This window comes from Trachypithecus francoisi, unplaced genomic scaffold, assembly GCF_009764315.1.
Source record: "Trachypithecus francoisi isolate TF-2019V2 unplaced genomic scaffold, Tfra_2.0 Lachesis_group12, whole genome shotgun sequence".
In the NCBI taxonomy this organism is placed as follows: domain Eukaryota; kingdom Metazoa; phylum Chordata; class Mammalia; order Primates; family Cercopithecidae; genus Trachypithecus; species Trachypithecus francoisi.
The window spans coordinates 66,011,187-66,121,043 of NW_022681457.1; the positions used below are offsets into that span (position 1 = coordinate 66,011,187).

The window sequence follows — 109,857 nt, forward strand, 5'->3', positions numbered from 1 at the left end:
ATAATACATGCCAAAATACAAGTCCCTGATGGACATTCTCCCTAAGCGCATATTCGTATCATATCTTTTAACTGCAGAAATAGTGTGTGAATATATTTTCCTTATAAAAGATGCAAACATTACAAAAAGGCAAATGTACCCTTTGACCATTGTCTTGTGTCCATTCCCTTCCCAAAGTATAGTCTTTATCGGTTTATTGTTTATTGCTGATCATTTTTCTGTTGATATATACATGCGTGTCTCAGTAAACATTAGAAAATGGGGGATAATTCTAATACCTACCTCATAATGCTTTGTGAGGGTTAAATAAATTAAGACCCATAAAGTGCTTAGCAGTGTGCCTGACGTGATAAAGGCATACTCACTGAATGTTAGTCATCATTATTATATTCATTGTCATCAGTATTATTATTTGTAGAAAGGCTTTTTAACTTCTGCAGAACATAGTCACCATTAGGCAGGGTAATTGACTGAAGAAAGACCCTTTTTGAAGGTAACAAGTTAAGAAAATTTCCCATCATCATGTACTTCCTGTTGAACATGGAATAATCCTAGCTGTTGGTGGGGAAAGTACTGTGAATAATGTGTGTGAAGGACTTTATACCGGAATACTCTTTTTGCCACATTATATATGCAGTAAAAAAGAAAAGAGAACATAAACAAAATATTGGTGCACTGAGGAAAAAAAGTATGAAAAGAGAAACAGCATCATATTTAAAAAACGGACAGAGATAGAAACATAGTTACGGATTTAAAAGGTTATGTTAAATATAATGCTTTTTTCTGATATGTTTGAAAATTTAAACAAAATGTTTTTTAAGGCAAGTATACATCAATATTGACTCCAAGAAAATTAGGACTCTTAGAAGACTCTCATAAACACAGAGAATGGGAAAAATTAGCATGTGATCAATTAACTATTACTAATGAAGCACCAAATCCAGTTTCTTTCTAAGGAAAACTTGATCAAATGTTCAAGGAACTATTGCAGTTAGATAGAAGTACACATCTTGGCTCACACCTGTAATCCCAACACTTTGGGAGGCTTCAGTGTTAGGATTATTTGAGGCCAGGAGTTTGAGACCATCCTGGCCAACATGTTGAAACCCCATTTTTAGTAAAAAATACAAAACTTAGCCAGGTGTGGTGGCACATGCCTGTAATCCCAGCTACTGGGGAGGCTGAGGCAGGAGAATCACTTGAACGCAGGAGGCGGAGGTTGCAGTGAGCCAGATCACGCCACGGCACTTCAGCCTGAGACAGATTGAGACTGTGTCTCAAAAAACAAACAAAAAAATGTGCACAGTGTAGCTTTGTTTGGGGTTAAGTTAGTGTTTTGAAATGGGCCTTCCCTGTGCTCAAAGCATGCTTAGCAAGCAGCTCCCCACACTGGACAGATCGCATGTGTGGAAGGATGAAGTTTATGTCTGTAGAACTGTTATTTTATGCCCCACTTCCTTTTTTCTTAGATCCTGTGTAGACGGGTCTCTCTGAACGTTGTGTTACTTTACTGGCATAAGGAAGTAAAATATTTCATAATAAGTTTGAGAAAGGTAGAGTGAGTAAAATATCTGCAAATGAGAGAATTACTAAAAATGGACTGTTGTAATATTTTGCATTATCAAAATGAGAATTGCCCAATGAAATTTTTTTTACTTTCTTTTGTTGTGTGCTTGTAAGTCTTTAAAGTTCCTCATCTAAAATTAGAGATAGTGCATTTGCACCCAAATTAATGAAGCAATACCATTAAAGAAAAAGAAAAGGGACTGGGTGTGGTGGCTCACGCCTGTAATCCCAGCACTTTGAGAAGCCAAGGCAGGTGGATCACGTGGTCAGGAGTTCAAGACCAGCCTGGCCAATATGGTGAAACCCCATCTCTACTAAAAATATAAAAATTAGCTGGGTGTGGTGGTACGTGCCTGTAGTCCCAGCTGCTCGGGAGGCTGAGGCAGGAGAATTGCTTGAACCCGGGAGGCGGAGGTTGCAGTGAGCCGAGATCCTGACCGCACTCCAGCCTGGGCGACAGAGTCTCAAAAAAAAAGAAAGAAAAAATGATTATCTTTGCTCTTCTCCATTCCTCATTGCCTTCCCTCTGTCCATTTTCTTCTGAATAATGTTTAAAGATTGTGTATGTTACCCATATATATCTTCATACTAAAACATTAACACACAATTATTTATTTTATTATGTTTTTACAGAAAAAATGGATAACTATACATTTCCCTGTAATTTGCTTTTTTACATTCAGCTGTACATCTTGGATTTTCCTTCAATAGATGATGATCTAACAGTCTTTCTGATGGTTGCAGTATGTTCCACAGTATTCTTTACCAATGCCTTTTCAACCACTTTCCCAATTGTGATATTATGGACTGTTTGCGCTTTTTTGCCATCTAAAAGTAATGCTGCAATAAACACTTTTTTTTTTTTTTTTTTTTTCTGAGACGGAGTCTCACTCTGTAGCCGGGCTGGAGTGCAGTGGCCGGATCTCAGCTCACTGCAAGCTCCGCCTCCCGGGTTTACGCCATTCTCCTGCCTCAGCCTCCGGAGTAGCTGGGACTACAGGCGCCCGCCACCTCGCCCGGCTAGATTTTTGTATTTTTTTAAGTAGAGACGGGGTTTCACCGTGTTAGCCAGGATGGTCTCGATCTCCTGACCTAGTGATCCGCCCGTCTCGGCCTCCCAAAGTGCTGGGATTACAGGCTTGAGCCACCGCGCCCGGTCTTGCAATAAACACTTTTGTATTCTCTGTTTTATTTCTGTAAAATAACCTTCCCAAGTCATTTCCAGTGTATTTGTTTTGTTTTGTTTTGAGACAGAGTTTCACTCTTTTTTTTTTTTTTTTTGAGGTGGAGTCTCGCTCTGTCACCCCGGCTGGAGTGTAGTGGCCAAATCTCAGCTCACTGCAAGCTCCGCCTCCCAGGTTCACGCCATTCTCCTGCCTCAGCCTCCCGAGTAGCTGGGACTACAGGTGCCCGCCACCTCGCCCAGCTAGTTTTTTTGTATTTTTTTAGCAGAGACGGGGTTTCACCGTGTTAGCCAGGAGGGTCTCGATCTCCTGACCTCGTGATCTGCCCGTCTCGGCCTCCCAAAGAGCTGGGATTACAGGCTTCAGCCACCGCGCCCGGCCGAGTTTCACTCTTAATTGCCTAGGCTGGAGTGCAATGACGCCATATTGGCTTACCACAACCTCCGCCTCCTGGGTTCAAGCAATTCTCCTGCCTCAGCCTCCCAAGTAGCTGGGGTTACAGGTATGCGCCACCACACCTGGATAATTTTGTATTTTCAGTAGAGACGAGGTTTTTCCATGTTGGTCAGGCTGGTCTCGAACCGCCGACCTCAGGTAATCCGCCCGCCTCGGTCTCCCAAAGTGCCGGCATTATGGCCGTGAGCCACCACGCCCAGCATCATTTCCAGTGTTTTCTATGTTTCCTAGGAAGGTTTTGCTTCTAGAAGATTTCAGAGGGCAAGAGAATAAAGGTACAGAGTGCAGTTTTTCACATGTGATTCTGAATGTGTATACACAGATTTAATCTTTTAATACATCAAGAATTGATTATACAATATAATGCAGGATGTCAGACTTGTTTCTATCCAGGAATAAAACCAATTGTGCCAGAAGTAACTATTATTCACCTTTCTCCTACTGAATTAAAATACTATCAGTTGTATATTAAATGCTATACATCTATTTCTGTTCCCCATATTCTAGCAATCCTCGACACTTTTCAGTAGCTTTTATTACTTGGAAATAAATGTGTTAATATATAGTTTATTATTTGCAAATAAAGACATGTTTCTTTATGAGAATTTTTGACGTACTCATTTTCCAATGAAAAACACATTAGGATTATATTTTGAATTTCTTCAGTTTTAAATACAGAGTATCCTAACTGAATAAACGATTGACGCTGAGTGGATATTCATTAACACATCTTGAGGTTTCTTTAATAACTCCTCATCCTCCTGACCCTCTAATATCTAATAATAACACTATCTACTGTAATGTCCCACAATACTTAAAATATGCTAGTAATATTTGAAAATTTATTAGAGTTCTGCTTATAAGGTGATAGATTCTCTTGGGCTCTATAGTCACATAATCTGCAGATAAAGGTGACATACCTATCACAATATTTTTATATCTAATTTTATTTTATTTATTTTATTTTATATTTATTTTGAGACAGAGTCTCCTCTGTCGCCAGGCTGGAGTGCTGTGGTGTGATCTCGGCTTACTGCAACCTCCGCCTCATGGGTTCCAGTGATTCTCCTGCCTCAGCCTCCCGAGTAGCTGGGACTACAGGGACCCGCCACCACGCCGAGCTAATTTTTGTACTTTTAATAGAGACGGGGTTTCACCATGTTGGCCAGGATGGTCTTGATCTCTTGACCTTGTGATCCGCCCGCCTCGGCCTCCCAAAGTGCTGAGATTACAGGCGTGAGCCACTGCGCCAGGCCCATCTTATTTTATTTTCTTATTGCATGTGCAGACCACAGACCTGGTGAGAGTGGGTATTGGGCAGCACTTTCTTTCTTTCTTTCTTTCTTTTTTTTTAAACCATACTTCACTCGTTTTTTACAACAGAGCTAGTTTTGAGATGTTTTTTACTTCTTCCTATTTTCAGCCCTACTCTTGTTTGTGTTTTATAAGAGAAATGACTTATTGCCTTGGTAAAATGTGTTAAAACAGTGTGTATATTACCTCCCTTCATTGGACCCTTAATGTCTCCATGATCTCTAATACAGCCTATGATTTTCTATTCCTACTTTATAGAAAATAGATTTTCTATTCCTATTTTCATTCCTGTGCCCAGTTCTCCCCTGAAATACATCCCAATATCTAGAGTTCAAATGCAACTTTAGGATGTGCATTTTTACTCCAGATTCAAGATGCCTCCTTCAATAAGTCATTACCAACAAAGATGCTGTGTTTCTCAACTAGCCTAGAAATCAGGGGCAAGGTATGACTGACTACTATCCACAGAAAATGACACTGTTCCTACCACTGCCACCTGTAAACCTAGCATCACCTATCACCCAGATGGAAGACCCATCATCCCTGTTCTTTTATGTCATTGTCTTGCTGCACTGAGATGGGTGTGTTTGAGTGGTGGAGCCTCAGTTCCTTGCCTGTGCATTAGCTGCCAGGGAGGCTGGAATGTATTTTCAGTTTATCTAGTCAGAATCAGCCTCTGCTTCTTAAGGATGGATGTTTGCCATCATAGCAAATATTGGGCAGCCAGATAAATGAACAGTGTTCACAGGATGGCATTCCATCAATATGCATAATTCTTCTCATAACTGAAACTTAAACCTCATCTAAAATAATATAGCCATTCCTCATTCAACCAAAAATGTGATCTGTGAGGATTCTGTGTAGATATTCTGTAATCTTACTCTAAGTGTAAACTACAGAAATAACAGTTTCAATGCAATCCCTATAAAAATACCAATGACATTATTCACAGAAATAGAAAAAATAACCCTAAAATAGCCACAAAAGACCCAGAATATCCAAAGCCATCCTAAGCAAAAAGAACAAAACTGGAGAAATCACATTACCTGACTTCAAATTATACTACTGAGCTATAGTAACCAAAACAGCATGGTACTAGCATAAAAACAGACACATCAACTGATGGAACAGAATAGAGAACCTGGGCCGGGCGCGGTGGCTCAAGCCTGTAATCCCAGCACTTTGGGAGGCCGAGACGGGCGGATCACGACGTCAGGAGATCGAGACCATCCTGGCTAACATGGTGAAACCCCGTCTCTACTAAAAAATACAAAAAACTAGCCGGGCGACATGGCGGGCGCCTGTAGTCCAACTGCTTGGGAGGCTGAGGCAGGAGAATGGCGTAAACCCAGGAGGCGGAGCTTGCAGTGAGCTGAGACCCGGCCACTGCACTCCAGCCTGGGCGGCAGAGCGAGACTCCGTCTCAAAAAAAAAAAAAAAAAAAAAAAAAAGAACCTGGAAATACATCCATACATCTACAGTGAACTCACTTTCAACAAAGGTGCCAAGAACATACATTGGGGAAAGGACAGTCTCTTCAGTAAATGGTGCTGGGAAAAGAATATCCACATACAGACTGGAACTAAACCCCTACGTCTCACCATATACAAAAATCAAATGAAAATGAGGCTGGACATGGTGTTCACGCCTATAATCCCAGCACTTTGGGAGGCCGAGGCAGGTGTATCAGCTGAGGTCCGGAGTTTGAGACCAGCCTGGCCAACACGGAGAAACCCCATCTCTACTAAAATACAAAAATTAGCTGGGCGTGATGGCATGTGCGTGTAATCCCAGAAACTCTGGAAGCTGAGGCAGGAGGATCGCTTGCACCTGGAAGACGGAGGCTGCAGTGAGCCAAGGTCACACCACTGCACTCCAGTCCGGGCAACAGAGCAAGACTCTCAAAAAACAAAACAAAACAAAAAAACCGCTGGGCACGGTGGCTCCTGCCTGTAATCCCAGCACTTTGGGAGGTCAAGGTGGGTGGATCACGAGGTCAAGAGATTGAGACCATCCTGGCCAACATGGTGAAACTCCGTCTCTACTAAAAATACGAAAATTAGCTGGGTGTGGTGGCGTACACCTGTAGTCCCAGCTACTTTGGAGGCTGAGGGAGGCAGAGGTTGTAGTAAGCCGAGATCACGCCACTGCACTCCAGCCTGGAGAGACAGCAAGACTCTGTCTCAAAAAATAAAGAATAAAAAAATGAAAACAAATTAGCCAGGCATGGTGGTGCGTGCCTGTAATCCCAGCTACTCAGAGGCCGGGGCAGGATAATCACCTCAACCTGGGAGGCAGAAGTTGCAGTGAGCTGAGATTGTGCCCCTGTACTCCAGCCCAGGGGAAAAAAAAGATTAAAGACCAGGATATTGGTCTGGACAAAGATTTATTGGGTAATAAATACCCCAATATCCCAGGCAATGAAAGCAAAAATGGATAAATGGGATCACATCAAGTTAAAAAGCTTCTGGAGCACAGCAAAGGAAACAATCAACAAAGTGAAGAGACAACCCACAGCATGGGAGAAAAATTTGCAAACTATCCACCTGACAAGGGATTAATAATATATAAGGAGCTCAAACAACAGGAAAAAAATCTAATCCGATTTTTTAAATGGGCAAAAGATCTGAATAGACATTTCTCAAAAGAAGACATATAAATGGTTACAGGTATGTGAAAAGGTGCTCAATATCATTGATCCTCAGAGAAATGCAAATCAAAACTACAATGAGATACCATCTTACCCCAGTTAAAATGGGTTTTAGGAAGCCAGGCCCGGTTAATCCCAGCACTTTGGGAGGCCGAGGTGGGTGGATCACCTGAGGTCGGGAGTTTGAGACCAGCCTGACCAACATGGAGAAAACCCATCTCTACTAAAAATACAAAATTAGCCAGGCGTGGTGACACCTGCCTGTAATCACAGCCACTTGGGAGGCTGAGGCAGGAGAATCGCTTGAACATGGGAGGCAGAGGTTGTGGTGAGCCGAGATCGCGCCATTGCACTCCAGCCTGGGCAACAAGAATGAAAATCTGTCTCAAAAAAATAATAAAATAAAAATAAAATGACTTCTATCCAAGGGACAGGCAATAACAGGTGCTGCTGAGGTTGTGGAGAAAAGAGAACCCTCATATGCTGTTGGTGGGAATGTAAAGTAGTACAGCTACTACAGAGAACAGTATGGAGGTTCCTCAAGAAAATAAAAGCAGAGCTACCACATAATCCAGCAGTCCTGCCACTAGATATATACCCAAAAGAAAGGAAATTAATATATTGAAGAGATATCTGCACTCCCAGGTTTATTGCAGCACTGTTGATAATAACCAAGATTTGGAAGCAACGTAAATGTTCGTCAATGCATGGATAAAGACAATGTGGTATATATACACAATGGAGTACTATTCAGCCATAAAAAGAATGAGATATTTGCAACAACATGCATGGAACTAGAGGGCATTGTGTTAAGTGAAATAAGCCAGGCACAGAAAGACAAACTTCACATTTTCTCACTCATTTGTGGACTAAAAATTAAAAATTGAACTCACAGAGATGGAGAGTAGAATGATGGTCATCAGAGGCTGGGAAGGATAGTGGGTAGGGAAGGGGGATAGTAGGGATAGTTAGTGGGTGCAAAAATATAGTTAGATAGTATGAATAGGATATAGTATTTGATAGCACACTAGGGTAACTATAGTCAACAATAATTTATTGTATATTTAAAAATAACAGAGTATAATTGAAATGTTTGTAACACAAATAAGTGATACTTGTGATGGATATCACATTTCCCTGATGTGATTATTACACATTGTATGCCTTTATCAAAACACCTCATGAAGGCCGGGCGCGGTGGCTCAAGCCTGTAATCCCAGCACTTTGGGAGGCCGAGACGGGCGGATCACGAGGTCAGGAGATCGAGACCACCCTGGCTAACACTGTGAAACCCCGTCTCTACTAAAAATACAAAAAAAAACTAGCCGGGCGAGGTGGCGGGCGCCTGTAGTCCCAGCTACTCGGGAGGCTGAGGCAGGAGAATGGCGTGAACCCGGGAGGCGGAGCTTGCAGTGAGCTGAGATCCGGCCACTGCACTCCAGCCTGGGCGACAGAGCGAGACTCCGTCTCAAAAAAAAAAAAAAAAAAACACCTCATGTACCCCATACATATATGCACATGAAAAGCTACATACAGGAAAAAGGGGAATAAAGAAGAAGAAATCAGTAATAATAAGTAACTATGTTAATCAGATAGACGTTTCAGTCTTTTTTACTATAAATCATAGTTGTGACTCATTCCCTTTTAATTAGCAAATTGAGAGGATATTTTGTTGTTGTTGTTGCTGTTGTTGTTGTTGTTGTTTTGAGACAGAGTCTTGCTCTGTTGCCCAGGCTAGAATGTGATGGCTTGATCTCGGCTCACTGCAACCTCTGCCTCTCGGGTTCAAGCAATTCTCCTGCCTCAGCCTCCAAGTACCTGGGATAACAGGCATGCGCCACCACACTAGGCTAATTGTTGTATTTTTATTAGAGATGGGGTTTCACCATGTTGGCTAGGCTGGTCTCAAACTCCTGACCTTGTGATCTTCCTGCCACGGCCTTCCAAAGTGCTGGGATTACAGGCGTGAGCCACCACGCCTGGCCTGCCTTTCTTTCTTTTCTTTCTCTCCTTCCTTCCTTCCTTCTTTCCTTTGTCTCTCTCTCTCTCTTTCTTCTCTCTCTCTCTCTTTTTTTTTTTTTTGAGACGGAGTCTCGCTCTGTCGCCCAGGCCAGAGTGCAGATCTCAGCTCACTGCAAGCTCCACCTCCCAGGTTCACGCCATTCTCCCGCCTCAGCCTCCCAAGTAGCTGGGACTACAGGCGCCTGCCACCTCACCCGGCTAGTTTTTGTATTTTTTAGTAGAGACGGGGTTTCACTGTGTTAGCCAGGATGGTCTCGATCTCTTGACCTCGTGATCTGCCCGTCTCTGCCTCCCAAAGTGCTGGGATTACAGGCTTGAGCCACCGCGCCCGGCCGAAATAATTTTTAATTGGGGTGGCAACTTAAATGCAATTAAACTAACTCGTGTCACAAGAGTAATCTTTACATAATCTGTATGTAGTTCTAATCTGTATATAGTCTTGGAGGTTATGATTTGCCACAGGTTGATCACATACATTTAAGGATCATATTATTAAATAATATATGCACAGACGTGGAGAGAATTAGTTTTTACTAAAACATTTATCAGAAATTTTAATACTCTGCATAACCAGTATTAGCATTATAAATTAGCCACTTTTAAAATGAGAAAACTGTGTCACTCTTAACTTTTTTATTTTTATTTTTTTTTATTTTTATTTTTTTGAGGTGGAGTCTCGCTCTGTCGCCCGGACTGGAGTGCAGTGGCCGGATCTCAGCTCACTGCAAGCTCCGCCTCCCGGGTTTACGCCATTCTCCTGCCTCAGCCTCCCGAGTAGCTGGGACTACAGGCGCCCGCCACCTCGCCCGGCTAGTTTTTGTATTTTTAGTAGAGACGGGGTTTCACTGTGTTAGCCAGGATGGTCTCGATCTCCTGACCTCGTGATCCGCCCGTCTCGGCCTCCCAAAGTGCTGGGATTACAGGCTTGAGCCACCGCGCCCGGCCACTCTTAACTTTTTTATAAGCCATTGAGTAAAACATTAACTCCTGGATTTCAGCTTCACTTTTAACTTGCAGACTAAATTTCTTTCACAGTTATGTCAGACACACCCAAGTCAATCCCAACCCCCTTGTTACCTTGGGAAGACAGTGCTGAAAAAGGAGATCTTCCACCTGAACAGTGTTCTCTTATTTGAAGTAAATCTTTTTGAGAATTTCTGTTTACTTGATTTCCTTTCACAATAAATTGACAGAGAAAACTACTAATGATTTTTTTTTTTTTTTTTTTGAGACAGAGTTTTGTTCTTGTTGCCCAGGCTGCAGTGTAATGGCACAATCTCGGCTCACTGCAACCTCCGCCTCCCAGGTTCAAGTGGTTATCCTGCCTCAGCCTCCTGAGTAGCTGGGATTACAGGTGTGTGCCACCACGCCCGGCTACTTTTGAATTTTAGTAGACATGGAATTTCACCATGTTGGCTAGGCTGGTCTTGAATTCCTGACTTGAGGTGATCCACCTGCTTCGGCCTCCCAGAGAGCTGGGATTACAGGCATGAGCCACCACGCCCAGCTAATTTTATATTTTTAGTAGAGACGGTGTTTCTGTAATGTTGGTCAGGCTGGTCTTGAACTCCTGACCTCAGGTGATCTGCCCACCTCAGCCTCCCAAAGCACTGGGATTACAGGCATGAGCCACCATGCCTGCCCTGATATTTTTGAACGATTATGAAAATGAGTATACAGCATTTAAACCTTAGACTGATTTTAAATATATCAATTTCTTTTAAACTCAATATAATGTTAATATTACTATAGCACTTATTAGCGTTTCTGGAGGTTGGTCTTGAGATAAGATTAAAAATGACAGTTGTTGATTTTCTGAGGTAATATACCCAAGAAAATATTTGTATGTCTACATGAATCTAAACTATTCTGTCTTCTTCCGTTCCTCATTTTGCTTTAGTTAAATAATCTTTCATATTTTGTAAGTGTTTTGCCCATGGGCTTGTGTGGCCTTGAAGTCACCAGAATAACTAGGACTCAAATTCAGACCAACCAGGAGGACTATCTTTTTGTGCCTTGAGTTAGCCATGGTCCTGGATCCAGCAAAAAGAATAATTATGATGGTCAGAGTAAGATGAGCAATTGCAATGTAATATTCTGTAATATTGTATACTGTAATGTATTCATCTGCCCCCTTGTTTACTCACAGTTTGCTTATTTGCCACCGTAAGAAATGCTACAATAAAAATTCGTGTAATCACCCCTTCAATTTCAGTTGTTTTTATTTCTGTGGGTCAGATTATAGGGAAGGGATTGGTAGATCAAGGATGGATGTTATTTTAAAATTTTTAATAGGTGTTGTCAGAATCAGGTCCCAAAGAACAACATATCCTCTGGCCCTGCAATAGATCCTATGATGCTACTTCATTGTATGCTTCTTTGATGAGTATAAATCTCACTTGCTCCCAGATTTGCTTCTTTGAGAGTTTTCATATTGTTAGCTCATTTTTCTATAGGATTATTTATCTTTATGCCCCCCTTTTTCTTTTCTTTAGTTAAGGTCTGGCTCTATCGCCCAGGCTGGAGTATTGTGGCACAATCTTGGCTCACTGCAACCTCCACCACCCAGGCTCAAGCCATCCTCCCCCTCAGCTTCCCAAGTAGCTGGGACTATAGGCATGCGCCACCATGCCTGGCTATAGTTTTCTTTTCTTTTCTTTTCTTTGTTTTTTTTTTTTTTTTTTTGAGACAGAGTCTCACACTGTTGCCCAGTCTGGAGTGCAATGGCGCGATTCCGCTCACTGCAACCGCCGCCTCCTGGGTTCAAGCGATTCTCCTGCCTCAGCCTCCCGAGTAGCTGGGACTACAGGCGCACACCACCATGCCCAGCTAATTTTTGTATTTTTAGTAGAGACGGGGTTTCACAATGTTGGCCAGGATGGTCTCAATCTCTTGACTTCATGATCCGCCCACCTCAGCCTCCCAAAGTGCTGAGATTACAGGCATGAGCCACTAGTGCCCGCCCTAGTTTTCTGTTTTTTGTAGACAGGATTCATCATGTTGCCCAGGCTAGTCTTGAAATTCTGAGCTCAAGTAATCCACCTACTTTGGCCTCCCAAAGTACTGGGATTACAGGCGTGAGCCGTCGCACCTGGCTATTTTATATTAGTGTATTTTTAATATAAAAGCTAAATAGTTAGACCAATAATTGCCTTCTAATTATAGCCAATTTGGTCACACACAAAATTTATTGCATAAATTTATCCTTCATGAATTTTATAGTTACACGTAGTTAGGCATGAGCGAGGCAGGTGAGGGCTCTCTGCCCACCCACTAGGAATGTCAGGTAATAGTTTGGCAGTTTTGACATTGCCTCTTGAAAAATGATAATTCTGCCAGGTGCAGTGGCTCACGCCTGTAATCCCAGCACTTTGGGAGGCCAAGACAGGCGGATCATTTGAGGTCAGGAGTTCAAGACCACCCTGACCAACATGATGAAACTTTGTCTCTGCTAAAAATACAAAAATTAGCCAGGCATGGTGGCATATGCCTGTAGTCCCAGCTACTCGGGAGGCTGAGACAGGAGCATTGCTTGAACCTGGGAGGTAGAGGTTGCAGTGAGCTGAGATCATACCATGGCACTCCAGCCTAGGTGACAGAGCGAAACTCCATCTGAAAAAAGAGGCCGGGCGCGGTGGCTCAAGCCTGTAATCCCAGCACTTTGGGAGGCCGAGATGGGTGGATCACGAGTTCAGGAGATCGAGACCATCCTGGTCTACACGGTGAAACCCTGTCTCTACTAAAATATACAAAAAACTAGCAAGGTGAGATGGCGGGCACCTGTAGTCCCAGCTACTCGGGAGGCTGAGGCAGGAGAATGGCGTAAACCCGGGAGGCGGAGCTTGCAGTGAGCCAAGATCGCGCCACTGCACTCCAGCCTGGGCGACAGAGTGAGACTCCGGCTCAAAAAAAAAAAAAAAAAGAAAGAAAAAAGATAATTCCAAGGAGGGAGAATATCCTGATGGTCCATACCTGTTAACATTAAAAGTGTTAACTGAATGCCGGCCCAGGGAAAAGCAGCTTCTTGGCCATGTGTGTTAAGAGACAAAATGGTGACATGACTTACCAGGGGCACATGCCACCAGAAAAAGGAAAAAAGCCTCAGATGGGCATGTGCATAACTCCCTAAACATGTTGCATGTGCCTAATTCCAAAGGGTAAGGAAAGCACTGTGCATTTGGGGAGCCCACCCTAAAGGAAGAATCATGGGGAAGAGGTGAGTCTATAAAGTCCTAGGATCAAGGTTAAGGTCTTTTTTTTTTTTTTTTTGAGACTAAGTCTTGCTCTGTTGCCCAGGCTGGAGTGCAGTGGCATGATCTCGGCTCACTGCAACCTCCACCTCCCAGGTTCAAATGATTCTCCTGCCTCAGCCTCCCGAGTAGCTGGGATTACAGGTGCATGCCAACGCGTCCAGCTAATTTTTGTATTTTTAGTAGAGACGGAGTTTCACCATATTGGCCAGGATGGTCTTGATCTCCTGACCTCATGATCCACCCTCCTTCGCCTCCCAAAGTGCTGGGATTACAGGTGTGAGCCACTGCAACCGGCCAAAGACTCTTTTTTGGGGGGGAGGGGGGAGGGGTCTTTTCTCTCTTGGACCTTCAGGCATATGTTTGGCTCTCTTCCAAGTGAATTTTCCTTTCTTTACTGTTCTAAAGCCTTTTAAAATAAACTTCCACTCGTGCTCTGAAACTTGCCTCAGTCTCTTTTTCTGCTTCCCCTCAGTTGAATTCTTTCTTCTGAGAAGTCACGGGCTGAAGTTGCTGTGGACACCTATGAATATGCCACTGGTAATGGGGTAATTCAGATCTCTGTCACCACTGACTTTGTCACAACTTATTTAGACCTTTGACAACATGCTTTGACTTGCTGCTTTGTCCTATGCTTTCTTTAAGAAAAAAAAATCACTTTAGGGACCAATATTTATCACATAATATTCCTTCTCATACAAAGTTATTCTCTTTTGCTTTTAACTTGCCTTACCAAAACTGTATCTTCATACTAATAACTTTCTTCACATCTCTCTATCCTATTGGTTCTTTTCCTTTTTTTTTTTATTTGAGACGGAGTCTCACTCTGTCTGCCAGGCTGGAGTGCCATGGCACCATCTTGGCTCACTTCAACCTTCTCCTCCCAGGTTCAAGCAATTCTCTTGAGCCTCAGCCTCCCGAGTAGCTGGGACTACAGATGCCTGCCACCACACCCAGCTAATTTTTGTATTTTAGTAGAGACAGAGGTTTCACCATGTTAGCAAGGCTGGTCTTGAACTCCTGACCTTGTGATCCACCTGCCTCCCAAAGTGCTGGGATTACAAGCGTGAGCCACCACACCTGGCCTATGTAGAGTTTTTATAAAATTTTAAATGCCAAAAACAAACATTTATGTTCAGTAATTTGTATTTCGGTTCTTTAATCTTATTTAGTACCAACCAAGACATTTAGTATCTATTAATTAAGTCACATAATGGTAAGATGTCAGATTACATGAAAAGTCTTTTTATGTCTACCCCATTTACATTTACCTAATTGATTTTTTTTTTTTTTTTTTTTTTTGAAACAGAGTCTCGCTCTGTCACCCAGGCTGGAGTGCATGCAGTGGCACGATCTCGGATCACTGCAAGCTCCGCCTCCTGGGTTCACACCATTCTCCTGCCTCAGCCTCCCGAGTAGCTGGGACTACAGGTGCCCACCACCACCATCACCATGTTAGCCAGGATGGTCTTGATCTGACCTCATGATCCGCCCACCTCAGCCTCCCAAAGTGCTGGGATTATAGGTGTGAGCCACCATGCCTGGCCCTAATTCATTTATTTTTAACAATTATACTGAAATTCTGAAAACTGAGCTATTAGACAAAGTCACTATTTGAAGTTATTCATGTATCTGATGTGTGATCAATATCGAGAATATACAGAAAATTCCTAATACTCAACAAGAAAGCAAACAACGAGACCAAAAGGGTAAATGAATTAAATAGCCATTTATCCAAATAAGTTTTTTTTTTTTTTTTTTTTTTTTGAGACGGAGTCTTGCTCTGTCGCCCGGGCTGGAGTGCAGTGGCCAGATCTCAGCTCACTGCAAGCTCCGCCTCCCGGGTTTACGCCATTCTCCTGCCTCAGCCTCCCGAGTAGCTGGGACTACAGGCGCCCGCCACCTCGCCCGGCTAGTTTTTTGTATTTTTTAGTAGAGACGGGGTTTCACCGTGTTAGCCAGGATGGTCTCGATCTCCTGACCTCGTGATCCACCCGTCTCGGCCTCCCAAAGTGCTGGGCCAAATAAGTTTTTTTTTTTGTTTTTTTTTTTGTTTTCTTTGAGACAGCATCTGGCTCTGTCACCCAGGCTAGAGTGCAGCAGCACAATCTTGGCTCACTGCAACCTCTGCTTCCAGGGTTCAAGCAATTCTCTGACTCAGCCTCCCGAGTAACTGGGATTACAGGTGCATACCACCACGTACAGCTAATTTTTATATTTTTAGTAGAGATGAGGATTCACCATGTTGACGAGGCTGGTCTCGAACTCCTGACCTCAGGTGATCCACCTGCCTCAGCCTCCCAAAGTGTTGGGATTACAGGCATGAGCCACTGCAACCGGCCCAAGATTTTTTCATGCTCCAGTGCTTACTGGTGCATGAAAAAATCTCAACATCATTAGGAATATGCACATCAAAACTAAAATGAGATTACCAACTCACCCATTAGGATGGCTATTAAACAAAAGACAGAAAATAACAAGTGTTTACAAGGATAAAAAGAAATAGGAACCTGGCCTGGTGCAGTGGCTCACGCCTGTAATCCTAGCACTTTGGAAGGCCAAGACAGGCAGATTGCCTGAGCTCAGGAGTTCGATACCTGCCTGGGCAACATGGTGAAATGCCATCTCTACTAAAATACAAAATAATTAGACACTGTTCTCCAGCCTGGGCAACAGAGCAAGACTCTGTCTCCAAAAAAAGAAAAAAAGAAATGGAAACTCTTATGCCCTATTGATGAGGGTGTAAAGTGGTACAGCCACTGTGGAAAAAATTAGAGTAGTTCCTCAAAAAAATTAAATATATAGCACTTTGGGAGGCTGAGGCGAGGGGATCTCTTGAGCCCAGGAGTTTGAGACCAGTCTGGGCAACCTCTACAAAATATACAAAAATTAGCTGGCTGTGGTGGCATGCACCTGTACTTTATGGTCCTAAGTTGAAATTTTTTTTTATTTTTTTGAGATGGAGTTTTGCTCTTGTTGCCCAGGCTGGAGTGCAGTGGCATGATTCTCCTGCCTTAGCCTCCTGAGTAGCTGGGATTACAGGCATACACCACCACGCTTGGCTAATTTTGTATTTTCAGTAGAGACAGCGCTTCTCCATGTTGTTCAGGCTGGTCTCGAGCTCCTGACCTTCTGACCTCAGGTGATCCACCCGCCTCGGCCTCCCAAAGTGCTGTGATTACAGGCGTGAGCCACCACGCCCAGCCAGACTTTTTGAGTCTTGCTCTGTCTCCTAGGCTGGAGTGCAGTGGCGAGATCTCAGCTCACTGCAACCTCCGCCTCCCGGATTCAAGTGATTCTCCTGCCTCAGCCTCCTAAGTAGCTGGGATTACAGGCACCTGCCACCACACCCAGCTAATTTTTGTATTTTTGGTAGAGACGTGTTTCACCATGTTGGTCAGGCTGGTCTTGAATTCCTGACCTCAAGTGATCCGCCCGCCTCAGTCTCCCAAAGTGCTGGGATTACAGGCATGAGCCACTGCTCCTTGAAGTCTTGATAATGTTATGATAATGTTAGCAGTGGCACAGATCCAAGTTTTCCCAAGTTACCAGCACTGTATTCATATCAGTCCATAGCAACTTCAGCCCTTGCCTCAGAAGGCTGCTCAGGAGGCCGAGGTGGGAGAATTGCTTGTACCCTAGAGGTCGAGACTGCAGTGAGCTGTGGTCTCACCACTGCACTCCTGCCTGGGCAACAGAGAGAGACCCTGTCTCCAAAAAAAAAGAGAAAAACATTAAACCTACAACTACCATCTGATTAAACAATTCCATTTCTGAGTATATACTTAAAAGAATTGAAAGAAGGGACTCAAACACTCATGTTTATAGCAGCGTTATTCATAATACCGAAAACATGGAGGCAACCCCAGTGTCTACAGATAGATGAATGGGTAAGCAAAATGTGGTATATACATACAGTGGAATATTATTAGGCCTTAAAAATGAAGGACATTCTGCAACAGGCTACAATGTGGATGAACTTTGAGCACATAATGCTAAGTGATATATTCCAGTCACAAAAAAGACAAATACTATATGATTCCACTTATACAAGGTACTTAAAGTAGTCAAAATCATAGACACAGTAGAATTATGGTTTTTAGCAGAAAAGAAGAATGGGGAGTTAATTGTTTAATGGGTATAGATTTTCATTATGACAGGATGAAAAGAATTCTAAAGACTGGTGGTGGTGACAGTTGCAAAACATTATGAATGTATTTAATACCACTGAACAGTACACCTTAAAATGTCTAAGATGGGGGCCAGGCGCGGTGACTCACGCCTGTATTCCTAGCACTATTCCCAGCACTTTGGGAGGCTGAGGCAGGCTAATCACAAGGTCAAAGAGTGCGAGACCAGCCTGGCCAACATAGTGAAACGCCATCTCTACTAAAAGTACGAAAATAAAAAAAAAAATTAGCCGGTTGTGGTGGTGGGCGCCTGTAATACCGGCTACTTGGGAGGCTGAGGCAGAAAAATCGCTTGAACCCAGGAGTCGGAGGTTGCAATGAGCCAAAATCATGCCACTGTACTCCAGCCTGGGTGACAGTGCGAGACTCGTCTCAAAAAAGAAAAAAAAGGGCCGGGCGCGGTGGCTCAAGCCTGTAATCCCAGCACTTTGGGAGGCCGAGACGGGCGGATCACGAGGTCAGGAGATCGAGACCATCCTGGCTAACACGGTGAAACCCCGTCTCTACTAAAAATACAAAAAACTAGCCGGGCGAGGTGGCGGGCGCCTGTAGTCCCAGCTACTCAGGAGGCTGAGGCAGGAGAATGGCGTGAAACCTGGGAGGCAGAGCTTGCAGTGAGCTGAGATCCGGCCACTGCACTCCAGCCCGGGCGACAGAGCAAGACTCCGTCTCAAAAAAAAAACAAAAAAAAAAGAGAAAAAGGCTGGGCGCAGTGGCTCACACCTGTAATCCCAGCACTTTGGGAGGCTGAGACGGGCAGATCACAAGGTCAGGAGATAGAGACCATCCTGGCCAACATGGTGAAACCCCATCTCTACTAAAAATACAAAAAATTAGCCAGGCGTGGTGGCGGGCACCTGTACTCTCAGCTACTCGGGAGGCTGAGGCAGAAGAATGGCTTGAACCCAGGAGGCGAAGCTTGCAGTGAGCTGAGATCACGCCATTGCACTCCAGCCTGGGCAACACAGTGAGACTCCATCTCAAAAAAAAAAAAAAGGTCTAAGACAGCAAATTTATTTTATGTGTCTTTTGCCACAGAAGGGGTTTCCCAGAACACTCCTCCAGTTGCTGCTTGACAGGCTTCTAACCAGCCTACATCTAACAGGATATAGACCCTTGGGAGTCTAAGTGGAAGTTTGGCACTTTCCAAGTCTCCCCCTGGCTCGCTCCATGTCTACAGATTCTTTCTTAAAAAAAAAAAACTGTTTCCACACATAGAGTGCCCCAGTTTTCACAGCTCCCAAGTAAGAGACTCCATCCTAAACCATCTAAAATTGGGAACTGAAAGGACTTGGCATTCACTAGTCTCTCTAGATCACAGAACAAACAGGTGGGTTGCTTGTTTGCTTTTTGGTGTTTTGTTTTTGTTTTTGTTTTTTTGTTTTTGAGACGGAGTTTCACTCTTGTTGCCCAGGCTGGAGTGCAATGATGCGATCTGGGCTTGCCGTAATCTCCGCCTCCCGGGTTCAAGCAATTCTCCTGTCTCAGGCTCCTGAGTAGCTGGGATTACAGGCATGTGCCACCACAGCCAGGTAATTTTGTATTTTTAGTAGTGACAAGGTTTCTCCATGTTGGTCAGGCTGGTCTCGAACTCCCAACCTCAGGTCACCCGTCCATCCCAGCCTTCCAAAGTGCTGGGATTACAGGCGTGAGCCACTGCCGCCGGCCAAGAGGTGGTTTTATTTTTATTTTATTTTATTTTTTTTTGAGTCGGAGTCTGGCTCTGTCACCCAGGCTGGAATGCAGTGGCTGGATCTCCACGCACTGCAAGCTCCGCCTCCCGGGTTCACGCCATTCTCCTGCCTCAGCCTCCCGAGTAGCCGGGACTACAGGCGCCAGCCACCTCGCCCGGCTAGTTTTTTGTATTTTTTAGTAGAGACGGGTTTTCACCGTGTTAGCCAGGATGGTCTCGATCTCCTGACCTCGTGATCCACCTGTCTCGGCCTCCCAAAGTGCTGGGATTACAGGCTTGAGCCACCGCGCCCGGCCAAGAGGTGGTTTTAAACTGATACACGAACACTGCCATTGTTTACATCTCAGGATCAGTGCAGCGAATGGTCTAAAGTGCACACCTCTCAGTTTCTCTCTGGAAGTGTCTGTCTGCACACTTTTTCGGCTGCGGTTTGAGAATCTATCCTGCACCTGGAAACCAGTGGGGTAGAAAAGCAATAGACCTATGGAAGCCTGAACGGGAGCTTAGGCATTTCCTGTGCTTTTCCCCCTCAGTTTGCTTGAGCAATAAAGCCAGGTATGTAGATGCTCCCTGAAGGAGCATTAAGTGCCATAACTTCTACGGCTCCCTCCCAAGGGGTTGCCTCTATAACCCCCTAGCTCTAAGTTGATTAAGCTCAGCATTCCTGAGTCTCCCTAGACCACAGAAAACAAAGATGTGGACATTCAGTGATGCCGCGTCCAGCAGAGAATCAGAGGATGCAATTTGAAGGAGAGTGCAGGCATTTGCTACAGATACACTCCCTGACTTAATGCAGAGAGACTTGGAGATAAACTCCTCTCGGCTTCACCCTGAGGATAAAATGAAGTGGAAGACAAATCTAACGTCCCAATCTTTCCAGCTACATCTAGAGGGACTGGCTTCTATCGTACCTGACTCAGAGGACTGCCAGGTCTTGGCACATCCTAATCTCCTAGGGGTCACTAAAAACAGAGACTGCAGTTTGGACAAACACAAAAATGTGAGAGGCACCTTACACATATTGGTTAGGCTCTTCTATGTAAGGCCAGTGTGAAAAACTGAGTGAGGCTATCTTCTTATTAATACACAGAAACCAACATAGAGATACAAGGAAAATGAAGAAACAGGGAAATATGTTCCAAATCATAGAACAAAATTAATTTCCAGAAATCAACCCTACTGAAATGGAGATAATGTGATTTACCCAACAGGCAATTCAAAAGAATCATCACAAAGATGCTCACCAAGGTGAGGAAAGCAATGCATGAACAACCTTGAGAATTTCAATAAACAGAAAGTATAAAAAAGTACCAAACAGAAATCTTAGGGATGGCCAGGTAGGGAGGCTCACGCCTGTAATCCCAGCACTTTGGGAGGCCCAAGCGGGTGGATCACCTGAGGTAAGGAGTTTGAGAGCAGCCTGGCCAACATGGTGAAACCCCATCTGTACTAAAAATACAAAAAATTAGCTGGGCGTGGTGACTTGCACCTGTAATCCCAGCTACTTGGGAGGCTGAGCAGGAGAACTGCTTGAACCTGGAGGCGGAGGTTGCACTGAGCCAAGATCGTGCCATTGCACTCCAGCCTAGGTGACAGAGCAAGACTCTGAGAAAGAAAAGAAAGAAAGAAAGAGAGAAAGGGAGAAAGGGAGAAAGGGAGAAAGGGAGAAAGAAAGAAAGAAAGAAAGAAAGAAAGAAAGAAAGAAAGAAAGAAAGAAAGAAAGAAAGAAAGAAAGAAAGAAAGAAAGAAAGAAAGGGCGCGGTGGCTCAAGCCTGTAATCCCAGCACTTTGGGAGGCCGAGACGGGCGGATCACGAGGTCAGGAGATCGAGACCATCCTGGCTAACACGGTGAAACCCCATCTCTACTAAAAATACAAAAAAAACTAGCCGGGCGAAGTGGCGGGCGCCTGTAGTCCCAGCTACTCGGGAGGCTGAGGCAGGAGAATGGCGTAAACCCGGGAGGTGGAGCTTGCAGTGAGCTGAGATCAGGCCCCTGCACTCCAGTCCGGGCGACAGAGCGAGACTCCGCCTCAAAAAAAAAAAAAAGAAAGAAAGAAAGAGAGAGAGAGAGAAAGAGAGAAAGAGAGAAAGAGAGAGAGAGAAAGAAAGAAAGAAAGAAAGAAAGAAAGAAAGAAAGAAAAAGAAAGAAAGAAAAGAAGGAAAGAAAGAAAGAGAAAAAGAAAGAAAGAGACGGGAGGGAGGGAGGAAGGAAGGAAGGAAAGATTGGGGCTGAAGAGTACAGTAAATGAACTGAAAAATGCAATAAACGGGTTCAGTATCAGACTAGAGCAAGCAGAAGAAAGGATCAACAAACTCAGAAATAGGTAATTGGAAATCATCCAGTCTGAAGAGCAAAATAACATAAAATAGTGAAGACAGCATAAGGGACTTTTGGAACACCATCAAGATTGCCAAAGGGTCAGAAGGATAAAAGAGAAGGAGACAGAGAACTTATATAAAGAAATAATGGCAGAAAACTTCCCAAGCCTGGGAAAGGAAATAGAAATCCAGATCGAAGAAGCCAAAAGGACACCAAATAGGAGAAATCAAAAGAAACCCACACAGAGTTGCATTATAATCAAATTTTCAAAAGTTAAACACCAAGATAGAATCTTTAAAGGAGCAAGGAAAAAGTGACTTCTTATGTTCACTTATGTACAAGGTCACCTTAATAAGATAATCAGTGGATTTTTCCGCAGAAATCTTGCAGGCCAGAAGGGAGTGGGATGATATATTGTTAGAGAGAAAACAACTGCCATGTGAGAATACTACACTCAGATAACCTGTATTTCATAAATGAAGGAGAAATTAAGACTTTCTCAGACAAACAAAAGTTGAAGGTGTTTAACACTTCTATATCTGCACTACAAGAAATGCTAAAGAAAATTCTTCAAGCTGAAGGAAAAGGTCATTTATTAGTAACATGAAAACATATGAAAGTATATAAAACTGGCCAGGCGAGCTGGCTCACACCTGTAATCCCAGCACTTTGGAAGGCCAAGGCAGCCAGATCACTTGAGGTCAGAAGTCCAAGACCATCCTGGCCAACATGGTGAAACCCTGTCTCTACTAAAAATACAAAAATTAGCTAGGCGTGGTGGCACACGCCTGTAATCCAGCTACTCGGGAAGCTGAGGCAGGAGATTCGCTTGAACCCGCAAGGCGAGGTTGCAGTGAGCAGAGATCGCACCACCACATTCCAGCCTGTGTGACAGAATGAGACTCTATCTTAAAAAAAACCCAAAAAAACGAAAACGAACTTACAGGTAAAAAATAAGTACCTTGTCAAATTCACAACGCTCTAATACTGTAACGGTGAGGTGTAAATCAATTCTATCTCTAGTTTGAAGATTAAAAGACAAAACTGGAGGCCAGGTGCAGTGGCTCACGCCTATAATCCCAGCACTTTGGAAGGCCCAGGCAGGCGGATCATGAGGTCAGGAGTTGAAGACCAGCCTGGCCAGCATGATGAAACCCCATCTCTACTAAAACTACAAAAAATTAGCTGGGCATGATGGCATGTACCTGTAGTCCCAGCTACTTGGGAGGCTGAGGCAGGAGAATTGCTTGAACCTGGAAAGTGGAGGTTGCAGTGAGCCGGGATTGTACCATTGCACTCCAGTCTGGGCAACAGAGCGAGACTCCGTCTCAAAAAAAAAAAAAAAAGACAAAACACCCATAATTTGTTAATTGACACAAATTACATGTAAACTGTGACATCAAACATAAAACTTTTCTTCCTCCAAGATGGCAGATTAGAGCATGCCTCAGCCACTTGGGAATAGCATGATAGTGCATAAAGATAAACTCTGCGCACTTTATTTCAAGAAGAAAAATGGAAATCCACTGGAATCACGAACGATAACCCAGAACCTGGGGAAAGGAGTGGGAGCAATCAGCCCCTGCGGCAGTGGCCAGCTGATAAAAGTGAGTGAAACCCAAGCACATGAAAGAGAGAGAGAGACTCCGTGACTCACCTTTCCATTGGGAATCAAAGCAACCCAGTTTAAGGGAGACCACTTTGTGTCTCTCAAGGCCTGAAGCTAACTTGAGGAGAGGTTTGGAGATGCTAGAAGGAAATACACTTGGAAAAGCTGATTGAATTACTCCACAATGTACACGTGTCATTGTATACACATCGCGATGAATACAGTGTACACATTAAATTGTACCCCATAAATACATGCAATTATTACTTAATTAAAAATAAAATAAATATATAAAAAATATACAGTAGATCCTGGAAATGTAATATAAGGAATAATTAATAATAAAGGTTTGGGGTCAGGCACAGTGGCTCACGCCTGTAATCCCAGCACTTTGGGAAGCTGAGGCGGGCAGATCACCAGGTCAGGAGTTTGAGATAAGCGTGACCAACATGGTGCAACCCGTCTGTACTAAAAATACAAAAATTAACCAGGCATGGTGGCGGGCACCTGTAATCTCAGTTACTCAGGAGGCTGAGGCAGGAGAATTGCTTGAACCCAGGAGGCAGAGGTTGCAGTGAGCCTAGATCGCATCATTGCATTCCAGCCTGGGCGACAGGGCGAGAGTCCGTCTCAAAAAAAAAAAAAAAAAAAATTAGCCAGGCGCAGTGGCTCACGCCTGTAATCCCAGCAATATAGGAGGCCAAGGCAGTCAGATTACAAGGTCAGGAGTTTAAGACCAGCCTGGCCAATACGGTGAAACCTCATCTCTACTAAAAGTACAAAAATTAGCTGGGCATGGTGGCAGGCACCTGAAGTCCCAGCTACTCTGGAGGCTGAGGCAGGAGAATCACTTGAACCTGGAAGGTGGAGGTTGCAGTAAGCCGAGGTCGTGCCAGTGCACTCCAGCCTGGCGACAGAGCAAGACTCTGTCTCAAAAAAGAAAAAAAACGAAAAAGAAAAAGAAAAAATAAATTAAAAAAATAAGGGTGGGCGCGGTGGCTCATGCCTGTAATCCCAGCACTTTGGGAGGCTGAGGTGGGCAGATCACGAGGTCAGGAGATCGAGACCCTCCTGGCTAACACGGTGAAACCCCGTCTCTACTAAAAATACAAAAAAATTAGCCGGGTGTGGTGGCGGGCGCCTGTAGTCCCAGCTACTCGGGAGGCTGAGGCAGGACAATCCCTTGAACCCAGGAGGTGGAGATTGCAGTGAGCCAAGATCGTGCCACTGTACTCCAGTAGCCTGGTGACAAAAAAAAAAAAAAAAATATCAAAAACGATGGACAGCCCATCCTGCGAACTACAGAGTTTGTGAACAGATATATATTGGGTTCAGCTGGGCGCGGTGGCTCAAGCCTGTAATCCCAGCACTTTGGGAGGCCGAGACGGGCGGATCACGAGGTCAGGAGATCGAGACCATCCTGGCTAACCCGGTGAAACCCCATCTCTACTAAAAAATCCAAAAAACTAGCCGGGCGAGGTGGCGGGCACCTGTAGTCCCAGCTACTCGGGAGGCTGAGGCAGGAGAATGGAGTGAACCCAAAAGGCGGAGCTTGCAGTGAGCTGAGATCCGGCCACTGCACTCCAGTTTGGGCGACAGAGCGAGACTCCATCTCAAAAAAAAAAAAATGGCCGGGCGCGGTGGCTCAAGCCTGTAATCCCAGCACTTTGGGAGGCCGAGACGGGCGGATCACGAGGTCAGGGTATCGAGACCATCCTGGCTAACACAGTGAAACCCTGTCTCTACTAAAAATACAAAAAACTAGCCGGGCGAGGTGGCGGGCGCCTGTAGTCCCAGCTACTCGAGAGGCTGAGGCAGGAGAATGGCGTAAACCCAAAAGGCGGAGCTTGCAGTGAGCTGAGATCCGGCCACTGCACTCCAGTTTGGGCGACAGAGCGAGACTCCATCTCAAAAAAAAAAAAAATGGCCGGGCGCGGTGGCTCAAGCCTGTAATCCCAGCACTTTGGGAGGCCGAGACGGGCGGATCACGAGGTCAGGGTATCGAGACCATCCTGGCTAACACAGTGAAACCCTGTCTCTACTAAAAATACAAAAAACTAGCCGGGCGAGGTGGCGGGCGCCTGTAGTCCCAGCTACTCGAGAGGCTGAGGCAGGAGAATGGCGTAAACCCGGGAGGCGGAGCTTGCAGTGAGCTGAGGTCCGGCCACTGTACTCCAGCCTGGGCGACAGAGCGAGACTCTGTCTCAAAAAAAAAAAAAAAAAAAAAAAAAAATATATATATATATATATATATATATGGTTCATAGCGGTGTCATGCACACACACTCCTGTGAGTTTCTGTAAGTTTTTAGAGGACTTTTTTGCCTTTCATTTTGTTGTTGTTTTTTTTTTTTTTTTGAGACGGAGTCTCGCTCTGTCGCCCAGGCTGGAGTGCAGTGGCCGGATCTCAGCTCACTGCAAGCTCCGCCTCCCCGATTTATACCATTCTCCTGCCTCAGCCTCCTGAGTAGCTGGGACTACAGGCGCCCGCCTCGTCGTCCGGCTAGTTTTTTGTATTTTTAAGTAGAGATGGGGTTTCACCGTATTAGCCAGGATGGTCTCGATCTCCTGACCTCGTGATCCGCCCGTCTCGGCCTCCCAAAGTGCTGGGATTACAGGCTTGAGCCACCGCACCCGGCCTGTTTTGTTTTGTTTTTTGGAGACAGAGTCTCACTCTGTCGCTCAGGCTGGAGTGCAGTGGCGTGATCTCAGCTCACTGAAACCTCCGCCTCCCAGGTTCAAGCTATTCTCCTGCCTCAGCCTCCCGAGTAGCTGGGATTACAGGAGCGCACCACCACGCCCAGCTAATATTTATATTTTTAGTAAAGATGGTGTTTCCCCATGTTGGCCAGTCTGGTCTCAAACTCCTGACCTCAAGGGATCCTCCAGCCTCGACCTTCCAAGTGCTGGGATTACAGACAGGAGCCACCATGCCAGGCCTGCCTTGACTTTTGATCTGAGAGTTGCAAACTTCTGTAAAGATGCCCTTGTGGATAAACACAAAATCACAAGACAGCGATTGAACAGAATTTGTGAAGGTCTTCACCTCCAGATCACAAACGGCCCCCTGCATCCCCTCCTGCTGCTGGCACTGCTGGATAGTTGTGACCGCACCATGGAGATGCCCATCCTGAAGGATCCGGATCACCGCAGCCTTCTGTGATGCACAGTCCACGCAGGGGATCCACGAGAAGGTTCTAAACAAAGCCGTAGGCACCATGATGTACCACCGTCACCCTCACCAGGGAGGACCTGGAGAAGTTCAAGGCCCCGAGAGTGATTCTGTGGATAGGCAAGTGGCTACGACAATGTAGACATCAAGGCTGCCAGCAAGCTCCAGATTACTATGTGCAACACCCCTCTGCAGCTGTGGAAGAGGCAGCCGACTCCACTGTCTGCCACATCCTCAATCTGTGCTGGAGGAACACGTGGCTGTACCAGGAACTGTGGGAAGGCACGCAGGTTCAGAGCCTGGAGCAGATCCTCGAGGTGGCCTCGGGAGTGGCCCACATTTGTGGGGAGACGCTAGGCCTCATGGGCTTCAGTCACACAGGGTTGTAGTTCGAACCAAGGCCTTTGGATTCAGCGTCATATTTTATGACCCTTACTTGTAAGACGGGATAGATCAGTCCCAGGGCGTGCAGAGGGGACCCTGATACACCCTGAAGGATTTGCTGTATCAGAGTGACTGCGTCTCCTTGTACTGCAATCTCAGTGAACATAACCACCACCTCGTCATTGACTTTACTATAAAGCAGATGAGGCAGGGAGCATTCCTTGTGAACACAGCCCGTGGTGGCCTGGTGGACGAGAAAGCCTTAGCACAGGCCCTCAAGGAGGACAGGATATGAGGGGCAGCCCTCTACTTGCACAAATCGGAGCCCGTTAGCTTTGCTCAGGCTCCTTTGAAAGATGCGCCAAATCTCATCTGCACTCCGCTGGGACACTGCCTGGGACAGGCAATACACACTGCCTGAGATATGCCCATACACACTGCCTGGGACAGCAAGCAGGCGTCGCTGGAGATGAAGGAGGCAGCTGCCACTGAGATTTGCCGAGCCATCACAGTTCGCATCCCAGAAAGCTTAAGAAACTGTGTGAACAAGGAATTATTTGTCACATAAGCACTTTGGTCAGCAACAGACCAGCAAGCAATTCATCCCGAGCTCAACGGTGCAACATACAGATATCTGCCAGGCATCGTGGGCGTGGCTCAGGAGGACTCCCTGCAGCCATGGAAGGGATCATCCCTGGAGGCGTCCCAATGACTTACAACCTCCTGAGAGTGGCACATCCTTCCCAAGCTCCCTCTCCCAACCAGCCCACAAAACACGGGGACAACTGAGAGCACCCTAATGAGCAATAGCAAAGAATGCCCAAAGGTAATCATTCTGACACACTTGGACCATGAGCCAGTGAAAAATAGATGAACTAAGAAAAAAATTACGGTCTTTTTAACTGATTTTGGACAGAGGCATCATTGATGTTGCAGTGCTAAAACTACAAGAGCTAGACAACTGAAGATGTCGTCTGCTTATGGAATTGCTGAAAGACTAGGATGTGATTTACTAACAACCAACTTCCGTCATTGTGTGTTAAGTTTTTCATCTGTGCATCAAATCACAAATAATAGAGCTTTTTTCTTTATCGGTCCCTGGGCACAGCAGGTCCTGAACAGCGTTCTCTAGAATGTTGCCTTAAGAGTTCAAACATCAGGCCATGCACGGTGGCTCACGCCTGTAATCCCAGCACTTGGGAGCCCAACATAGGTGAATCACCTGAGTTCAGTAGTTCGAGACCAGCCTGGCCAAAATGGTGAAACTCCGTCTCTACTAAAAATATAGAAATTAGCTGGGCGTGGTGGCGAGCGCCTGTAATCCCAGCTACTCGGGAGGCTGAGGTAGGAGAATTGTTTGAACCCGGGAGGTGGAGGTTGCAGTGAGCCAAGATCGTGCCACTATACTCCAGCCTGGGCGACAGAGCAAGACTCTGTCTCAAGGAAAAAAAAAAAAAAAGTTCAAACATCAAAATTAGAAATATTAAGAGGAAAGCTTCATCCTGTGACTCTAGTCCTGTGACTCTAGTCCCTTCAGTCTACAGGGGCTGTTTAACTCTTTTTGCTAGTAGGAAGATCATATTGCTACAAAATGGGGAGAAAATTGTTTGCCTGTGGTAGATACCTGCATACATAGGATTGAAGACAGTACAGGCTCCTATGAGACACGTCTCTCCTCTCACATCTATTTTTTGTTTTGTTTTGAGATGGAATCTTGCTCTGTCACCCAGGCTGGAGTGCAGTGGCGAGATCTGGACTCACTGCAACCTCTGCCTCCCAGGTTCAAGCGATTCTCCTGTGTCTGCCTCCCGAGTACCTAGGATTACAAGCATACGCCATCACGCCCAGCTAATTTTTGTATTTTTAGTAGTGATGGGGTTTCACCATGTTGGCCAGACTGGTCTCGAACTCCCGACCTCCGGTGGTTCGCCTGCCTCAGCCTCCCAAAGTGCAGGGATCACAGGCGTGAGCCACTGCGCCCGGCCCCACGCTTACCTCTGAATTGCATACTGAGTGGGGAAGTTAGTCATGAGTTCAGTAAAACCCTCTGATGATGCAAAAAAAAAAAAGTATTATGTTTCACAAGCTGTTTGTACTCAAAATACATTTTCTCAGTTTCAGATCCTTTCCTGTTTTATTGAGTGGAAAGTCTTGAACTCAAAGTGTTCAGGAAAAATAATGTTGCATTTCCTTATGTCTCTGTAAACACTTTTAATGGTAACTTGTCATACTGTCTATGAACAAACTCTTTTTTTTTTTTTTTTGAGACGAAGTCTCACTCTGTCGCCCAGGCTGGAGTGCAGGGGCCGGATCTCAGCTCACTGCAAGCTCCTCCTCCCGGGTTTACGCCATTCTCCTGCCTCAGCCTCCCGAGTAGCTGGGACTACAGGCGCCCGCCACCTTGCCTGGCTAATTTTTTGTATTTTTTTAAGAGAGACGGGGTTTCATGGTGTTAGCCAGGATGGTCTCGATCTCCGGACCTCATGATCCGCCCGTCTCGGCCTCCCAAAGTGCTGGGATTACAGGCTTGAGCCACCGCGCCTGGCCAACAAACCCATTTTTTTTTAGACATTAATAAAATCTTCTTTTCTTCATGTGGCATTTTATACAAGAACACTTCAGATGTATTAGATTTGACTGATTTTTAACAAATCCTATTAGATTTATATCAACTAGTTACATGTTCTATTCATAGACTTTTGTGAATCATTGCCTTTTTGTTTAAAAAGATGGCCTATTTTCCAGGCACGGTGGCTCATGCCTATAATCCCATCTCTTGGGGAGGCCGAGGCGGGCGGATCACCTGAGATCGGGAGTTCAAGACCAGTACGACCAACATGGAGAAACCTTGTCTCTACTAAAAACACAAAATTAGCCAGGCATGGTAGTGCATGCCTGTAATCCCAGCTACTTGGGAGGCTGCGGCAGGAGAATCACTTGAACTTGGGAGATGGAGGCTGTGGTGAGCCGAGATCGCGCCATTGCACTCCAGCCTGCCTGGGCAACACGAGCAAAATTCCAACTCAAAAAAAAAAAAGATGGTCTATTTCGAGCCTTTGCATAGGTACACTCCTGTTCTTGTGACAAAAGAAAAACTTTAAAATTGCCCCAAACAAAAATAATGGCTATCAGAAATATGTTTTATTTAATTTTAATTTCTTTTTTTTTGAGATGGAGTCTTTGCTGTGTTGCTAAGGCTTGAATGCAGTGGCATGATCTCGGCACACTGCAACCTCCGCCTCCCAAGTTCAAGCAGTTCTCCTGTCTCGGCCTCCTGAGTAGCTGGTATCACAGATGCCCGCCACCACGCCTGGCTAATTTTTGTATTTTTAGTAGAGATGGGGTTTCACTATGTTGCCCAGGCTGGTCTCAAACTCCTGACCTCAGGTGATCCACCCACCTCAGCCTCACAAAGTGCTGGGATTACAGGCGTGAGCCACCGTGCCTGGCCCAGTTAATAGTTTCAACTATGCAAATCATTACATTAGATTCCCACTCACCATTCTCATTGCCAGCATTTCTGAACTTAAGTTGGCTCTGGAAATTCTCCAACCATAGTGAATCCTATTTTCTATGACCCCATAAATATTGGGCCTTGTTGTGATATGTTAGAATATGAACCCGTGGTTGGGAAAGGCGGTATCATATATGCAGTCTTTCTACCTCTACGTGGCCACATAAGAATGACATCTGACCTGGAACATTTCCTCACCAAGAAATACGGATCCCACATGGGTTGTGCAATGTGTTTGTGTTTTAAGCTAAGTGATATTACAGAAGAGTCAAAAAGTTTTTAAAATTTTGAACGTTTATAAAGTAAAAAAGTTACAGCAAGGAAGGGTTATTATGGAAGAAAAACTTTAAATAAATGTAATGTAGCCTAAGCGATAAAGTCTAGAGTGGTGTACCGTAATGTCCTAGCCTTCACATTCACTCACCTCTCATCGACTCTCCAGAGCAACTTCCAGTCCTGCAGCCTCCATTCATGGTAAGTACCCTATACAGGTATACCATTTTTTACTTTGTATGCTGTTTTTTTACTGTACCTTTTGTGTGTTTAGATACATAAATACCACGGTGTTCTGTGGGCGGCAAGCCACCCAGGTGCTGAGGCAAGAGACTGAGGGCACGAGCTGTTCCAGTATAATAAAATATATAAAATAACAAGAGTTATACTAGATATAGATCACAGATATGATTATATATATCACTAATCATTAGTTTGTAGTAATTACTCTTTATTCAAATATTATAATCATCCTCACTCTACAATCATAATCTAGAAAAAAATCAGGCCATACAGAGATAGGAGCTGAAGGGACATGGTGAGAAGTGACCAGACACAAGAGTGTGAGCCTTCTGTTATGCCTGGACAGGGCCACCAGAGGGTTCCTTGGTCTAGCAATAATGCCAGCGTCTGGGAAGATGCCTGTTACCAAGCAGACCATGGTCTAGCGGTAGCGTCAGTGCCAAGGAAAAGCACCTGCTACTTAGCAGACCAGCAAAGGGAGTCTCCCTTTCCCTGGGGGAGTTTAGAGAAGACTCTACTCCACCCTGTCTTGGGGAGGGCCTGGCATCAGTCAGGCCCGCCCGCAGTTATCCCGAGGCCTAACCGTCTTCCTGTGATGCTGTGCTTCAGCGGTCACACTCCTGGTCCGCTTCCATGTTCCATCCTGTACACCTGGATCTGCCTTCTAGATAGCAGTAGCTATCTAGCACTTTGCCAGGCCAAGGCGAGAGGCTCGCTTGAGGCCAGGAGTTGGAGACCAGCCCGGGCAACATCATGAGACCCTAACTCTACCATACATACATACATACATACATACACACATACAAAATTAGCCAGGCATGGTGGCTGGCACCTATAAGTCCTAGCTACTCAGGAGGTTGAGATGAGAGGATCACTTGAACCCGGGAGAGGGTGGGGCCGGGGGCCGGGCCTCGGCTTTGTGCGGCGGTGGAGGTGAGATTGAACGTGTGCGCTTGCGTCTGTGTGGAGGTGTGTGGTGAATGATCGCGCGATTGTGACAGGCTGCTCTTGTGATGAGTGTGTTTCCAACGCTCACACCGTGTGCAGCACGGCCTCGGAGACTGTGGCTGCTGGTGTGTAAGTCTGAAAGTCTCTGATATGCAGAAATAGTGGCGCAAGCTGTCTTCTCTCTCTCTCCGCCTCAGCTTCCAAACAGGGAAGCGCCCCCTGTCCAGTGGACACATGACCTTACCTATCATTGGAGATGACTCACACTCCTTACCCTGCCCCCTTGTCTTGTATCCAATAAATAAGAGCGCAGCCTGGAATTCGGGGCCACTACTGGTCTCTGCCTCTTGGTGGTAGTGGTCCCCTGGGCCCAGCTGTCTTTTCATCTCTTTGTCTTTATTTCTACGATCTCTCATCTCCGCACACGGGGAGAAAAACCCACAGACCCTGTGGGGCTGGTCCCTAAAGTGTTCCAACTGTATTCAGTACAAGTACCGTATTCAGTACAGTAACATGCTGTATAGCTTTGCAGTCTAGGAGCAACAGGTTATACCATACAGCCTAAGTATTCAGTCAGCTATACTGTCTAGGTTTGTGTAAGTACACTCTATAATGATGAAATCATTACACAATGATGAAATTGCCCAACAATGCATTTCTCAGAATGTATTCTTTTTTTTTTTTTTTTTTGAGACCGAGTCTCACTCTGTCACCCAGGCTGGAGTGTTGTGGCGCAATCTCGGCTCACCGCAACCTCCGCCTCCGGGGTTCAAGTGATTCTCCTGCCTCAGCCTTCAGAGTAGCTGGGACTACAGGTGCGCACCACCACGCCTGGCTAATTTTTGCATTTTTAGTATAGATGGGGTTTATGCCATGTTGCCCAGGCTGGTCTCGAACCCCTGTCTCCCAAAGTGCTGGGATTACAGGCGTGAACCACCGCACCCGGCCAAAATATATCCTTATTATTAAGTTATGCATGACTGTGTATACAATATCTTTACAGGTCAAAAGCAGTCAAATATTGGCCAGAAGATATACTTAGTCCAAGTACACAAATAATTGCAGAAGGAGAAAGTGAAACTCCTCTTACTTCCTGTTGCACTCATTTATCACAAAGCACGCAGAAGTCAGATTAACACCTGCCCTTTGCAATTTCACACTCCTCTCTTTCTACCTCTCGAAACCTGTCCCGCGTTTGGCGATTCCTTTCCTTCGACCTCCCGCATCACTTCGCAGGTTCCTGGTCTACATCCCTTCTGCCTCCCCAATCAGTTTTGAGTCTCACAACGTCTGGTGCCATAACCCCTCTGCACTAAGGAGCACTAAAAGGCCAAAACTGCAACCCGGGATGTTTGCGCCTGCGCATTCTGGGCGCACAGCACTCAGGCCTGCAGCGCAGCGCCGGCTTATCTGTGAGAGCAATTAAGATGACTTTCGGAGGGTCCAACCGCCTTCCCAGCTCCGAACTACATCTCCCAGAAGGCTCAGCTGTGCGATTATCTTTCCGTGCAGACTTGTCCTCCTTCTGAGGCTGTCCAGCGCCTGGGGGCAGTAGGACGGGTCCGGGAACTAAGCCCATCTCAAACACGTCGGAGTGGCTTTCTTTGGGGGCCAAGGCCCGAGCCTGAGCCGGGGCTCCGTAAGGCCTCTGGGGCGTGAGCGGTTTGATGAGGGGGGCGATCCTTTCGCCTGGCCTGACGCTAGGCGCGGACAGCAATTCTGACAATCGGGAGCCATCTTGTCCGGCCTTGATACGTCTCTGACTACGTTTCCCAGAGGACTCCTCGGCAAGACTGTATTTCTCGCGGGAATGCAGCATCCAAGTCACGCGTTGGCGGGACCCTGAGGGCTTTACCAGCAACTACCCCAGTGCTGTGGAGGGTTCTGCTGCTTCGGAAGCTTGTAAGGCCAGAGGTGAGGAACCCGGGAGAGGGCGGGGCCGGGGGCCGGGCCTCGGCTTGTGAGGCGTTGGAGGTGAGATTGAAAGTGTGCACTTGCCTCTGTATGGAGGTGTGTGGTGAATGCTCGCGCGACTGTGACAGGCTGCTCTTGTGATGAGTGTGTTTCCAACGCTCACACCGTGTGCAGCACGGCCTCGGAGATTGTGGCTGCTGGTGTGTGTGAGAGGGAGCGAGACCACGTGCGGCATTGTGTGTGCGGCTGTAGGGAGCTGGTGTCTGGTTGAATGTTACTGCGTTTGTCCCCGTAGTGGTGTGCGACTGTGTGCTGTGTGACTGTGCGGCAGAGTTCAGGTGGGGATACCTGCGAGTAACTGCATGTTTCTATCTGTGTGTGTGGCTGTGGTTAATGTGTGATCGTGACTGTGACCGGGTACAGGTGTGCGCCGACAATGTGGTTGTGAGAATGTGGTTGTGACTGTGAATGTCTCTTCGGTAAGTGTGCACTTGTGCTTATGTGACCGATGGAGGCCCTCCGTGTGCGACCCTGTTGCTTTGGGCGTGGATTGTCTGTAGCTGAATGTCCCCATAGTGGGGGTGTGATCAGGTTTGTGTGACTGGATAGACTTATCAGTGTGAGATTTTATCACTTAAGTATACTTCTCTAGGCATTATACTCCAGTTTTTCCCCGTTTTAAAACTTTATATTAATGTTGTCATACTGTCTTTGGTTTATTTTTACAATTCTGTGAATCATTTCTATTAGATAAAATAGCGGTTAATTCAATTTCTTTGCTATATTGTATTCTTGCTTTTGAAGTATACCACAGTTATTCATCCTTTCTAGTAACGATGCCCATATTAGTTATTTATAGTTTTTTATTTTATAAACAGCACAACCACAAACATTCTTTCACACAGGGTACACATGCTTATTTACCGGCAGAATTGCTGGTTCATATATCTTCCACTTTACTAAACGGTGTCAAAATATATACCAGAGTGGCTGCACAAATTTGTAGTTGAACAGCAATGTTCGAAATATCTTATTGCTCCTTATCACTACCAAAACATAGTTCTAGGAGTTAAAAAAATGTTTTTAGACCAGGTGTGGGGGCTCATGTGTGTAATCCCAGCACTTTGCTAGGCCAAGGCAAGAGGATCGCTTGAGGCCAGAAGTTGGAGACCAGCCTGGGCAACATCGTGAGACCCTAACTCTACCATGCATACATACATACATACATACATACATACATAAAAAATTAGCCGGGCATGGTGACTGGCACTTATAAGTCCTAGCTACTCAGGAGGTTGAGATGAGAGGATCGCTTGCGCCCAGTGCTTTGCAGCTGCAGTAAGCCATGATCACACCACTGCCCTTCAGCCTGGGCAACAGAGCAGGAGGCTGTCAATAGCTACATAGATAGAGCCTATATAAAGTGTACAAATCTTTTTTTTTTTTTTTTTTGAGTCGGAGTCTCGCTCTGTCGCCCAGGCTGGAGTGCAGTGGCCAGATCTCAGCTCACTGCAAGCTCTGCCTCCCGGGTTTTCGCCATTCTCCTGCCTCAGCCTCCCAAGTAGCTGGGACTACAGGCGTCCGCCACCTCGCCCGGCTAGTTTTTGTATTTTTAGTAGAGACGGGGTTTCACCGTGTTAGCCAGGATGGTCTCGATCTCCTGACCTCGTGATCCGCCCGTCTCGGCCTCCCAAAGTGCTAGGATTACAGGCTTGAGCTACCGCGCCCGGCCAAGTGTACAAATCTTAAGTGTACAGCTGTGTAACACTCCTAGATCTATACAAAGAACTTTGCCAGGACCTGAGATGGTTCCCTCATGACCCTTCTCAGTAATTTCTCCCCCGAACAACCTATTGAGAATTCTATCATCATTAACTAGTTTTACCCATTCTTTTTTTTTTTTTTTTTGAAACAGAGTCTTGCTCTTTTTTTTTTTTTTTTTTTTTTTTGAGACGGAGTCTTGTTCTGTCGCCCAGTCTGGAGTGCAGTGGCACAATCTCGGCTCACTGCAAGCGCCGCCTCCCGGGTTTACGCCATTCTCCTGCCTCAGCCTCCCGAGTAGCTGGGACTACAGGCGCCCGCCATCTCGCCCGGCTAGTTTTTGTATTTTTTTAGTAGAGACGGGGTTTCACCGTGTTAGCCAGGATGGTCTCGATCTCCTGACCTCGTGATCCGCCCGTCTCGGCCTCCCAAAGTGCTGGGATTACAGGCTTGAGCCACCACGCCCGGCCTGAGTCTTGCTCTTGTTGCCCAGGCTGGAGTGCCGTGATGTGATCTTGGCTCACTGCCACCTCCACCTCCTGGGTTCAAGCGATTCTCCTCCCTCAGCCTCCTGAGTAGCTGGGATTACAGGCACCCAACCATCATGCCCGGCTAATTTTTGTATTTTTAGTAGAGACAGGGTTTCTCCATGTTGGCCAGGCTGGTCCTGACCTCAGGTGATCCGCCCGCCTTGGCCTCCCAAAGTGCTGGGATTATAGGCATGAGCCAATGCATCTGGCTGTCTTACACATTCTTGAACTTCCTGTATATATGCAGTTCTACAGCATGTACTGTTTTATGCCAGGCTTCTTTTGTTATATATTATGTTTATGAAATTCATTCATGTTGTTCAGCATAATTGTACTTAGTTCTCATTACATTGGGGATATATTGTAGTATATGAGTCGATTACATTGTGAATGGATATTTGGGTAGTTTCCAGTTTGGGGCTGTTACAAATGATGCTGCAGCTGTGAACACTCTCCCCTGTTTTTGGTGAACACATGAAGGCTTTTCTTCTGGGTTTGCCACTTAGGAGTGGCATTGCTAGCTCATAGGGTAGGCTAATGTTTAATAGTTGCTACCACGCTCTCATGTGGGTGTTCCAGTTGACACTCCATCCAGCAATGTGTAAGAGTTCCAGTTGCTTCATATCCTCTCCGTAATTTGGTAGTGTTAGTCTTTTAACTATTTTATTCGTTGTGTGGTACAGTTTCATCATCGGTTTTTGTTTTGTTTTGTTTTTTGAGACAGAGTCTTGCTCTGTTGCCCAGGCTGGAGTGTAGTGGTGTGATCTCAGCTCACTGCAAACTCCGCCTCCCAGGTTCAAGTGATTGTCCTGCCTCAGCCTCCTGAGTAGCTGGGGTTACAGGTGCGCGCCGCCACGCCCAGCTAATTTTTGTATCTTTAGTAGAGACGGAGTTTTACCATGTGAAACTCCTGCCTGCCTCAGCCTCCGAAAGTCCTGGGATTATAGGTGTGAGCCACTGCATCCAGCCTCATCATAGTTTTAATTTGTATTTCCTTGATGTGAAATGATGTTCAGCACCTTTTTGTATTTTTACTGGCCATTTGTATATCCTCTTTTTTTGTTTTTTTTTGTTTTTTTTTTTTGAGACGGAGTCTCGCTGTATCGCCCAGGCTGGAGTGCAGTGGCGTGATCTTGTCTCACTGCAAGCTCCGCCTCCCGGGTTCACGCCATTCTCCTGCCTTAGGCTCCCGAGTAGCTAGGACTACAGGTGCCCGCCACCACACCCGGCTAATTTTTTATATTTTTAGTAGAGATGGAGTTTCACTGTGTTAGCCAGGATGGTCTGGATCTCCTGACCTTGTGATCCGCCCACCTCGGCCTCCCATAGTGCTGGGATTACAGGCGTGAGCCACTGTGCCCAGCCCCAGTGTATATCCTCTTTTTTGTGTCCACTTTCCCCTTTTTAATTTTTTAAAAATATTCCTCCCTCCCTTCCTTCTTTCCTTCCTTTTTTTTGAGACAGAGTTTCCCTCTTGCTGCCCAGGCTGGAGTGTAATGGCACACTCTCAGCTCACTGCAACCTCCGCCTCCCAGGTTCAAGCAATTCTCCTGCCTCAGCCTCCCAAGTAGTTGGGATTACAGGCTTGTGCCACCACGGCCAGCTAATTTTGTATTTTTAGTAGAGACAGGGTTCCATCATGTTGGTCATGCTAGTCTCGAACTCCTGACCTCAGGTGATCCAACCACCTCATCCCCCCAAAGTGCTGGGATTACAGGTGTGAGCAACCATGCCCCACCTAAAATTTTATTTTCATATTGTGAACATAGTATAAGGAATTTGCAAATACTTTTCAGGTGCCACAGTACAATGATGAAAACCAGGAAATTTATGCTGATAGGAAGACTCTTAATTAAATTAGAGACCTTTTTCACATTTTGTTAAATTTTCTTTACTGTTTCAGGATCCAATCCAAGGTCCTGCATCGAATTGTCTTGTTTCATCAGTCTCCTTCCATCTGTGAGAGTTCTTTAATCCTTTTTATCTTTCAGGACTTTGACCCTTTTGAAGAGTACTGGCCAGTTATTTTGGAAAATATATATTTTTTTCTCTTTCTCTCTCTCTTATTTTTTGAGACGGAGTCTCTGTCACCCAGGCTGGAGTGTAATGGCACGATCTTGGCTCACCACAGCCTCCGCCTCTTGGGTTCCAGTGATTCTCCTGCCTCAGCCTCCTGAGCAGCTGGGACTATAGACATGCACCATCCTGCCCAGCTAATTTTTGTATTTTTGGCAGAGACGGGGATTCACCATATTGGCCAGGCTGGTCTTGAACTCCTGACCTCGCGATCTGCCTGCCTTGGCCTCCCAATGTGCTGGGATTACAGGCCTGAGCCACCGCGCCCGGCCGCTTTTTTTTTTTTTTTTTTTTTTTTTGAGACGAAGTCTCACTCTTGACCCCCAGGCTGGAGTGCAATGGCGCGATCTCGGCTCACTGCAACCTCTGCCTCCCCGGTTAAAGCGATTCTCCTGTCTCAGCCTCCCAAGTAGCTGGGATTACACGTACCTGCCACCACCCCTGGCTGATTTTTGTATTTTTAGTAGAGATGGGATTTCACCATGTTGGCCAGGCTGATCTCGAACTCCTGACCTCAGGTGATCCGCCCGACTTGACCTCCCAAAGTAGTGGGACTACACGTGTGAGCCACCGCACCCAGTCCTGGCCACTTTTTTTTTAATAGACAAGGTCTTCCTCCATCATCCAAGCTGGAATGCGAATGCGAATGCAGTGGCATGATCATGGCTCACTGCAGCCTTAACCTTTAGGGCTCAAGCAATTCTTCCACCTCAGCCCCTGAGTAGCTGGAACTATAGGTGTACACCACCACTCCTGGCTATTTCTTTTCTTTTCTTTTCTTTTTTTTTGTAGAGATAACATGTTGCTATATTGCCGAGGCTGGTCTTGAACTCCTGGTTTCAAGCTATCCTCCTGCTTTAGACTCCCAAAGTGCTGGGATTGCCACATCCGGCCTGTAGAATATCTTTCAATTTGGGTTTGCCTGATGTTTCCTTATGGTTAGATTTAGACCGTGCAGTTTTGGCAAGAAGATCACAGAAATGACGTTAAACTCTTCTCAGTGTGTCACATCAGGAGATATATATATTAGTATATCTCATTGACAATGTTAACTTTGAAAACTTGGTAGCAATGTTGTTTGCCAGATTTCTCCTCTGTAAAATTACTATTTTTCCCACTTTATTTAATAAGTATCTTGTGGGGAAATAATTTGAAACTATGCAAAAATCCGATTTCTCATCATGCTTTCTCACCCATTGATTTTAACATTCATTGATAATTTTTACCTGTAACAATTATTACTGTGATGTTTGCCTAGTGGTGATTTTCTCCTTCTATCATTTCTTCCACTTTGATAATTTAAATTCTACTATAAGGAAGAGCTGTCTCTTCTTCCTCCTGTTAAAGTGAACTAAATATGGCCTGAGAAGGACTTTGTATTTCTATATCTGAGTCCTTACGGATGAACTGTATCCTAATAGGTAGACAGAATTGGAAACCTAACTTGTGTGCCTGTAACAATAGTATGTGCCTGTAACAAGCTGAGTCTTGACCAATCCCAGCAGCAATACTTCAACCACTCATACACTGCTGAGTGTTCAAACTGTGTTAAATAAGGCAAACACCGTCCGGGCACAGTAACTCACGCCTGTAATCCCAGCACTTTGGGAGGCCGAGGCAGGCGGATCACCTGAGGTCAGGAGTTGGAGACCAGCCTGACCAAAATGGTGGAATCCCATTTCTACTGAAAATACAAAATATTAGCCAGGTGTGGTGGAGTGTGCCTGTAATCCTAGCTACTCAGGAGGCTGACACAGGAGAATTGCAGTGAGTCGAGATCACTCCATTGCACTCCAGCTTGCGCAACAAGAGGGAAAATCCATCTCAAGGAAAAAAAAAAAGGCAAACACCAACTTGTAACCAGTTGAGCTGTTTGTCCACCTCACTTCTGATTTTTATATGTCACTTCCCTTTCTTTTTGTTTATAAATGTGTTCTGACCACAAGGCATCCCTGGAGTGCCTCTGAATCTGCCGTGATTCTGGAGGTTGCCTGATTTGCGAATCGTTCATTGCCCAATGAAACTCCTTTACATTTAATTCAGCTGAAGTTTTTCTTTTATCCTCATCTGTTTATTCAATTATCTACCTATGGATTCATGGACATTTATTTTATTCTATTCTCTATGATTATTATTTATTTATTTTGCTGTTGAAAATTTCCCAGATTTGGCCATCAGAAGCTCCTTAAGTTGGCTCTTGTGTCCTTTCCAATGTGTGATCATTTTTTTAAAGCTTCCCCGGACCCGGCTTTCTGGCACCATAAGATGTTCCAGGCTCATCTTGTATCTTCCCTCTTCCATCTCTGGGCTCAGCAATTTCTCCAAGCAGTGTTAGTTTTTTGTATTGGAGAATGAATTTATAAACCAAGATCTGGGCACTTGGTGTGCTTATTACTACTGGTGTGTCTTTGCTCTGGTTCTGGTCAGTGGAGACAGTGAGAAAATACACAAATGCCTATACACACGTTTATGTCTATTTTTTTATATGTTAAAAACACACCAGTTTACACTCATATGTTCAGTTCTATTCCAGTACCACAGGATTTTTTTTCCCCAAGAACTATGAAATATCTGAGATTTTACCCTAGTTGTAAGCTAGTAAGTTAGCTTGTCAGTATCACAGATACGTTCAGAAGGCATTAGACTTCTGAGTCAGAGACAAAGGATGCTTTGTTGCTCATGGCAATCTTCAGAATATCTACATTCTCCTGGCACTGATTCAGTCATACACCCAGGATTATGCAAAATACACAGGTATCTGTGTGTTCCCTTGACCCTAGGAAACCTGAATTTTTTTTTTTTTTTTTTTTTTGAGATGGAATCTCGCTCTGTCGCCCAGGCTGGACTGCAGTGGCCGGATCTCAGCTGACTGCAAGCTCCGCCTCCCGGGTTTACGCCATTCTCCTGCCTCAGCCTCCCAAGTAGCTGGGACTGCAGGCGCCCGCCACCTCGCCCGGCTAGTTTTTTGTATTTTTTAGTAGAGACGGGGTTTCACCGTGTTAGCCAGGATGGTCTCGATCTCCTGAGCTCGTGATCCGCCCGTCTCGGCCTCCCAAAGTGCTGGGATAACAGGCTTGAGCCACCGCGCCCGGCCATAAACCTGAATTTTTTATAATGGGTAGTTAGAATGCCTACCCTTTGCTGTAGAAGGAGATGGACTCTGTCTTCCAAGGCTGTTCACTGTATAAACAACTTGGCAAAATAGTGCAGAACAAAAGCACTTAGTACCTCTGCTTGCAAGATACGCAGAAACATGCAAGACCCGTGGAGAAATGTCTCCCATCAAATTTAGCTATTTCCTTGTTACTTCATTTTCCAACAGAGAGAAACCTGCTTCTCAGAATCAATAACTAGCTCTATCCTAGAATACATGCAGATTAGTTCAGAGTTGCTAACCTGGACCTGTGTAAAAAACAAATTTACTAACTACAGTAGAGAATCTCTGTGTAGCTCTTTTCTTTAAGCTTACAGTATATAGTAAAAAAGATCTTCCAAAGTTACTCAATTTAGTTATTTTCTTTGCCACTTTTTTCAGTGTGGTTTTGCTACTCATTTTTCTTACATTTAAAGATCATTCGTTGCATTTGGGTTCCCCCACATCCTGGTTGATTGTAGCAGGCTACACTATTTTGAATGTGAAAACATTCGCGGGGCATGGTGGCTCACGCCTGTAATCCCAGCACTTTGGGAGACCAAGGCGGGCGGATCACGAGATCAGGAGATCGAGACCATCCTGGCTAACATGGTGAAACCCTGTCTCTACCAAAATGCAAAAAATTAGCCGGGTGTGGTGGTGGGCGCCTGTAGTCCCAGCTACTCGGGAGGCTGAGGCAGGAGAATGGCGTGAACCCGGGAGGCGGAGCTTACAGTGAGCCGAGATCATGCCACTGCACTCCAGACTGGGAGACAGAGCAAGACTCCATCTCAAAAAATAAAATAAAATAAAAATTAACTTAGTTCCCACAGACTCCTTGTACGTATTCAACTTCATTTGTTTCTGCTTTATCCTTGCTGTATTTCTTTTGCACAAATGAAGAGTTACCTGCATTCTTTTTACATTAAAGATAGCATTCTCTAGGCACTCTTTTGTACATTATTTCTTTCTCTTAATGATACATTCTGGATAACACTCGGGCAGTTAAAGAGATATTCATAATTCTTTTTTAATTGTTGCATAATACTGCAGCCTGTGGATTTATCATAGTTTATTGAACTACTTTCCTATGTATGGATATTTAAGTCATTTATAATATTTTGTTACTAGTAACGGTGCTGCAGGCCGGGCGCGGTGGCTCAAGCCTGTAATCCCAGCACTTTGGGAGGCCGAGACGGGCGGATCACGAGGTCAGAAGATCGAGACCATCCTGGCTAATACGGTGAAACCCTGTCTCTACTTAAAAATACAAAAAAAACTAGCCGGGCGACGAGGCGGGCGCCTGTGGTCCCAGCTACTCGGGAGGCTGAGGCAGGAGAATGGCGTAAACCCGGGAGGCGGAGCTTGCAGTGAGCTGACATCCGGCCACTGCACTCCAGCCTGGGTGGGAGAGCGAGACTCCGTCTCAAAAAAAAAAAAAAAAAAAAGAAACAGTGCTGCAATAACCTTGTATATATGTGTTTTTCTATTGCTGGAGGAGTATCTTTAGGGTAGATTCCTAGAAGCAGTATTGCTGGGTCAAAAGGTAAGTTAGTTTTGTGAAGTATTGCAAAATTCCCCTCTACAACTGTTGTACCAGTTTTTATTCCTACTTGCTATGTATGAGCATGTCTGTTTCCCTTCACAGCTCACCTAACAGAATATGTTGTCATGCTTTTTTTTTTTTTTTTTTTTTTTTGAGACGGAGTCTTGCCCTGTCGCCCGGGCTGGAGTGCAGTGGCCGGATCTCAGCTCACTGCAAGCTCCGCCTCCCGGGTTCACGCCATTCTCCTGCCTCAGCCTCCGGAGTAGCTGGGACTACAGGCGCCCGCCACCTCGCCCGGCTAGTTTTTTGTATTTTTTTTTTTGGTAGAGACGGGGTTTCACCGTGTTAGCCAGGATGGTCTCGATCTCCTGACCTCGTGATCCGCCCGTCTCGGCCTCCCAAAGTGCTGGGATTACAGGCTTGAGCCACGAGCCCGGCCGTTGTCATGCTTTTTAGTTTTCACCAGTCTAGTCTAATAGATGAGAAATAGTACCTCAGTTTCATTTTCTTTGTTTTTCTTTTTCTTTTTTTTTTAGACAGAGTCTGGCTCTGTTGCCCAGGCTAGAGTGCAGTGGTGTGATCTCAGCTCACTGCAATCTCCACCTCCTGCGTTGATTCTCCTGCCTCAGCCTCCCGAGTAGCTGGGATTACAGGTGATTGCCACCACGCCCAGCTAATTTTTGTATTTTTAGTAGAGATGGGGTTCTACCATGTTGGCCAGGCTGGTCCCGAGTTCCTGACCTCAGGTGATGCATCCGACTCGGCCTGGGAAAGTGCTGAGATTACAGGTGTGAGCCACTGTGCCGAGCCCTCAGTGTTGTTTTCTAATTTCTCTCATTATGAGTGTGTTTGAACATTTCAGAGTCTTTTTAAAGATTGCCTGTTTACGTCTTTCCCCTTTTTTGTAGCAGATTTTTATTTAGTGCTTTGTCTTTTATGACTAGCGGTTTGTTTGTTTGTTTTTTTTTTGTATTCCCACTCCCCTCAAGGTGTTGAAGATAGCCTCCTGTGTTTTCTTTTAGAAGCTTTTTTTTTTTTTTTTTTTTTTTTTGAGACAGAGTCTCGCTCTGTCGCCGGGCTGGAGTGCAATGGCCGGATCTCAACTCACTGCAAGCTCCGCCTCCCGGGTTTACGCCATTCTCCTGCCTCAGCCTCCGCAGTAGCTGGGACTACAGGCGCCCGCCACCTCGCCCGGCTAGATTTTTGTATTTTTTTTTTTTTAGTAGAGACGAGGTTTCACCATGTTAGCCAGAATGATCTCGATCTCCTGACCTCGTGATCCGCCCGTCTCGGCCTTCCAAAGTGCTGGGATTACAGGCTTGAGCCACCGCGCCCGGCCTATGTTTTCTTTTAGAAGCTTTTTTTTTTTTTTTTTTTTTTTTTTGAGATGAAGTCTCACTCTTGTTGCCCAGGCTGGAGTTCAGTGGTGTGATCTCAGCTCACTGCAACCTCTACCTCCTGGGTTCAAGCGATTTTGCTGCCTCAGCCTCCTGAGTAGCTGGGATTACAAGCATCTGCCACCACGCCCGGCTAATTTTTTTTGTATTTTTAGTAGAGACGGGGTTTCAACATGTTTTCCAGGCTGGTCTTGAACTCCTGACCTCAGGTCATCCGCCCGCCTCAGTGGGCCTTGGCCTCCCAAAGTGCTGGGATTACAGGCGTGAGCCAGCATGCCTGGCCCAGAAACTTTTAAACATTCACATTCACACTTAAATCTGTGATCCCTATTGAATTAATTCTTGCATATGGGGTAAAGGTTAATTTTTTTTTCTAGTTGAGACGAGGTTTCACCATGTTAGCCAGAATGATCTCGATCTCCTGACCTCGTGATCCGCCCGTCTCGGCCTTCCAAAGTGCTGGGATTACAGGCTTGAGCCACCGCGCCCGGCCTATGTTTTCTTTTAGAAGCTTTTTTTTTTTTTTTTTTTTTTTTTTGAGATGAAGTCTCACTCTTGTTGCCCAGGCTGGAGTTCAGTGGTGTGATCTCAGCTCACTGCAACCTCTACCTCCTGGGTTCAAGCGATTTTGCTGCCTCAGCCTCCTGAGTAGCTGGATTACAAGCATCTGCCACCACGCCCGGCTAATTTTTTTTGTATTTTTAGTAGAGACGGGGTTTCAACATGTTTTCCAGGCTGGTCTTGAACTCCTGACCTCAGGTCATCCGCCCGCCTCAGTGGGCCTTGGCCTCCCAAAGTGCTGGGATTACAGGCGTGAGCCAGCATGCCTGGCCCAGAAACTTTTAAACATTCACATTCACACTTAAATCTGTGATCCCTATTGAATTAATTCTTGCATATGGGGTAAAGGTTAATTTTTTTTTTCTAGTTGGGCGCCTAGTTGTTCTGGCACTGTTTATTGAAAAGACTGTCCTTGCGCATCTAAATTGCATGGAGGCTGGGCGAGGTGGCTCATGCCTGTAATCCCAGCACTTTGGGAGGCCGAGGCAGGCAGATCACCTGAGGTCAGGAATTTGAGACCAGCCTTGCCGACATATTGAAACCCTGTCTCCACTAAAAATACAAAAATTAGCTGGGCGTGGTGGTAATCTCACCTACTCCAGAGGCTGAGGCGGGAGAATCGCTTGAACCTGGGAGGCAGAGATTGCAGTAAACCAAGATTGTGCCACTGCACTCCAGCCTCTGTGACAGAGTGAGACAAGGAAGAAAGGAAGGAAGGAGGGAGGGAGGGAAAGAGGGAGGGAAGGAAGGTTGGTTGTATGGAGTCTTTCTCATAAATCAGGTGACAGTATATACATGTGGCTATGTGGCTCTCTTTCTGGACTCTATATTCTGTTTGGTTTTAGTATTTTTTTTTCTATGGATTGCTGTCTTGAAAGCTGTAGTTTTAGTCCTCCTACTTTTTTTCTTTTCCAAACTATCTTGGCTATTATAAGCTCTTCCAATTTCCAAATAAATGTTAGAATCAACTTGCTAATTTTTACCTTATACCCCCCAAAGCCTTGCTGGGGTTTTGTTTACAAATCTATGTGTTCACTTTGGGGCCCGATGCAGTGGCTGACACCTGTAATCCCAGCACTTTGGGAGGCCAAGGCTGGAGGATTGCTTGAGCCCAGGAGTTTAAGACAAGCCTGGGCAACATTGTGAGACCCTGTCTCTACAAAAAAACAAAAACTAAAACCAAGCAAACACACAAACAAAGAAACAAAACCCCAAACACGTAGCTGGACTTGATGGTGTGCTTCTACTCCTAGTTTCTCAGCAGCCTGGGGTGGGAGAATCGCTTGAGCCCCTCAGGTTGAGGCTACAGCAAGCTTTGATTGTGCCACGGCACTCCGGCCTAGATGACAAAGCAAGACCCTATCTCAAAAACAAAAACAAAAACTGTGTTCATTTTGGGAGAATTGACATCAATATTCAGTCTATAGTACATATGGTATATGTCTACATTTGTTAAGATCCTTAATTTCTCTTACCAATTTGTTGTGGTTGTTAGCAACATTTTTTGCTAGCTTTATACCTGGGTATTTCATGTTTACTATCGAAACTGTGAATAGTATTTACATTTTTAAAAAATTTCCAATTACTCATTACTAGAAATGCAATTGATTTTTGTCTATTGGCCCTATATGAGACCATGTTATTTAATTCACTTGCTAATTTTAAGAGTTTATTGATTATTTAGGATTTTCTATGTCTGCAACTTATCATCTGTGAATAATGATAGTTTTATTTCTTTCCTACCAATCTTTGTACCTTTTATTTCTTCATCGTGCCCTATTGTACTGACCAAGCCCTTTAGTACATTGTTAAAAAGAAATGATGATAATACACATTATTCTTTTTTTCCTGGATTCAGGGGGACATTTTTCAGTGTTTCAACATTAGGTGTAATATTAACTCTAGGATTTGATATTTTCCTACATACAAGCTAATACATTAGCCTGTTAGTTTCATGAATGCTGGCAGAAACATGAGACTCCTGGATCAGAGACAAAGACTTTATTACTCATGGCACAGCAAGCAGCATAGGCATCAGTGTTCATCAGTTCCTCTTTCTCTCAGCTCCCATGGGGACAGCGTGAGGGTCTACATGGATGCTATTCATGCAGTGCACGGGCATAGCCACTGAGGAACACTGAGCCTGGATAATCCATTGCTTTTATAGTCAGCAGTAAGCAAGCCTGCTGTTTGTGCTCTTATCTCATCTCTCAAGGTTATCAGCTGCATAAATAACCCTGGGAAATGAGTAGTTAGAATCTTGCATTCTAGGCATACCCAGCAAGATGCCTAAGAATGTGAGAGACCCACGGTGACTGTCTTTCCCAACAGTAGGTATTTTGTAGATGCTACTCATCAAGTTGAGGAAGTTTTCTTTCTCATTTCGTAAGACTTTTTTTTTTTTTTTTTTTACATTAATGAGGGCTGAATTTAAAAGAGAGGAGCAGATACCCCGATGCAAAAATTCAGCCTGGTAGGCTGCCCTCGGGGCAAAGATGAGGAGTGTTGAGAATGCAACAAGCATGGTGTGGAGCTGTTGAAGTGGGAATGTTTCATGCCATCTTGCTTGGAAGGTACAGCATTTGAAGACATCCCTTTAACCCGAGGAAGGCCAGGAGGAGAGACCAGAAAGGGGGGCTTAAAGTGAGCACTATAGAAGAAGGAACTCTGTTTCCAGATCTTTCTGGATAATTTTTGACTCTTTAGTATCTAGCACAATTCCTGGCTGTTATATATCATAGGCTATTTGGTTGATAAAAGAATACTAAGAGCTTAACATGTAGCAGTAATAATAATAATATCAAAGGGTGCATTTAGGTTTTAAAGAAGAGACACTTGTATTCCTTTGGTATTCATCTGGGGAAATGCAGTGAGTGAGTGCCTGTGAGTAGAGGAAACCGTTAGGTAATTGACAACATGGTGCTACTTTCTGAGTGGTCAGTTTTACATGAAATAATTGATGAATTGTTTAATGATCAAGAAGCTTGGTGCATAGAGAATAATAGTGCTCTTTATAGTTTGTATAATTTTAAGTTTCTTAAGTTCTTGTAGCTAATAAGCAAAACACCAGAGTTTTCGTAAACATTTAAATATCGAGCACTACTTCAGTTCTTCCCCTTAAACAATGTAGTCTTCCTTTAGTATTTTAGTATAACTTATTCTTTCGGGCACTTTAAATGTCTTAAAGTGAAGATGTTTATAAATAATACACACAAGGCTGGGTGCGGTGACTCACACCTGTAATCCCAGCACTTTGGGAGGCCAGGTGGGAGGATCACCTGAGGTCAGGAGTTTGAGACCAACCTGGCCAACATGGTGAAACCCCCTCTCTATTAAAAATACAAAAATTAGACGGACATGGTAGCGGGAGCCTGTAATCCCAGCTACTCAGGAGGCTGAGGCAGGAGAATACCTGGAACACGGGAAGTGGAGGTTGCAGTGAGCTAAGATCCTGCCACTGCACTCCAGCTTGGGTTACAGAGCAAGACTCCGTCTACAAGAAAAAAAAAAAAAGAATAACATACAATTGGCCAGGTGGGGTGGCTCACACCTGTAATCCCAGCACTTTGGGAGGCCAAGGCAGGCAGACCACTTGAGGCCAGGAGTTGGAGAACAGTCTGACCAACATGGTGAAACCCCATCTCTACTAAAAATACAAAAGTTAGCCAGGTGCGGTGGCACACGTCTATAATCCCAGCTACTCAGGAGGCTGAGGCAGGAGCATTGCGTGAACCCAGGAGGTGGAGGTGGCAGTGAGCAGAGATCGCACCATTGCACTCCAGCCTGGGCGACAGAGCAAAACTCTGTCTCAAAAGAAAAAAAAGAATACATAAAATTGTTACAAGTTTATTGCTACACTTACACCTAAAAGCTATTCTAAAACATCAGTGATGTGCGTTTAGTTCATTTCTACATTACTTTATACTTTTTAATTCCTTCCTATTGTTACTGTTTTAATTTTAGTATCTTCCTGAGGTTTCAGTAATATTATTTTTTATTTTCTGGGTTTCAATTCTCTTAAGTCAAGGCCGATTAACCCCAAAAGTCTTCTCAAACTAAGCAAAGGAGTTGTTTTTTTGTTAGCACTTGCAACGTGATTGTACAATCCGAGCACATTGAAAACTGGTTTGACCTAGGTATGTCCAAACTTAAAATGTGTATAATCTTTGAGCAATTATACTTTTAGGAATTAATTGTGAAGAATTCATCTACGAGTAAAATGATACATGCACAAGAATATTTATTACAGCACTGTTTGTTACAATGAAAAACTAGAAAAAGCCTAAATGATGATTGGCCACAGATTGGTTAAATAAATTAAGTTATGGCCAGGTGCGGTGGCTTATGCCTGTAATCCCAGCACTTTGGGAGGTGGAGTTGGGCGGATCACAAGGTCAGGAGATCGAGACCATCCTGGCTAACACAGTGAAACCCCATCACTACTAAAAATACACAAAATTAGCCCGGCTTGGTGGCACACCCCTGTAGTCCCAGCTACTCAGGAGGCTGAGGCAGAAGGACGTGGAGGTTGCAGTGAGCCGAGATTGCCCCACTGCACTCCAGCGTCGGGGACAGATGGAGACTCTGTCTTAAAAGGAAAATAAAAAAATTAAGTTATATCCATTTAATGGACTACAGTGTAGCTATTAAACCAGTTATGTAACACAGTATATACTCATTGGGACCTCATTCCAAGATATATTAAGTAAAAATAGCAATGTGTATAAGTAGTGTATATAATATGAGTTAAAAAAATCTTTATATGTGTGTATGTGTGTGTATATAAACATATATTCTCCAAGCCATGTTGAGTTGCCCTAATCCATCCTGTTCCGGTTATAGTCTGGTATCTTTGAAGCTAGGGATGATAGAGGCATTTGCCCATTCTCGTCACTGATACCCTGCAAGCATTTCTGAAGCATGAACAGAAGGGAAATGATCATTCTGGGCCAGGAGCTGTGAGGAAAGTGGGGTCTTATCTATCTTCTTTTGCCTCTCCCAGCTCTACTCTTCTCCAAAAGAAGAGCCAAGAGAAGGTCCTTTTCTACAAATATCAGAGCCATGGCTCAGGTGAGATACTGTTTCCTTTTGCTCAGATAGAGTGATTTTTACCTCTAGTACCTGTAAACATTTGTTTTCCTCATTATGATGCTTTTTGATGTTAGAAAAACAATACCTTTCAGAAAGTTTGGTTATGAGCAATGCCGGAATTTTGCTGTAAAGGAAAGGATCTCTAACAGGCCAATTCATAGAAAAAAAAGAATTGATTAGATAATCATTCTTAGAAACTTTACACTCCCCCCCCCCTTTTTTTTTTAATTTGAGGTGGAGTCTCGCTCTGTCTTCTAGGCTGGAGTACAGTGGCACAATCTCGGCTCACTGCAACCTCTGCTTTCCAGGTTCAAGTGATTCTCTTACTTCAGCCTCCTGAGTAGCTGGGATTACAGGCGCCCACCACCACACCCAGCTAATTTTTGTATTTTTGGTAGAGATGAGGTTTTGCCATGTTGTCCAGGCTGGCCTCGAACTCCTGACCTCAAGCGATCCACCTGCCTCAGCCTCTCAAAGAGCTGGGATTACAGACATGAGCCACCGTGCCCAGCAAAAAATTTATATTCTTAACTCACAGTTATGTATTAGTCAGCCAAGTGGTTGAATAACAGATTTCTCTGAAGAAGTTTTAGTTTAGATAAATGTCCATCAGAAAATCCCCTATCAATGTCATCAAGAATACTTATTTCTTTCCATAAAGAGATTAAGAATTATGTAATGTAAAAATGGTCTGACCCAGATCAGGTGTGGATAATTTTTTTATACTGGTTTCCAGGGCCCCCTGTCAGGAAAAGGACATGCATTTCCTCCTAAACAACCCCAGTCTCCTCTCCAGTTACCCCCGCTTTGAAACAATGTTTACATACTCGTTTACAAAGTCCTTCAGCATCTCCTATCTCAGGCTTCTACCGAAAATCCTGATAGGACAGAAGGGTGTTCCCCACATTGAATTAATATGAATCTAATTTGCTTGGACAGTGATTTGATGGGATGAAAATAAGTAATTAGGGGCATCTTGTAGGGAAAAGCCCTCATTAGCTCCGTAGACCTGGGTTTTCCAATAAGAAAATACATGCTGTGGTTTTGTTTGATTTCAGTGCTAGTACATGGCAAGGCCTCCTGGTTAATGAGCCTTTTATGTTTGAGAGTGTGACTAGTGGTTCGTACAAAGCTCTCACACCTCACTAAGCATCCATGAAAAATTGATGTCAGTGGCCAAACGTGGTGACTCACACCTGTAATTCCAGCATTTTGGGAGGTTGAGGCTGGTGGTTTGCTTGAACCCAGGTGACTAGCCTGGGCAACATGGCAAACCCCATCTCTACAAAAAATACAAACATTAGCCAGGCCTGTTGGTGCGTGCCTGTAGTCCCAGCTACTCGGGAGGCTGAGGTGGGAGGATCACATGAGCCCAGGAAGTCATGGCTGCAGTGTGATGTGATCATGCCACTGCACTTCAGCCTGGGTGACAGAGGAAGACCCTGTTTGAAAAACAAAAACAATGATGTCAGTCATACCAGTGGTGAAACTGGATCATCCTTCACCAATTTTCTGTAGCTTAGTTATAAGGGGAATTTACAGCTGGGCAGTAGGTGATTATCAATAAGATTGGGCCAATGTTATTTATAGGTCTTTAAAGATCACCTGCAGCCTGAATTTCTAAAGGCAAAAGAACAGATATCATTTATAGGCTTATAATAAATATTATTCAAATTATATGTTACAACAAATTTGAATAGTATTTGTTGTAACAAGGAACATTTCTTATTATATAATAGTCTGGCATAGGAATGGATCAGAGTCTTATATGCTAATTTTATTTTCTAAGATACAAATTTTTTACAAGTAATTTTACACACGTCTACAAAGTGAAGTAGTTCATTTCTGGTTTTGTCCCATTACCAGTCCCACTCCAAGCAATTCTTGAAAATTGGTTTACTACCATTTTTTGATAAACCCACTTTAGTCATTATCTCTTGATTGATTGCAAAGTTAAAGGGAACATTGTATTCCCATACTACACTTTCATTTTTCCCGCTGTTACCATATCACTGTTTTTGGTTAAATCAACAGTATACACCTTATTATGGCTGCAAATATTATTCTCTGCCAAGAGAGCTCATAGTTTTGTTCTATACAACCCTTCATTTTCCTGGGGTTAATTGCTTTCCCCCCCATTTGCTTAGTCATTTGTGTGTTTATATCCAGAATCTCCAGCATCACTGCCACAGGCCAGTCAATACGTTTTCCCTCTGGTCAGACACATCAGTTCCTTTTGATGTAGAGACTTGCTTCCCCACTTCCTGTGTCCTTGTTCCCATCTGGTCTGGTGTACTCTCTCAGTCACAGCTTTCCTGAGACTTTACCCATTTCCTGAATCCTATGTTGTCTTCTTTTTTTATTTACTCCCTCGTTTTTGTGGAGCATATCCTCTAGAAGTTTCCGAAGAAACTCTTCTTGAGTCCTTGGATGTCTACAAATGTCTTTTCTCAACACTCGAAACAGAATGATAGTTTGTTTGTGAAAGTCTAGGTCCGAGTTTATTTTCTCCATCAGAATATTGAAGAATTGTTCTTATTGTTTCTCGCTTTTAGGGGTGTTCTTGAGAATTCCATTGCCCCTCTAATTTTTGATGCCTTTTATATGACCTACTCTTTGCTCTGGAGGCTTTTAATGTCTTGTCTTTATCCCTTATTCTGAAATTTGACTTTCAGCTATTTGGGAAAAGAGAGGGAGAAAGATCAAATGTATTGTTGATTTATTATATGACAGGTATAGTGCAAGGCATTGCATATACAATTTCATTTAATTGGGAAAGCCCTCTTAGCTGAATTTTTGTACTTTCCCAACCTTGTTTGGATAATAGAGGTATCCTCCCGGACTCAGGCAGTTTCATTTGGAGGAAAAAGAATGACATGGAAACCCAGTGATTCAGTTGTGCTTATTTGATTACAGTCCTCCACTGCATCCCAGACATTCATATGCTCACTATGTTTTACTTCCTCTACCTTAATCTTTTTCTTCTCTCTTTCCTTCACAAAAATACTTATTTTTAAAATTAATCAAGTCATATACGTGGTTATTGTTCCAGGAGTCAGTGATGTTCAGTGATGTGTCCATAGACTTCTCTCAGGAGGAGTGGGAATGCCTGAATGATGATCAGAGAGATTTATACAGAGATGTGATGTTGGAGAATTACAGCAACCTGGTTTCAATGGGTAAGGACATCTGTCCATAGTAATTTAGATTCTGCCCTTGGAAGGCCTACTTCCTCCAATGTGAAGTGCTCACCTGGCTTTCAAAAACCAGTCGAATTTTGACATCCTGTTCTCACAGGAATGTTCTGAATATGGTAGAGTTAGAAAAAGGAAGCTGCATTGAGTTTTGGGGGATGTTTGACATCTTCCATTATGTTTCATAAGTCCGTTATACCTCTGTTTGACTCTTCTCGCAGTGCTATGTCTTTCTTTATAATGAAGGGACTGGATTTGAATTCTAGGATATTCTCGTGATAAATTTGTTTTGTTACTTCTTTTGTAAGCAGGGCATTCTATTTCTAAACCCAATGTGATCTCCTACTTGGAGCAAGGGAAGGAGCCCTGGTTGATTGACAGAGAGCTAACAAGAGGCCAGTGGCCAGGTAAGTGAGGCACAGCAGGTAACGTGTGATTTGGCCAGTAGAGAGACTGCATCTTTTAGATGCTATCTGGGAAACTCTCCTCAAAGGCTTTTGGCCTGTTGTGCAAATGTAAGACCTTTTCTACATGAGCTTTCAGATGATCCTACCTTTCCCCCTTACCTAACACACTTTGCCTGCTTTTCTTCTCTTATTCTTCTCTCTCAGTTCTAACCAGCTGGTGCCCTCTCCACCCTTTCTAGTGATACTCCTTTCTATCCATATTTTGGGTCCATTTCCTTCCTAGCTTCTCATCCGCCTTTGTATTTAGTCTAATAAAAGCATCACTGTCTCCAGAAATAGATTTTTTCCTGCACTGCCCAAGACTTATTTTCTTTTACTAAGTTTTTTTGGGATGGGGTTTATGCCTTCATTGATTCATTAATATTTTTTACCAACATTTACTGATTTTCTAACATGTATAAGGCACTCGGCTAGGTGCTGCAGAGTTTAAAAAAGGAATAAGCAATGTCAGAACTTACTGCCTAGTAGAAGTACTAGAGCATGTCTACAAATAACTTCTACAAAGTAGAACCACCATAAGTGAAGTTAAAATAGGGAGTTTAACAGAAAGCAAGGGCTACCAATGTAGAAGAGGGGTTGATCCACATAGAAGTCATAGGGGGAGATTTTGATGTGAACGTCATTGACTTTATATAGAGGGTTGGAAATAAAGGGCCTGTGTCTCCGTGGAGAAGGTAAGAGCTGGCAAAGAGAGATTTGGTATGAAGGAGGAGGACAGCACATTCATTCATTTAGTTTATGTTTCTGGAGTGCCTATGGTATGCCCAGCACTATTCTCAACACTGAGGTTACAGTAATGAATAGAACGTGCGTGATTGGGTGCAGTGACTCATGCCTGTAATCCCAGCCCTTTGGGAGGCTGAGGCAGGAAGATTACCTGAGGTCAGGAGTTTGAGACCAGCCTGGCCAACGTGATGAAACCCCATCTCTACTAAAAAATACAAAAATCAGCTGGGTGTGGTGGCAGGCGCCTATAATCCCAGCTACTCAGGAGGTTGAGGCAGGAGTATCACTTGGACCCAAGAGGTGGAGGTTGCAGTGAGCCAAGATCATGCCACTGCACTCCAGCCTGAAGAAAAACAAGAGCATGCATAATCTTTGTTCCCAGAGCCTACCCCACAGTGTAGGGAGAGAGACGAAAATAGATGAATATATAACATACTAGGTAATAGTAAATACTAAAAAGAAGTAAGAAGTAGAGGAAGGGGATAAAGGATGATATTTTATGTGAAGAAGCAAGAGAAATTTACCATATCTTACCAAATGATATGGTAACATTTGGGCAGAGACCCAAAGAAGTACCATAGTAAGTCGTTGTATATGGGTACTAGGCGGAAGACTGCTCCAGATAGAGGAACGCAGACCTTCAAAGGCCTGAGGCAACTGTGCATTGGCTGTGTTTGAGGAGCAGCTCCAGAGGCCAGTGACTGGTAGCAGAGGGGTACATGGGTGGGAGATGAGATCAAAGAGGCAGGAGTGGGAAAGAGTGGGTCAGTTTACGTACAGTCTGCCATACAGGCCATGGGAAATCTTTTCATTCTAAGACAAGAAGTCATCAGAAGGCTGTGCACCTAGAAATGGCTTTTTTTTTTTGAGACAGAGTCTTTCTCCGTTGCCCAGGCTGGAGTGCAGTGGCATGATCTCAGCTCACTGCAACCTCCGCTTCCCAGGTTCAAGCGATTCTCTTGCCTTAGCCTCCTGAGTAGCTAGGATTACAGGCGCATGCCACCGCGCCCGGCTAATTTTTTTGTATTTTTTAGTAGAGACGGGGTTTCACTATGCTAGCCAGGATGATCTCGATCTCCTGACCTTGTGATCTGCCCACCTCAGCCTCCCAAAGCGCTGGGATTACAGGCGTGAGCCACCGCGCCTGGCCAGAGACAAGATATTTCTGAAGCGTTCAGACACTCACAATGTTTGGTAGTATTCATTTCATTTGACTTTAAGAGTGGTTTTTATTTTAAATTTTTTCGCTCATTTATTTTACAAGTCATAGACTGTTGTTTTTCATTGTGAAAATTATCAGAAATACATGCCACACTCATGTACCCCTATTGTTGCACAAATATTTTCCTTTTTTTTCTTTGTTTTTGAGATGGAGTTTTGTTCTTGTTACCCAGGCTGGAGTGCAATGATGTGATCTCAGCTCACTGCAACCTCTGCCTCTGGGGTTCAAGCAATTCTCCTGCCTCAGCCTCCCGAGTAGCTCGGATTACAGGCACCCCGCCACCATGCCTGGCAAATTTTATTGTATTTTTCATAGAGATGGGGTTTCACCAGGTTGGCCAGGCTGGTCTCGAACTCCTGACCTCAGGTGATCCACTTGCCTTGTCCTCCCAAATTCTGTGATTGCAGATGTAAGCCACCACGCCCCATGGCAGATAATTTCAAGTAAATCCAGAACTTCATGTCATTTCACCCTTACGTAATTTTATTATGTAATTCTAAAAAATATGGATATTTTCTCCCTTATATAACTCGAATGCAAAGTTCTATAAATTTTACAGTGGTTTCTTCATATACTGGACCGCTTTATTGTCATTATATTGAGTACTTGTGAGAGTGGACGTTTTCACCATAGCATGATAATTAACTTGTTCATTTCTGTATTTCATACTTTTAATCTGTTACTGAGTTTATTCTTTCAGTTTTTATGGACTTTGCAAAATAATAACATTTACCTATTGGTTTCCAGTGGGTGCTTTTACTTTTTTTTTGAAACAGGGTCTCGCTGTTGTCCAGGCTGGAGGGCAGTGGCACCATCATGGCCCACTGCAGTCTTGACCACCTCTTAGGCTCACGTGATCCCCCCACCTCAGCCTCCTGGGTAGATGGGACTACAGGTGCATGCCACCACACCTGGTTAATTTTTTGTATTTTTTGTAGAGATGGGGTTTTGCCATGTTGCCCAGGCTGGTCTGGAACTCCTGGGCTCAAGCGATCCCACCGCCTCAGGCTCCAAAAATGCTGGAATTACAGACATGAGCCACTGCTCCCAACCTAGCTGCCTAATTTTTTAGTTTTTTTGAGACAGAGTCTAGCTCTGTGATCCAGGCTGGAGTGTAATGGCGTGATCTGGGTTCACTGCAACTTCTGCCTCCAAGATTGAAGCAATTCTCATGCCTTAGCCTCCCAAATTGCAAGGATTACAGGCGTGCAGCACCACACCCAGCTAATTTTTGTATTTTTAGTAGAGACAGGGTTTTGCCATGTTGGCCAGGATGGTCTCTAACTCCTGGCCTCAAGTGATCCTCCCACCTGAACCTCCCGAAGTGTTAGGATTACAGGAGGGAGCCACCTAGCTCAGCCGAGCTGCCTAATTTTAACTTTTCTTCAACACTTGTATTTGTTTACAATTTCACCAGCAGTATATGAACATTCCCATTGTTGCACATGCTTCCTAATATACGGTATTATCAAACTTTGATTTTTTTTTTTTTGAGATCGAGTTTCGCTTTTGTTGCCCAGGCTGGAGTGCAATGATGCAATCTTGACTCACCGCAACCTCTGCCTCCTAGGTTCAAGTGATTCTTCTGCCTCAGCCTCCGAAGTAGCTGGGATTACAGGCATGCGCCACCACGCCTGGCTAATTTTGCATTTTTAGTAGAGATGGGGTTTCTCCCTATTGATCAGGCTGCTCTCGAACTCCTGACCTCAGGTGATCTGCCTGCCTCGGCCTCCCAAAGTGCTGGGATTATAGGCATGAGCTACCACACCCAGCCCAAACTTTGATTTTTATCAGTTAGTGAGTGTATAATAATAATTTGGTATGGTATGGTTTTAACTTACAGTTCCTTCTTTTTTTTTTTTTTTTTTGAGACAGAGTCTCGCTCTGTCACTCAGGCTGGAGTACAGTGACACGATCTTAGCTCACTGCAACCTTCACCTCCCAGGTTCAAGCAGTTCTCTCACCTCAGCCTCCCAGGTAGCTGGAATTACAAGCACATGCCACCATGCCCAGCTAATTTTTATATTTTTAGTAGAGATATGGTTTCACTATGTTGGCCAGGCTGATCTTGAACTCCTGACCTCAAGTGATCCACCTGTGTCAGCCTCCCAAAATACTGGGATTACAGTCTTGAGCCACCATGCCCAGCCAAGTTTCTTTCTTGCTTCTTTTTTTTTGAGACGGAGTTGCCCAGGCTGGAGTGCAGTGGCCGGATCTCAGCTCACTGCAAGCTCCGCCCCCCGGGTTTCATTCTCCTGCCTCAGCCTCCTGAGTAGCTGGGACTACAGGCGCCCGCCACCTCGCACAGCTAGTTTTTTGTATTTTTTAGTAGAGACGGGGTTTCACCGTGTTAGCCAGGATGGTCTCGATCTCCTGACCTCGTGATCCACCCGTCTCGGCCTCCCAAAGTGCTGGGATTACAGGCTTGAGCCACCACGCCCGGCCCAAGTTTCTTTCTTTACTGATGAGTTTTAGCACACATTTTCATATCATTTTTAGTTTTTGGAAATTCTTTATTTTTTTTTTTTTGAGACAGAGTCTCGCAATGTTGGCCAGGCTAGAGTGCAGTGGTGAGATCTTGGCTCACTGCAAACTCCGCTTCTCGGGTTCAAACGATTCTTCTGCCTCAGCCTCCGGAGTAGCTGGGATTACAGGTGCCCACCACCATGCCCCGCTAAGTTTTTGTATTTTTAGTAGAGACAGTGTTTCACTGTGTTGGCCAGGCTGGCCTTGATCTCCTGACCTTGTGATCAGCCTGTCTTGGCCTCCCAAAGTGCTAGGATTGCAGGTGTGAGCCACCACACCCAGCTGAAATTCTTTAGTGAATTGCCTGCTCAAATCTTCTGCCTGTTTTTCTGTTGAATTGTCTGTATTTTTCTTTTTTATTTTATTTTGTTTTTTTTGTTTTTGTTTTTGAGATGGAGTCTTGCTCTGTCCCCCAGGCTGGAGTGCAGTGGCATGCTCTCAGCTCACTGCAAGCTCCACCTCCTGGGTTCACACCATTCTCCTGCCTCAGCCTCCCGAGTAGCTGGGACTACAGGCGCCCGCCACCACACCTGGGTAATTTTTTGGTATTTTTAGTAGAGACGGGGTTTCACCATGTTAGCCAGGATGGTCTCGATCTCCTGACCTTGTGATCCGCCCGTCTCGGCCTCCCAAAGTGCTGGGAATACAGGCTTGAGCCACCGCGCCTGGCCGTCTGTATTTTTCTTAATAATGTGTAAGGGTTCTTTATATATTCTGCTTATGGGACTTTGCATGTTCTACAAACTACAAGTATCTTTTTCTACTCTGAATTGAATTTAGCTCTCTTTATGGTTTTCTTTTCTGTGAGCAGAAGTTTTTAATGATTACTGTAGTCAAATGTATCTATCTTTTCTTTTATGCTTCACACTTCTAGGGACTTAAGAAATTCTTCCTTAGCCTATATTTGAATCTTACATAAATGGAATCACCACATATGTATAGTCAGCCCTTCCTATTCGTGGATTCTGCATCCACAGACTCAACCAATCATGGATGTAAAATACATGTAGTTGGCCCTCTGTATTAATAGGTTGAGAGCCATAGTTGGTTTAAACCAACTTACTGTGCCATTTTGTATAAGGGACTTGAGCATCTGCAGATTTTGGTGTCTGCCATGATCCTGGAACCAAACCTCAACCCTCCTCACCCCTCCCACCTGGTACAGAGGGCCAGCTGTACATTGTTGTCTTTTTTAATATATCTTTGCCTGCCACAAGGCCATGAAGATATTCTCCACTGTTTTCTTTTTAATAGACGATTCTTGTTCCTTTCCATGAGAGAAAAATGTTTTCCTCTAACAGGCTAAATTTTTACTGTGATAAATTCAGATATGGTTAGCTTTATTCCTGTTATGCTTTGCCTCTGGTAGCATTTTTCAGTCTGAGGACTTACATCTTTTTTGTGTGTGATAGGAAATTCTTAGTAGTCATCTCTTCAAATATTGCCTTGTTACCATTTCCTTTTTTCCTTCTGTTAGACTGACATAAAACGTCTGTATTATCTCCTGTGTCTCTTACTCTTCATCTATTTTTCCATTTATACTGCCTTTATATATATTTCTTTGGCCTTCATTTGTGTTGATTTGCTAATATATTCTGTAACAATGACTTTTACACTTTTCAACCTGTCCATTAAATTTTTCCCTTAAAATGGTATAAACTATGTTTATAAACATAGTAGAATATATAGAATGTATATACATAAACATATAATTATGACAATAATCTTTACATCTGCAGACTTACATGTGCAAGAGATTTGTTAGGAAATACACTTAGGAATACCATTGCGGGATCTTGGTGTACATGCTTACTCAACTTGGCAAGGTGATGCCAAACTGTTTTCCAAGTGATGTATTAGTTTATGTGGGAAGTACTTTTGTTCCACCATCTCTCCTTATGATAAGATATTTTCATTTTTTGATAATCTGATTGATGAGTATGAAATCTTATTTTATCATTTTAAATTAAATTTCCCTGGTCGTTATTGAAGATAATTACCTTTCCATACGTTTATTGGTCATTAGTGTCTCTTCTGTGTAATGTCATTTTGATCCCTTTTGTATTAGGCTAATTTGTCTTTTTCCTAAGATTTGTAGGAATTCCTTGTATAAATTCTAGATACTCATTTTTGGTCAATCACATGGTTTGTAGATATGTTTTCCAGTTTACATCTTTTTTATTCACTTTTGTTATGATATCTTTTGATGAATAGTAATTATTTGTGTTAATATTGTCAAATTGTATGTTTAATGGTTAAATTATATATTGCTTGTAAACATTTTTTTTTTTTTTTTTTTTTTTGAGACGGAGTCTCGCTCTGTTGCCCAGGCTGGAGTCCAGTGGCCGGATCTCAGCTCACTGCAAGCTCCGCCTCCCGGGTTTACGCCATTCTCCTGCCTCAGCCTCCCGAGTAGCTGGGACTACAGGCGCCCGCCATCTCGCCCGGCTAATTTTTTGTATTTTTTAATAGAGACGGGTTTTCACCGTGTTAGCCAGGATGGTCTCGATCTCCTGACCTCGTGATCCGCCCGCCTCAGCCTCCCAAAGTGCTGGGATTACAGGCTTGAGCCACCGCGCCCGGCCGCTTGTAAACATTTTTATCTTTTTCCTGTATGCTTTATACTTTTTGGATCCTCAGAAACCTTTCCTAGCCCAATTTGCTATTTTAATTCCTAGATTTTTTTTTTTTTTTTTTTTTTAGACAGAAAAAGTCAGACAGGCTAGAGTGCAGTGGAACAATCACAGCTCACTGCAGCTTCTACCTGCTAGGCTCAGGTGATCCTCTCACCTCAGCCTCCTGAGACTGCAGGCACGTGCTGTCACTCCTGGCTAACTTTTTATATTTTTTGTAGAGACAGGGTTTTGCCGTGTTGCCCATGCTGATCTCGAACTCCCAAGAATTTTTATGTTTTCGCTTTCTTATTAAAGCCCTATGAATGCAACTTTAATTGATTTTTATGAATAGTATGAGATGCAGATCAGTTATTTTTCCTGTATAGAAAACGAATTGGCTGGGTGTGGTAACTTATGCCTATAATCCCAGCACTTGGGGAGGTTAAGGCAGGAGGGTTGCTTGAGCCCAGGAATTCAAAACCAGCCTGGGTAACAGAGGGAAACACCATCTTCTAAAAAAAAAAATTATGTTTCCCTCTCAAATGAAAACTCCATCTATTCTTCACTGATCAACAATGCTCCTCTGTCATATATTCAGATTTCATATATGCACGGGTCTTTCTTGTTACTTTGAGCCTTGTTATCCCTGCCTAAATTACTCATGTTTATATACGAAGTCTTGATTTCTGGTAGGACATATCCCTCCACCTTTTCTTTAGGCGTGTGTTGGTTATACTTATCTCTGTGATCTTTCATATAGTATTAAAAATTACTTTATGTTTTATTTAAAATGTTGAGTTTTTAATATGTATAATTACATTGAATTTGGCCAGGTATGGTGGCTCACGCCTGTAATCTCAGCATTTTGGGAGGCCGAGGTGGGCAGATCAGTTGAGGCCAGGAGTTCGAGACCAGCCTGGCCAACATGGTAAAACCCTGGCTGTACTAAAAATACAAAAATTAGCCAGGCGTGGTAGCGCACAACTGTAATCCCAGCCACTCGGGAGGTAGAGGCACAAGAATTGCTTGAACCCAGAAGGTGGAGGTTGCAGTGAACCGAGATTGTGCCACTGCACTCCCGTCTGGGTGATGGAGTGAGACTCTGTCTCAAAAAAAAAAAAAAAAAAATCAACAAAAGCAAACACAAAAATTAGCCAGGTGTGGTGGCGCACACCTGTTGTCCCAGCTACTCGGGAGTCCGAGGCATGAGAATCACTTGAACCCAGGAGGCAGAGATTGCAGTGAGCCAAGATGGTACCACTGTACTGTAGCCTGGGCAACAGAGCGAGATTCTGTCTCAAAAAAAAAAAAAAAAATTACATTGAATTTTTATATCACTTTAGTAGTAACTGATATCTTTATTATATTAAATCATGTCTGCCATTATCACAGTACTTTTCTCCATTTATTTAGGCCTTCTTGATGGTATTTCAGTGTATTTTTATAAACTTATCCCAAAAAAGGGCTTATAGTTCATTTGATATTTTATTTCTAGGTATTTTCTGTATATTTTTGGCGGTCTACAAATGCAGTTGACTTGTTTATTGCATAGGGTATACACAGAGATAATTCCAGCTGGAGTGTAGTGGTGAACCCACAGCTCACTGCAGTCTGGACCTCCTGGGCTCAAGCGATCTTCCTACTTCCCCGAGTAGCTGAAACTGCAGATGTGTGCCCCCATGCCCAACTAATTTTTAAAATTGTGATAGAAACCAGGTCTCCCTGTGTTGTCTAGGCTGATTTTGAACTCCTGGGCTCAAGTAGTCCTCCCATCTTGGCCTCCCAAAGTGCTGGGATTACCGCACCTGGCCCAAGATAAGCCTTCTAGTTTTGGCAGAAGGCACAGGAAATGGGATTCTTTTTTTTGCGAGGGACAGAGTCTCGCTCTGCCACCTAGGCTGGAGTGCAGTGGCTCATTCTCGGCTCACTGCAACCTCCATCTCCTCGGTTCAAGCAATCCTCCTGCCTCAGCTTCCCGACTAGCTTGGATTACAGGCATGTGCCACCACACCCGGCTAATTTTTTGTATTTTTAGTAGAGATGGGGTTTCACCACAGTAGCCAGGATGGGAGGAAATGGGATTCTTAACACCAAGAGAGATTGGAGCAATCTCTTGCTTGTGTGTGTATTTACATACATGTGTACATACATACATATATGTATATATACACAAATATGTGTCTATATTCCCCCTGCCGGTTTTTGCACGTCCCAGCCTCCAGACAATCTCACAGCAGCAGCAGCAACAGTGGAAGCAGTGGGGGCCTGCAGGTATCTCAAACTACAAGGGGTAGGAATCTTCTTTTCCTATTAGAGTTGCTGTGGAGTGAGCCCCCATTACTTTTTTTCTCTGTTTCCTCCTGCCATACCCAGGCATAGCTATAGAAAGTATACAGCAGAGGGAGGTAACTAAAACCCCAGCATTATGACTGGAGAACTGAACAGGGGAGCTCCAGGGAACTAGAAAGTATCAAGAAGATCCCAGAAAGGAACAAGTTCAAAAAAGCAACCCATGTTCAAGTTCAAAAAACCCAAAGTTGGCCCCGGCATGGTGGCTCACGCCTGTAATCGCAGCACTTTTGTAGGCCGAGGTGGGTGGATCACCTGAGGTCGGGAGTTTGAGACCAGCTTGACCAACATGGAGAAACCCCGTCTCTACTAAAAATACAAAATCAGCTGGGCATGGTGACACATGCCTGTAATCTCAGCTACTCGGGAGGCTGAGGCAGGAGAATTGCTTGAACCCGGGAGGCGGAGGTTGGGGTGAGCCGAGATCATGCCATTGCACTCCAGCCTGGGCAACAAGAGCGAAACTCCATCTAAAACAAACAAACAAACAAAAAAGCCCAAAGTTCAAAAAAACTCAGTTTTTAGGAACTCTTAGGCTCATTTTTGCCTGAATATATGTGGATCTGTCCCTAAATAACATATCAAAGACTTTAAGAACTAAAGTGTAAGTTTCAGATTGGATTGGATGGTGCACACAGTGGACAAATCCAAATAACACTGCAAAGGCCTTGAAAACTGACACTGGAGTCACAGTCCACACAAGGCTTGTTGGAACTTGCAGCCTGAACCCAACACGGTCAATACCTATTAAAACAAAAGTATCAACCATCTCCATAGGATTTATTTTATGTTTTATTATTTTTTAATTTATTTATTTTTTCTGAGACAGAGTCTCGCTCTGTCGCCCAGGCTGGAGTGCAGTGGCGCGATCTTGGCTCACTGCAACCTCTCCCTCCTGGGTTCAAGGGATTCTCCTGCCTCAGCCTCCCCGAGTAGCTGGGACTGCACACATAGTGGCACACGTCTGTGGTTTCAGCTACTCGTGGGCTAAGGTAGGAGGATCACTTGAGCCCAGGAGGTCCAGACTGCAGTGAGCTGTGGGTTCACCACTACACTCCAGCTGGAATTATCTCTACCCTATGCAATAAACAAGTCAAATTAACCACTAAGCCTAGCTATTTTTTTTTTTATTGTTTTTTTATTTTTAGTAGAGACGAGGTTTTACTATGTTGGCCAGGCTGGTCTCGAACTCTTGACCTCAGGTGATCCGCCCGCCTCGGCCTCCCAGAGTGCTGGGATCACAGGCGTGAGCCACTGCGCCCAGCCAAGAATTTTAATTAGATGTATCTTGGTATAATTTCTGAAGTTCAAAGAAACAGAAAACTCCACTAAAGTAACAACCTAGTGACTCAGGGTGTATCCTATACATGTTTGTGTTTGGTGCTGCCCCTGCAGTTCTCTAAAGTTCTGAATTAGTTACCAGCCTCAAGCTATCAGGGGATTTAATATGGAAATCTGGATTTCTGGTTTTCTTTGGAGAGCTGGAAAGCAGCACTGGACCTTCATTCTTACATGACAGCTGTCTCCTGGATTTAACAAGCACTTAACCCCTTTGAGAAGGAGTGCAGGCTCTTTCACTAACCACTGTCCCCACTATTGCCTACTCCCACACAGACCCTGAGGGCACAGCCTGAGCTGCAACGTACATTTGCAATATTACTTTCCTTAATTTCACCTTCATTACTGAAGGATATTTTTGCTAGATATAAAATTCCGAGGCCGGGCGCGGTGGCTCAAGCCTGTAATCCCAGCACTTTGGGAGGCCGAGACGGGCGGATCACGAAGTCAGGAGATCGAGACCACCCTGGCTAATATGGTGAAACCCTGTCTCTACTTAAAAATACAAAAAAAAACTAGCCGGGCGACGAGGCGGGCGCCTGTAGTCCCAGCTACTCGGGAGGCTGAGGCAGGAGAATGGCGTAAACCCGGAGGCGGAGCTTGCAGTGAGCTGAGATCTGGCCACTGCACTCCAGCCTGGGTGGCAGAGCGAGACTCCGTCTCAAAAAAATAAAATAAAATAAAATAAAATAAAATAAAATTCCGGATTGACAGCTCTTTTTTTCAGCACAATAAATTATTGTTCCACTTTTTTCTGGCCTCCAGAGTTTATGAAGAGTAATCTAGTCATTCAAATCATTGTTTCACCTAAAAGAAATACATTATTTTTTTACAGTTCTTTCACGATTTCTTTTGTCTTTCATTTTCAGCAGTTTGATTATGATATATCTGACTATGGATTTCTTTGGTTTATCCTATTTCGGGTGGCTGAGCTTCTCAAAATGGCTTTGTTTGTTGTATCTTTCACCAAAATTAGTAAGTTTTCAGCCATTATTTCTTCAAATCTTTTTTGAGTCCTGTACTTTCTCTTCTTCTGAAACCCTGATGACTCAAATGTTAAATCTTTTCTTGTTTTACATTCCCAGAGGCTGTGTTCTTTTTACATTTTCCATCTTATTTTCACTGTTATTCATATTAGCTAATTTCTTTTGAACTATCTTCAAGTTTATTGACTTTATTACCTCCATTCTGCTTTTGAGTGGTTTTTATTTCGGCTCCTGCACTTTTCAGTTCTAAAATGTGTTTATTCTTCTTTATATCTTCTACTCTTTTGCTGAAACTTTCTATTTTTATATTGGTTTGCAGAGTGTGCATGATTCCTTGTTCAAGCATTTTTAAAATAGCTGCTTTAAAGTCATTATCTGATAATTCCAACATGAATCACCTTTATTTTGGTGTCTGTTGTCTTTTGCTATATGAGTTAACATTTTCTTCATTCTTCATATGTTGAGTGATTTTGGATGGTATCCTAAGGCATTCTGAATATTATTCTGTAAGACCCTCGATCTTCTTTTAATCCTATGGAAGCCAGGCACAGTGGCTTACGCCTGTAATCCCAGCACTTTGGGAGGTCGAGGTGGGCAGATCACTTGAGGTCAGGAGTTCGAGACCAGCCTGGCCAATGTGTTGAAACCTGTCTTTACTAAAAATATAAAAACATTAACTGGGTGTGATCTCAGCTACTTGAGAGGCTGAGGCAGGAGGATCTTTTGAACCCAGGAGGCGGAGGTTGCAGTGAGCTGAGATCACGCCCCTATACTCTCGCCTGGGCAACAGAGCAAGATTCCATCTCAAAAAAAAAAAAAATTTAATAGGCTGGGTGCGGTGGCTCACGCCTGTAATCCCAGCAGCTTGGGAGGCCAAGGTGGGTGGATCACAAGATCAGGAGTTCAAGACCAGCCTGGCCAAGATGGTGAAACCCCATCTCTACTAAAAATACAAAAGTTAGCCAGGCGTGGTGGTGCATGCCTGTAATCCTAGCTACTTGGGAGGCTGAGGCAAAAACAAAATGAAACAAAAACCACTTTCCTCATATATATTGCTCAGCAAAAAGGGAACCATCTGAGTACTAAGAGTTTTCATCAACCCTGGAAATTTGTTTTATTAGGGTTCTATATCATTGCCATATTTTCCTTCCAGAATTCATATTTTACATTCATTTTATTTCTTACGTCAATTTTTCTTCCCTGTGACTTACTGTTTTCTGTCATCATTTTCATCCTTCTCTGAAAGTTTTTTAGACGATTCATTCCAGCTTTTTCCCTAGCTTTATTGAGGTATATTTGGCAAATAGAAATTATATATATTGGCTGGGTGTGGTGGCTCAAGCCTGTAATCCCAGCACTTTTGGGGGGCCGAGGCAGGTGGATCACCTGAGGTCAGGATTGTGTGACCAGCCTGACCAATATGGCGAAACCCATCTCTACTAAAAATACAAAAATTAGCCTGGTGTGGTGGTGCATGCCTGTAGTCCCAGCTACTTGGGAGACTGAGGCAGGAGAATTGCTTGAACCCAGGAGGCAGAGGTTGCAGTGAGCCAAGATCGTGCCATTGCACTCCAGCCTGGGCAACAAGAGCGAAAACTTTCTCAAAAAAAAAAAAATATATATATATATATTTACAGTATACAATTAGGTGTTTTGATATATGTGTACGCATTGTGAAATGATTACCATAATCAAGCCAATTAATGTATCTGTCACATCACACAGTTACCAATTTGTATATATGTGTATATGGTAAGAACATTAAGATCTACTCCCATAATAAATTCCAAGTATATAATACAGTATTATAAACTATAGTTACCATGGTATACATTCTGTACTGGTATTACTATTAATGGTATGTACTTACATGGCAGTACATACTATTAATATATAATGCTGTATATTAGATCTCCAGAAATTTTTTATTCTGCATAACTGGAACTTTGTACCGTTTGACCAATATATTCTTTCCTCCATCCCCCAACCCCTGGCAACCTTCATTCTACGCTCTTCTTCTATGAGTTCAACGTTTTAGAGTTCATATATAAGTGAGATCACTGCAGTATCTGTCTTTCTGTGCCTGGCTTATTTCACATATGCCCTCCAGCTTTATCTATGTTGTTGAAAGTAACAGGATTTTCTTCATTTTTAAGGTTTAATAATATTCCAGTGTTTGTGTATTTGTATATATACACACACATTCCATTGTGTGTGTGTGTGTGTGTATACATATATACACCCACACATCACATTTTCTTTATCAATGTATCCATTGATTCCATATCTTGGCTATCATGAATGATGCTGCAATGAACATAAGAATGCAGATATTTTTTCCCCATACTGATTTGATTTCATTTGGATATATACCCAGAAGTGAGTTTGCTGGGTTATAGGGTAGTTTTGAGAAACCTCCATGCTGTTTTTGGTAATGGCTGTTTCAATTTATGCTAACAGTGTACAAGGATTCCCTTTTTGCCACATCCTTTCCAACACTTGTTATTTTTTTGTCCTTTTGATTATAGCAGTTCTGACAGGTGTGAGAGGATTTTGTTTGTTTGTTTGTTTGTTTGTTTGAGATGGAGTCTCACTCTTGTTGCCCAGGCTGGAGTGCAGTGGTGTAATCTCGGCTCACTGCAACCTCTGCCTCTCGGGTTCAAGTGATTCTCCCGCCTCAGCCTCCCAAGTAGCTGAGATTACAGGTGCCCGCCACTATGCCTGGATACTTTTTGTATTTTAGTAGAGATGGGGTTTCGTCATGTTGGTCAGGCTGGTGTCGAACTCCTGACCTCAAGTGATCCACCTGCCTTGGCCTCCCAAAGTGCTGGGATTATAGACCTGAGCCATGGTATCCGGCAATGAGGTGATATTTCATTGTGGTTTCAATTTCCATTTTCCTGATGATTAGTAATGTTGAGTGTTTTTTCATATACCTATTGGCTGTTTCTATGTCTTCTTTTGAGAAATGCCCACTTTTTAAATTGGGTTATTTGTTTTCTTGTTACTGAGTTGAGTTCCTTATATATGTTGGATATTAGCATCTTACCAGATACAAGGCTTGAAAATATTTTATCCCGCTCTGTGGATAGTCTCTTTACTCTGTTGTTTCCTTTGCTGTGCAGAAGCTTTTTAGTTTGATGTAATCACATTTTTCTATTTTTTGCTTTTCTTTTCTGTGTTTTGGGGTCATATGCAAAAAATCATTGCCTAGACTGATGTCATGGAACTTTCCCTCCTCTGTTTTCTTCTAGTAGTTTTATAGTTTTGTGTCTTATGTTTAAGTCTTTAATCCATTTTGAGTTCACTTTTGTATATGTATGTGATAGGAATTCTATTTTATTCTTTTGCATGTGGACATCCAGTTTCTCATCACCATTTATTGAACTGTCTTTTCTCCATTGTGTGTTCTTGGCATTTTTATTGAAAATCCAATGACCATAAATGCAAGGGTTCTGTATGGATTCTTGGTTCTGTATTCTGTTCCATTGGTTGATGGAACCAATAGACCATTGGTTGATGTGTCTATTTTTATGCCAGTGCCATGCTGTTTTGATTACTGCAGCTTTGTCATCTGTTTTGAAATCTATCTGATGTAGTGATGCCTCCAGCTTTGTTCTTCTTGTTCAAGATTACCTTGACTATTCAGGGTCTTTTATGGTTCCGTATGAATTTTAGGATTGTTTTTGCTGTTTCTGTGAAAAGTACCTTTGGAATTTTGTTAGGGATTCCACTGAATCTGTACATTGCTTTGGGTTGTATGGACATTTTAACAATATTAATTCTTCCCATTTATGAATACAGAATATATTTTCATTTATTTGTGGCTTCATTTTTTTTATTATACTTTAAGTTCTGGGATACATGTGCAGAATGTGCAGGTTTGTTACGTAGGTATACACATGCCATGGTGGTTTGCTGCACCCATCAACCCGTCATCTACATTAGGTATTTCTTCTAATCCTATCCCTCTCCTAGCTCCCCACCACACCCTTTTCTATTTAATGCAATTTTTTTTTAGACAAGAGTCTCACTCTGTTGCTCAGGCTGGAGTGCAGTGGTGTGATCTCAGCTCACTACAATCTATGCCTCCGGGTTCAAGCAATTCTTCTGCCTCAGCCTCCCGAGTGGCTGGGACTACAGGCACATGCTGCCACGCCCAGCTAATTTTTTTTTCTTTTATTTATTTATTTATTCTTTGAATTTTAGTAGAGATGGGGCTTCACTATGTTGCCCAGGCTAGTCTTGAACTCCTGAGCTCAGCCAATCCACCTGCCTTGGCTTTCCAAAGTGCTATGATTACAGGCGTTATCCACCACGCCTGGCGTGTCTTCATTTTTTTTTTTTTTTTTTTTTTTTTTTTTTTTGAGGCAGAGTCTGGCTCTGTCGCCCAGGCTGGAGTGCAGTGGCGCGATCTCGGCTCACTGCAAGCTCCGCCTCCCGGGTTCACGCCATTCTCCTGCCTCAGCCTCCTGAGTAGCTGGGACTACAGGCGCCCGCCACCGCGCCCGGCTAATTTTTTGTATTTTTGGTAGAGACGGGGTTTCACCATGGTCTCGATCTCCTGACCTTGTGATCCGCCCGCCTCGGCCTCCCAAAGTGCTGGGATTACAGGCGTGAGCCACCGCGCCCGGCCGTCTTCATTTTTTTTAATCAATGTTTTATAGTTTTATGTATACAGATTTCCTTTGTTAAATTTTTTCCCAAGTATTTTATTCTTTTTGATGTTATTATACACAGGATTGTTTTCTTGATTTCTTTTTCTGATAATTTGTTGCTAGTGTATCGAAACAACCGATTTTTGTATCTTACTGAATACACATACATTTATAACTCTTTTTTTTTTTTTTTTTTTTTGAGACGGAGTCTTGCTCTATCGCCCAGGCTGCAGTGCAGTGGCGCAATCTCGGCTCACTGCAAGCTCCGCCTCCCACGTTTATGCCATTCTCCTGCCTTAGCCTCTCTGTTAGCTGGGACTACAGGGGCCTGCCGCCACGCCCGGCTAATTTTTTGTATTTTTAGTAGGGGTTTCACCATGTTAGCCAGGATGGTCTCAATCTCCTGACCTCATGATCCACCCGCCTTGGCCTCCCAAAGTGCTGGAATTACTGGTATGAGCACACTGAGCTGTAAATAAATAACATTTATTACTTCTAACAGTTTTATGGTAGATCCTCTAGGGTTTTTTTGAATTTGGATGGCTTTTATTCCTTTTTATTGCCTTAAATGAATAAAAAGGACTTTTGGTACTATGTTGAGCAGAGTGTCAAGAGCAGACATCCTTGTCTTGTTTCTGATCTTAGTGGAAAAACCTTTATCTTTCCAATGTTGAGGATAATGTTAGCTGTAGGTTTGTCATATATGGCCTTTATTATGTTGAGGTAGATTCCTTGTACACCTAATTTGTTGAGAGAGTGTTGATTATGGAAGTATGTTCAATTTTGTAAGATTATTTTTCTGTGTCTACTGAAATGATCATATGGTTTTTGTCCTTCCCTCTGTTAATGTGATGTATCACATTGATTGATTTGCTTATGTTGAAACGTCCCTGTATCCTAGGAATAAATCTCCCTTGATCATGGCGTATGATCCTTATAATGTGCTGTTGAATTCCATTTGCTAGTATTTTGTTGAGGATTTCTGTATCTATGTTCATCAAGGATATTGGCCTGTTATTTTCTTGTAGATTTTTTGCCGGGCTTTGATATCAGGTGAATACTATCCTCATAAAATGAGTTTGGAAGTGTTCCGTCTTCAGCATTTTGGAAGCGTTTGAGAAGAATTGGAGTTAATTCTTCTTTAAGTGTTCGATAGAATTTACTTGTGAAGCCATCAAGTCTTTGTCTCTTCTTTATTAGGAGGTTTTGGATTACTGATTGAACTATCCTACTCATAATTGGTCTGTTCAGATTTTCTCTTTCTTCATGATTCAGGCTTGGTAGTTGTATGTTTCTAGGAATGTATCCTTTTTTTCCTAGTTTATCCAATTTGTTGGCATATAATTATTCATAGTAGTCGCTTATGATTCTTCATTTGTGGTGGTGGTGTTGTTTTAGAGATGAGGTCTCTCTCTGTTGCCCAGGCTAGAGTACAGTGGCATGATCATAACTCACTCTGGTTTTGAACTCCTGGGTTCAGGCAGTCTTCCTGCCTCAACCTCTCAAGTAACTGGGCCTATAGTTGTGCACCACTCTGCCGAGCTAATCCTGTCTGTTTTATGGTGTCTTTGTTCCTATCTCACTCTTTCTTTCTGATTTGATTTTTTATGGTGGTATGATTTGATGTCTCCTTGTCTTCAGTGTATCTACTAGAGAGTTTTTCTTTGTGGTTACCATAAGGCTTACATAAAACATCTCATAGTTATAACAGTCTATTGTAAGCTAATAATAACTTAAGTTTAGGCTGGGTGTGGTGGCTCCCACCTGTATTCCCAGCACTTTGGGAGGCTGAGGTGGAAGGATCGCTTGAGCCCAGAAATTTGAGACCAGCCTGGGCAACATAGTGAGACCCTGTCTCTACCAAAATGTTTAAGGATCTCTTGAGGTCAGGAGTTTGAAAGCAGTCTGGCCACCATGATGAAACTTTGTCTCTACTAAAAATACAAAAAATTAACCAGATGCGGTGGCAGGCACCTGTAATCCCAGCTACTTGGGAGGCTGAGGCAGGAGAATTGCTTGAACCTGGGAGGCGGAGGTTGCAGCAAACCGAGATTGCGCCACTGCACTCCAGCCTGGGAGACAGAGCAAGACTGTCTCAAAAAAAAGTTAACCAGGTGTGGTGGTACACATCTAGTTCCAGCTACTCAGGAGGTTGAGGTAGGAGGATCCTTTGAGCCCAGGAGGTTGAGGCTACAGTGAGAACTCTGGCCTGGGCTACAGAGCAAGACCCTGTTTCTCAATAATAATAATAATAGTAATCATAATAGCTTAACTTTGACCACATACAAAAGTCTGCATTTTTCCACCTACATTACGTTATTGATGTTACAATGTACATCTTTTATATATTGTGCATCTATTAGCAAATGATTGTAGGTTTATTTTTAATACCTTTGTCTTTTAACTTTTTTTTTTTTTTTTTTTTGAGACAGAGTCTTTCTCTGTCACCCAGGCTGGAGTGCAGTGGCACGAATTCAGCTCACTGTACCTCTACCTCCCGGGTTCAAGCAATTCTCCTGCCTCAGCCTCCTGAGTAACTGGGATTACAGGCACACGCTACCTACCCAGCTAATTTTTATATTTTTAGTAGAGACGGGATTTCACCATATTGGTCAGGCTTGTGTCGAACTCCTGACCTTGTGATCGGCCCGCCCCAGCATCCCAAAGTGCTAGGATTACAGGTGTGAGCCACTGTGCCCAACCTTGTCTATTAACTTTTATACTAGAGTTAAAAGTGATTTATGCACTATTATTACATTATCAGAGTATTCTGAATATAACTATATTCATACCTTTACAATGAGTTTTATATTTTTATATTGTTAGTGTCCCTTTCTTTCTACTTGAAGAACTCTTTTTGGTGTTTCTTATAAGTTAAATCTAGTGGTAATTTCCTCTCATGTCTTTTGTTTGGGATTCAGTGATCAAATTAAATGCCTTATAGCTATCAGAGAAAGATTGTATGATGTCCTTTTTTTTTTTTTTTTGGTTTTTTGGTTTTTTTTTGAGGCGGAGTCTCACTCTGTCACCCAGGCTGGAGTGCAGTGGCGCGATCTTGGCTCACTGCAAGCCTCGCCTCTCGGGTTCAGGCCATTCTCCTGCCTCAGCCTCCGGAGTAGCTGGGACTACAGGCGCCCGCTACCTCGCCCAGCTAATTTTTTGTATTTTTAGTAGAGATGGGTTTTCACCGTGTTGGCCAAGATGGTCTCGATCTCCTGACCTCGTGATCCGCCCACCTCGACCTCCCGAAGTGCAGGGATTACAGGCTTGAGCCACTGCGCCCGGCATGATGTACATTTTTACCATATCATCTAGTATGATTTCAAACTATCTTCCTTACATAATTCAGAACGTTATTCCACAAAAAGATTGAGTACCTACTAGTGTCATACACTTGATGGTTTTACAGATGATAAAAACAGTGTTCATTGAGGTTTCATAATTTGTCTATGGCCCCTCAGCTAGTTAAAAAGTCCAGAATTGGCCGGGCGCGGTGGCTCAAGCCTGTAATCCCAGCACTTTGGGAGGCCGAGACGGGTGGATCACGAGGTCAGGAGATCGAGACCATCCTGGCTAACCGGGTGAAACCCCGTCTCTACTAAAAAATACAAAAAACTAGCCGGGCGAGGTGGTGGGCGCCTACAGTTCCAGCTACTCGGGAGGCTGAGGCAGGAGAATGGCATGAACCCGAAAGGTGGGGCTTGCAGTGAGCTGAGATCCGGCCACTGCACTCCAGTTTGGGCTACAGAACGAGACTCTGTCTAAAAAAAAAAAAAAGAAAGTCCAGAATTCAGACCTCTTTTACAACCCTAAAGCCTTCAGTTTTCTCAACCACCTTGCTATACTCATTTTTTCTTTTCATCATAGCTCATTTCATAGTCATTTCTTTCTCCATGGATAAGTGATAAGAATACTAGCTGAGATCCTGTCCCTCTGTAACCAGACCAAGCTATTTCTTTTAAAAATGTATTTGTGGCCGGGCGCGGTGGCTCAAGCCTGTAATCCCAGCACTTTGGGAGGCCGAGACGGGCGGATCACAAGATCAGGAGATCGAGACCATCCTGGCTAACACGGTGAAACCCCGTCTCTACTAAAAAAATACAAAAAACTAGCCGGGCGAGGTGGCAGGCGCCTGTAGTCCCAGCTACTCCAGAGGCTGAGGCAGGAGAATGGCGTAAACCCGCGAGGCGGAGCTTGCAGTGAGCTGAGATCCGGCCACTGCACTCCAGCCTGGGAGACAGAGCCAGACTCCGTCCCAAAAAATAAAAATAAAAATGTATTTGTATTACATGTATATTATAATAGTTTACAAAGCTGTACCTTCCTTACCCCTCCATTTCCTTGTCTAAGAGTCAGTGACTTTCAAGTCTTCTAGCTATTCTCCCTGACTTTATTTTTTTTAGGAGTCAAGGGGTCGGGCCTAATGTCCCCACTTTTGTATGGAAATTCTTTTTTTGTGTGTTGTCTGTTCGTTTGTTTGTTTGAGACGGAGTCTCGCTCTGTTCCCTAGGTTGGAGTGCAGTGGCGCTATCTTGGCTCACTGCAACCTCCGCCTCCTGGGTTCAAGCAATTCTCCTGCCTCAGCCTCCTGAGTAGCTGGGATTATAGGCGCGCGCTACCACACCCGGCTAATTTTTGTATTTTTAGTAGAGACGGGATTTCACCATTTGGGTCAGGCTGATCTCAAACTCCTGACCTCGTGATCCACCTGCCTGGGCCTCCCAAAGGGCTGGGATTACAGGCATAAGCCACCGTGCCTGGCGGAATTCTTCCGTGGTATTTACAAACATTAATCCCAATCCTCACAACAGTTGTAAGGGCTATAATTCCTATTGTATTAGACAGAAAACTGCAGGTTTGGAAAGTTGAACTGATTTGCCCAAGAAAACAAGGCTTATAATTATTCAAGTTTGAGTATAAAATGCATGTAACTGAATCTAGTATCTCTGATCTGTCAGTAGCATACAATGCCTTCCATTTTACTCTCTCTCCGTTTCTTGAACCTACAAATGTCTTTTCTACCCGTCAGTCATCACTACTATAGTGCTCATGTACTTATTAAGTCCTCTCTTCTCTTTAACAAAGGCCAGCATCTCAGAATTACAAGACAAACTCTATTTTCATCAAACCCCAAACGTATATCATATCTGTGCGCAAATGAGTCCTACCTACCACTCATACTATGTTCATTCCACTCTTGACTTTTCTTAAGCTAGACTTTCTTCTGGATGGCTACCCTCTAGTTCCTTATCATTTTTTAAAGAGCTCTGGACCTCCAGTTACAGAATCCAGACCAGGGCTATCCAAGAGAACATTCAGTGGTGTTGGAAATGTTTTATATTTGTGATGTTTAGTACAGACTTCCAGTACAAAAGCTACCAGCCAAGTTTGGCTGTTGAACATTGGAGATGTGAATAGTGTGACTGAGAAACTGAATTTTCAAGTTCGGCTGTTTATTTCAAAATAAAATGCACACTTCATTTAAATTATTTGAAATTTTGAAAACGACATGTAGCTAGCAGCTACCGTGTTAGACAATGCATATCTAACCAGGGGCTGGCAAACTTTTTCTTTTCTTTTTGAGACAGAGTCTCGCTCTGTCGCCCAGGCTGGAGTGCAGTGGCCGGATCTCAGCTCACTGCAAGCTCCTCCTGCCGGGTTTACGCCATTCTCCTGCCTCAGCCTCCCGAGTAGCTGGGACTACAGGCGCCCGCCACCTCGCCCGGCTAGTTTTTTGTATTTTTTAGTAGAGACAGGGTTTCACTGTGTTAGCCAGGATGGTCTCAATCTCCTGACCTCGTGATCCGCCTGTCTCGGCCTCCCAAAGTGCTGGGATTACAGGCTTGAGCCACCGCGCCCAGCCCAAACTTTTTCTTGAAAGGCAAATAGTAAGTATTTTAGGTTTGCAGTTCACACATTCTGTGTCATAACTACTCACTTCTGCCCTTTTAGCACAAAAGCATCCATAGACAATACGTAACAAGTATGGCTAATAAAACTTCAGTTATAAAAATCGGTGCAGGGCCATAGGCCATAGTTTACTGATGCCTGGGAATTTTCCATTAGGCGTATTCATTTCATCCTGACAATAGCCCTGTTAACGGTGTGATTGATTATTTATTTATTTATTTATTGAGACAGAGACTCACTCTGTTGCCCAGGCTGGAGTGCAGTGGCGCAATCTCAGCTCACTGCAACCTCTGCCTCCCGGGTTCAAGCAATTCTCGTGCCTTAGCCTCCCCAGTAGCTGGGATTACAGGCTCATGCCACCATGCCCAGCCAATTTTTATATTTTTAGTAGAGACAGGTTTCACCATGTTGGCCAGGCTGATCTCAAACTCCTGACCTCAAGTGTTCTGCCTGCCTCACCCACCCAAGGTGCTGGGAGTACAGGTGTGAGCCACCATGCCTGGCCATTTCCCTTATTTTACAATTAATACTGTGGGATCCTATTATATGTCCCGTGTGTGTATATGCAATGAGACATTTTGTGTGTATATGATTAGAGTCATCCTTTAACAAGGGAGATAGGACTAAGGCATGTGTGTATTTAGAAAGCTTCCCAAAGTAATCCTGATCTGTAGCAATGTTTGGGAAGCAGTGACTTATTTTGTTTTCCTAATCACTACCCTCATCTTATTAGGTAACCTGTCTTCTAACTCTCTTGTTTCCTCATTCATTTGTTTAAAAAAATCAGTGAAATTCTCCTATATTGATTGAAGTTTTGTTTCTCCCAAATAAGAAAAACATGAGTGAATTACTTTCATATTTTCTTTCAGTCCTAGAATCAAGATGTGAGACCAAGAAATTATTTCTGAAGAAAGAAATTTATGAAATAGAATCAACCCAATGGGAAATAATGGAAAAACTCACAAGACATGATTTTCAGTGCTGTAGTTTCAGAGATGCTTGGGATTGTAATATCCAGTTTGAGAAACAACTCGGCTCTCAGCGGGGATATTTCAATCCATTGGTATTCACTCATGAAGATCTGCCCACTTTGAGTCAGCATCCACCCTTTACATTACAGCAAATCATTAATAGTAAAAAGAAATTCTGTGCATCTAAAGAATATAGGAGAACCTTTAGACATGGCTCACAATTTGCTACACATGAGATAATTCATACCATTGAGAAGCCCTATGAATGTAAGGAATGTGGAAAGTCCTTTAGACATCCCTCAAGACTCGCTCATCATCAGAAAATTCATACTGGCAAGAAACCCTTTGAATGTAAGGAATGTGGGAAAACCTTTATCTGTGCCTCAGACCTTACTCGACATCACAGAATTCACACTGGTGAGAAACCCTATGAATGTAAGGAATGTGGGAAGGCCTTTAGTAGTGGTTCCAACTTCACTCGACATCAGAGAATTCACACGGGTGAGAAGCCTTATGAATGCAAAGAATGCGGGAAAGCCTTTAGTAGTGGCTCAAACTTTACTCAACATCAGAGAATTCATACTGGGGAAAAACCCTATGAATGTAAGGAATGTGGCAATGCCTTTAGTCAGAGCTCACAACTTATTAAACATCAAAGAATCCATACAGGTGAGAAACCTTATGAATGTAAGGAATGTGAAAAGGCTTTTCGTTCTGGCTCAGACCTTACTAGACATCAGAGAATTCATACTGGTGAGAAACCCTATGAATGTAAGATATGTGGGAAGGCTTATTCTCAGAGTTCACAGCTTATTAGTCATCATAGAATTCATACTAGTGAGAAACCCTATGAATATAGGGAATGTGGAAAGGACTTTAATTATAACCCACAACTTATTGAGCATCAAAATTTGTACTGGTGATGAGCCAGAATATATGAAATGTGTAGGGAGGCTTTTAATTATGGCTCAAAACAATTTATCTTGTTAATAATTTCCCTAGATGGAATAATGTAGAAACATTGTATTTGTGGACTACAGCTTATTCAGCCTGGGAAAAATAATGTTGGAGAAACACCCTATGATAGAATATATTTTGAAAACCTTAACTAAATGCTCACTTCTCTTGACATCAGATAGTTCAGTCTGTTGTACTGAAAATGACAGCACTTTTTTTTTTTTTTTTTTTTGAGACGGAGTCTCACTCTGTCGCCAGGCTGGAGTGCAGTGGCCGGATCTCAGCTCACTGCAAGCTCCGCCTGCCGGGTTTACACCATTCTCCTGCCTCAGCCTCCCGAGTAGCTGGGACTACAGGCACCCGCCATCTCGCCGGCTAGTTTTTTGTAGTTTTTCATAGAAATGGGGTTTCACCGTGTTAGCCAGGATGGTCTCGATCTCCTGACCTCGTGATCCACCCGTCTCGGCCTCCCAAAGTGCTGAGATTACAGGCTTGCGCCACCGCGCCCAGCATGACAGCACTTTTAACACCTTTCTAACCTTCTTAAACATCAGAGAATTTTTGTAGAAATGTAGTCCTGTGGTTTTCATTTTTTCCTGTAATTTGTCTAACTGTTACATTCTTAAAAATACCTTTAGTATCTGGGAGAAATGACCTCTTTATTTCTGAAGATGGCTTATTCCTTTCGTTCTTTATAACATTAAGGCTTTCTTACTGTAAAAATGTTCATGAACAACATTTTACGTAATAGAGATCCTTCAATATCTTCATGGTGTTTTGTTGTGTTACTGTAATATCACTTATGAAATCCTACTGGTGGATATCATAGTCTCCTCTAGATATTTTGCCATAATACATGCCAAAATACAAGTCCCTGATGGACATTCTCCCTAAGCGCATATTCGTATCATATCTTTTAACTGCAGAAATAGTGTGTGAATATATTTTCCTTATAAAAGATGCAAACATTACAAAAAGGCAAATGTACCCTTTGACCATTGTCTTGTGTCCATTCCCTTCCCAAAGTATAGTCTTTATCGGTTTATTGTTTATTGCTGATCATTTTTCTGTTGATATATACATGCGTGTCTCAGTAAACATTAGAAAATGGGGGATAATTCTAATACCTACCTCATAATGCTTTGTGAGGGTTAAATAAATTAAGACCCATAAAGTGCTTAGCAGTGTGCCTGACGTGATAAAGGCATACTCACTGAATGTTAGTCATCATTATTATATTCATTGTCATCAGTATTATTATTTGTAGAAAGGCTTTTTAACTTCTGCAGAACATAGTCACCATTAGGCAGGGTAATTGACTGAAGAAAGACCCTTTTTGAAGGTAACAAGTTAAGAAAATTTCCCATCATCATGTACTTCCTGTTGAACATGGAATAATCCTAGCTGTTGGTGGGGAAAGTACTGTGAATAATGTGTGTGAAGGACTTTATACCGGAATACTCTTTTTGCCACATTATATATGCAGTAAAAAAGAAAAGAGAACATAAACAAAATATTGGTGCACTGAGGAAAAAAAGTATGAAAAGAGAAACAGCATCATATTTAAAAAACGGACAGAGATAGAAACATAGTTACGGATTTAAAAGGTTATGTTAAATATAATGCTTTTTTCTGATATGTTTGAAAATTTAAACAAAATGTTTTTTAAGGCAAGTATACATCAATATTGACTCCAAGAAAATTAGGACTCTTAGAAGACTCTCATAAACACAGAGAATGGGAAAAATTAGCATGTGATCAATTAACTATTACTAATGAAGCACCAAATCCAGTTTCTTTCTAAGGAAAACTTGATCAAATGTTCAAGGAACTATTGCAGTTAGATAGAAGTACACATCTTGGCTCACACCTGTAATCCCAACACTTTGGGAGGCTTCAGTGTTAGGATTATTTGAGGCCAGGAGTTTGAGACCATCCTGGCCAACATGTTGAAACCCCATTTTTAGTAAAAAATACAAAACTTAGCCAGGTGTGGTGGCACATGCCTGTAATCCCAGCTACTGGGGAGGCTGAGGCAGGAGAATCACTTGAACGCAGGAGGCGGAGGTTGCAGTGAGCCAGATCACGCCACGGCACTTCAGCCTGAGACAGATTGAGACTGTGTCTCAAAAAACAAACAAAAAAATGTGCACAGTGTAGCTTTGTTTGGGGTTAAGTTAGTGTTTTGAAATGGGCCTTCCCTGTGCTCAAAGCATGCTTAGCAAGCAGCTCCCCACACTGGACAGATCGCATGTGTGGAAGGATGAAGTTTATGTCTGTAGAACTGTTATTTTATGCCCCACTTCCTTTTTTCTTAGATCCTGTGTAGACGGGTCTCTCTGAACGTTGTGTTACTTTACTGGCATAAGGAAGTAAAATATTTCATAATAAATTTGAGAAAGGTAGAGTGAGTAAAATATCTGCAAATGAGAGAATTACTGAAAATGGACTGTTGTAATATTTTGCATTATCAAAAAGAATTGCCCAATGAAATTTTTTTTACTTTCTTTTGTTGTGTGCTTATAAGTCTTTAAAGTTCCTCATCTAAAATTAGAGATAGTGCATTTGCACCCAAATTAATGAAGCAATACCATTAAAGAAAAAGAAAAGGGACTGGGTGTGGTGGCTCACGCCTGTAATCCCAGCACTTTGAGAAGCCAAGGCAGGTGGATCACGTGGTCAGGAGTTCAAGACCAGCCTGGCCAATATGGTGAAACCCCATCTCTACTAAAAATATAAAAATTAGCTGGGCGTGGTGGTACGTGCCTGTAGTCCCAGCTGCTCGTTATCCAGGTGTGGTGGCGCATACCTGTAACCCCAGCTACTTGGGAGGCTGAGGCAGGAGAATTGCTTGAACCCGGGAGGCGGAGGTTGCAGTGAGCCGAGATCCTGACCGCACTCCAGCCTGGGCGACAGAGTCTCAAAAAAAAAAAAGAAAAAATGATTATCTTTGCTCTTCTCCATTCCTCATTCCCTTCCCTCTGTCCATTTTCTTCTGAATAATGTTTAAAGGTTGTGTATGTTACCCATATATATCTTCATGCTAAAACATTAACACACAATTATTTATTTTATTATGTTTTTACAGAAAAATGGATAACTATATTTTCCCTGAAATTTGCTTTTTTACATTCAGCTGTACATCTTGGATTTTCCTTCAATAGATGATGATCTAACAGTCTTTCTGATGGTTGCAGTATGTTCCACAGTATTCTTTACCAATGCCTTTTCTTTTTTTTTTTTTTTTTTGAGGCGGAGTCTCGCTCTGTCGCCCAGGCTGGAGTGCAGTGGCCGGATCTCAGCTCACTGCAAGCTCCGCCTCCCAGGTTTACGCCATTCTCCTGCCTCAGCCTCCCGAGTAGCTGGGACTACAGGCGCCCGCCACGTCGCCCGGCTAGTTTTTGTATTTTTAGTAGAGACGGGGTTTCACCGTGTTCGCCAGGATGGTCTCGATCTCCTGACCTCGTGATCCGCCCGTCTCGGCCTCCCAAAGTGCTGGGATTACAGGCTTGAGCCACCGCGCCCGGCCTACCAATGCCTTTTCAACCACTTTCCCAATTGTGATATTATGGACTGTTTGTGCTTTTTTGCCATCTAAAAGTAATGCTGCAATAAACACTTTTGTATTCTGTCTTATTTCTGTAAAATAAGCTTCCCAAGTCATTTCCAGTGTATTTGTTTTGTTTTGTTTTGAGACAGAGTTTCACTCTTAATTGCCTAGGCTGGAGTGCAATGGCGCGATATTGGCTTACCACAACCTCCGCCTCCTGGGTTCAAGCGATTCTCCTGCCTCAGCCTCCCAAGTAGCTGGGGTTACAGGTATGCGCCACCACACCTGGATAATTTTGTATTTTCAGTAGAGACGGGGTTTTTCCATGTTGGTCAGGCTGGTCTCGAACCCCCGACCTCAGGTAATCCGCCCGCCTCGGTCTCCCAAAGTGCCGGCATTATAGCCGTGAGCCACCACGCCCAGCATCATTTCCAGTGTTTTCTATGTTTCCTAGGAAGGTTTTGCTTCTAGAAGATTTCAGAGGGCAAGAGAATAAAGGTACAGAGTGCAGTTTTTCACATGTGATTCTGAGTGTGTATACACAGATTTAATCTTTTAATACATCAGGAATTGATTATACAATATAATGCAGGATGTCAGACTTGTTTCTATCCAGGAATAAAACCAATTGTGCCAGAAGTAACTATTATTCACCTTTCTCCTACTGAATTAAAATATTATCAGTTGTATATTAAATGCTATACATCTATTTCTGTTCTCCATATTCTAGCAATCCTCGACACTTTTCAGTAGCTTTTATTACTTGGAAATAAATGTGTTAATATATAGTTTATTATTTGCAAATAAAGACATGTTTCTTCATGAGAATTTTTGACGTACTCATTTTCCAATGAAAAACACATTAGGATTATATTTTGAATTTCTTCAGTTTTAAATACAGAGTACAGAGTATCCTAACTGAATAAACGATTGACGCTGAGTGGATATTCATTAACACATCTTTGGTTTCTTTTATAACTCTTCATCCTCCTGACCCTCTAATATCTAATGATAACACTATCTACTGTAATGTCCCACAATACTTAAAATATGCTAGTAATATTTGAAAATTTATTAGGTTTCTGCTTATAAGGTGATAGATTCTTTTGGGCTCTATAGTTACATAATCTGCAGATAAAGGTGACATACCTATCACAATATTTTCATATCTAATTTTATTTTATTTATTTTATTTTATATTTATTTTGAGACTGAGTCTCCTCTGTCGCCAGGCTGGAGTGCTGTGGTGTGATCTCGGCTCACTGCAACCTCCGCCTCATGGGTTCAAGTGATTCTCCTGCCTCAGCCTCCCGAGTAGCTGGGACTACAGGGACCCGCCACCACGCCGAGCTAATTTTTGTACTTTTAATAGAGACGGGGTTTCACCATGTTGGCCAGGGTGGTTTTCATCTCTTGACTTTGTGATCCACCCGCCTCGGCTTCCCAAAGTGCTGAGATTACAGGCGTGAGCCACTGCGCCAGGCCCATCTTATTTTATTTTCTTATTGCATGTGCAGACCACAGACCTGGTGAGAGTGGGTATTGGGCAGCACTTTCTTTCTTTCTTTCTTTCTTTTTTTTTAAACCATACTTCACTCATTTTTTACAAAAGAGCCAGTTTTGTGATGTTTTTTTCTTCTTCGTATTTTCAGCCCTACTCCTGTTTGTGTTTTATAAGAGAAATGACTTATTGCCTTGGTAAAATGTGTTAAAACAGTGTGTATATTACCTCCCTTCATTGGACCCTTAATGTCTCCATGATCTCTAATACAGCCTATGATTTTCTATTCCTACTTTATAGAAAATAGATTTTCTATTCCTATTTTCATTCCTGTGCCCAGTTCTCCCCTGAAATACATCCCAATATCTAGAGTTCAAATGCAACTTTAGGATGTGCATTTTTACTCCAGATTCAAGATGCCTCCTTCAATAAGTCATTACCAACAAAGATGCTGTGTTTCTCAACTAGCCTAGAAATCAGGGGCAAGGTATGACTGACTACTATCCACAGAAAACGACACTGTTCCTACCACTGTCACCTGTAAACCTAGCATCACCTGTCACCCAGATGAAAGCCCCATCATTCCTGTTCTTTTATGTCATTGTCTTGCTGCACTGAGATGGGTGTGTTTGAGTGGTGGAGCCTCAGTTCCTTGCCTGTGCATTAGCTGCCAGGGAGGCTGGAATGTATTTTCAGTTTATCTAGTCAGAATCAGCCTCTGCTTCTTAAGGATGGATGTTTGCCATCATAGTAAATATTGGGCAGCCAGATAAATGAACAGTGTTCACAGGATGGCATTCCATCAATATGCATAATTCTTCTCATAACTGAAACTTAAACCTCATCTAAAATAATATAGCCATTCCTCATTCAACCAAAAATGTGATCTGTGAGGATTCTGTGTAGACATTCTGTAATCTTACTCTAAGTGTAAACTACAGAAATAAAAAACAGTTTCAATGCAATCCCTATAAAAATACCAATGACGGCCGGGCGCGGTGGCTCAAGCCTGTAATCCCAGCACTTTGGGAGGCCGAGACGGGCGGATCACGAGGTCAGGAGATCGAGACCATCCTGGCTAACATGGTGAAACCCCGTCTCTACTAAAAATACAAAAAACTAGCCGGGCGAGGTGGCGGGCGCCTGTAGTCCCAGCTACTTGGGAGGCTGAGGCAGGAGAATGGCGTGAACCCGGGAGGCGGAGCTTGCAGTGAGCCGAGATTGCGCCACTGCACTCCAGCCTGGGCGACAGAGTGAGACTCCACCTCAAAAAAAAAAAAAAATACCAATGACATTATTCACAGAAATAGAAAAAATAACCCTAAAATAGCCACAAAAGACCCAGAATATCCAAAGCCATCCTAAGCAAAAAGAACAAAACTGGAGAAATCACATTACCTGACTTCAAATTATACTACTGAGCTATAGTAACCAAAACAGCATGGTACTGGCATAAAAACAGACACATCAACTGATGGAACAGAATAGAGAACCTGGAAGCGGCCGGGCGCGGTGGCTCAAGCCTGTAATCCCAGCACTTTGGGAGGCCGAGACGGGCGGATCACGAGGTCAGGAGATCGAGACCATCCTGGCTAACACCGTGAAACCCCGTCTCTATTAAAAATACAAAAAACTAGCCGGGCGAGGTGGCGGGCGCCTGTAGTCCCAGCTACTCGGGAGGCTGAGGCAGGAGAATGGCGTGAACCCGGGAGGCGGAGCTTGCAGTGAGCTGAGATCCAGCCACTGCACTCCAGCCTGGGCGACAGAGCGAGACTCCGTCTCAAAAAAAAAAAAAAAAAAAAAAAAAGAGAACCTGGAAATACATCCATACATCTACAGTGAACTCACTTTCAACAAAGGTGCCAAGAACATACATTGGGGAAAGGACAGTCTCTTCAGTAAATGGTGCTGGGAAAACAATATCCACATACAGACTGGAACTAAACCCCTATGTCTCACCATATACAAAAATCAAATGAAAATGAGGCTGGACATGGTGTTCACGCCTATAATCCCAGCACTTTGGGAGGCCGAGGCAGGTGTATCAGCTGAGGTCCGGAGTTTGAGACCAGCCTGGCCAACACGGAGAAACCCCATCTCTACTAAAATACAAAAATTAGCTGGGTGTGATGGCATGTGCGTGTAATCCCAGAAACTCTGGAAGCTGAGGCAGGAGGATCGCTTGCACCTGGAAGACGGAGGCTGCAGTGAGCCAAGGTCACACCACTGCACTCCAGTCCGGGCAACAGAGCAAGACTCTCAAAAAACAAAACAAAACAAAACAAAAAAACCGCTGGGCACAGTGGCTCATGCCTGTAATCCCAGCACTTTCGGAGGTCAATGTGGGTGGATCACGAAGTCAAGAGATTGAGACCATCCTGGCCAACATGGTGAAACTCCGTCTCTACTAAAAATACGAAAATTAGCTGGGCGTGGTGGCGTGCACCTGTAGTCCCAGCTACTTTGGAGGCTGAGGGAGGCGGAGGTTGTAGTAAGCTGAGATCACGCCACTGCACTCCAGCCTGGAGAGACAGCAAGACTCTGTCTCAAAAAATAAAGAATAAAAAAATAGGCCGGGCGCGGTGGCTCAAGCCTGTAATCCCAGCACTTTGGGAGGCCGAAACGAGCGGATCGTGAGGTCAGGAGATCAAGACCATCCTGGCTAACACCGTGAAACCCCGTCTCTACTAAAAAATACAAAAAACTAGCTGGGCAAGGTGGCAGGCGCCTGTAGTCCCAGCTACTCGGGAGGCTGAGGCAGGAGAATGGCGTAAACCCGGGAGGCGGAGCTTGCAGTGAGCTGAGATCCAGCCACTGCACTCCAGCCTGGGCGACAGAGCGAGACTCCATCTCAAAAAAAAAAAAAAAAAAAAAAGTATAATTGGGATGTTTGTAACATAAATAGCAAATGCTTGACGTGACAGATACCCCATTTACCCTGGTGATGATTATGCACTGCATGCCTGTATCAGAATATCTCATGTACCCCATAAATATGTACACCTACTAGGTACCCACAAAAATTAAAAATTAAAAGAAAAAAGTTCTGTCAACATAAAAAGACATAGAGACAAATCGATAGGTAAAAGGTTTCATTTGGGAATAATATACAAGAAGTAGAATTGCAATTCAGGACATACATAGATGTGTGATTTCTGGTATGTCTAGAGAACATATGAAAAGGTTAGAGTTTATTGGGTAAAGAGGAGGTTATGTGAGTTGTTTTTAAATAAAATTTACTTGGCTGGGCAGAGTGGCTCATGCCTACAATCCCAGCACTTTGGAAGGTTGAGGCGGGCAGATCCTTTGAGCCCAGGAGTCTGAGACCAGCCTGGGCAACTTGGTGGAACCCTGTCTCTTCTAAAAATACAAAAAGTAGGCCAGGCGCAGTGGCTCACACCTGTAATCCCAGCACTTTGGGAGGCTGAGGTGGGTGGATCACAAGGTCAGGAGTTTGAAACCAGTCTGGTCAATATGGTGAAAGCCCGTCTCTACTAAAAATACAAACATTAGCCGGGCATGGTAGCAAGTGCCTGTAGAGGCAGGAGAATCACTTGAACCCAGAAAGCGGAGGTTGCAGTGAGCCGAGATCACACCACTGCACTCCAGCCTGGGTGACAGAGCAAGACTCCATCTCAAAAAACAAAACAAAACAAAACAAAAAATAGCTGAGTATGGTGGTGCACACCTGTAGTCTCAGCTACTTGGGAGGTTGAGGTGGGAGGATTGATTGAGCCTGGGAGGCAGAGGTCTCGCCACTGCACTCCAGCCTGGGTGACAGAGCCAGACTCTGTCTCTAAATAAATAAATAGACAAACAAACAAATACATAAAGTGTATTGGTGCTGGCAGCGTTTTACATGAGCTGGAGGGTTCTGATTGGTGTGTGTCATTAGTTGTCAGGTAGGATTTGTAATCTCAGAGTAATGGTTAGGTCCTTGTGGTTTTGGATTGGGTTGGTGAGCCGGTTTTTGAAACAGGCAAGTGTTTTTGTATAAGCAGGTAGCTGGGCTTGTGTGACTCACGAAGTAAGCTGCAGTCTGGAAAAATGTCTTGTGAAATGTTTGCCTGTTATCAGGCAGACTGTGTGTGAGAGCTCTCTCTTTATGGCCTTCCCCTGACTTCATGTGCCAGGGTTTGACACAAGTGACTCTATCTTAAATCTTACAGCTTTCACGGTTCACATCTTTATTCATTCCCATGACAACAGAAAGTACGTAGGCTACTCTTGCTACATTTATTCACCTACTTTCAATGTGGATTATTGTTCTCTTGTATTTTTATTATCTCTTTCTCAGCCGCATGCCACCGTGACCAGCTAATTTTTGTACGTTTTGTAGAGATGGGGTTCGTCATGTTGTCCAGGCTGGTCTTGAACTGCTGGGCTCAAGCAGTCCTCCTGCTTCAGCCTCTGAAAGTGCTACTACAGGTGTGAGCCACCGTGCCCAGTAAACATTATTGCTTTTTATAATCAATATTCATTTACATTTGCCCCCATAATTCCTATATTGCTTTCCATTCCTTCTTGCATAACAATATTTCCATTTGACATCTTTTTCCCTGTGTTCATTGATGAACTTCTACACTGGACTTTTTTTTTCCAGTACACTGAAGCTATCGTTTCATTCTTGACTTTCATTACTGCTATGAGAAGTCAGCTGTCAGTATAATGAGTACTTTGAAGGTAACTTATCCTTTTTACTTTTGCTGCTCTAAGATTTTCTCATTATCTTTGGTTTTTCTGCAGTTTCTCCATGATGGATCTAGGTTAAGGGATTAAAGTCAATGGTTTGGGGACTTTCATGATCTTTGAAAATTGTTCGGCTATTGTTTCTTCTTCTTTTTTTTTTTTTTTAGTCCGGAGTCTGGCTATGTCACCCAGGCTGGAGTGCAGTGGCGCAATCTCAGCTCACTGCATCCTCCACCTCCGAGGTTCAAGCAGTTCTCCTGCCTCAGCCTCCCGAGTAGCTGGAATTACAGGCATGCACCACCATGCCCAATTAATTTTTTTTTTTTTTTTTTTTTTTGAGACAGAGTCTCGCTTTATCGCCCAGGCTGGCGTGCAGGGGCCGGATCTCAGCTCACTGCAAGCTCTGCCTTCCGCGTTTATGCCATTCTCCTGCCTAAGCCTCCGAGTAGCTGGGTCTACAGGCGCCTGCCACCACGCCCGGCTATTTTTTTTTTTTTTTTAGTAGATATTGGGTTTCACCGTGTTAGCCAGGATGGTCTCGATCTCCTGACCTTGTGATCCGCCCGTCTCGGCCTCCCAAAGTGCTGGGATTACAGGCTTGAGCCACCATGCCCGGCCAATTTTTGTATTTTTAATAGAGACTAAAAATACACCATGTTGGCCAGGCTGGTCTCAAACTCTTGAAATCGTGATCCACCCACCTCGGCCTCCCAAAGTGCTGGGATTACAGGCGTGAGTCACCGTGCCCAGCCAGCTATTGTTTCTTCTAATATTAATGTTTAATTGGAACTCCAACTAAAAATATGTTTGACCTTCTCACTCTGTCATACATACCTTTTTTTTTCTTTTTTTTTTTGATAAGGGGTCTCACTCTGTCGCCAGGCCAGAGTGCAGTGGTGTGATCATAGCTCATTGCAGCCTCTACCTTCTGCCCCAGCCTTCTGAGTAGCAGGCATGTACCACCATGCCCAGCTAATTTTATTTTATTGTATTTTAGTTTAGTTCATTATATTTTATTTAGAGATGGAGTCTTGCCATGTTGCCCAGGATGGTCTCAAACTCCTGGGATCAAGCAATCCTCCCACCCAAAGTGCTGGCATTACAGGTGTAAGCCACTGCTTCTGGCCAGTATTTAGTTTTCATTATTGTACTTTTCACATATGAAGGTTTTATTTTATGTTTTTGAAAATCTATGTCATTTTTACAGTTCCCTATACATATTTTCTTCTTCTTCTTCTTCTTCTTCTTCTTTTTTTTTTTTTTTTTGAGATGGAGTCTCATTCTGTCACCCAGGCTGGAGTGCAGTGGCGCAATCTCGGCTCACTGCAACCTCTGCCTCCCGGATTCAAGTGATTCTCCTGCCTCAGCCTCCTGAGTAGCTGGGACAACAGGTGCCCACCACCACACCTGGCTAATTTTGGTAGTTTTAGTAGAGACAGGGTTTCACCATATTGGTCAGGCTGGTCTCAAACTCCAGACCTCATGTGATCCACTCGCCTCGGCCTCCCAAAGTACTGGGATTACAGGCATGAGCTACCATGCCCAGCCTCCCGATACATATTTTAAGACATATTTTAAGGGGTTAAATTCAGCACTGACTTTTATGCCTCTTCCTTTCCATGTTTCCATGTTTTGAGGGAGGTGAAAGGTGACAATTTCTTTTTTTTTTTTTTTTTTTTTTTTGAGACGGAGTCTTGCTCTGTCACCCAGGCTGGAGTGCAGTGGCCAGATCTCAGCTCACTGCGAGCTCCGCCTCCCGGGTTTACGCCATTCTCCTGCCTCAGCCTCCCAAGTAGCTGGGACTACAGGCGCCCGCCACCTTGCCCGGCTAGTTTTTTGTATTTTTCTTTTGTAGAGACGGGGTTTCACCGTGTTAGCCAGGATGGTCTCGATCTCCTGACCTCGTGATCCGCCCGTCTCGGCCTCCCAAAGTGCTGGGATTACAGGCTTGAGCCACCGCGCCTGGCCAAAGGTGACAATTTCTAAGATTCGGATTTTAAAACTTTTTAAATTATAAGAATAAAACATAGATATAGAAAAACAAAACTATAACATAAAAATATAGCCAAATGAATTGTTACAAGACAAACATCTGTGTAACCAGAACTCAGGTCAAGAAATAGAACTTTGCTAGATAATCTAGAAGTTCCTCTGTGTTCCCTGTCCTCAAAACTAACCAGTTCCACTCTCCTTTTTTTTATTTTTTATTTTTTTGAGACAGTCTCACTCTGTTGCCCATGCTGGAGTACAGTGGCACAATCATGGCTCACCGTAACTTCTGCCTCCTGGGTTCAAGTAATTCTCCTGCCTCAGCCTCCTGAGTAGCTGGGATTACAGGCGTGTGCCACCACACCTGGCTAATTTTTGTATTTTTATTAGAGACAGGATATCGCCATGTTGGCCAGGCTGGTCTCGAACTCCCAACCTCAGGTGATCCACTTGTCTTGGCCTCCCAAACTGCTGGGATTATAGGCGTGAGCCACCGAGCCCATCCCTCTCCTACTTTTTTTTTTTTTTTTTTTTGAGACGGAGTCTCGCTCTGTCGCCCAAGCTGGAGTGCAGTGGCCGGATCTCAGCTCACTGCAAGCTCCGCCTCCGGGTTTACGCCATTCTCCTGCTCAGCCTCCCAAGTAGCTGGGACTACAGGCGCCCGCCACCTTGCCCGGCTAGTTTTTTGTATTTTTCTTTTGTAGAGACGGGGTTTCACCGTGTTAGCCAGGATGGTCTCGATCTCCTGACCTCGTGATCCGCCCGTCTCGGCCTCCCAAAGTGCTGGGATTACAGGCTTGAGCCACCGCGCTGGCCAAAGGTGACAATTTCTAAGATTCGGATTTTAAAACTTTTTAAATTATAAGAATAAAACATAGATATAGAAAAACAAAACTATAACATAAAAATATAGCCAAATGAATTGTTACAAGACAAACATCTGTGTAACCAGAACTCAGGTCAAGAAATAGAACTTTGCTAGATAATCTAGAAGTTCCTCTGTGTTCCCTGTCCTCAAAACTAACCAGTTCCACTCTCCTTTTTTTTATTTTTTATTTTTTTGAGACAGTCTCACTCTGTTGCCCATGCTGGAGTACAGTGGCACAATCATGGCTCACCGTAACTTCTGCCTCCTGGGTTCAAGTAATTCTCCTGCCTCAGCCTCTGAGTAGCTGGGATTACAGGCGTGTGCCACCACACCTGGCTAATTTTTGTATTTTTATTAGAGACAGGATATCGCCATGTTGGCCAGGCTGGTCTCGAACTCCCAACCTCAGGTGATCCACTTGTCTTGGCCTCCCAAACTGCTGGGATTATAGGCGTGAGCCACCGAGCCCATCCCTCTCCTACTTTTTTTTTTTTTTTTTGAGACGGAGTCTCGCTCTGTCGCCCAAGCTGGAGTGCAGTGGCCGGATCTCAGCTCACTGCAAGCTCCGCCTCCCGGGTTCACGCCATTCTCCTGCCTCAGCCTCCCGAGTATATTTTTTTTTTTTTGAGACGGAGTCTCGCTCAGTCACTCAGGCTGGAGTGCAGTGGCATGATCTCGGCTCACTGCAAGCTCCGCCTCCTGGGTTCACACCATTCTCCTGCCTCCGCCTCCCAAGTAGCTGGGACTACAGGCGCCCGCCACCATGCCTGGCTAATTTTTGCATTTTTAGGTGAGACGGGGTTTCACCATGTTAGCCAAGATGGTCTCGATCTCTTGACCTCATGATCCACCTGCCTCGGCCTCCCAAAGTGCTGGGATTACAGGCGTGAGCCACCGCGCCCGGCCCTCTCCTACTTTTATAGTGATCACTTCCTTGTGTTCCTTTATAATATTATCATCCATTTGTACATCCCTAAATGCTTTTGCCTTCCCTTTTTTATTACTTGACATGTCTTTTAAGTCTTTTAACCTACAAGAGTCCCTGATATTCATATGTTGATAAAAATATTTGATTTTGCTATCCTGGATATAAAATATTTGCCATATCTTTTCTTGCACTGAGTATGTAAAATATGTTACTCCATTTTCTTTTCTTTCTGTTTTCTTTTTCTTTTTTTTTTTTTTTTTGAGATGGAGTCTTGCTCTGTCGCCCAGGCTAGAGTGCAGTGGCACGATCTCGGCTCACTGCAAGCTCTGCCTCCCGGGTTCTCGCCATTCTCCTGCCTCAGCCTCCTGAGTAGCTGGGACTACAGGCGCCCGCCACCGCGCCCGGCTAATTTTTTGTATTTTTAGTAGAGACGGGGTTTCACCATGGTCTCGATCTCCTGACCTTGTGATCCGCCCGCCTCGGCCTCCCAAAGTGCTGGGATTACAGGCGTGAGCCACCGCGCCCGGCCATCTTTCTGTTTTCTTTTTTTTTTTTTTTTTGAGACAGTCTTGCTCTGTTTCCCAGGCTGGAGTGCAGTGGCGTGATCTCGGCTCACTGTACCCTCTGTCTCCCGGGTTCAAGCGATTCTCCTGCCTCAGCCTCCTGAGTAGCTGGGATTACAGGTGCTCGCCACCATGCCCAAGTAATTTTAATTTTTTTATTTTTTTTTAGAGACAGGATTTCACCATGTTGGCCAGGCTGGTCTTGAACTCCTGACCTCAAGTGATCCACCCACCTCAGCCTCCAAAGTGAGCCACCGTGCCCGGCCTGTTACTCCGTTTTCTAATTACTATTACAACTGTGAGAAAGTAAATGACAACCTGGTTTTTGTTGCTTTTTTTTTTTTTTTTTTTTTTTTTTTTTGAGACAGAGTCTTGCTCTGTGGCCTGGGCTGGAGTGCAGTGGCCGGATCTCAGCTCACTGCAAGCTCCGCCTCCCGGGTTTACGCCATTCTCCTGCCTCAGCCTCCCGTGTAGCTGGGACTACAGACGCCTGCCACCTTGCCCAGCTAGTTTTTTGTAGTTTTTAGTAGAGACGGGGGTTTCACCATGTTAGCCAGGATGGCCTCGATCTCCTGACCTCGTGATCCGCTCGTCTCGGCCTCCCAAAGTGCTGGGATTACAGGCTTGAGCCACCGCGCCCGGCCTTTTGTTGCTTTTTAAGTCACTTATACCTCTCACTAGTGGTACACATATTTTTTCCCCTCTTTTTTATAGTAATTCTACGAATATTACTTGGAATTTATTATCCTAGATTGATATGCTGACGCATATCATGTACTTTTTCTATATTTAATTTTTAATCTTTTTTATTTCAGAAAATGTTTTATTATAATTATAACATTTTAGTATTTATTCTTTTCTTTTGCTTTGGCTTGGTTCTTTGGGAACTTCTATTTACGTATTTGATCTTCTTGAACTGTCTTCCATGTTTGTCTCTCAGGTCTTTTTTTTTTTTTTTGTCACTTTCTTCATTTCCATCCAATTTTAGAAATTATCCTCATTTTGGCTGGGCACGGTGGCTCACACCTGTAATCCCAGTACTTTGGGAGGCCGAGGCAGGAGGGTCACAGGTCAGCAGTTCGAGACCAGCCTGGCCAACATGGCAAAACCCCATCTCTACTAAAAATACAAAAATTAGCCAGGCATGATGGTGGGCACCTGTAATCCCAGTACTCAGGAGGCTGAAGCAGGAGAATCGCTTGAAACCAGAAAGCGGAGGTTGCAGTGAGCCGAGATCTGCCACTGCACTCCAGCCTGGGCAAAAAAGCAAAACTCCATCTCAAAAAAAAAAAAAAAAAAAGAAATTGTCCTCAGTTTTCAGTTAACGAGGTTGCTCCAAACAAAAGAAATTTTCCCATTTTTACCTTCAGTTTATCTTAAGCATTTGTTGTGTTTATTCTTTGTGGTGGTCCTTTTAGTTTAGTTTTCATTTCTGAAATGATTATTTTATTTTGAATTATTTTCTGAATTATTACCTCATTTCCCATATTTTCTGATTCTAATTGATTTTGTTCTTTCATGTCTTGTATCTTTTTGTTAATGAAATTTTAGCTCAATTTGAAATAGCAAGTTCTAGTTCTGCTCTCCTGTGGGCATGGCTTTCGGATATACTTTTATTGTCTGGAGGAATGTTATTGTGTTCCTTATTCTCTCTCTCTCTTTTAAATTGTAACTCTTAGGGAATTCATGCTTGATACTTTTCTGTTGCTTTTTAAAATTATTTATTTATTCATTTGTTTGTTTGTTTATTGAAATGGAGTGTTGCTCTGTCGCCCAGGCTGGAGTGCAGTGGCACGATCTTGGCTTACTGCAACCTCCGCCTCCCGGGTTCAAGCCATTCTTCTGCCTCAGCCTCCCAAGTAGCTGGGACTACAGGTGTGCACCACCACGCCTGTCTAATTTAGTAGAGACGGGGTTTCACCATGTTGTCCAGGCTGCTCGAACTCCAGACCTCATGATCCGCCCACCTCTGTCTCCCAAAGTGCTGGGATTCCATTTAATTTTATTGTTTAAGACAGAGTCTCGCTCTGTCACCCAGGCTAGAGTGCAGTGGTGGGAGCTCAGCTCATTGCAACCTCCACCTCCCAGCCTCAAATGATCCTCCTGCCTCAGCCTTCCGAGTAGCTGGGATTTAGTGTGCCCAGCTAATTTTTTTTGTGTTTGTAGTAGAAACGGGGTGTCACCATGTTGGCCAGGCTGGTCTTGAACTCCTGACCTCAAATGATCCACCCGCCTCAGCCTCCCAAAGTGCTGGGGTTACATGTGTGAGCCACCGTGCCCGGCCGGTGTTGCTTATTTATTTATGTATTTAGAGATGGAAAGGAATTTTGGCTGTCGGTTTTAAGAGTTGTCACAGAGAAGAGTTCACTGGCCCCTTCAGGTCTTCCCTCGTGGACCACTTGCATTCCCCTCCTGTTGATGTGGGCAAAACCTCAACCCCTCTCTGCTGCTGCTCTCAGCGTGGCCCTCTGTGTTTTCCGTTGTTTCGTTTTTTTGAGACGGAGTCTTGCTCTGTCACCCAGGTTGGAGTGCAGAGGCACAATCTTGGTTCACTGCAACCTCCACCTCCCGGGTTCAAGCGATTCTCCTGCCTCAGCCTCCCATGTAGCTGGGATTACAAGTGCCTGCCACCATGCCCAGCTAATTTTGTATTTTTAGTAGCAATGGAGTTTCGCCACGTTGGCCAGGCTGGTCTTGAACTCCTGACCTCATGATCCACCTGCCTCGGCCTCCCAAAGTGCTGGGATTACAGGCATGAGCCACCATGCCCAACGCCCTCTGTGTTTTAATATTCGTTTTGAGGCTCTTCCGTTTTCAGATGATTTCAGATGCTCCATCACTTCCCTCGGCTGCCTCCTTCACAGATGCTCAGGTCCACTATTGCAGGTATTGTGATGTTTATAATTGTTCTGATCTGCTTATATTTGGGGGCTCATGGGGACATTTCCTGTATTAGTTTGCTGGTACTCCTATAACAGATCACCACAGCTGGGTAGCTTAAACATAACTTTATTTTCTCACAGCTCTAGAGGCTTTTCGTCACAGATCAAGGTATTGGCAGGTCTGGTTTATCCTAAGGCCTCTCTCCTTGGCTTGCAGACAACTGCTTTCTTGCTGGATTTTCACACGGCATTTCCGCTGCGTGTGCACATCCCTAGTGTGCCTCAGCATATCCAAATTTCCTTTTTTAAAATGAGGACACCAGGCTGGGCGTGGTGGCTCACACCTGTAATCCCAAGACTTTGGGAGGCGGAGGCAGGCGGATCACCTGAAGTCAGGAGTTGGAGACCAGCCTGGGCAACATGGCGAAGCCCTGTCTCTACTAAAAATACAAAAATTAGCCAGGCATGGTGACACGTGCCTGCAGTCCCCACTACTCGGGAGGCTGAGGCAAAAGAATCGTTGAACCCAGGAGGTGGAGGTTACAGTGAGCCAAGATCAAGCCACTGCCCTCCAGCCTGTGTGACAGAGTGAGACTCTTGTCTCAAAAAAAAAAAAGATAAAATAAGGACAACAGTCACATAGGATTAGGACCCACCCCAAATACCTCATTTTAGCTTAATCATATCTTTGAAGACCGCACCTCCAAATACACTCACATTGTGAGGTACTGGGGATTACAGCTTAAACATACGAATTGTGGAAGTGTGCAATTCAGCCCATCACATTATCTTACGTGGTTTTATTTGAATGTTGTCAACAGGCTTTTGGTTTTGCTGTCTGATTGCTCTATTTTTATATGGGGATTTTGGAAGATTCAAAAACTACTGCTAGAGGCACAATTTTTCTAGAATCTTGGTGCTTCTGTTTTTGTTTTGCTTTAATCAGCTTTATTGAGGGAAAATTTGCATGCAACAAAATGTATCAATTTTAAGTGTACAATTTGATGAGTTTTGACACATATGCAATCATGTAATTATTACCATTGAACCTCAAAAATTTGAAAGAGGTCTCAGTTAATTTAGAAAGTTTATCTTGCCGCAGGGCACGGTGGCTCATACCTGCAACCTCAGCACTTTGGGAAGCCGAGGTGGGCAGATCACGAGGTCAGGAGTTTGAGACTAGTCTGGCCGACATGGTGAAACCCCATCTCTACTAAAAATAAATAAATAAATAAATAAAATAAAATTAGCCAAGCATGGTGGCGGGGGCACCTGTAGTCCCAGTTACTCAGAAGGCTGAGGCAGGAGAATCACTTGAACCTGAGAGGCAGAGGTTTCAGTGAGCCAAGATCTCGCCACTGCACTCCAGCCTGGGCGACAGAGTGAGACTCCGTCTCATAAAATAAAAAAAGAAAGCTTATTTTGCCAAGGTCGAGGACATGCGCCTGTGACACAGCCTCAGGAGTTCCTGATGACATGTGCCCAAGGTGGTCAGAGCACAGCTTGGTTTTACACATTTTAGGAAGATATGAGACATCAATCAATATATGTAAAATGAACATTGGTTTGGTCCAGAAAGGTAGGACAGGTCACAGGTAGGTGAGAGACAAACAGTTGCGTTCTTTTTATTTATGGCTTTTGTTTTTATTTTTATTTTTTGAGACGCAGTTTCGCTCTTGTCTCCCAGGCTGGAGTGCAGTGCTGTGATCTTGGCTCACTGCAACCTCCGCCTCCTGCGTTCAAGCGATTCTCCTGCCTCAGCTTCCCGAGCTGGGATTACAGGTGCCTACCACCACACCCGGCTAATTTTTTTGTATTGTTAGTAGAGACAGGGTTTGGCCATGTCTCTAACTCCTGACCGCAGGTGATCCGCCTGGCTCGGCCTCCCAAAGTGCTGGGATTACAGGCGTGAGCCACCGCGCCTGATCATGGCTGCATTCTTTTGAGTTTCTGATGATCCTCTCCAAAGAGGCCATCAGATGTGCATTTATCTCAGTGAGCAGAGGAATGACTTTGAATAGAACAGGAGGCAGGTTTGTCCCAAGCAGTTCCCAGTTTGACTTTTCTCTTTACCTTAGTGATTTTGGGGGCCCAAGATGTGTTCCTTTCACAACCACAATCATGATATACAGAACTTCCATCAACTCAGAAAGTTCCCTCATGTCCTTTTTTTTTTTTTTGAGACAGAGTCTCGCTGTGTTGCTCAGGCTGGAGTGCAGTGGCGTGATCTTGTCTCACTGCACCTTCTCTCCCCACCTCCAGAGTAGCTGAGACTACAGTGCCACTGCACCCGGCTAATTTTTGTGTTTTTAGCAGAGACAGGGTTTCACCATGTTGGCCAGGCTCCTCTCAAACTCCTGACCACAAGAGATCCGCTCACCTCGGGTTCCCAAAGTGCTGGGATTACAGGTGTAAACCACCACATCCAGCCCCTCATGTTGCCCAGGCTGTAGTGCAGTGGCACAATCCTGGCTCAATGCAACCTCCACCTCCCAGGTTCAAGCGATTCTCCTGCCTCAGCCTGCCAAGTAGCTGGGATTACAGGCATGCACAATCACGCCCAGCTAATTTTGTATTTTTAGTAGACATGGGGTTTCTCTATGTTGGCCAGGCAGGTCCGTGATCCGCCTGCCTCAGCCTCCCAAAGTGCTGGGATTACAGGCATGAGCCACAGCGCCCGGCCACTCATGCACTTTTGCAGTCCGTCTCCTCCCCAACCCCTGCCCTAGCCCCTGAGGGCCACTGTTCTGCTTCCTGTCCACAATAGTTGTACTTTTTCTAGAATTTCATATAAATAGAATCATACAGTATGTGATCTTTTATGTAAAGCTTCTTGTATTTAACATAGTGCTTTTGAGATTCATTCATGTGGTTGCATATATCAGTAAATTATTTTTTGTTTTCTGAGTAATATTGCATTGTGTGGACATCTTCCAATTTGTTTATCTGTTTACCAGTTGATAGAGAATGGGTAGCGTCCAGTGTTTGGCAGTGTGAATAAAGCTACTATGAACATTCAACGACAATTTTTTTTTTTTTTTGAGATGGAGTCTCACTCTGTCGCCCAGGCTGGAGTGCAGTGGCGAGATGTCGGCTCACTGCAACCTCTGTCTCCCAGGTTCAAGCGTTTCTGCTGCCCCGGCCTGCTGAGTAGCTGGGATTACAGGCGTGAGGCATCATGCTTACCTGATTTTTGTATTTTTAGTACAGACGGGGTTTTACCATGTTGGTCAGACTGGTCTCAAACTCCTGACCTTGTGATCTGCCCACTCAGCCTCCCAAAGTGTTGGGATTACAGGCATGAGCCACCACGTATGGCCAATAATTTTTTTTTTTTTTTTTTTTTTTTTTTTGTTGAGACGGAGTCTCGCTCTGTCGCCCAGGCTGGAGTGCAGTGGCCAGATCTCAGCTCACTGCAAGCTCCACCTCCCGGGTTTACGCCATTCTCCTGCCTCAGCCTCCCGAGTAGCTGGGACTACAGGCGCCCGCCACCTCGCCCGGCTAGTTTTTTTTTTTAGTAGAGACGGGGTTTCACCGTGTTAGCCAGGATGGTCTCGATCTCCTAACCTCGTGATCCGCCCGTCTCGGCCTCCCAAAGTGCTGGGATTACAGGCTTGAGCCACCGCGCCCGTTTTTTTTTTTTTTTTTAAAGGAAAATAAGTGCTAGTGAGAATGTAGCGAAATTGGAACTATCATACATTGTTTATGGAAATGTAAATGGTGTAGCTGCTGTGGAAAAAAGTTTGGGGGTTACTCAATAAACTGAACATAAATATGTGCTTTGTGTGTGTGTGTGTGTGCGTGTGTGTGTGTATATATATATATACATATATACATGCTATGCATATTTTTTTAGAGACTTTTTTTTAAGACAGAATCTTGCACTGTTGCCCAGGCTGGAGTGCAGTCTTGGCTTACTGCAACCTCCCATTCTTGAGTTTAAGTGATTCTCATGCCTCAGCCTCCCAAGTAGCTGGGATTACAGGTGCACACCACCACGCCCAGCTAATTTTTGTACTTTTAGTAGAGACAGAGTTTTACCATGTTGGCCAGGCTGGTCTTGAAATCCTGGCCTCAAGTGATCTGCCCACCTTGGCCTTCCAAAGGGCTGAGATTACAGGTGTGAGCCACCATGCCTGGCCCACTTGTATATATTGAGTATATACTTAAAAGAATTGAAAATGAGTGTTTAAACAAAAACTTGTACACAAAGTTTATGGCAGCAATATTCACAATAGCCAAAAGGTAGAAACAATGCAGTTCTATCTACTGATGGGTCAACAAAATGTGGTACATTCATACAATAGAATAGTATTCAGCTAGAAAAAGAAATAAAGTATTGATCTATGCTACAGCATGGATGAATATTCAAAACATTATGCTAAGTGAAAGGAGCCAGACATAAAAGGGCTCATATTGTATGGTTCTATTTATATAAAGTATCTATAACAGGCAAATCTATAGAGACAGAAAGCAGATTAGTAGTTGCCATGGCTGGAGGAAGTAAGGAATGGAAACCAACTTAGAAGTTATGGGGGTATATCAGTTCGTTTTCACACTGCTATAAAGAACTGCCCGAGACTGTGTAACTTATAAAGAAAGGAGGTTTAATTGACTCACAGTTCTGCATGGCTCAGGAGGCCTCATGAAACTTGCAATCATGACGGAAGAGGAAGCAAGCACGTCCTACACGGCAGCAGGCGAGAGAGAGAGCGTGTGAAGGAGGAACTGTCAAACACTTATAAAACCATCAGATCTGGTGAGAACTCACTCACTATCACAAAAACAGCATGGGGGAAACTGCCCCTATGGTCCAATCACTTCCCATCAAGTCCCTCCTTCAACACGTGGGGATTATGGGGATTACAATTTGAGATGAGATTTAGGTGGGGACACAGAGCCAAACCATATCAATGGCTTTTATTTTTATTATTATTTTTTTGGGAGGTGGTGATTAAATGTTCTGGAACTGGATAGTGGTGATGAAAGAACACCATGAATTCAGCTGGGCACGGTGGCTCACGCCTGTATTCCCAGCATTTTGGGAGGCCGAGGCAGGCAAATCACGAGGTCGGGAGTTTGAAACTAACCTGGCCAACATGGTGAAACCCCGTCTCTACTAAAATAAAAAAATTATCTGGGCGTGGTGGTGGGCACCTATAATCCCAGCTACTCAGGAGGCTGAGGCAGGAGAATGGCTGCCTCTAGAGGGTATTTAAACCCCAGAAAATTCCATAACCGGGAGGCAGAGGCGGAGGTTGCAGTGAGCTGAGATTGTGCTGCTGCACTCCAGACTCCAGCCTGGGCGACAGTGTGAGACTCTGTCTCAAAAACAAAAACAAAAACAAAATCAAAAACCACTGTGAATTCACTAGGTGCCTCTAAATGTTATGCTTTAAAAGTGGTTAAAATGGTGACTTTTTATATTATGTATATTTTGCCACAATAAAAACATTTTTATTGCCTTTCTGGTGTTATGACATGGAACTTTTAACTCCAACTCACCCATCCTTTATCCAGTTCTACCTGAGCAGCAGAGCCCTCTTCCATCTTATATCCCTGCTGACTTGGCTCTGTCTTATTTGCCCCATGGCTAAAGCTCTCATCCTGCTGGTCACCAACTCTCCTTCATTACCTTCTCACAATAGACATTTCTCATATCTTCAGGCTATCCGCAATTGTGACCCCACTTGTAATCAAATCCACAAAGGTACAAAAGATACAAAAGGGAATCTGGCATACAAGAACTATAGATAAGACCAGCTGGAATTGAAAAAGAGATTACTGGCCGGGCGCGGTGGCTCAAGCCTGTAATCCCAGCACTTTGGGAGGCCGAGACGGGCGGATCACGAGGTCAGGAGATCGAGACCATCCTGGCTAACACGGTGAAACCCCGTCTCTACTAAAAAATAGAAAAAACTAGCCGGGCGAGGTGGCAGGCGCCTGTAGTCCCAGCTACTCGGAGGCTGAGGCAGGAGAATGACGTAAACCCGGGAGGCGGAGCTTGCAGTGAGCTGAGATCCGGCCACTGCACTCCAGCCCGGGAGACAGAGCGAGACTCCGTCTCAAAAAAAAAAAAAAAAAAAAAAAAAAGAAAAAGAGATTACTGTTCCCTGAACTCATTGTTGTTCACTGAAGGGTGGAAGGTGGCCTTTTCCTTGGCTTCAGGGAGACGTTTATTGTGTGTTACACTGAGTAGACCATGAACTAAGATACCTAGTGTGTGGCTTTTTTGGCACAGAAGTTTTTGAAATGACTATCAGCAAATAGCATCCCAGAAAGAGAATTTCAGTTCCAAATGATTTAATTGAAAATTTCTACCAACCCATTCAGGTTAAGAACAATTCCAACCTTACATAAACCTTCCCAGAGAATAAAAAGGCAGAAACAGTGACTTATTTAATGAAAATAGGATCACCGGCTGGGCGTGGTGGCTCACACCTGTAATCCCAGCACTTTAGGAGGCAGAAAGGGGTGGATCACGAGGTCAGGAGTTCAAGACCTGCCTGGCCAACATAGTAACCCCGTCTCTACTAAAAACACAAAAATTAGCTGGGCATGGTGGCGTGTGCCTGTATGCCCAGCTACTTGGGAGGCTGAGGCAGGAGAATCTCTTGAACCCAGGAGTTGGAAGTTGCAGTAGGCTGAGATCATGCCACTGCACTCCAGCTTGAGCAACAGAGAGAGACTTTTTCTCAAAAAAATAAAAAAAAAGGAAAATATGATCACCTTGATTTCAAAATCTCTCAAAGACAGTATGAGAAAAGAAAATTATGGAGTAGTTGTATTCATGAAGGTAGATACAAAGTTCTTATCTAAATCATTAAGGGAACTAGATTTTTAGCCAACTAGATTATGACCAACTTGAGATATTTATTCCAGAAATGCAAGTTCGACTTATTATTTAAAAATCAGTTAATATGATTCCTCACATTAATGTATTAATTTTGAAAGAACCCCAGGATCATCTCAAAAGATATAGAAAAGATGATAGAATTTCAAATTCAGTTATCATCAAGCCTCTTGGAAAAATGGAAATACAAGGAAACTTCTTTTTTTTTTTTTTTTTGAGACGGAGTCTTGCTCTGCCACCCAGGCTGGAGTGCAGTGGCTGGATCTCAGCTCACTGCAAGCTCCGCCTCCCGGGTTTATGCCATTCTCCTGCCTCAGCCTCCCGAGTAGCTGGGACTACAGGCGCCCGCCTCGTCGCCCGGCTAGTTTTTTGTATTTTTAAGTAGAGACAGGGTTTCACCGTATTAGCCAGGATGGTCTCGATCTCCTGACCTCGTGATCCGCCCGTCTTGGCCTCCCAAAGTGCTGGGATTACAGGCTTGAGCCACCGCGCCCGGCCGGAAACTTCTAAGAAAGGATATCCAAGGAGAACTTTAAGCACATTTTTTGATGGGCATGGTGCCTCACACCTGTAATCCCAGCATTTTGGGAAGCTGAGGCAGGAGGATTACTTGAGCCCAGGAGTTTGAGACCAGCCTGGGCAATATAGTGAGACCTCATCTCTACAAAAAAATTTAAAAATTAGCTGGGTGTGCTGGTGCTTGTCTGTAGTCCCAGCTACTCAGGAGGCTGAGTCAGGAGAACTACTTGAGCCTAGGAGGTAGAGGCTGCAGTGAGCCCTGATGGCACCATTGCACTCCAACCTAGGCGACAGAGGGAGACCCTGTTTCAAAAAAACAACAACAACATATTTTTTACTTAATGATGAAATACTGAAATCTTTCCCTTTAAGATCAGGACCAAGGCAAGAAGACCTGCTACTGTCACTGCTAGTCAATAGTGTACTGGCTGCATCACTTGGTGACCAAAAAAGGCTCTATCATCTGCAATGCTTCTCCTTCTGTGCTAATGATAAAATGTTACTCCAGCTTCGTACTAATAAAGTCATTCCAGTGTGAAGACACTGATTGAGTCTGACATATTAGTGTCATATGTGTCTTTCTGGAGAGTCATGTATTGTGAACTCTTCAGTGATAAATGGAGGTGAGACAAGAGAATAGGTCTGGAGGCAGGGAACCTAAGGCCATTCCTGCTGACTTCCTAGAACTGAATCAAAAGGAAAATCCTGTCTCTCCACACCCAAGTAACAAAAGGATCAGAAGCTACTACCCAGAGGTAGTAGTACCCCGGGTGCACTGTGGCGCAGAAATCAATCAGACACTTGCATAGGGCGTAACTTTGTAACTACCTTTTAGTCTCTGATTGGTCCTGCCTTCCACAACCAATCAGACTGGTTGTGGGCCATTCTTTCATTTACATAGAGTGTAACCAAGCAACCAATGGGAAACCTCTAGAGGGTATTTAAACCCCAGAAAATTCCGTAACCAGCATTCTTTGCGCTTAAGCCTGCTCCCCCTCTGCAGAGTGTACTTTTGTTTCAATAAATCTGTGCTTCGGGAGGCTGAGGCAGGAGAATGGCGTAAACCCGGGAGGCGGAGCTTGCAGTGAGCTGAGATCCGGCCACTGCACTCCAGCTGGGCGACAGAGCGAGACTCCGTCTCAACAAAAAAAAAAAAAAAAAAAAAAAAAAAAAAAAATAAATCTGTGCTTCCGTTGCTTCATTATTTTGTTGCTTTGTGCATTTTGTCCAATTCTTTGTTCAAAACATCAAGAACCTGGATGACTACCATGAGACAAGAACTTAGCTTAAATCCCTACTACAATAATAACAGTTATCAGATTTCTCTATCTCTGTAAAGATTTCAGTTGCTATCAAAACATTTACATTTCTAATATACAGCTTTTCTCTTATGGAGACGCTTTGGTGAGTGTAAAGATTTGACTTTCAATGGAAACATTTACCACACAGTAATATGTGTATGGCTTCATTTTTTCGATACTCTGCGTTTATTTGGTTCCATCCCTTGAAGACTTTTTGAGTATCAGGAAGCATTGAGTGAAAGCCAAACACGTCAATAACATTTATCACATTAACTTAGTTTTTTTCTCATCTTGAATGGATGAGAGCTAAGCTGTTTAAATTTATTACATATAAAACATGTATTAGGTTTCAGACAGATGTGAACACTCTATCAAGGCTTGACATTGATAAATACATTTCTAAAATGTCATTTAATTTCCAATTGCAAACGTCCCTAGTGTTATATCTCTTAGATATCTCCGCTGTGGCCTCTCCAGGTGGCTACCTTGTGTTTTGAGGAGATTGCTGTGCTAGATAGAGGCTGTAACTAAACAACTTCTCTTCACCTATATCTATGGGAAAATTAAGTTACATGTATGATTCTCGTTCAGAGATTTCTAGTTTACTGATTTTTTTTCTTTTTCTTTTTTTTTTGAGACAGAATCTTGCTCTTGTCTTCCAGGATGGAGTGCAATGGCATGATCTTGGCTCACTGCAACCTCCGCCTCCTGGGTTCAAGTGATTCTCCTGCCTCAGCCTACCGAGTAGCTGGGATCATAGGTGCCTGCCACCACTCCTGGCTGATTTTTGTATTTTTAGTAGAGATGGGGTTTCGCCATGTTGGCCAGGCTGGTCTCGAACTCCTGACCTTGTGATCCACCCACCTCCGCCTCCCAAAGTGCTGGGATTACAGGCGTGAGCTACCGCGCCCGGCCAAATTTTTTTTTTTTTTTTTAATGACAAAGACATGGCTTTAATGTTATCCAGGAGACAGCTGATTCACATAGGGTTATTGAACACTAGAATCTGATCTTGAATCTGTCATGTCAACAGACAAAGGCATTACAATTTAGGAAAAGCTGTTTTCTGGGTACCTCCCACATGTTTGCAGAAGGCGGCTAGAATTTGCTTCCAGGCATCTACCTGGGCCTTAGAATGAGCCCTGGCTCCCCAATCCACATCACATGTTTGTTCAGTAATTTGTGAAGGGAAGCTGGGCACAGAGGGAAGTAAGGAGGCTCAATGTAAAACCCAGTCCCAGGGTAACAAGACGATCTGGGCTTTTTCCTTTCCATGGGCCTGTAACCGTTCAGAGACTGGGCATACAACTCACTCCTCCGGTTATGGTCATCCTGACCAACAATGAAAAGGATGGGGCCCTGGGCCTTCTCTGTTGACATCATGCTGGGGTTCTCATACCCTCCTACAAGATCATTCCTTATATCCACGATGTCCACGAGGCCTGAGAAAGCTACCTTGGTTCTCCTCAGGTCATAGTCCAATCGTGGACTACTATTCTGCTTCTAGTTTATGCCTCTGTTCCCACTGATCCCGGATCCATTGATGGAAACTGGCTGAGACATTCTTCAAGAATGAGGCCATTGAGAGACAAATATCAGTTCCTAGAGAAATGCCCCAAAGCCCAATGCCTGGACCTTTTACCTGGGGATATTGAAACATGTAGCATAGGGCTTCTTCGAAGTATTCCAGGGGTATGTTGTCCACGTTCTTGGGGAGATCTTCAAAGTTATAATAAGCTAGAGCCAACGTGACAAAGTCACGGCTAGCAAGGAGGCTGGCTCGATATTCCAACAGGCTCCCTCCAATAACAAAAGATGCCAATGATCCCTAGGAAGGGTCCAGGTCCTGGGGACAGGAAGGGCGTGGCGCGCACCCGGCCCGCGTGCACTGACTCCCGCCGCACCCCCAGCGGGAAGAAGCCGCGCTCGTGCCGCGCGTGGCATAGCAGCCGTCCAGGCTCGGGGTTGTGGCGGTCCAGCACCTCCAGCTCCACGACAAAGGGAATCTGTACGTCCCGCTTCATAAAGCGCGAAAAAGACTTCTTGGATTCCAGGGCCCAGAGCAGCCCCATGGGCTCGAGCCTCCGACGCTGCCGCCCCGCACGGGCGCGCGCTCCAGGTCCAGCTCGCCGCGGGCGTCGCCTCAGTAGCGCGCGTGGGCCCGGAAGAGCGCGCCCTTCTCGTAGCGCAGGGACGCGCGAGCAGCGCGACCAGCTGCTCCGGGGCCAGGCCGCGCACGGCGATGCGCACCGCTCGTCCCAGCAGCCGCGGCCCGTGGGCTCCAGGATCAGCGTTGCTGACATCTTGGAGCCGGAGCGGGGAATCCTAAGGTCGATGACCGAGGCCCGTCCAAGATCGTGGCAAGTGCGCCGATTGTCCAGAGGGCGTCCGGCGTCCCCTGGTGCCGGGAGCGGCCGGTGGCTGAGCAGTCCCAGAGAGCGCCTGGGACTTTAGACCAGTTAACCCGGCGCCCTGGACTCGTCTGAGGCAAAAGGAGCCAGACTCCTCTCCTGGGTCCTCTCCTCGGAACCCGGGGAGCGCAGACTTTTTTTTTTTTTTTTTTTTGAGACAGGTTCTCGCTCTGTCGCCCAGGCCGGAGTGCAGTGGCCGATCATAGCTCACTGTAATCTGGATCTCACAGGCTCAAGCTATCCTCGGCCTTCTGAGTATGTGGCATGAGCCATCATGAGTATAGGCATGAGTCTTCACGCCTGGCCTAAGCCATCACGCCTAGCCTGATTTTTTTTTTTTTTTACTTGGAAAAAATATATACTTCACTCCCACAAAGTATATTTTAGACTCCTGCACCATTATTCCTAGAGAATTATAATTTCCAAGTAAAGTAAAAACAAAAAAAGTGGTGAAGACAGAAGAGTATTTAACCATATCCCTGTAGAAAATTTTATTGAATATTCTAAGGAATGTGCTTGTCCTTTTTGTGTCTGTTGGTAGAAAAAGAATAAACATTAAACTCAGCTTAGTATTTCCAAAGTAATAAGAAACACTCTTGCACATAAGGATACTTTGGGAAACCTCGTTTCCACCACTGTCTTTATTTACACTGAGTGAGTGACAAGGCTCTGTAAAGATGCAGGGGAATTGGTTACTAGCAGGCAAAGCAGACATCAAGTACTGTAAGAAATCAGAGACTGACTTCAAAGAAAACTCAGCGTTTACTGATAAATTGGGTTATATTACCCCACCAATGGCTAGCCTTCATGCCATGAAAATGCATCCATGTTAATGATGTCACTGTCTTACCTAACTGCAGGTGATGGCTGCCACGACATAGAAATGACATTGAACTTAAGGAAAATACTATACTGTGCAAAATCCTTGTTAAAACCAAACATCATAAATGCATTTGAAGCAGAGTGTCTAAGCCACGTAAAATCAAATACTTGATAGTTATTAGCTGGCCTTCTTCTATAAAGAAAGCTTTCTTTTTTCTTTTTGCTTATTTAATGGGGTACAATCAATTATACACATAATTGATGGCACAGGGAAAATAATTATTTCAAGTAGTTTTTAAACACTAGCTGTATAACTAAGAGGGACATATAAAAACAGGGATTGGCAAACTTTTTCTTTACAGGGCCTGATGGTAAATACAGTCGATCTTCATGCACAGGTTCTGTATTTGTGAATTCATCTACTTCCTGAAACTTTTTTTGTATAAACCCAGAGTCAATATTTGCAGCACCTTTGTGGTTATTTGTGGACATCTGAAGAGCGGTGAACATTTTTGAGTCCCTTAACAGGCATGTTCTCAGCCAAAGTCAAACAAAGTGACTCTCTGTCTTCTTATTTCAGTTCTCATACTGTAAACATGGGCCCTTTTTTTTTTTTTTTTTTTTTTTTTTTTTTTTTTTTTTTTGAGACGGAGTCTCGCTCTGTCGCCCAGGCTGGAGTGCAGTGGCCGGATCTCAGCTCACTACAAGCTCCGCCTCCCGGGTTCACGCCATTCTCCTGCCTCAGCCTCCCGAGTAGCTGGGACTACAGGCGCCCGCCACCTCGCCCGGCTAGTTTTTTTGTATTTTTTAGTAGAGACGGGGTTTCACCGTGTTAGCCAGGATGGTCTCGATCTCCTGACCTCGTGATCCGCCCGTCTCGGCCTCCCAAAGTGCTGGGATTACAGGCTTGAGCCACCGCGCCCGGCCAACATGGGCCCTTTTTACCGTCCATTTAGTACCTTGGGTTCTCATATTTTTGTGATTGCTGGTGATTTTGCTGTTTCAAAGGGACCCCAAATGGAGTAGTGCTAAAGTGCTGTTGAATGTTCCTATGAATGAGAAAGCGGTCTTGTGTCTTATAGAAAAAATATATGTGTTAGATAAGCTTCATTCAGGCATGAGTTATGGAGCTGTTGGCCATGAGTTCAAGTGTTAATGAATCAATAATATATATTAAGGTGTTTAAATAGAAACACAATAAGGCCGGGCACAGTGGCTCATGCCTGTAATCTCAGCACTTTTGGGAGGCCCAGGCGGGTGGATCACCTGAGGTCAGGAGTTCGAGACCAACATGGTCAACATGGTGAAACTCTGTCTCTACAAAATACAAAAATCAGCTGGGCATGGTGACATGCATCTGTATTCCCAGCTACTCTGGGGGCTGAGGCAGGAGAATTCTGGAACCTGAGAGGTGGAGGTTGCAGTGAGCCAAGATCCCACCACTGCACTCCAGCCTGGGTGACACAGCAAGACCCTATCTCAAAAAAAAAAAAAAAAGAAAAAAAAAGAAAGAAAGAAAAAAGAAAGAAGGAAAAGAAACACAACAAAATAAGCTTATGCATTCATCAGTTGACTAAAATGTGACCAGATGCTTACAGGAAGCTAACCCTGTATTTCCCCTAGAAGCAGTGGAATGGTATGCACTAATTCCATGTTTGCAGCAAATTTATAGACCATAACTACTGTGAATAGTGAGAACTGACTGTATTTTAGGATGCATGGGCCATCCGGTCTGTGTAACTACTTGAGTCTGTCCTTGTAGCTCAAATATAGCCATAGACAGTACACAACCAAGTACGGCTATGTTCCAATAAAACTTTTATTTATGGACACTGAAATTTGACATGTATGATTTTCATACTTCACAAAATATTCTCCTTTTCATTTTTTTATTATTTAAAAATATAGAAATGGAAAATATAGGAACGGGCCGGGCGCGGTGGCTCACACTTGTAATCCCAGCACTTTGGGAGGCAGAGGTGGGCGGATCACTTGAGACCAGGAGTTTGAGACCAGCCTGGCCAACATGGTGAAACCCCATCTCTACTAAAAATACAAAAACTAGCCAGGCATGGTGGCGGGCACCTGTAATTCTAGCTACTCAGGAGGCCGAGGCAGGAGAATCGCTGGAACCTGGAAGATGGAGGCTGCAGTGAGTCGAGATCATGCCACTGCACTCTAGCCTGGGCAACAGAGTCTTGCTCTGTCTCAAAAGAAAAAAAAAAAAAATATATATATATATATATACACACACACACACACACATACACACCCACACATATATACCATTCCTATTTCCTTAGCTATACAACAACTGGCAGCAGGACAGATTTGGCCTGCAGGATAGAGCTGCTCTAAAAGAACTGCAATCTGATATTTCAATTACTAGCTTTGTTGTTAGCAATAATATTGGTGTTGCAATTTTAAACTTTTTATAGCGATTTAGTCTAAAACTAATAAATATGTTAATATTGCTAGGAACCAAGATTTGTTAAAGAAAATAAACAGGAATATAAAAGGCAAGAATAAAACCCTGTGATGTTAAATTAGTAATGTGAGTATGAACTCACGCTTTGGATATCAAGTTTCTTGCCCTGCTTTAATAAAGGGAAAACAGCGCCTGATCTAGAACCCAAGATATCTGACTCCATAATCCTGGGCTGTATGATTTAGCCATACTGCTGCTTTTATTTTTTCTTAGTCTAGGTCTTCTCAAATCTTCCCTCACTTCCCCCTCAAAATCCCTAAGAAAGAAGGAATCTGGCCGGGCGCGGTGGCTCAAGCCTGTAATCCCAGCACTTTGGGAGGCCGAGACGGGCGGATCACAAGGTCAGGAGATCGAGACCATCCTGGCTAATACGGTGAAACCCTGTCTCTACTTAAAAATACAAAAACTAGCCGGGCGACGAGGCGGGCGCCTGTAGTCCCAGCTACTCGGGAGGCTGAGGCAGGAGAATGGCGTGAACCCGGGAGGCGGAGCTTGCAGTGAGCTGAGATCCGGCCACTGCACTCCAGCCTGGGTGGAAGAGCGAGACTCCGTCTCAAAAAAAAAAAAAAGAAAGAAGGAATCTGGGGCAGAAGCAAATAAACTACTCTATGCCAGGAATCTCCTTTAAAATCTTAATGTAAAAGTTATGCTCATTTGCATTCTCCCCCATAATAAGCCTGTGATTAAATGCAAAATAAATAATTTTTAAAAATCCACTTTTCACCAAATCCTGCAGTCAAGCTGATGCTCTTGAGGATGTACATTCCCCTCTCTGT

General features: G+C 44.0%; 2 protein-coding genes, 1 long non-coding RNA gene and 2 pseudogenes across 4 annotated transcripts; 2 read left to right on the top strand and 3 right to left on the bottom strand.

Moving 5' to 3' along the window:
- Nucleotides 1–25,529: 25,529 nt before the first annotated feature.
- On the top strand, nucleotides 25,530–27,628 carry LOC117093542 (annotated as a pseudogene).
- Nucleotides 27,629–32,704: 5,076 nt separating this feature from the next.
- On the bottom strand, nucleotides 32,705–33,696 carry LOC117092417. The gene has a single exon (XM_033225951.1). The coding sequence runs from the start codon at nucleotides 33,606–33,608 to the stop codon at nucleotides 33,102–33,104; it is 507 nt and encodes a 168-aa protein (XP_033081842.1). The 5' UTR covers nucleotides 33,609–33,696; the 3' UTR covers nucleotides 32,705–33,101.
- ZNF566 (zinc finger protein 566) lies at nucleotides 33,578–78,027 on the top strand. Of its 2 annotated transcripts, none has more exons than XM_033225944.1 (5): nucleotides 33,578–33,703; nucleotides 49,710–49,777; nucleotides 52,851–52,977; nucleotides 53,301–53,399; nucleotides 76,659–78,027. In XM_033225944.1, the coding sequence occupies exons 2-5, from the start codon at nucleotides 49,769–49,771 to the stop codon at nucleotides 77,681–77,683; spliced, it is 1,260 nt and encodes a 419-aa protein (XP_033081835.1). In that variant the 5' UTR covers nucleotides 33,578–33,703; nucleotides 49,710–49,768; the 3' UTR covers nucleotides 77,684–78,027. The 2 variants fall into 2 exon arrangements, with proteins under 2 accessions (XP_033081835.1, XP_033081837.1); XM_033225946.1 differs by having other exon boundaries at nucleotides 53,304–53,399; nucleotides 76,659–78,026.
- LOC117092418 lies at nucleotides 59,214–75,841 on the bottom strand. Its single transcript, XR_004440807.1, has 3 exons — nucleotides 75,748–75,841; nucleotides 62,890–62,896; nucleotides 59,214–59,225 (listed from the first exon to the last, which is right to left on the bottom strand). It is a non-coding gene; the product is annotated as an uncharacterized LOC117092418 (long non-coding RNA).
- Nucleotides 78,028–104,402: 26,375 nt separating the features above from the next.
- Nucleotides 104,403–105,756, bottom strand: LOC117093870 (annotated as a pseudogene).
- Between the last annotated feature and the right edge of the window lie 4,101 nt (nucleotides 105,757–109,857).

Bases quoted from the DNA above. Each gene is read 5' to 3' on its own strand.
- ZNF566 (XM_033225944.1), top strand. The intron at 52,978-53,300 runs GTAAGGACATCT...TTCTTTTGTAAG, and splicing joins CAGCAACCTGGTTTCAATGG to CAGGGCATTCTATTTCTAAA. The intron at 53,400-76,658 runs GTAAGTGAGGCA...ATTTTCTTTCAG, and splicing joins AACAAGAGGCCAGTGGCCAG to TCCTAGAATCAAGATGTGAG.
- LOC117092417 (XM_033225951.1), bottom strand. From the start codon at position 33,608: ATGCTGCATTCCCGCGAGAAATACAGTCTTGCCGAGGAGTCCTCTGGG.